The sequence below is a fragment of the Phaseolus vulgaris genome, chromosome 2 (assembly GCF_051622355.1).
Source record: "Phaseolus vulgaris cultivar YP4 chromosome 2, ASM5162235v1, whole genome shotgun sequence".
Lineage (NCBI taxonomy): Eukaryota > Viridiplantae > Streptophyta > Magnoliopsida > Fabales > Fabaceae > Phaseolus > Phaseolus vulgaris.
This window is the reverse complement of record NC_143499.1, coordinates 11,515,635-11,632,413: the sequence shown is the minus strand read 5'-3', so window position 1 is coordinate 11,632,413 and position 116,779 is coordinate 11,515,635. Positions and strand designations below refer to the sequence as shown.

The following is a 116,779-nucleotide window of genomic DNA, read 5'->3' as shown; positions in this document are numbered from 1 at the left end:
TATTTTTTCTTTTTAATAATAAAGTATTCAAGTATCATCTTAATTATACCACTTCTACTCTAAAATTATTTTCTAGATTCTTAGAATTTAAATTATACTTTAAAATTAATTTTGAAAAATTAAAAATAAATCAATAAAGTCATTACCAAATTTTAAATCCCAAATTTATGTATCACATAAAAATAAAATAAAGATTTAGTGCAACTATAACACTTAAAGAAAAAATATTAAAAATGATTTCGAGCTACAATTTTAACTAAACAAATAAATTTTAATTATTTCAAATAATCATAATTTTCAAAAAATTACGATATCTTGATATTAAAAACATTCTATAAACCCATATTTCCTACTAAAGTAATTCTGAAACAGTTATTTTTCCTTTAAGAAAGATAAATGACCCAGATAAAAATAATTCCCTTCCTTTTATAGTTCACATTAATTAATAGGATAGCATATTTGATTCACGTCTTGGGTTCTTAAACACTGGTTTTACACTCAAATCAATTAAAAGAAAATTATTCAATCATAAATACAATATTAAATTAAAATTTTTAATTTTCCATACATTGTGCTAAATTTTGGAATTGAGGATAAAAGTAATATTAAATTTTGAAAAACTTTAAAAAATTTTAATTTACGAGGATTATTGAAAAATGAATAAATATTATATTTATTATTCATTATGTATTATATTAAAATTTTAATTCTTACTGATAGTATTTTAGTTTTTCATTATTATATTTTATTAAATCTATAAAAGAATTAAAAATATTTTTTTAAATATCTATTTAAATATTTTAGCAATATAACCTGTAGACTACAGGCTGTAGTGGACCAAATGGGAAGAGGAATCGACATGGACTAGAGTAAAATCCTAGAAAGTTGTGTTAAAAGCCAAATCCTAGGACGTGTTTTACGTGAAGACAAAAGTGTGAAAGAATAGATTTAGCAATGAAGCTTCTTCTTTCTGTTTCCTATGCTTTACCACTCATTGCGTTGCTTTGCTTTTGTGTTTACTTCTACTCTCTCACTTTCACTTCTTCTCAACCCTCTCACCTTCCGGAATTCGTTTCCACCACCAATCACTCTTCTCTCTCTGCTTCTACACCTCCAGGTATATATCTGTATATATTCATTGCTGCATAATTTTGCCTCGTTAAAACTATATACTGTTTTATCATTTTAATAAAACATTTAATTAGTAGTTTTGATTTAAGTTAGCATCAAGTTTCTGAGGTTTCTGCAATCATAAGACAACTGTAATTACAGTCACATCGGTTATATTTATCTATAATTTCTTGTTTTGTCAAAAACTGAAGACTGTACGGTTGCATCAGTTGTATTTGCAGTGATTTATATCAAAGATTGTGATAAAATTACAATTTCAGCTTAACTTTTATGATTTATGATGATATGTAAGTAGTGATAGAGGTTGTGGAGAATTGTGGTGAAAAGAAGAGAGGAATAGGCAGAGAGAAGAGCTAGAAAGTGAAATGATAAAGGCTTTTATAAGCAAACTTCATTGTAAGAACAATGACTTGAGACACAAGGCGTGCTCAAGCCTAGTGTAGTAAAAAAGAGAGAAAGGTGGAACAGAAAAGGAGGTAAAAAGTGACATTGTGACACATTACAGAAAATGAAAGTATGTTAAATATTTTATATTATTTATATACTTGCTTGCTTGTGAATTTTGCCCCAAATCGTCTTCTGCTTACACAATTTAAGTAGTTACATTTTATTTTTCTATTGGCAGTATATGAGAAGCTATGTGATTACTCCGATGGCAAATGGGTTCCTACCAAAAGAGGCCCTTTGTATAATAGTAGCACCTGTGCTAAAATTTATAAAAACCAGAACTGTGTATCCAATGGAAGGCCTGATACGGGGTTCCTTTACTGGAGATGGAAGCCAAGTGAGTGCCATCTTCCGAGGTTTGATCCTAACACTTTTCTCCAACTCATAAGCAACAAGCATGTGGCTTTTGTTGGGGATTCTGTGTCCAGGAACCACCTAGAGTCCCTTCTTTGCATGTTATCTACTGTTTCAAAACCAAAACGTGTTCGCCACCAAGGTTCTCGTTGGTGGCTATTTCGTTCTCACAACGCAATCCTGTCCTACTATTGGTCCCCATTTCTTGTAGAAGGTGTTCAAAGAAAAACCCGGGGACCACCTTATAACACTGTGCATTTGGATCGTGTTAATATGAGGTGGGCAAGGGATATGGATCAAATGGACATGATTGTGTTGTCCTTTGGGCATTGGTTTTTGGTTCCTTCGGTTTTCTACGAGGGTGGTAAAGTTTTAGGGTGCATGAGCCATCCTGTTTCTAATTGCACCGTTGAGATTGGTTTTGATAATCCAATAAGAAGGGCTTTGAGGACTGCTCTTAATAGCATAATTGAAAGGAAGGTCGGTAAGGGAAATGGTGTCCATGTGATTGTAAGAACATATTCACCTTCTCATTTTGAAGGTTCTTGGGATAAGGGAGGTACTTGTTCAAAGACCAAGCCTTATGGAATTGGAGAGAGGCAACTTGAAGGGGAGGATGCTCAGATAAGAAGGATTGAGATGGAAGAAGTGGAAAACGCTAAGGCAAGAGGCAAACAATCAAGAGGGTTTATGTTGGAGGTACTTGATGTAACCAAATTAGCATTGTTGAGACCAGATGGCCACCCTGGTGCCTATATGAATCCTTTCCCATTTGCTAATGGGGTTCCAAAGGTTGTGCAGAATGATTGTGTACATTGGTGTTTGCCAGGGCCTGTGGACACATGGAGTGAGGTTTTAGTGCAGATGATGAAAACCATGGCAGAGTAGCGAAGGAGTGAAAGATATAAAAAGGTAGAGATTAAGAAATTTTTGTCTGTATAGATAGAAATGATGATATATTGAGAACGGAAAAAGAAACAATTTTATATTGAAATGGAACAATTTTAAAATTGTATATCAAATCACAGCATTTTAATTTGTAGTTGTGTGAAAAGTAACAATAAAATATCTGTCATACATTACCTTTCACAATAAAAAGGAATTGATAAGACCACTATACTGTTGCTAAAAAATCAGGGGTTACATATTATAAAAAGGAAAAGAAGTAAAATGCATTTAAGAGTCAAATCACCAGGTTGCATATTTGCAGGTGCCAATGGCATAACTTTATTTGATATTGTCATTCCTTAACTCCACACTCAAACGTGAGGGTGCATCGACCACCCCACGTTTGCTTCGAAAATGACTGAACCGAGATTGAGTCGGGGGCTTAGTTAGGTAATCTGCAATCTGGTCACCGAGGGAACATAGGCAACAATAACTTGATTTGTAAAACTTGATCTTTGATATAATGAACATCTAACTCAATGTGCGATCTAGCATGTATAACTGGATTTGAAACTAAAGCCTGTGCACCAGTTTTCACACCAAAGAATAGAAACCTTCGGAAAAGATAGCCTAATTCCATTAAAATAGACATTGTCCAAGCAACATCAGCAGCTAAATCAGCCAGATCCCTATATTCAGACTCTACTTGATCGAGACACCATCCTTTGCTTCCTGGAGGACTGTGAAATGACAGTTTCTCCAAGGAAGATACAATTTGCTGCTACTGATCTACCATAATCAACATAAGAAAAACCATTTAAATTAAGGTCTGAAAAAGGTTTAATGTGTAGACACAATAATTTTTAGTTCCTTGCAAGTACCTTAGAATCCTTTTTATTCCTTGCCAATCGTGAACGGTAGGAAAGCCCATATATTGACACAATTTTGGTCACATAGTAGGCAATGTCAGGTCCGGTGTTTACTATGTATTGTAGTCCTCCAACTTCTTGCCGGAAGAAGGATGGATTTTTCAAGGGTTCTCCTTCAGCTGTGACTTGTTTTCCTGTTACCATAGGTGTTGGGCATACAGAGGCATTTTCCATATTAAACTTTCTCACTAAATCTGATATGTACTTGCTCTGCCTTGAATACATTCCACTTTCATACCGAGAAAATGATGTAGGCTTCAAGATCTTTTAGGGAAAAAGGCACGTTCAGCTGTTTGATGAACTTGTTTGGAAATTCACAATTGCTGCCTACTAGTACATCATCAACATAGATAAGAATGAAGGTGACATGATGCTTCTCCCTAAGACAGAAAAGAGAGGAATCACTTCCAGTGTTCTGAAATCTCCAAGTTAACAGCGCATTCTTGAGTCTTTCAAATCATGCCCTTCGAGCCTGCTTCAACGCCTTTGTTAATTTGCAAAAAGTGGGGTTGTTGACTAGGATAAATGAAACCTTCTGGTTGGTAAATGAACGCAGTTTCTTTGAGATAAACATTTAAGAAAGCATTATTTATATCCATTTGTCTAACCTCCCAGTTGAAGTATACGGTCATTGATAGTGTGATCCTCACTGTCCTTGCCTTCACTACTGGGCTAAAAGTTTCTTCGTAGTCCAATCCTGCTGCTTTTTGAAATCCCCTTGCAACCAGTCTAGCCTTCCTACTTTCTATTGTTCCATCTGCCTTGAACTTAGTTTTGAACACCCATTTAGAATCTATGATGTTTTTCTTTCCTTCATATGGAACTAGTGTCCATGTGTTATTTGAGTGTAGAGCCTTGAATTAATTTCCATAGCTTGTTTTCATTCTGGTTTCCGCATTGCTTCAGCTGCTAGCTTAGGCTCTTCGTCATTGATCTCCTTCTCGACTGCTCCCTCTGTTTTGGCTTGAAGATTTCATCTTTGCTTCTAGTATACATTCTATGAGTATTTATTGGATGTGTTGGTTCTGTATCAGCTTCTGCGTCAGTATGATCAGTAGTTTGATTCTGCATTGACTGTCTCTCTTGAGTGATACTTGTTCTAAATCTGTCAATTGATCACGCACTGAGGTGTCAACTGGAGAAAAATTTACTGTGTTTAGGACTGCTATCCGGAGGAGTTACCTGTCGCTGCATCAATTTGAGGAACTTTCGCATTTTGAGAACTGTTGGATCATTTAGAGACAAAAGGATAAGAGAAGTCAGCAGGCTCTCTTACTACTTCAACAACTTTCTTAGTGTTCAGAAACCATCATGGAATGGAAAATCAGTTTCATTGAACACAACATTTCGCGATATGATAATCCTTCCACTTGAGTTCATGCATTCATAGCCCTTGTGATGACTGCTCTAAGCAAGAAACACACATTTGGCAGAGTGATATTGGAACTTATGTTAGTTGTAATACTTAAGACAAGAGGATAACATGCACACCCAAAAGGCCTTATAAATTATACTCTGGCTCCTTATGAAAAAATAAATTACAATAGGTTTGGTTTTCAACTACTGAAGTAAGTAGTCTATTTATCTAGAAACAGCAGTTGTAAATGTCTCCGACCAATAATGTAATGGCTTTTTAGCTTGTGCTAGCATTGTTAATCCCAATTCCACTTTGTATTTGTGTTTTCTCCCAGTCCTTATATTTTGTGCAGATGTGAATGGACAAGACATTTCCTGAATCTTTTGCTAAATTTTGAAAATATTTGTATTCTCCTCCACCTTCACATTGTAGAATTTTGATCATTTTTCTCAAGTTTAGAAGGAATAATATTTTCTTCTATTTAAATTATGAGGTCATTAGACCTATATATACATGAGTTTGCTAGTTATTTTAGGAAATATGGACAACTAATTCTAGAGAAACAAATCCCTATGATTGTGGGATTGTTTCTAAATACATAATCCTAATATTAATAGTAAGATACAGCTGTGATACAAAATAAAAATATAATAAGGATAAAATATAAAACTTCCTAAACAGTTTTGACACTCCCCCTCAAGCTGGTGAATAGATGTTCTCCATTCCCAGCTTGGATATAATTCTTTCAAAGTTACTGCAGTTCAGTCCTTTGGTTAGTATGTCTGCAAGTTGACTCTGAGTGGACACATATGGGGTGCAAATCAAGCCACTGTCTAACTTTTCCTTGATAAAATGTCTGTCCACCTCGATATGTTTAGTTCTATCATGCTGTACTGGGTTGTGGGCTATGCTAATTGCAGATTTATTGTCACAATATAACCTCATAGGTTCATCCCACCTTATCTTCAAGTCTTCCAATATAATCTTCAGCCATAGAAGTTCACATATTCCTTGTGCCATTGCTCGAAATTCTGCTTCAGCACTTGATCTAACTACTACACTTTGTTTTTTACTCTTCCAAGTCACTAGATTTCCACCAAGGAAGGTGCAGTATCCAGTAGTTGATCTCCTATCCACAACTGACTCTGCATAATCTGCATCCGTGTATGCTTCAAGACGAACACTTTTGTTTCGTTTGAACAAAATCCCTCTTCCTAGAGTCCCTTTTAAATACTGCACAATTCTAAGGGCAGCTTGCAAATGTGCCTCCTTTGGTTGGTGCATAAATTGGCTGACTAGACTCACAGCAAAAGCAATGTTTGGCCTAGTGTGAGATAAGTAAATAAGCCTGCCCACGAGTCTTTGGTACATTTCCTTGTCCACGGCATTATCCTCCTCCGCACTTCCCAACTTTATATTTGGATCAACTGGAGTACTTGTTGGTTTGCAGGTTGTCTTTCCTGTTTCTCTAAGCAAGTCAGTAATATATTTTTGTTGAGATATGAAGATTCCTTTCTTGGAATGGACCACTTCAATTCCCAAAAAATATTTAAGTCTCCCTAATGTCTTAATTTCAAATTCCGTGGCAAGACATTGACTTAACGTTTGCTGCTCCTCTTTGTCATCTCCAGTTATTATAATATCATCTACATACACCAATAATATTGTTACTCCTCCTGAAACTGAATGTTTGATAAATAAAGTGTGATCTCCTTGGCTCTGTTTGTAGCCCAAACTTGTCAAAACTTTGGTGAATCTTCCAAACCATGCTCTTGGGGATTGTTTCAGCCCATATAGAGCCTTTTTTAGCTTACAAACGGTTCCAGCAGCAACCTGTCCATCATAGCCAGGGGGCAACTCCATGTATATTTCTTCTTCAAGGTCTCCATGTAGGAATGCATTCTTCACATCGAACTGCTGCATATCCCAATCATGATTTGCTGCTAATGACAATATTACTCTGACCGTGTTCATCTTAGCAACCGGAGCAAATGTCTCCAAGTAATCCACTCCATAGGTTTGAGTGAATCCTTTGGCTACTAACCTTGCCTTGTAACGCTCAATAGTCCCATCAGCCCGATACTTTACAGCGTATACCCACTTACACCCTACTGGTTTTTTTCCAGTTGGTAAGGTGACAAGCTCCCAGGTCCTGTTCTTGTTTAGTGCCTCCATTTCCACATCCATGGCTTGTTTCCATTTCCTGTCAGATAATGCTTCAGATACAGAGGAAGGTGTGGGTGTAGAGTTTAAGTTTGTGAGAAAGGTTTTATGGGTAGGAGAGAATTTTTCAAAGGATAGGAAATTTGATAGACGGTAAAGTGGCTGTTGGGTGCAGGTTCTGGTTCCCTTTCTAAGGGCAATAGGAAGATCCAGGTTTTGATCCTCCTGTGCTTCTGAATTTTCCAAAATAAACTCATTAGAATTATTGGAATTTCTAGGATTAGAAACTGTTACCTCATGTAAAGATGGTAGGTTGGATTCTTGGACATGGATAGATTCTGGAACGACCTTTCCTCTTCTTGAATATACCAGATTTTTTCCGAATTTCCCACCACCATTAGGTGCAGATTCAACTGCTGATTCAGGTGCTTGTTCAGGAGCTGATTCAGGTCTTGCTGCTGGTTCAGGTGCTTGTTTTGTTCTTGTCTTAGTTTCAGGGACAGCAATGCTATTTGTCCCAATTTCAGGTCCAAATGCCATATTTGGAAGCATGAGAGGCTCATCTTCCTCTCTTACATTCTCCCCCTGAAGATGAGACTGGAAGTAGCTCTCTTGTTCGTTGAATGTGACATCCCTTGACACAAAGAATCTCTTTGACGGGGGTGAAAACACTTGTATCCTTTTTGTGTGGTTGAGTACCCTAAAAATACACATTTGACAGCCCTAGGGTCCAACTTTCCCCTTTCATTACTATGAACATGCACAAAGGATACACACCCAAATATTCTAGGTTGGAGTTTATTTGTAGGGTTTAGGTGTGGGTAGAAGGAGGATAGGACTTCCATGGGGCTTTTTGATGCTAAGATTTTAGAGGGTAACCTATTGATTAGGTAGGTGGCAATAAGAAGGGCTTCCCCCCAAAATTTCTTAGGGACATGATTTTGAAAAAGTAGAGCTCTAGTTTGGTCTAATAAGTGCCCATTTTTTCTTTCTGCAGTCCCATTCTGTTGGGGTGTGTTAACACATGAAGACTCATGAATTATCCCTTCCTTTTGGCAAAAAGAGTTTAGCACTAGGTTAAAGTAGTCCTTGGCATTATCAGACCTAATTCTCTTGATATTAACTCCAAATTGATTTTTAATCATAGACACAAACTGAACAAAAATGGAGCTAACCTCAGATTTATGTTTCAATAGGAAAACCCAAGTCACCCGTGTACAATCATCTATGAAGGTTAAAAACCACTTAGCACTTGAGATATTAGGAATATTAGCAGGACCCCAGACATCAGTATGGATAAGGAAAAAAGGGAAATGACTCATTTTATTACTAATGGGAAAAGGTACACGCTTATGTTTCGCAAGCTCACACACCTCACAATGGAGACTCTCCACATTTAAATTCTGAAACAAGGAAGGGAAGAGTACTTTTACAACTTGAAATGAAGGGTGTCCTAGCCGACAATGATATAGTTGAGCTTTCTCTTTATTGGTCATGGTGGATTCAGATATGAGAGAGTGACTATTGATACCAAGATTAGGATCCTCCATGTAGTATAGGCCATTCCATTCTCTAGCATGTCCAATCGTCCTCCCTGAGTTCTTGTCCTGAAATACACAATAGTTGTTATGAAAAACAACGTTACAAGAGAGATCTTTTGTGAGTTTCTGTACAGAAATCAGATTGGTGGACAATTTAGGGACATCAAGGACATGTTTTAATGTTATAGATGGGCTTATTTGGACTTCTCCTTGACCTGCAGCAGTTATACATGTTCCATCTACTGTGGAAATTTTCTTATTGCTAGGACATGGGATATATGTGGAGAAGTATTTAGGTAGAGGGGTCATATGGTCAGTAGCACCTGAATCTAGTATCCAGAAATGGGTAAAGGGTGTATCTGAAGCAGTAAGTCCAAAAGAAAATGGAAACTTACCAGAATATGTTAAGGAGCACATACCTGAGGGCTTCTCCAATTTACTAAGGAAGGACCTTACCCTTTCTATCTCTTCATGATTCAGCTGGACAGATTCTTCTCCTTGTCCATTAAGGATGTGTGCTTGTCTTTGTCCTTCCCTTTTTGGAGGGCCTCCTTTTTTGCCCCATTCTCTGCTTGGGGGTTCTCCATGTAATTTCCAGCACTTTTCCCTTGTGTGGCGCGGCTTGTTGCAGTAGGTACACCAGACTTCCTCCTTTTTCTCTATATTGGAAAACCCGCTTTTCTTCTGGTTAGTTATCATGGCTGTTCCTCCTTCAGCTTTCATTGCTAAGCTTTCAGTAGTTGGGGTCTCCAACATCAGTCCTCTCCTGCTTTCTTCACTTTGAATAATGGCTACCACTTCATTAAGCCCTGGGACTTTCTCTTTTCCCAAGATTTGGATTCGAACCTGATCATATTCAGGATTCAGGCCTACCAAGAAATCATAGACTCTATCTTGTTCAATATACTCCTTAAGGATTGCTGAGTCTTCTGAACATTTTGCTTTTATAACTCGATAGTGATCCAATTCCATCCATAGGGACTTGAGTTGATTGGCATATTCTGTAACAGATTTGTTTCCCTGCTTGGCAGCCACAGTTTTCACTTTTACATCATATATTTGAGCAGCATCCTTGGCCTTAGAATAGGTTTGTTCTACTGCCTCCCAAATTTCCTTTGCTGATTTAAGGAACATGCAGGTATCACTGATTTCTGGGACCATTGAATTCCACAGCCATGCCATGATCATGGAGTCTTCTTCATCCCATGATTTGAACTTGGCATCCTGTTCATCAGGGGCAATATCAGTCAGGTGACTGACCTTTCCTTTTCCTTTCAAGATGGTTCTAATGAGTTGAGACCATTTGAGATAATTTTTTTCATTTAATCTATAAGCAGAATGAACATTCTGCAATTCTCCAGCAGTTTGGGATCTGTCCCCAATAGGATTCACGATCTCAGTGATCTCAGCCATCACAGTGATGAACAGTAGCGGCGGTGAACAGTAACCGTGATGAACAATGGCGTGGTGAACAATAACTGCGGTGAACAGTAGCCGCGGTGAAGGCTACACAGCAATGAAGGCTGCGATTAGGCCAAGGTTGTGCAGCAATGAAGGCTGCAGCAAGGCTCAATGTTGTGCAGCAATGATGGCTGCAACTTAGGGTTTTCAGGCACGGTCAGAGACTCCTAAAGATCAGGAGCTCTGATACCATCTCAAGTTTAGAAGGAATAATATTTTCTTCTATTTAAATTATGAGGTCATTAGACCTATATATACATGAGTTTGCTAGTTATTTTAGGAAATATGGACAACTAATTCTAGAGAAACAAATCCCTATGATTGTGGGATTGTTTCTAAATACATAATCTGATGGAGGAGGGCCCAAGCTCCCCACACGATGAAAGCCAAGCCTCCAAGACTAGACGGTCTAGCCTATGATGAGGAGCGTCTAGACTCAAAAAGGAGCGTCTAGGCCATGATGAGGAGCGGCTACATAAGGAGCGTCTAGGCCATGATGAGGATTCCTTCTAGACCGTCTAGCTTCACATACACATGGGTCAAAGCTACGGTTTTGGGAAGAGAAGACCTTTGTAATTGTTACATAAAGGCCCATTAGGGGTGCTTAGTAATTAGAGTAGTGTAGAAAGCATATTTGTGTGAACATTCTAGAAAGACCATGGAGGGGGGTGAGCATAAAAACTAGACACACCCCTCCCCATGTGCTCATTTGTGCACCCATGTGCCATGTGCACCCATGTGCTTCACATTTACATTTCATTTGGCTAGCATTAGGGTTGCATTATGGTCCTCCTTAGCCTATAAAAGGAGGAGCCTACACCTTGTATTTTCAAGTTTATTGTGAGTAAAGTTATGCTGCCATTTTGTGCCAAGCTTTGCTTCTCCTAGAATTCTAGGCTCTAAACTTCACTTCCTTCACATCTCCTTGGGCTGGCCGAACCTCCCTATAACCATACCTATCATGCACCTTCAAGATCAACACCACTCTTAGGAGGATCTTGCTCACCTTCATTCATTGCTTCCGCCCCATTACTCTACATTGATTCAAGAAGAACTTCATGAAAATGCCATCATTTGGTATCAGAGCTTTGGTTCTTCAAGATGAGTAGCTCCTTGTCTTTTCAATTTTAGTTCTTCTTTATTTGATATTGTCATTTACTTTCCTTACTTGTCTTGCTGTTTTTTATATTTTAATTTGTTCTTGGTGTGCTTTGTGGAAGATCCAACCGAAGCACTCTTGTTCAATTGATCTTGAACAAGTTCTTGTGCAATTTGTGATAGGATTCCATACACCTTTGTGTTGCTATTTTTCTTTTAGGCTTTTGAGTCTTTATTGCTTTCCTTATTTGGTTCATATTATGCTTTGAGTCTTTCATTTTCTGAATCTATACATGTTTTGTCAAGTCATGTTCATCCATATTGTCAATAATTCATAGTAGTCCTTTTATTTGGCTTAATTGTTTCTTGATTTTGGGTCTCTTTATTTGCTTGAATCTGCTGTTCTTTGCTCCTTTGGTGCCTTTTTAATTTTTAGTTTAAGTTCATATTGTGTTTAGATCCTACACAATTCTATTTCACAAATTTCCATTGTGTCTAAACTTTGGTATCTTGCTGTTTTTGTTTCCAGTTTTCAGATTCCCCTGTTTTCACCTTCTCTGTTTTGGCTGTTTTAACCCAGAAAAATATTTCCACTCATAGGAAAATTTTGATTCTCTGGAAAATGCAAGTTTAAAGTGTTATAGAAAGGACAAAAAAAGAATTAGGTCAAAAGAAGCAACAGAAAAAAAATGATAAATCTTTTAAAATCAGAGTGCAAATCTAAAGCGCTCTAGCTGGCCTAACCGAACACCAAAATTGCAAAATTTATTAAAAAAAATGGTGCATGCGTTTTGAGTGATTCCAAAGCCAGATTTTAGATAAGATCCTGAATCTCTTGCATATCAAATTTCAGAGTCAAATTTTAAATATACAGCTCAGCATAAATCGGGGAACAAACACGTTTTCTGGCCCACAACATTTTCCAGTGGTGCTGTTTTTTTATTTGGTCATCTAATCTAGTGTTTTTCTTTAGGAATTCTTTTGTGTGCCAACCTTTAATTGAGTACCTTTATTTGTTTGCTTTAATTTCTTGAATCTCTTTCTAGTTGTCATAATCTAAATCCTTTTGGTGGTACTGTTTTTATTCAATTAAATTTGTTTCTTGCTTTTGTTCTTTGACCTCTAAATTTGGGTGCTGGAATTTAATTCTTCTTTGGTGCTTATGTGAATGGGAACTTGATTTGGTTACGGTTTAGCCCTTTGCTAGGTGCTGGAAATTGGAGGATTAAAGGCCATTATTCTAATGAGAAGACAAGGCCAAAGCCGAAAACAAGCATTCTTGAAATAAACACTACAAACACTTGGAAGATCAACAAGCAAAGACAACAAGGAAGTGCACTAACCAAAAGAGGATCAACAAAGGGAGTTCTCTTATTTCCTTTGCAACTTGGCTTATTGTTAATTACCTTGTTAATTACGTTTTAGACGGTGAGTGTGTCTTCAAGGGCTCAAAATGTCCAAGAAGCCTCACCTAGGGCCGAATAGTATAGCAATTCTTGATTAGTAATTGTTACTTGTTTGTAATTGTTTTTCTTGCTTTCATAGCTACGCTTTGCATGGTTAGTTTTGTTTAAATTTGTGTTAAACCGACTAGTTTTGTTGAATAGATAGCTTACATTGTTTTCTTGCATTTATTTCTCAACTTATTTGTGTTCTAAGTGTTTCACTAAGAGAAAGTCTTGTGTGAAGATATTGGAGGATAATTTTTGGCAAGGAAAAGGCTTGGTATTTAAGTAGTCCTTTGTGACTCACCTCCCTTACCTGGAAAACTACCTTCTTTAACTTTCCTAAACTTTCTTAAAGTAAAACACCTATATACACAAAGCTTTAGCCATGTCTTCTTCTCATTCTACAAAGTCTATTGGAAGTGAATTAAAATCTTTAAAAACTCTTTTGAAAGAAGTTTCACAAACTGTGCAATCAATTGCATATAGACAATTGGAGAGTGAGACTAAACTTAATGTTTTGACTAAAGCAAAGGATGAGAAGTCTCACATTCTAAAAAAATTACCTTCTCATGCATATATCTCTAAAGATCATGATTCTTTTGGGGAGGGAAGCATTAGAGTAAATGATTATTATCAAGCACCCCCTAGAAGACATAGAGGAGATAGAAAAGAACAAGAAAACCCAAGAGAGGTTAGGGTAGACCAACCCCATTTCCATGGAAAAGAAAATATAGAAGCTTGCCTAGATTGGGAAATGAGGGTAGAAAAATTGTTTGCTTCCCATAAAGAAAGAAAGGAAAGAAAAATACAAAAGAAGAGAGGGGAAGTCGAAAGGGAAGCTAAAGAAAAAGAAGAAAAAGAAAAGCATGAGAAGACCCTTGAAGAACAAAAGGCGTGGGAGAAGAGTGTTCCTTCCCACAAGGTCATTCAACAAGACCAAAGATTTAAAAATACCTTTGAAAATATGTGTCTTGTTGAACAACCTCAAAGCCTTACCTTTTGTAAAGGAACACTTGCAAGCCTAAGTGAAAAAGAAGAGTCTTTAAAAGAAGCTTGCATAGATAAAAATGAAATAGATTATTTCTCATATGTGCTAGGATATCACCAAGTGAATGTCAAGTTTTTTATAAGCATCTACAAAAACAAATTTTTATGTGAAGTAGGGCCTAAAGAAACTTGTCATGTCTTATTGAGAGAACCATTGCAAAGTGTACAAATCCTTATAAACAATGGTTGTCACAATGAGACTATCCTTACACATAAGAGAAAGAGTCTTCATGAAGGAGAACTCATGGGACAAATTAGAGTTGATAAAACTCTAGAGCTTTTAAAAGGAAAACTTTTGTCCCCCATGAGAAAAGAAGTTCAAAGACATTACCTTAGGTACAATTCTTGTTTTCAAACTACACCCAAGGCAATGTCTCATGAACTTTATACTCCTTCACCTTTTGCAAATGATCCTTGGGAAGATATAAATTTCATATTAAAACTCCCTAGGACAACAAAAGGTTGTGATTCAGTCTTCATGGAAGTGGATAAACTCTTCTTAAGAAAAGTGACAAGCCTCCATGATTTATTTTCAAAAATAAGGGATAGAGCTCCAAAATTTGAAAACATAGCTCTCCCTTCTATGCTTCACGAAATCATGAGGGACACCCACAATTCTTGGGATAAGAATCCTTTTCCTTTTATGCATGCATACAATGGAGTAGTCCACAAGATTACTCATATCTCTCCATTTGAAGTTGTATGTGAACATAGTCCTCTTGCCTTTTTAAAGTTGTCACCATTTCCTAAAGGGATTATGCCTAAGGAAAAAGTAACTACTTTTGGAAATTTTAGAAAACATAAGAGGATTAGAGGGCACCTACAACCATCAAAAGGGAAGCATTGTGAGAAGTTGACCAAAACAAGAGAAAAACAAAGATGGCAACTTCACACAATTAATTGTTCTCCAAATACTCACTCTAACTCCTTTGCTTTGTTTCAAGATTCTCATAGGTTGATATTTGATCCGGGAGGACACACCTTGACGAAGCAATATTAATAGTAAGATACAGCTGTGATACAAAATAAAAATATAATAAGGATAAAATATAAAACTTCCTAAACAGTTTTGACAATTTTATTAAATGGATTTTCAGCCATACTTTTCAATTGAATGAAAACTAGTAGAGTTTCAAATTTCTGTTTCAGAGGATAAATCGAAGTATGTCTACTAAAATCATCAAGTAAATGACATAGTATCTAAAACCAGAGGAGGAATTTCTTGGTTCTGAATCCCACACATCTGTATAGACTAAATCTAGAGGTTCCAAGGCACAAGTGGAAGAATTTTTAAAAGATATTACTATTCACTTGGCAAAACTACTTATTCTTGATGTTGTAATTTGATGTCATTCACCTTCATTCCTCAAAGATGAAATTCATAAGATAATTTTTCAAACACTGATTCCTAAGATATCTAACAAATCATCCAACAATAAGCATGAAACGAAAATATCAAGAACAAGTACAAAAGAGAATTATATATATATATATATATATATATATATATATATATCACCAAGAATACATTTGATCAGAGTAGATTACATTCAATCCCAATTTGAAAGCAATTATTCATTCATGATAGCTTCTCCAATCTTCATTCCTTATTTGAATTGCATAAGAAGGGCAAATTCTTCTCGTAAGAACAAAGTTTTCTTGTTTTTTCCCAGTAACCTTCGTAATCCCCCTAATTTTGTCCAACTTCTTATGTTTTAACTCTGTTCCAAAATTGATTTAATGAAATCCAACTCAAGCGAGCCAATCTAGCTTAGGCAAGATATATCAGTACTATTTTAGCTTGGGCGAGCCATTCTAGCCTGAGTGAGTTTAGTACTGCATCATTAACTTAATCTGGAAAATTTTCGCCTGAGCTGAATCTTCTAGCTTGAGCGAAATGTTTCCTTTAAATTTCCCTTCTTTACTTCTTCTTATGATCCAATCTATAAGTCTTTCCTTTCTTTTTTTCTAATGCTTCACATTCATATGAAATTTACACAAAAAATGGAATTAAATTTCTTCATTTGTTTCCTGGTTCAAAGTATTGGATTGAATAATTCTCCTATTAGGATAATTTTCTAATATTAAGCAACAATTAAGTTCTAAAGTGTTCAATTTTCTCAATTATAAATACTACACATTGTCACTTATCAAACTTGTTCATAAAACAAAATAATACGAATGAAGTAAAGAGAGAAAATAGGAAAACCATAAAAAGAAAAAGGATACATGAAAATAGCATAACTAAATAATAAGAAGTGAATAGTGTGAAGGATAATTTCTTCCTTCTCATATAAATGCAAAATATTAGCTTCTTTATAGTATAATTCCAACAATGAGAAAATGATGTGAAAGAGAATTCTTGGTAAGAAAAATGTTATTTATAATTTCTAATTATAACGGGTTGTGAGTTGAGTGTTGTGTAAATATCGAGTTTATTTGTGATTATCCCATTCTAAACTTGATTATAGGAAATTTGTGTTAATTCCCAAAAACTTATAGGTTTCTGATTAGTTTCAATCTTAGTGAAAGCCAAGGCTGAGATTTGAAGTGTGTTACCATTGCTAAGAGCTAAATTGGTCTTGCATCATGATCAGAGAATTCTTGGAGGTGGTTGGAGTCATGAGTGACATGATTGCTAGTGCCACTATCAAAATACCAGTCAGGATCTCTGACTGAATTTGGGCTAGCAACAAAAGTATTATAATTCTGTCCTCCATGCTTCTGCATTTCCTCTAGAAATTGTCTCATATATGCACCTGACATTTTGGCTTGTCTCGATAGGAACGACCTCTACCTCCTCCTCCTCCTCTCCACTCTCCATTATCAAAAGATTGATTCCCCTTTTTGTCAAATCTGGTAGCAATATTTGTAAAAATTGTTAGATTTGAGAAATTGCTCAGAAGGTCTATTCTGTTCTCAAAAGCAAGTACTTGTGTCTGCATGTGAAACCCATGCTAGATCAGGCTTATCAAAGAGTTGCACAACAATAGCATTATTTTCACTATCTAATCAAGAAAGTGTTTGAATTATGATATCATTGGTTGTGAAAGAATTCCGTTGTGAGTGCTGTGAAATTCTGATTTAAGAAGTGTAACTCTTGTCCTACTAAGTGTTGAGCATCTTCTCAACTGAGTTGTAATATCATGTGTCAGAGTTAAAGCCAAGAAATTGTTTATCTTTGCAAGAAAAAACTGGTGAGAATATTTTTCTGTTTTGTGGTTGAAACTTGTCAGATCTTGATAGCTCTAGTTACCAAGATAGGAAAAGGCAAAGATGGAGAAATTTATATATATATATATATATATATATATATATATATATATATATATATAAATTTATATATGTATTGCACTAATTTTTCCGCCATACAGTGATGATGCGTTGAGTTAGAGTCGAAAGAGTATTTTGTTTTGTCTTTGGTAAGAAAGTAGTTACCAGTGATTTTAATTGAGGACTGATTGTTTATAATAATAGATAGAAAAGATTTCCATACCGATATATATATAAAAAGGAATTCTTTATTATAATCCCTTTTGAGTGTATATAAATTTTTTTCCATTCTATCCTTATTTAATATATTTTATTTATTAGTACCATAAATTATTTTGTCATTTCAAATAAATTGTATTAAAAAATAAAATTATTTTTTAATTTTTTAAATTAATATTAATATACAATTTTTATACGCAAATGAACTTTTCACTCTTTCCTTGTTATCTTATTTTAAGACAACACCAGAAAGAAAGAACATATCTTCACATCAAATCTCACGTATCAAATAAAATAATTTTCATTTTCAATCACTCTCTTCACTCCATTTCAATCAATTCATTATTTTTCTTTCCTATGTTAGTTTTTGTTTTTCAATTTCAACTCATTCAAAATTATTTATTTATGTATTTTAAATTTCTATCATCCTAAAAATGAAGTAAAAGAAAAAAATGTGGGTTGCGCTTTGTTTCCGTTGGTACATTATATATGGAATACATATTTATGACAATAAGTTTGGAGAGCCAAAATAATATATTTAAATTAATTTTAGAAAATTAATTTAAACTTACCATAATTAAACTTGCAAAATTAAAGCGAAATAATTGAAAAACGGTTAGATTGAAATTTTATCATATAATTTTTTTAAAAATAATAGTAAAAAAATAATATGGATTTTAATTTTTATGCTAATATATTACTATGAATAAAATAATTAAAATAATAATTTTTAATATGTAATTAAATAAATAAATCATAATAATTTATTTAAAGTATTAATTATCACATCGTCAATAAATAAACTATTTAACATAGTAAATGTAATATATATATATATATGCAAATATTATTATTAATATAAATTTGAAATTTCCTATTTTAAATATATTTGGTGAATAATTTTATACCGAAAAAAATAGTATTAATTTATATGAAATTAGATAATAGGTTTTTAATTTAATAGAATCTAATAAATACAATATATTGTCGATATAGAATTTAATTACACCATTTAAGCTGATTGTATACTATATTTATATTAAAATTATATATTTAGCAATTCGTATTCTGAAATCCGGAATATATTTAATTCATACTATTATTGTTTGTTTCCATTATATAATATATATTTTTACCTCTCCTTCGTTATATTATTCTATTTATACTTCTCTCTCCTTTTTTTTTCTCTTTTTTAATTGTTAAAAAAATATAAAAATATTGTAGAAATAGAATTTCTCGTTAGTAAATTATTTTTTAATCATAAAAAAGGTTGACCTTTAGTTAACCATGGTTCAGATCAGAAAAATATAGACATTGGTTTTATTTTAGGGAAGTTCTTTAGTGTTTTTAAATATTGAAGGATTTCTTACACTATTACAGAGGAAATCTCTGTCCTTTAATATGTCCCAACTCATTCAATTATTTGCGCACAAAACAACTTAATAAAAAATCTTAAACTTTCATACTCTTTTTAAAACAACCTTTTCAATTATTGGAGAGGTCGCAAATGATGTTTATCATTGTTGGTTTTTCAATATTTAAAGTGCAAAGTCTTCAAAGTAGGTGAACAACTAAAGTATCCAACATCTTTCTACAATCATCCAACAAGTTAAACCTAACAAGGCTTATGTCCCTTACAACAACACTGCTTCGGCCTTTCAATTTTTGTAGCATAGAGAATAATCAATTAGTACAATGTCTAAGTTAAAACAAAACTAACAAATTTAAAATATTGTATAAAAAAACTTTAACAAATTAACAATTTTTTTCCAAAATAACTCCATTTTAAAAAAAATACCCAAATAAATTCATTCCACTTTCATTTTCAAAGTATACATGTTTATATGTGAAATAAACCTTGGTCCAAAAATCGATTTCCATGAAGTCGAATCACTGCCTATTTTTTCAAATTATTTTGAAAAATGAAAAAAAAAAAAGAGAGGAAGATTCTGTAGTATTGTTCTTTATTGAGTATTTAGCTTCCCGAATACTGAATTTTAAATCTGTGAATAGTGAATAGATCTAATTACATAAATAATATTGGGAGGATTTATTTGAGTAATTTTACTTTTAAAAAGGTTTAAGCTAAAAAAATCACAAATTAACTTGTATAAACTAGTTGATAAATTTGTTTTATTTTTACTTTTAAAAGATTTTGTGGAAAACTTTCCACATATTTCCATTACCATTCTAAAAGCCTGATTCTATTACAATTTCAAAACATTAGAAAGACAGAGAAATCATAGAGATATCTCTACGTGTTCTTATAACCAAATACCCCAAGAAACCTGCTTCTCTCAGTCTCTATCCTCCTTTTGACTTTCACTTCACATGATCAATGCAACAAACAAAAAAATACAGTGTTTTTCTTCATTCTTCTCATTTGGAAACACCAGAAGGAACGCAAAAAAAAAGGGAGAATCATAAGCAAGAAGGAAGGCTTTTAACATGGGAACTATTGACTTTTTCAACAGAGACAAATTCCTCTCCCTCATGAAGAGACTTCTTCCATGGACTCTTTGTGTCCTCCTTCCCATTTCATTCTTTTACCCTCTACCCTTTTCTCCATCTCTTAATCCTGATCTTCCCCTTTCCACCACCAACAACATCACGTACCATTCTTCTCTTTCTGCTTCTACTTCTGCTACTCCACCTTCTCATGCAGGTATGCACACTCTCTTCTTAATCAATAAGGTTCTCATTTTTTGTTTCTCTTGACTTGTAAAGTTCTCACTTTTTCTTCTTGTAAATATTTATTCAAATTTTCGTCTTTTGGTCTAACTATTTATATGTATCTATAGCAAGTGACAACTAAAATTGTTAACTGGGACCAAATTTTTCAGGACATGTTTGTTTCTGTTTTTAATTTCTGGTTTTACTTTTAATTCACAAAACTGTTATCCTGTTTTGAATTTGTTTTTCTGTTTTCATAGGTTTGCATAGAAACAATCAATGTACTTCTTTTAGTTTTCTGTACTGATCTTTGAAAATGGAAAATAAATAGACTATTTTATTAATTCAAATTGAAAAGAATGAAACCAAGAAATCAATATCTATAACAAGACTTAAGTATTTAGAAAAAGCAAGAATAACAAGTGGAAGTTAAAAAACTTTAGGGATAAAACTCAATGGATGATTTCATGCAAAAGAAAAAAACACCATATAACTTAACTGTAATTCAAATTATGCTTTTTGTGCCTTGAATTGTAATATGATTAGCAACTTGGGATGTGTTACAAGACTTAATTGTTCTTCCTTGCAGAAAAGGAGAAAAGTAATGAAACTAGATGTGACTATTTCAATGGTGAATGGGTGAGTGACAGCAGGGGTCCTTTGTACAATGATACAACATGTGGTACTATCAAAGAAGGAAGGAACTGCATGACACATGGAAGGACTGATTTGGGTTATCTACAGTGGAGATGGAAACCCACTGAGTGCAATCTTCCAAGGTTTGAGCCTAAAATTTTTCTCCAACTCATTAAGAACAAGCATGTAGCTTTTGTGGGGGACTCTATGGCCAGGAACCAATTAGAGTCCCTTCTTTGCATGTTAGCAACTGCTTCTACTCCTAAACTTGTCTACAACAACAAAACAGGGAAGGAAAACCAGTTCAGCCACTGGCACTTTCCCTCATTCAATGCAACCATTTCCTTGTATTGGTCCCCTTTTCTTGTGCATGGTATTGAAAAATCAAGCACTGACCCTAATAACAATTTGTACTTGGATCATGTGGATGAGAGGTGGGCAAGGGACATGGACCAAATGGACTTGATTGTGCTGTCCTTTGGGCATTGGTTTTTGATTCCATCAATTTACCATGAAGGAGATTCAGTTTTAGGTTGCCATTACTGTCCTGGTCTTAATCATACTGAGATTGGTTTTTATGATGTGTTGAGAAAAGCCCTAAGGACCACCTTTAATAGCATAGTTGAGAGGAGAGGAGGCAGAGGCAATGGAATTGATGTGATTCTGACAACATTTACACCACATCATTTTGAAGGAGAGTGGGACAAGGCTGGTGCTTGTCCAAAGACTAAGCCCTATAGAAATGAGGAGAAGCAACTTGAAGGAATGGATGCTGAGATGAGAAAGATTGAGATTGAAGAAGTGGAAGAAGCCAAGGCAAAAGCCAGAAGAAGATTAAGGTTGGAGGCATTGGATGTGACCAAATTAGCATTTCTGAGACCAGATGGCCATCCAGGTCCTTATATGAACCCTTCTCCATTTGTTAATGGGAATGCAAGGCATGTGCAGAATGATTGTGTTCATTGGTGCTTGCCTGGACCTATAGACACATGGAATGAGATTCTTTTGGAGATTATGAAGAACTGGGAAAACCAACCAAGGACTGAAGACTGAGATATTTCTCATATCTTGTTGGTTGATTGTATTGGATAAGAGCAAGGAATGGTTTTGTTTATTCTTTTCTTTCACAGTGGATAGGGAAATGTCACAAACATTATATAACAATCTTCTTTAAATTCTAAACAACTTAACACTCTGATTTCTAATGCAGAAAATTTGATGGATCCTCTCTGTCTCTCCCTATCAGTTTGAGTAACTACCAATAAATATTGCTTTCTCATGTTTTCAAGACTTCAGGTTATACAGTAACATGCATTGTATTAAAGAATTTAACTTAAATTATGGTCAAACTTCAAGAAGAGGTTAAACTGTATCAATACACATTCGAATTTGGGACAGCATGTTTTTCATCTAAATATTTGATTACCTAACCAATTTAATACTCTTCTTCTCACCACTTATTGGCATTTTAACATTATCGTTTAAATTTGAAGATCCAGCAGAGAATAAATCTTCAAAGTATATCAAATATTTGGCATTTGCATACAGATAAGGTGTATTTTCTTGGAAGAAAGTTAAATTGAAAGGTTCCTCATAATACACATTGAAATCAACTCAACATAATTTGAATTGCTGTGTCCAAAGCAAAGAAATATCCCTACTCAAAGTTCATAGAAATTCTACATTACTAGTGTCTCAATCATTACATGTTACAAGGTTCTAAAGCTAAGAATCCAAACTGGAAAAAAAAAAAAGCAATACTTTAATTTATTTTTATTCGTTACAAGAAAATACTTAGACTTTGTTAGAGTTTTTAAGATCCAATTTATATTACATATAGGTACTAATTAATATTTTGGGCTGAGTTTAAGTAACTTTACAGAAGTCGACATTAATTCGTTACTATGTTTAAATTGATTTTTAATTAGTAATTTAAAAGTCCGTTTTAAGTTATCATTGGGCCTAGTCATTTTTTCTTTGGCAATTACTTCCTGCACCCGATCATTTGCTTCCTGCACATGACGAAAATTTCAAAATCCAACTATGCCCTTGTCTTCTTTAGTTTGAAAAGCTGTGAAGGTTTCTTTGGAAAAGCTGTGACGGTGGTGCTTTGAGTTGGTTTTCTTCTTTGGTGGTGCTTTGAGTTGCGTAGGAGGTGGATTTATAGTGGTGGTGGACGGGGTCGTTTGCACTTTGACATTGTTGTGAGGTAAAAACCGATTTAAGCTTCTTTATCACATTTTGTTCGAGCTCAGGTAGTGACGGATACCGATATCTGGAAGTCTTCTTTTATCGTTACGGATGTAAGCGTCCGTAAGTCAGTAACATTTTCTGCACCATATCACTGCATTACGGATATAATTACCCGTAATTGTATTTTGAATTATGGATATCCATATCCAGAATAGTTGACTATTTTCCGCAAGCTAAGTAAAATTTTTTTTTCAGCATTGTGAATGGATACACAAGACTCATACATGGGAATTTCAGGAGAGATTGATTTGTGTGATGGATTAGATGATGTTGATATGGAACAGTCTATAACTTACAATGCGTTAGATAATGAAGATATGACACATAAGTGTAGTGAGGCATTTGCTAATCGGTACAATGCTAGTTTGGTTTCATTGTCCATGATACAATCATTGACTATTTTTTCGTTAAGAATCCAACCACCAAGTAACTTCACTCAACACCGAATCATTGCAATTGGGCACGTCCATGGAAATCATTTTGTCCAAGTATACCCAAAACGTCCATGTAAAAGTGCTAACTTAAAACTTGTATTATGTAACTTATATTTATTACTTTTATAGGTGAAGTTGAAAGTTGGTTGTCCTATTCCACCTACAGATATATTGTGGGCATCACATTGTTATCCTACAGCCCAATCTTGGTCAACATACTACACTAGCCGGATGCAAATTTACACACAAATAATGTCCATTAGACGATATTTCTAATCTTAAACATTTGTAATAGATACGTAATGTTTTTGTTTTGGGATATTTTAATAAATGTATTGACTACATTTGTGATGCATTTATGCATTAATATATGTGATGTATTGACTACACAATGGTGCCTACGAATGGATTTATCCGTAACCCAATATTTGTGCCTATAGATGGATTTATCCGTAACCCAATATTTGTGCCTATGGATGGATATATCCATAACCTAATATTTGTGCCTATGGATAAAAAAATCCATAACCCAATATTGATGCTTATGGATAAAAAAATCCGTAAGTCATACAACTATTTATGGATGGAAAAATCTGTAAGTCATTAACATGTCTATGGATGAGGGTTGGGTGCAGGTCTCTAATTAACATTCATCACTTGACCATGATAAGGGCACTTTGGTCTTTTCACGTCTATGATCAGGTGCAGGGAGAATGTGCCTTTTTCTTTTCTGTTATTCATGTCAACTGTTTTAGGTATTATGTTTTCTATATATGTACCTCTACTTTTACTATTTGAAACTTTTTGCTCATCTCTCTCTCTCTCTCTCTCTCTCTCTCTCTCTCTCTCTCTCTCTCTCTCTCTCTCTCTCTCTCTCTCTCTCTCTCTCTCTCTCTCTCTCTCTCTCTCTCTCTCTCTCTCTCTCTCTCTCTCTCTCTCTCTCTCTCTCTCTCTCTCTCTCTCTCTCTCTCTCTCTCTCTCTCTCTCTCTCTCTCTCTCTCTCTCTCTCTCTCTCTCTCTCTCTCTCTCTCTCTCTCAACCCTAAACTACCATTCAATCATCACAACCCTCAGTCTTAAGAACAAAGTTGAATTCATCATTGGTAATCATCCTTGCCCTTTGAAAGATATCCCTATTTTTGCAATAACATGGTGGCTTCCTTGTTAGTTCATTTTGTTTCTCTCCCAATTAGGCAAAGTATAATATGGATGAATGTTGCTATTGATATCTGGAATTATCGGAAAACCCAATATTCTCAGGGTGATTTATCTCGCATTTCTGATTTACAATTAGAAATTTCATTTTTAAATCAAAGCAATCACTCTGTTAGTGATTATTTTACAAAAATTACGCATAATTTGGGATGAATTGGAGAATTTTCGACCTAATCCTATTTGCACTTGTTCTATTAAGTGTTCTTGTTCTATTGAAACTTTCATAACCTAATAAAATGTGAGAATCGTGCTATGCAGTTCCTTAGGAGTTTAAATTATCAATATAGTAATATTCGATCACGTGTTTTGCTTATGGAACCCATACCTCTCATCCCAAAGATTTTCTCTCTAGTTGTTCAACTAGAGCGTTAGCTATCTAGTGTTTTGCCTCTTCCTAATATTCATAGTACCAATGGCAGTTGTATTGCTCCATCAAATACTTTGTTGTGTGGTTTTTGGGGTAAACATGGCCATAATCAGACCGTATGTTTTAGAAAAGTTCGTTTTCCTATTGCTGACACTCGAAACACTAGAATCCAATCTAGTAGGAAACTCTACACTTACTATAACAAAACTGGCCACACCATTGACACCTATTACAAGAAACATGGTTTTCCTCCTGGATACAAAACCCATAATCCCACTCAAACCACCCAGATTCATAACCTAATTACTGATGATCTTTCTATTGACAATGTTTCTAAAGAATAGGATGTTAAAGACATTCAACTCACTTCTCAACAATGCTAATTCTTAACTAACATTTTGTGCTAAAACACTTTGTTGCTCAAGCACAAATCAACCAAGTTGGCACATTCTCGGTCGATGCCATCAAGCAAAATCACCAGCCTCCAAAAGGTAATTCTTTTTCCTTTATACCTAATATTTACAATTCTTGGATATTGGATTCAGGTTTCACTGACCATGTTCGCACTGACCTCTTCGTTTTCACACATTACACAAAAATTGCCCTTGTTTTGATTAATCTTCCTACTGGCCAAATTGTTTTTGCAAACTATTATGGTTTAGTCAAATTTTCTGATAAATCTTATGTTCTTAATGTGTTATACATCCCTAAATTCAAATCAAACCTTATTTCCACTTCTAAATTATCTTTAAAACTTAAATGCACTTTAACTTTCACTTCTACTCAATGCATAATACAAGACAATCTATCACACGAGAAGATTGATATAGTTAAGGCTATTGTTGGACTGTACCTCTTTAATTATTTTTATGTTGTATCATACACTACACCACAAATTTCTATTCCTTATATTACTTGCAACATTAAGGATAAACATTTGTGCCATTATAGAATGGTTCACCCTTCTCATGAAAGATTAACTGTCTTGAGTGTTTTATAATTGTTGACAAACTACAGTTGTGTGATACATGTAATCGTGCCAAACAAAAGAAATTGTCTTTTTCTTTAAATATAACTGCTACTACTGCTATCTTTGACATTCTACATTTTGATATATGGGGACCTTGTTTTGTTACGTCTATGCAAGATTTTAAATATTTCTTGACTGTTGTTGCTCATTATGTGGAACCTCAATTTCATACAAAAATAAAAATTATGAGAACCGATAATGGACCAGAATTTAGTATGCATGTTTTTTTCGCTTCTAAAAGCATCACACACCAAACTTCTTGTGTTGAAACATCCAACAAAATGGATATCGTTGAACACAAACACCAACACATTTTAAATGTTACTCGTGCTTTGCTTTTTCAAGCTAACATATCCTCTTTATTTTGGAAATTTGTTATTAGTCATATTGTTTTTTTTAATTAATTCTACTCTTACTCCTCTTCTTTCTAATCTTTCATCCTATAAAAAAAACTTTATGACAAACCATGTGATCTCTCCTTTCTCAAAAAATTTGGCTGCCTTTGATTCATTTTAGTATTTCATTCAATTTTAAATTTTAATAAGAGTGATGTAGCATTATAATTTAACCGAAAGCTACTAATTTTTATTTTAATATTAATTTAAGTTACTATCGATTTAGTTAATACTAATGACGATAATATTTTAAAATAAGATTAATTTTGACTTAACTATACTAATTTTAATAAATATTAAAATTGAATTAAATTAAATTAGTATATACTTATAAGTTAATATATTTATTTATAATATTCTTGTAAATGACGTCTTGTTTTTTATTGGAGAGGAATAATGTCTCTGAACCATGAGGGCGTTAATGGATAATATTTACATATACTTTTTAGTAATATAATAAAATTTTAAAGTTATATAAAATATATAAAAATAATGATAATAATAATAATAGTTTATCACTGACTGTCGTATTTTTATTTTTGTAACTAGATATGTAGCCTATTGATTAAAAATACATTTGGTTGAATAAAAGTTGCAGAAAACGAAAAGTGAATTTACTGATTCATATTCATTTCCAATTTTCCTTTAACTTCGGGCCTCATCATTCCACACCCGCATTTGCACCCTACGCGATTTGTGAAATGGCAAAAATACTCGCGATTCAATTTATAAACATCTCTATCTTTCATTTTTCTTCACTTATGTTCTTCCTCGGTACATCCCACATGCTTCCTATGCTAACATAGCCTATTGATGACACTTAATTTTGTTTTATTGCATTTACTTTATATTTTCATTCTATACGCCAACTTATTATTATTTTAATATTTTTTAGTGAGTTAAACGTCTTTATGATCAACGCAATAGTTGACATATATTGTAGTGTCCAACGGGAAGGGGCTTCTTTTATATGGCTATCGCTTTTTGTTGACAGATAAAGTGGATTTTTCTTATAATGTTGTGACATACCTGAAATTAACCCAAACAAAAAAGAAAACTGAAAAGTTGATAATAGTTAAATTTATGGGAGATTTACAACTTCATGAAAATTTTCTCTCTTGTTTATTTGAGTAGACATAAGTGAACAATTGTAACCTAATTTTCATTAAAGAAATAAGCACAAGTTGAAGTTGAAGGAGAAATGTAATACCCTATTGCAGGAAACAACATTAACAATAGTGAACATTTAAAGATGATTTTAAAATCGTCGTTAATTTGAATGTAGTTATAAATCAAGAATTTATAACGATGGTTCTAGAACCATCATTAATTCATCAAATAAAAAAAAAGTTTGCGCAAAAATGGAGGGATGAACTCTAATTTGGAGCGGTTGGGCGCGGAGGTCATGGTTGGGACGATGTCATATAGAGCTGGACAAGGGAGCTGGCGCATTTTCGGTGTTGTGCGTCTAGGACTGAGGGTGAAGGTTGCGATGTCGCGCGAGCTGGCATTTTTCTAGTGCGGTGCGGCAAGGGCCGAGTCGCACAACTGGTGTGAGGTTGAAGAATCCGGTTGTTGAAGATGGTTGTTGCCCCTTCAAGACATGTGTTTGATGAAGCCATTTGTGTAAATTTCATTTGTATTTACATTTGCTTTAAGAATGTCTTAGGTATAGTTTAGAGGTTGTTTAGAGTAGGTTTTTTGCTAGGTAACTCACTTCTTAACCCCTGACCATGTGATAAGAGCAAACACAAGTTTTCTGAAACTGTTTTTCACATGTTTTGCAAAAATATCCTTACTGCATAAAAAATTAATATGTTCTTTTCTAAATGAATAGATTTTTTTCTTGAGTTGATGCTTTGATTAAGTGTTTTTGAAAATCATAGTTTGTGCATCAAGTATTTTAACTAAATCTTCAATCCATCAAAACGACTGTGTTTTAACTGTTAGGAAGTTTTTGTTATCGTTTTGAAAATAAATTTGTTCATCTGTAAATGAATAGATTCTTTTTTTGTCTGGTGCCATGTTTACCTTAAAAGGTTTTTTTTTCGTTTTATCCTTGCACCAGTATGTTTGACTAAGTCTCCTTCACATAACAGATTCTCCAACTGCTTTTGAAAATAAATCTGTTCATTTTATTTTCAATCTGTTCTTTTTATAACAGTTTTAACTGTTTTTTAAAAATTTGTTATAAGTTGTTTCTCTATAAAAGGAGAGCTTGTTTCTGCGTTTAAAGTAAAATCATACAATTGAGAAAACAAGTTTTACAACAGAGAATTAAGGATTTACAGAGAATTAGCAAGTGTTCTTGAAAGACTTTACAAATCAAAAGTGTGCTTGTTCTTGGTTGGCTCTAAGGCTTGGTTAAAGGTGTTGCTACTGTGTGAGCAATCTATTCTACTGGTCTAAGACAGATTTATGCATTCTCTATCAGGTGTATTCGTTTCATATTTCGAATTCTTGTATAGTGTGATTGTAAGTTCTTCTTGATAGGGTTTCTTGAAGAGTGTGTGTGCTGAAATAGTGTTTTTCAGCAAGCGTGTCAAGGTTCTTGTAGGGTTCAAGAACAGTGACTGTGTAAGTGTGTTTGGCACGTTTGTTTAGTGGATTTCACCTTGGATTAGGTGAGACTAGATGTAGCTCATTTGAGTGAACCAATATAACTGTTGTGTGTTCATTTCTCTTCATCCCTGCACTCGGTTCACTTATCTGTTAATCTGTCTAAAATTGAATATGTTCAATTAAAAATAAATTTGTTCTTTCTGGGCTTGTTCATTCTGTTCTTATTTTCTAGAAAATCAGTTTGCTTCTCTTAAGAAGATATATGAAATGTTAATTACAACTGGAACTGTTTGATTGTGATAGGTTACCCAATTGATTGTCAAGCTAATAATTGAACCTTTATCACTTGCTTAAAAAATTGAAGGTCACTGATTCTGTTTTACATAATATCCTCTTAAAATCAATGTGTATATAGCTTGCAAATCAATCTGCATAATTTCAAGAATTACTTGACTGGTATAAACGCTTTAATACATAAACAGTGTAAAAATAACTCTGTTCATTGCTAAATAAATCGATTTATTTTCTGTGTACTATGATAAAACTTGAATCTGCGCGAAAGTTTTAAAAGGTCAATTCACCCCCCCCCCCCCCTCCTTGAGCTTTGGCATTATTGAACCCAACACCGGTGTCGTGTGACTAGAGTGAGGGTGAAGGTTGCGGTGTCACACGGTTGGAGTGATGGAGGTTGCACGATAGTCAGTTGCACGGTAGTGGTTGTTGATTTATCCCGACAAGTATACCAAATCAGCTGTAATATAATACTATTTAAAGTACGAATGTCGAACCCATAAAGAACAATTCTAATTAAGAAGTTCTGTTATAAAACTCGTCAAGTATAAAAAATAAATGTAGAAACTTGTTCATAACCAAATTAACACTTTTACCAAAAATAACTCAAAATTTAAGATGTGATTCAACAAGTAACAAAACTAACTTATCAAATATAGATAAAAATACTTGGGATTGAATTGCGTCTATCTTAATCATCTGTATTTTGGAATAATACAATATATAATACTCAAAACTACTTATTCTTGATGCTTAATTTAAAGATATTCACCTTGATTACTCACAGATGAAATTCATATGATGATTTCTCAAACATTGATTTCTCAGACAAATCCTCCAGCTTTATGAACAAAATTATGATGCAATTAATAACTTGAAATCCATTCCTAGCATTACAAGTTATCAAGTATATATATATATATATATATATATATATATATATATATCACCAAGAATACATTTGATCAAAATAGATTACATTCAATCTCAAGTTTGAAAGCACTTAGCAACTCATGATAGCTCCTCCAATCTTCATTCTTGATCTGAATTACATAAGAAGAGCTGATTTGAGAACATTCTTCTCTTGAGAACAGAGTTTTCTTCTTCTTCTCTCACTAAATTCTCTCTAAAATCCTCACTTATTTTCCACCGCTCCTATTTTAACTCTATTCCAGAGTTTATTTAATGAAATTTAGTTCAAGCAAGCCAATCTAGCTTAGGCTAGATCATTCGATGTTGTTTTACCTTGGGCGAGCAATTCTAGCCTGAGCTATATTAGTACTGCACCATTAATTTAATTTAGATAATTTTAGCCTGAGCTAAATATTTTAGCTTGAACGAGATGCTTCCTTTATATTTTCCTTCTTTACTCCTTCTTGTGATCCAATTAAGTCTTTGCTTTCTTTCTTTTAATGCTTCGTATTCATCTGAAATTTACACAAAAATTGGGATTAAATTTCTTCATTTGTTTCCTGGTTCAAAATATATAATCAGATTCAATAATTCTCAAATTAGGGTAATTTTCTTACATTAAGCAACAATTAAGTTCCAAAGTGTTCAATTTTCTCAATTATAAAAATTACACATTGGCATTTATCAGTGGTTTTGTGGTGTGGTGAAGGTCGCGGTTGGAGTGTGGTGGTAGAGAGACGAGTGTGTGAGAGAAGTAATACTGAGAAGAATGAGCGCGAGACAAAATAAGAGAGGGAGACACGCACAACACAATATTTTTTCAAAAATTTTACACTTTTTAACAACAGTTCCTCCCAAAACCGTCTTTATATGTCTCCCATAACCATTTTTAACGATAATTCCTCTTAGAATCATCGTTAAAAACACATTATAATTACGAAATTGCAACCGTTTTTATATGGATTCGTTGTTTTGATATTTTGTCCTAGTGATACTTTTTTTTCTCACACATTCTCTTTTCTTAATTTCATCATATTACTCAAATTGTGCATTCAACAAGAGTGTGTTAAAAAGGTTGTAGTTTGTGTTGCTACTTACTGCTGCTACTGTGATCATAACATAACCTATTCGGTAGAAAAATATGAAGAGTGTGATAAATTAACAAGTGGGATTCTGCACTCTCGGCTTCATCATCTCCACCAAGATCTCATTCCAGGAGTCTATAGGTCCTGGCAAGCACCAATGAACACAATCATTCTGCACACGCTTTGAAATTCCATTAGCAAATGGGAAATGATTCATATAAGCTCCTGGATGGCCATCTGGTCTCAACCATGACAATTTTGTTACATCAAGTGCCTCCAAACTAAACCCTCCTAACTGTTTGGCTTTTGCCTTAGCATTTTCCACTTCTTCCATCTCAATCCTTCTCATCTCTTCATCCACTTCTCCAAGTTTCATCTCCCCCTTTCTATAAGGTCTACTCTTTGAACAAGTACCCTCCTTATCCCAATCACCTTCAAAATGGGAAGGTGAGAATGTTCTCACAATTACACCAATTCCATTTCCCTTACCAACTTTCTTCTCTATTATGCTATTAAGAGTAGTCCTCAGAGCCTTTCTCAGTGGACCATAAAAACCAATATCAGTGTACTCAAAACCGTGACAGTTTAAGCAACCTAAAACCTTACCACCCTCGTAGTAAACTGAAGGAACCAAAAACCAATTTCCAACTGATAGCACAATCAAGTCCATTTGATCCACATCCCTTGCCCACTTCTCATTGACACGATCCAAATGCAATATGTTATGAAGTGGCCCTGTGCTTGATCTTTGAACCCCTTGCACAAGAAATGGGGACCAGTAGAGGGACAAGCTTGCATTGTGAGAAGCAAAGTGCCATCTACGAGAGCCTTTGTGGTGGACACGTTTAGGTGCTGAAGCAGTGGCTAACAAGCAAAGAAGGGACTCTATTTGGTTCCTAGCCAGAGAATCTCCAACAAAAGCAACATGCTTGTTGTTAATGAGTTGAAGAAAAGTGTTTGGGTCAAACCTCGGAAGATGGCACTGACTTGGTTTCCATCTCCAGTAAAGGTAGCTGGTGTCATGCCTCCCATTGATGATACAATTCTGACTTTCTTTGATTGTGGAACAGGTTGTACCATTGTACAAAGGACCTCTCTTATCAAGGACCCATCTGCCATTAAAGTAGTCACATGGAGTATCACAAACATAGTCCTTGTCTGCCAATATTACAAAAACAAGAATGAACTCAATAAACTCCCTTAAAGACGTAAACCACTATATATATGTACCACACCACTTGTTGCTAATTTAGAAGACAAAATTCACTTGCAATAATATAGTTTAACAAAACAAAATCATGCATGCATACATACATATTTACCTGCAGAAGGAGAAAGCTTAGTTGGTGGAGATGGAGCAAGAGAAAGAGAGTAAAAGTAAAACGAGAGAAGAACTATGGGTAGCAGAGGTAGGAGGAGTAAAATATGGAGTGTACATGGAAGAAGTTTCTTGGTGATGGATTGATCTTTCATTGAGTTTGCACCTCTCATGTTGAAACCATTCCTTCTTGCTTATCCTTTTCTGCTTCATTTTATGCTCATAGTTTGGTGTGGATTATCTAAACTTCAGCCTCGTGAATGAATGCACATGAATAATTTGTGCACCCTCAAATTGAACATTGAAGTGTGGACCATAGGTTCTATTTTGTTTTAAAATTCTTGTATTGAAAAGAACGAGGATAACAATAAATCTGGGGGGTCCTGATAGAGAAAGACTAGAACTTCCTCTGATAATATATTTAGTTTAATATTATGAATTGCCACAGAAATATTGATACAGTAAATAAAAAGACATACATATATAACTTTTATGCTCATAATTTAATTTCTGTTGGGTCCACCAAGAAATAATTATTTGATATGATTTTTAATATGATAGTTCTTTTCACAACAAAAAAAATATTAAACTGATACCTAACTTGTACATTTTTTTCAGTGTCTTTTTGGGTATAGCTGCATTGTGATGGAAAATATATGGAAGCCCCAACACAGTTAGTTGGCATTAAGACGATCCACACATTAAATTATTAAAATTATCAAAGAACGTGGTTGATACGATGATGCGTTTCATGTTATTTTATAAAATAAAATATGGTAGGTGTAATTAATTAGAGATATATCTTACTCAGGTTGAAGCAATAAAGGTGAGGCTTGTTAGAAAAGTCTGTAATTAATTCGAGTGTGGGGAATGGAGTTTAATTGTATAGTGATAGTGGACCTCGTGGCCCAAATTTAGCATCAAATAAACGGCCCTACAGGGCCCAAGAAGATTGCACGCCCGAAGAACTTCATTAATTAGAGTGTAAGCCTCCCATGACTATAAATGTGTTCAATGACCAGAAAAAAATATATTTCATTTTCTTTTTTACTATAAAAATGTGGAAGAAAAATCTATAAAATTGGGTATAAAAGAAATTGTTGTTATAATTTTTTTTCAAATTTAATTTCTTTCTCTGTTTTGTTTGAATGTATGTTTCTTTTAGCTGAAAAAGAAACAACTAAACATAAATTGACCTGTAGAAAAGGACGAAAAGAGAAGAAAAGAAATATCTATCAGTAAATTTACGAACCATTTATAATGTTCCTATAAATATACTTTTTATTATTGAAAATGATTATATGTATTAATAATTTTAGATTTTTTTTCTCACTTTGGTACAAAATATTAAACTAAACTAAATTATTTTTATTTTTTAACGAGTTGAATTATTTGAAATATTATTAATAAATATTTTCTTTAAAAAAAATATTTTTTAATCTTACAAATCATAATTAAGTCGAATTTAAGTAGTTAAATTTATAAACAATTTAATTTTAAAAATATATATTAAAAGAGAAGTTCACTTTAATGTTTTTTAAATAATACTTTTTTAAGAGAATGCACTTCAAATAAAATTATTTTCAAAAGTTTAGATTACACCCAGATTAAAAAGTATTAATTAGCCTCTCTCCTTAAAAACATGAGTCCATGACCATGTATAATTTAACTTTTCAAAAAAAAAAAAAGTATGTGTCCTTTTTTAGTAGGACCCCTTGACCATGGTCCTTGGTAAAGTTCTTCCTGTCTAGACGATTCTGTCCTTATAACACATACATTTGTATTCTCTCACAACCACTTTGAAATAAAGTGAAAAAGCATAAGCAGGACTCATGGTGAAGAAGAAAAGTTGTTCTAAGGAGAAAATATGAAAAACCAATTCTTAAATAGAACAATAATATATTATAAGTTTATGTAACAGGTGTTGTTTATATAAGATTTAACCAGAGTAATTGTTTTCTTCTATTTACATAATGATGATGAGAGGGAATGAGGACAAGATTGGAATAGCAATATTCTAAGGCTATTATTAGATTCCAAGAAAACTATTGAATTAGAGACATAATGAGATCCAACTATGTTTTTCTTTATTATTATTATTATTATTTTATCTGATGACTAATAGTAAGCCAATGAACCTGCTTCTCTGTCTGCACCTCCCAACTTTCATTTGATAAGTACAAAAATGCTTTTTTTTCTTTCTTGAAACTTGATTCATCTCAGCTAAGAACACTAGAAATTGAAGAAGAAAGAGAAGCAAAAACAAGGGATAGGCTTTGAAGATGGGAATCACAAGCCCATTCAAAGACCAATCCCTGTCCATCACCAAGAGACTTCTTCCTTGGACCCTTTATGCTCTTCTTCCCATACTCTTACTTCGCTTATACTTCTACCCTCTACCCTTCCCTACATCTCCAGAAACTGAACTTCCCAACTCCACCCCAATCACCATCATCTCCCACTCTTCTCTTTCTGCTTCTGCACCTTCTTCTCCAGGTACATGTGTGTTTAATTTCATCTTTTTTTTTCAAACCTATATGGCTGCTAGTCTTGTCTTGATTTAAGATGGACAAAAAACTTGGCTGCAGTTCTTTAGAATATGTTAGCACTGTTATTCAATCAGAAGTGGAGTTTTGTATTTTGTATTGTAATTTGTGTAATAAAGATTTGCATTAAGTCTCAACATAGATTATTGAAATAAAATTTTAATTATAATTGGACAACAAGGTAAAGACGTCAATGGAATTGAATCTAAGTTTTATGGAATTGTAACTGGAAACTTGGGATGTAGAATTTGTTGGTTCACTAGACTTGGTTACATGTTCTTTATTTGCAGAAAAGGAGAAAACTTATGAGACCCCATGTGATTACTTTGATGGCAAATGGATCCGTGACAAGAGAGGCCCTTTGTACAATGGTACAACTTGTGGTACAATCAAAGAAGGCCAGAATTGCATAGCACATGGAAGACCTGACTCTGGCTATCTTTACTGGAGATGGAAACCAAGTCAATGCAGACTTCCAAGGTTTGAGCCTCAGACTTTTCTTCAACTCATTAGCAACAAGCATATAGCTTTTGTGGGGGACTCTATGGCCAGGAATCAATTAGAGTCCCTTCTTTGCATGTTGAGCTCTGCTTCAACCCCCAACCTTGTCTACCGGAATGGTGAAGACAACAAATTCAGGAAGTGGCATTTTCCTTCTCACAATGTGAGTGTCTCATTGTATTGGTCCCCATTTCTTGTGCAAGGTGTTGAAAAGTCAAACTCGGGGCCAAATCATAATAAGTTGTATTTGGATCATGTTGATGAGAGGTGGGCAAGGGATATGGATCAAATGGACCTGATTGTGTTGTCAATTGGGCACTGGTTTTTGCATCCTGCAGTGTACTATGATGGAAGTTCAGTTTTAGGGTGTCATTACTGTCCTGGCCTTAACCACACTGAAATTGGGTTTTATGATGTGTTAAGGAAGGCCCTAAGGACTACCCTCAATAGCATAATTGATAGGAGAGGGGGTAAAGGCTATGGAACTGATATAATTGTGACAACATTTTCACCTGCACATTTTGAAGGTGAGTGGGATAAGGCTGGTGCTTGTCCAAAGACCAAGCCTTATAGAAAAGAGGATAAACAACTTGAAGGGATGGATGCTGATATGAGAAAGATTGAGATTGAAGAAGTGGAAGAGGCCAAGACAAAAGCTAATAACTTTGGAGGGATTATTAGGTTGGAGGCATTGGATGTAACCAGATTAGCACTATTGAGGCCAGATGGGCATCCAGGTCCTTATATGTATCCCTTTCCATTTGCTAATGGGCATCAAGAGCGAGTGCAGAATGATTGTGTTCATTGGTGCTTGCCAGGGCCTATTGACACATGGAATGAGATTTTTCTGGAGTTCATGAAGAAGTGGGGGGAACACCCACGGACTGAAGAGTGAGGTATTTTTCATGTCTTGTCAAATTCATATTAGTTTAATTACTCATTTGATCATTATATTTACAAAAGCTTTCTCATCTAGTTCCTATACTTTATTCAATTTTTACACATTATTCTTTCTATCCCTACACAAACCATAACAGACTAAAAATCTATGTTTTAAAGTACAGGAACTAGAGGGAAAATTTTGATAACTATAAAGCCTATATGAGTAATTAAGTCACACTTATATGTCATACTTATGTTTTCCACCACTTGGGTGATGGATATTGCATTGAAAAGGATCCATTTTTATTTTGGTAAAATAGAGAGCAATTTTCTTTAGAGGGTGGGAACAACAGTTTCATTGGGAAATTATTGGTTGTTGTTTTTCTTGCTTGGGCTATATAATGGAAAAGGAAATATATAAAACAGTACATGTTGTCTTGATGAGGGAGGATGGAGTGGCAAATTATAGGTACTATGAACAATGATGTTTGTGGAATGTGCTAAAAATGTAGGTAAGAGTTTAAGCCATTTGGACATGCTATGATTTGGGGTGCAAAAGTGTTTAGACGTGAATTTGTGGAGGAATTCATAACACATGGGCAAGTCTTTTCTGTTTGGTCTGTTTGGTAGCCATCAATTTTGTGTGGTGGGGTATTTCAATTGGGAAACTTCCTTTTGCTTTGATTTCTCTCATGTTAATTTGATTTGATCCATTATGTTGTTTTCCGTGGTTCCTCAGAAAAATGTTTAGCAAGTCCATTTGGATTTGTTAGCAATTTAAACGCGTTGAAATCACGTTAAGGGCAATGTTTTTATCTGTTTTTGTTAATAGAAAATCTTATTGATGATTATGTGAATGCATGAATGCAAAGACGTTTACACCTAACCACATTTAATTGACTCTCATTGTGGTTGGAAAATATAATGAAGCAAAGGTAACGAAGTTAATACACCTTTTAAGACATTTATTGTATACTTGTTATTATTAGTTAAAATGTTGGTGGATTTTAATTGTTAAACATGTTCCCATTCAACATAATGGTTGGTATAAACTAAGCTTATTTGATTACCACAAGAGTGTTTAGTAAGGTATAAGTTACAAAAAGTTTTTAGTTTCTAACTTTTAGCTTATTTAAATACTACATGTTTCTAACTTTTAGCTTATTTAAATACTACATGTTTCTAACTTTTAGCTTACTTGTCTCGTTGAATCAAAACAATGAGTCACAAGAGTGGAATTTCTCTTATGTATTAGTTATTTCTAGGATCTCCTCTTACACACGTTTTTTTTTTAATTCTATCATACATGGTTAATTAAATGGTGTATTATTTATCAAAGTTCTGATAACTTTGCACTTAGTTAATACAAAATCATCGTCGACATGTTACTTCAGCTTCTCCATAATCATTTTTAGAAAACAAATAAAAAATATAAAAATTAGTTTTTTATAAATAAAATTAACTTCCGTATAAACTAATTTATGGACTCTCTTATACTTTTAAAAAAAAATTGGACATAAGTTAATTTTAATTTATAAATAATTTTTTTGTTTTTAGGAAATTTTAATGGAAAAACTTGTTCAAATATTCAGAAAAAAAAAAGTAAATATTATTAGGGATCCATGTCCAATAATGCATTATGTATTTCAAAACACACTGAATTTGGTATAATGCATGATTATTTGTATAGTTGTTAAGAAACCATGTCAAATATAGCAATGCAAAAGTTACAAAATATATGTATTAGAATTAAAATGAGTAGTTTGTAGTTACAAAACAGGCGAACTAAATGAGAAATTAAGGGTAAAATATTTTATGATTAAAAAGGGTTATCCATCTATAAAATAATCTAGTGATTAGTTTGCAGAGTTTGAAAAGAAAAATCCAATTTATGTGTTGTTTATCATCATATTTTTTAAATAAAAAAACAGCTGGCCCTATCTAATAATTATTTATAGTTTCTGGTTTTAACAAGTTTACACATTTGGGGGAATAAACATAAAATATGGTCTTAAATATATGCTTGTATTAATTTGCCAGATAATATAGTCTTTTAATGTCACACAACATGTTTTGTTATAGTTAATACTTGAAGCACTCCTTCTCTTCATTTGAATAGAATGAATATAATATAAATCTAACATTTTACAAACTAAAGTTGGTTGATAGTAAACTAATTCCAATTTCTTTTTTGAATATCTTAAACACAACACCAACACCAAGTCTTTCGTCATTCTAAAGATGGAAGACACAATAACATGCATAACCATTGAAGGTCTATAAGAACACAAAAGTCTTATTTGAAAGTTTTCCACCATCTAATCATCAAATTTGTACAATTGAAAGTTGCTTCCACCATGAGTAAAATATATTTTTTGATATACACTCATTTATCATATAAATCTTTTGTCACCCAAACATATGCGTTATATCTTGACCATCTCTTCTCACACTCACACGGAACCACAAACATATAATCAAGTTATCTAACATCCAGAATAAATTTTCTGTCATAAAAAATGAAATCAATGTCTTACAAGTTAAAAACACATGGCATCTCATTGATACTTTCAAACAAAAATCCTATAAGTAGTAAGTGGGTATACAAAACAAAATATAAAGTTGATGACCTCATTAACCTAGTTGCAAAAGGGTACAAACAACTCAAAGGAGTAAATTACGTGGATACAGTCTTCCCTTTTACCAAACTTACAACAATGTGTCTTATGATTTGTTCTATTTGTCATCCAAAATTGGCACCTTCAACAACTTGGAGTTAATAATGTTTACTTATATGAACACTTGAAAAAGGAAGTGCATATGACATTGGCTCCAAGTTTCACCACACTAAGCCAAACCAAATATGCAAATCAATTAAGTCTCAATATAACTAAAACAAGCCAACAAATAATGGTTTCCTGAACTTTCCAACAATTCTCTTCAATAATGGTTTAATCCAAGTTTGTCATTTCTCTATTTATCAAAAGGACAACATCAATTTTCATTGTTTTGCTTACACATGTTGATGACAATATTCTTGCAGAAAATTCTTTATGTAATATTCAAGACGTAAAAGAATACCTAGACAATGCTTTTAAGATAAAAGATCTACATCAACTCAAGTATTTTCTCAATTTAAAAGTTGTTTGCTTTAGAAAGACATTCATGTTTGCCAAAGAAAAAATATATATTCATGAAAACATTGGATGCTAGCAACCAAGCCTTATTCCATGATGATAACAAGAGACACACAAAACTCCTTTTTTAGTATAGTGTTTCGCCACATGATGTTAATTCTTATATTGTTTGATGGTTGTTCTATCTCCCTAACACACTATTAAACATTTGCTTCATTGTTAAGTTCCGGAGTTAGAGATTTTAATCACTTATCATTAGATATGCAAAAGTACATTAAATCAACATTAATACAAGAAGTTTTTTTCTCCCTCCAACCCAAAGTCAATATTTAAGTGACTTTGACTGAATAAGATGTTATAGCAGTACTAGACACTCAATCACTTGCTTATGACGATGTCTTTTTGAAAAAAGTTTATTTCACACTAGTTTTTTCTCCCATTTCTACTTTAAAACCTTTTTTAATAAAAAAATATTATGTTTTTTTAATAAAATAATAATATATTTGTTCTCGAACGGGGTTAGAACCAAGAGAACTACTGAAACTTCTCTACTTTCTCAGTCGGTCGGTCAACACTCATTTTATTCATTTCCAAGCGAGCTCCTTCCTCTCCTCTTTTCACTCCGCCTCTCGGTCTCCATAAAGTCTAAACTCAGATGGTACCAGCAAAATGCACTTTGACGTTCAAGTCAGAATTTAGTATTCGACACTCGTTACCCTGAGCACGGTATAACGACGTACCTGATTCTTGGATTTTGTGTCTATTTATATGATTGTCATGAGCCCTTTCTCATTGGACCAGGTTAGGGAGCTGTGTCATGTTTAGAAATGCATTACATAGCTTTTAATTGCTAATTAGTCTCACTAATATACTCAAGTGTAATGGTTTTTGTAGTGTCAGTCGGCTTGTCGAAACCCGATCTTGATCATACGGTCTCTATTGATAGAATATTTAATGTCACTTAAAAATGTAAACCTATCATTACTCTACCTTTTCTTATTTCTTAGAAGTAAAAAAAAAAAATTGTATCATCACAATCATAATCCAAAAAAGAGTATCATGTCTTCAGGAGTGTTACTTGTAAACTATAATAGTTAATAGCTTCTAATTCCAACTTTTATAAACAAATAAAAAAAAACATTAACATTGTTATATATTCGATAATAAACTCCAAACAAATTTATTTGATCTCTTTCTACAAAAATAGTTGACTGCCAGATGTTTTTGCCCAATGCCCCAATCGTGACCCCTTCACTACCGTTGTAAGCTATAGGAGATTTAGATATACATTGTACAGCTTAAGGGATGTTAACGCTCTCTTTTTCTTCTTTTTCAGTTTATGTTTTTTAAGAATATGGGTTCTGTTAATATGTATCATTGTCTCTTATATATGTTTTTCTAAATAGAAAATCATTTTTTCTTTTGTTTTCTCGGTTGCTCCTCTTCTCCCTTCCATTTTTTCATAATAAAAGTTGACAGTCCCATCCGCAACATGAACTAATTATAGAAAATTTTCATTTTACACTAAATTATATTTTAATGACAAAAATGATTTAACTGTCAAAATCTCACCAAATAAAAAATGTTATTGGAAAGGTAATTGTTTTCCAAAAGAATAATAAAGTATATTCATTTATGCTCCGTTAGGTACACGGATGGATTTGGAAAAACTATTCTTGTTTGAATCTAATGATTTCTGGTGAAATGGAAGCGCGGAAAGGTGAAGAAATTCTCCGTAGACATGAATTGTTGTAGAGAAATCCAACTAAGACCCCCTAAATTACATAATTACCCTCTCAAAAAACTATAAAATATAAATATTAAATATTTATAACAAAAATAAAATGTTATATATTTATAAAATTAATAATAATTTTAATAATTAAAATAATGATAATAAATGTAGATTAAAAAATATATGATAATAATTTAATTAAATCAAATATTTAATTATATAATTAATAATAATAAAATTAAAAATAATTATTTAATAAAAAATAAACTTATAACAGTAATAATAATATTATTAATATAAAAAAATAAATTAATTTTGTTCTATTATTATTATTCAATTGTTTTTACAAATCAGGATAAATTTGTAAATTTATTTTTTATATATTTTATAAAAAATAAATTTTTTTCTTAAAATCATTACATCACTTATAAACTTAAATAAATTTTCTTCACAAAATCTATCTTAATTTAAACAATCTCATTTTCTTCGTACTTTTCTTTTTCTTTTAAATCAGTGTAAATCCACCCCTCAAATCCAAAACACAACCTTAAAAAAGATGTGTAATAAAGTTTGGTTTTGTTAGTGACTTCACTTCTAGTATCTTTCAGTGACCCTTCTTTAGGCATCTTAAAAACTCTTCTATCTATCTAACACTGAGTAAATCACAGAAGCACCACCACCACCCAAACACGGCCTTTGTAACAAACTTCGAACTTGCAATTCCGCCATGGCAGCACCATCGTCACTGTTTACCCTTTCTTTCACCGTCGACCCTCAAATCCAAATCCAAAACCTCTCTTTCTCTCTCTCTTTGCCTTTTCACTTCTCTCTCTTCTCCTCCACCAAACCCCGTTCCTCAGCTTTCAAACTCTCCGCTTCCCACTCCCCCTCCCCCCCCCCCCCTCACCTCCGGCTTCCTCACCGACGACGACCTCCGCCGCCTCAACTCCCTCGACTCCTTCCTCTACCGCCGCGACCTCCCATCCGGCTCCCTCTCCGTCCGCCTCATGCGCCCCCACGAGACCCGTCCCACCGTCCTCCTCCTCGCCCACTCCTTCGCCGAGTCCTTGCTCATCCCCGTCGCCTACGTCAACCTCCTCGCCTTCCTCATCAACCAGTACCTCCTCCAACGCTTAACGCTCCTTCCCAACACCGCCACGCTCGTCGCCTTCTACACTCAAACACAACCGCCACCTACTGCTGCTAAAGAAGAAGAAGGAGAACAACTTCAAGAAGACGAAGGAGAACTACTTCATGAAGACGAAGGAGCGCGCTTGGTGGGAACTGTCGAGATCTGTTTCAACAGAAGAGGTGCCAATGCTTCTGTTCCCTCGCCCACCCCTCCGAGGGATTCACCCTACATTTGTAACATGGCCGTGCAAAAATCTCTCAGGAGGTATCTGCACTTTTCCTTACAATTACTTTAAACATGTTTATCTTTATATATATAGTTGGAAATGCGTTTTCTTCGCAAATTAATATATTGAGTAAATAGTAGGTTTTGCTCTATTGTACAATCGCAAACGTGGTTGAGTAGAAAACCACAGAAAAGTGATCCGTTATATTATAGGTAGTTTCTTAACTTCTGCAAAAATTACCTGAAAGTCATATAAGAATGATTTGTTCCTAGTTGACAGACTATAACTTAATCACAAACCCAAAACCCAATAGTATGGTAAATTCGTTGATTTCTGCCATCTATATTAAAGGTGATCAGTCCAAGTTATCTGAAGAGATTAATTATTGACACAGTCACTGAATACTTTGTATTTATGACATGATTATAAAAAGAAAACAATCACAAATTGTCACATATTTTGTGAATTTCTTAGGTCATATCATAACAATTTATATGAATGAGAGGATAAAACTTTCATCTAATCACGAACCCTATGTATGGTAAATTCATTGATTTTTACCATAACAATATTAGAAGTCATACCATCAATGATTTTTAAACCTCCTTTATATGTTTGTTAAAGATTTGAAGATTGGTTTGGCCAGCAAAAATGCACGTGTAGGAACTTCAGGCGTAATTTTTTGATGGACAAATATTACATCAAGTTCTTTGGATATTTTTTTTTGAGAATACTGAGTTTTTTTCGTAGTCGGATGAACTTGATATTTATTTTATAGATTATCTTGAGTATTTATACCTTTTCTGTACCTGCTATAACTGTAACTACTAGATTGGGTTAGATGGGTTGTTACTTGGGAGAATTTTAGTACACATTTTTTGAGTTGTGGTTTAGGTTTGATTAAAAAGTTATTGAAGAAATCTGTTTAAGTTTCATTGATTAATTCAACGTGTGCTTTTGCTAAATTTTGATAGAATGACTGTTGTTTGGATTGATGAGTTAGACTTTCAGTTGTTTTTGACAAATGTTATATTCTGGGCCCAACATTGATTATTGTCACTTTATATCGGTCGAACTGAAGCATGTCTTGAGTTGGAATGTTCAATAGGGTGGAAACATGAATTAGAGATCGTGTTTTGATTCATGGTGTGGAACAAATGTGTCATAAATAGTATAAAAGACTTAACTGGTTCTTGTCAAGAATGAAAAGTTTTTGATGTGGGCTTTTTTCTCAAACTATGTGAAAATTGTGAATGTCTACCTCTAATGCAATCTAATGATAAAGATGTCTTTTAATTATGAAAAACCTAATGAAATTTTGAACCTACGAGACAAGGTGGTTTTTATTGAGCAAGTTACTTGTGTGTTGTATCTCCTTTCATTCAAGTGAGGCAGGAGATAAATCTACTTTTCATATGTTACAGGCAATTTTACCTTGCTTCTTTTACATGGCATGATAAACATTTTCATCTGTAGTAATTTGAGTAGGGAAACCCGCAATTAGATTTAAATGATTAAGCATTTCAGCTACCTACTTTACCATCAAAGATTTGCAATATTATAATTAAATATTTAATATACATCTGTTGACTTCGGGGAGAGATTGACATCATCCTTGCAATAGCAACTGTATTTTTGTTTCCAAGTTCAATTTTAAAACTTTATGGTCTACTTTCCGTGAATGAATGCATGCCTGTTGCAAAGCCTTTAACCGTTGCTTTGAGCATCAAAGTTCTTTATCAAGTTAATCCAATCCGACATATATTGTTAATCCTAAATTCTCATCTCTTAGCTAATATTTTAAAACTTTTGGTGGGCTAAAGAAAAAATCTGTGGGCGTGTCTTTGACAGTGAAACTACATGATGTAACTAACTTTCTGAGTACATGTTTCTGATTCTATTCAGGAGGGGCATTGGCTGGCATCTTCTAAAGGCAAGTGAGGAATTAATTTCTCAGATGAGTTCCTCAAAAGAGGTTTACTTGCATTGCAGAATGATTGATGAAGCTCCATTTAAAATGTACACAAAAGCAGATTACAAAATTGTAAAGACAGATAGTATTTTAGTCCTGCTAATGTTGCAGAGACGCAAGCACTTGATGTGCAAGAAACTTCCTCTTTCAAGTACGACCTCAGAATCAGATCTGTCAGTATGATAAACAAAAGACTATTTGAATGTGTATAAGGGTTGCAAAAAATATTTGTCAAGGTAATGTTGTCATTCTCATTTTCCTTCAAAGCTTGTATCACTGTAAGTTATGTGCTTCCACATGATCTTATACTCAAATACATGTTATAAGGTAAAGTTTCTTATTTGTAATTGTGGAATATCTGTTTCAGCATTGATAGCAAGATGGACATGATGGTTTTAAGTTTGACTGGAGAATAGAGAGTGGTATCATGCATCCTTATTTATTTCTCTTATCTTTAGGACAGGGACTGAATGATACAGGTAATTACATCATACTGTTTTCTAAATTTTTTATTTCCTTGTCTGGGTTAGACACCCACGTAATAATGGATAAGATTGTGAAGCTGGTAATGGTAACATAAGATGTGATAAAATATACCAAGTCAAAAGATACATGGTTTTTTACTGAAGAACCTAACATTAGATGCATGAAAATTACAAATCTTATGAACTCTTTATTTCTTCAATATAATTAAAACAATGATTTATTTGTGTATCTATATTGTATGACTTATTGATCATTCTTGAAATTTGAATGTGGCATATACAACATGTTGAACCATGCCAATCATATGCCCAAATAAAATTTTCATGTTAGAAAGTTGGGTAACATTTTCTGGGAAGTGGTTTATTTTGTTGTGGTCTCTTGCGCACTCATGTCATGTTACCAAAAGGGGTGCGAGAGACATGAGGGCATGACTGGTGGTGGAGAAGAGAAAATGGAAATGCTCTTTCTGCCTTGCCCATGATGGATTGAGTTCCTCACCTCCTAAAATCAGCCAAGTTATTATGCTTTGTACTGATAACATTAATCTGTTTGGCGGATAAGTGAATAGAAGAACTGTTGTAGTTCACTTTTTATTATCATCAAGAAATCATCATAATTCCGGTGTCTAAACTGTGATTTCACTAGATCATTCTCAAAGTATGCATAACCATACCCAAGCCTTTTGAATTTGTATAGATAATCGTTAGGAGTTCTTTTACACATTCTGCCACTGATGGTCTCTCATTACTCTCTGGTCGAACACATCTTGATGCCAGATTGGCAAACATGACTATAGACTGAATGGTGTAGGAATTTCGAGCCATCTCTGGATCTATCACCTTACGAAGCTTCTTGCGGTCATTCAGGATGTTCCTCACCTGCATATGAATTATAATGAATTAAAGTCTTCCAGTTTTATGAATCTAGTGATTCTCAATGATAAGGCTCTATATAACAGAACAATAAAACAGGGATATTAACTTAGAAGATTCCAAGGTTTTCTCTGTAGAAAAGTAGAACAGCAAGGAAAGAAAATCCAGTAACAGGTTACACAAGGGTCCCAAATGCCAAGGGAACACGCAACCCTCTCCCAAGTTTACTCAACAATTTCATAAACCTCACATATCTCCTCTTCCTCACGTTTAATATCCCTGTTTGTGTTTGTTAACAACCTCAATAGTCTCTTCTTTTCTCTATTTCTCTGCTTGGTATGCTGTTCCTTCCCCTCCTTACACCCCCTCTCCTCTTCATGTGTTCCAGTTTGTTTCTGTGGTTCATTCCTTTCTGTTAAGCACACAACCCGTGTTGTTTCTTCTTCCTACTTTAAACTTAGGCTAAGGACGCATCACTCAACGAGAGTAAAATATCATATTCCGCTTCTAGTAGTGGTGAAATATGCTTGGTAGTTGTTGGATGAATCTACAATTCTTGAATATGTATGTAAACCACTTATGTTGGCATGTGTAAATGTGTGATGGGGGGTGGGGGTATTTCAAGTAAAATACCATCTTGTTGTGAGGGGGGCTAACATTGAGCATTGAATGTCCCATGGATGGTGAGCATTACAAGTTTTCTAAACTAAGTCGCATCACTCTTACAATAAACTATTTCTCACTCTACACACACAAATATTTCTAGTAAGAAAGTTTCATTTTTATAAGAGTGAGAGGTGCAAACATGAACCGTATAGATGATCAATCATAAAAGCTTTTATACCATGTATTTTAATATTGACCATTTATTTTAGGATCTAATGGTTTTAATATTTATTTTTGTCACTCACATTAAATAAGGGTTCTCTCTTGATTATTTTTAAATGCATCAATGACAACAACCTAGCCTTTTCCCAACTCTCAGTCACATGAATCAAAGAGTTCTATAATGTGTGTTGATCATGTCCATAGACAACTATTGACCATTGTATCTTTTTTATTGGTTTTGCTTATAGTTTCTCTAAAGTCTTCCTCTGCCTCCAATGATTGAACTATCCTCTATCTGATGTTGTCTCCTTACCAAGAATCTCTACCAATACCACCCTTTTTTTTCCCTCAAATGTACTATTATTATAAAAAATAATAGTGCCTGGAATATTTTTAATGAAATATAAAAAAAAATATAGAAGCCAGTTTGGGGGCTTATATGTTGGTTTTACATTCATAAGGATAGATGCCAAAAGTGTGTGCGCACATGTGTTGATACATTTCCTACCTGTAGTACAAGGTTTTGATCGTTGGGACCTTGATTTAGATCTACAGCTCGACGTCCAGTCAAAAGCTCCAAAAGAACAACACCAAAAGCATAAACATCACTTTGTAGCGTGAGTTTTCCAGTCTGTTGTCAAATGAAATATCTAATAATGTTAGTGTAAGAGCACGTATTTTGCATTGCACTGCCACTAGATATAAGATTGCAAGATAGCACTTTGGGATAGACACATTTGGTTTGAGAAATAAAATGCTTCTTCTTATGCTACATTCTTAGATGATGGAATGAATGATTTATGTAGGCAATATCAATTTTAGTAACAATATTTGGTTGTAAGTATCACAGCCTTTTCTGAATGAATCTTGCTAATTTACGGTAATAATTCCCCTAGCAACATAAAAAAGCTGCGTTTTATGACTGTTTTGTGAAAATGCAAAGGCTGTCATATAAGAATTTAGGAATCTAGGCATTTTAGGTAAAGACACAGAAAAAAATTTAATAACTTGTAAAGACAACGCCCATGAAAGTCCTCCAGGCTGGAAATGTTGATCAGGATTGAGGGCCGAAATTTCTTTGAACTATATACCTGGAATGTTAGTTACTAGAACATGTCCATGGGTGGTATGGATTGAGCTCATGAAACCACTTGGTGTAAAAGCATGGACTATTATAAGAAGGACTAAAATTCTTTCTATGGCCAGAAAAATGTTAAAATCAAATAACTTATTTAGTGTCATGTTGGGCTTCTGGTTATACACAAAATTCTCTGAATCATTAGTAGTAAATAACCTAATAAACCATATAAGAAACTGAAAGACTTCTTTGGGCCTTAGGCTTCTAATGCAAATCAAGTTTCAAGGGTTAGACTATTTTTCTTCTTATGTTGGTGTTGAATTTGCTGACTTAATTTGCATGGGTGATTTATTTTTTGGTGGCCTAAACTGCTATAGTATGTGCTGCTTTGGTGTTGTTCAACCATTAATAAATCCTGCTCTAGATTAAGATGTCCATAGTCACATATGGTTGAATAAGTATGCATGAGATGAAAGGGAGTTGAAGATTTGGGTATATTATGCAAATGACCTACTTTGTAGCAAACGCAGATTCTTGACGTTAACATGTGAAGCTGTTTTCATCTTGTGCACATTATTCTGGAATAATTGCAAAATAAGTTACATTTACCCTTGCTGCAAAGCAAAATTTCATTTTACCTTAATAGTATATACTATTTATCTTAAGGTGTTGAAAATTGAAAAAGTGAAGTATTGTTTTTTTAAAAAAATCTTTATGGCATAGATGCATACCGATGTATACTCAGGATCAAAATAGCCAAAGGTACCAAGTACTCTGGCAGTCACATGTGTCTCTTGTCCTTCTGGCATTAACTTGGCGAGACCAAAATCAGATATCTACAAAAGATGTTTATTTTATTTTTGTACATATGATTATGAGAATGAAATGTTGAAGTCACTATAGGGAGTCTATTTACCTTTGCTTCAAAGCTGTCATCTAAGAGAATATTGGTCGATTTAAAATCCCTATGAACAATAGGAATTCCAACATCAGAACTTGAATGAAGATAAGCAAGCCCTTTTGCAGCTCCCAGTGCAACTTGGAGTCTTCGAGGCCAATCCATGTTTCTTTCCCCAATTCCTAAAATTAAATGTTAATTAATAAAAGCTCGACGTTAGAAATTTTGCCAATAGTGTAGATTTGGTTACATGACAAACCATTCAAATGATCTTGCAGGTTTCCATTACGCATATATTCATATACTAGGAATCTATGCTTTCCATCAGCACAGTAGCCTATCAAAGAAACAAGATTTGGGTGGTCAAGTCCGCTTAAGATGTCAACTTCGACTCGGAACTCACGTTCCCCCTCTGCTGCTTTAATTGCTGGCAACTCCATTTTCTTGATTGCTACAACCTTCAGGAGACTTGTTATATTAGTATGTATTCATCTGTATCAAATTCACTAATTTTGAGCATTTTATAAGAAACATGGTTTCTGTATGGAAGCTATAACGGACGTTACAAACTCTTGTAAACTATGATAAATTCCTAAGGGCAAAAAACTTCTGTCTAGAGTGTTACCTCTCCTGACCGCAATGTGCCTCTGTAGACTTTGCCGAATCCTCCTTTTCCAAGCAGATTCTCATCACTGAATGAACATGTTGCCTCTTCCATCTCCTTGAGTGTGAAAACGGATGATCCATGTAGCCTTTTAGTTGGTCGTGGTGTCTGATCTTCAAGCTGCCAAAGCTGTGCAGGTTTGTAAACCCCTGAATATGTAGTTCGTAAATGTTACTGGTTGGTTATGCAATAAAAACAGTACTAAATTACATGCTTAAACCATGAGGGAGAAAAACAATAAAGAGCCATACAGGGATCTGTTTGCTCTTGAGATTTGCTTCTCCGGCGCTTGTTCCAGGCTGAGACCAAACCAAATGGCATGTTTGACTGCTCTATCTTATATGCGTCTCTGTTTGAGAAATCAAGTGTCAGGTTTTAACAACATACAATTGCATATATAAATGATCAATTGCTTTACATACTGAGATACAGGTGGGTTTGTCAAGAACCTTGAAGTAAACTACTCTTTTGATACGTTGAGAAGGTGAAGTAATCACTTCAATATAGTTGGCATGGCTTGAGAAAGCTATATTCCCATATAAAAAGCAGTTTGATAGAATGGAAAACCTCTATGTATTGGGGGGTACGTGAGGATCAAGTGAAGCTAGATTAGAATAGTTGACAGAACATCTTCCAACAACAACACACGGAGAGAGACAAAAATATGTACTTTAAGGCAAAGAGAGAGCTGATAGAAGTAGGTATGGCTTACCTATGGTTGAGATTGATAGTAGGAGTGGGCCGGGCTTGCTTTGATGGCGAAATGGAAACTGATGCCTCATTCACCATCTTCATCATTTTACCGTTTGCATTTTGAAAATCAGTGGCGGTTGCAATGCCCTTTTCAGTTGTTCTCTTCATTGAAAAAATTGTTATCTTGTTTCCAAATCTTTCTCTCATATGGTGCAACCGTCATTGTCATATCATCATCATTTGAATAAGCTTTTGTTTGTCACCAATAATAATCCATGACCATCCATGTGGGTACCACAGCCAATAAATACGTTTTGTCAGCTATCATCGCCTGAAAATTTGTGGAAAGGAGGATTTGATTATTTTAAGGTGAGGAAAAGAAAAAGTAAGGTCATAGCCATGTTTCATTAACAAATGAAATTATGTATTTATTTATTTGTTAGTTAAATAAATTTAGCTGTTCATTTTAGAAGAATTGCATTCTAGTACAGTTGGGTGGATGATTCAGGGAGTTCCATAGCAAGTACAAGATCAAAAGTTCTAATGTCAATGTGATCACTGTATAAAACAAAATAACAGAATATTTTTGGATTTTACTATGTGATAATGGCTGCTTCTTCCTGCACCTCCATACCTTCTTCTCTCACCTCCATAGATTTTTGTATTTCCAAAAATGGCTCTCTGTAATATTCTGGATTACATAATCCGGAAGTCATTTTTCAAATTTGTAATTAGCTTTTGGATTATATAATCCGGAAGTCTTTTTTTTAGATGCATGATTACTTTCTGGATTACATAATCCAAAAGTCTTTTTTAATTTCTGGATTATATAATCCGGAAGTCTTTTTTCAAATGTGTTTCTGGATTACATAATTCAGAAGTTATTCTATAGGGTGGCACAAGAAGGATAAAAATGTATTTTCATATTGTGTATGGTGATGCCAGAAGAAGATATGGAGGCGCAAGAATCTGTGATCATTGTATATAATCTGTGATATAAAACCCATAATGTTTTGGACTTCATAGGAGTAAGTTGGATTTTACTTTTTGAATTGAAGATTAATGAAATTGACAAGCTTGAATTTGAATATATTAAAAAAATTACAACTCAATATATTTATCTATTAGATGATATAAAATAAATGTTTCCACGTAAGAAAATGCATGCACGTGACATAACCACATTATTCTTTTCCCGCTGAAATGCAGATGAATCATTTGAGTATTTACTTTATTGATAAAAAAACAAACCAATATATTTAATTACAATATTATATAATAATTAAGGCTTGTATAATTAATCATCTACGGTACGTATACTGTTTGATTGGATTAATCAATAAATATATTCAATCTTAAATAATCTTGATTTTTTTATTTCCATGCAATTAATGTGTGTATATTTTCTGATTATATTAATCAACTATCAATTAATACATTAAATAAATAAAAAATCTTGATTTTACCATTTCATTTAAATTTTATGATTTTTTTATGATCTATCTATATATATATATAAAGAGCATTTTGCCACATGGTATTAGCGCATCACTTATTTCCCCACTGAAATGCCAATGAATTATTTAAAATAAATCAGTATATTTAAGTATATTATTTTATAATGATTAATCAATCTGAAATAGTTTTATTTTTTATTTCATATAATTAAGGTTTGTTTATTTTATAATTTATTATTCAATCAATATATTAAATTGATTTTATTATTTTGAATACAAGTTTTAGGATTTTTATCAGTAAATAATGTTATGTCTAAGAGACACTTTTAAATAACTCGTCATAATTGTTATACTGCCAAATAAAAACTAGTCTTTCACAATGTTATTGAGAATTATTTTATTACTAAATTAAAATATAATTAAAAGCATTATAAATAAATACAAATACGGTCATCATAACTGTTAAATCAGCAACATACCTGACTTGGCGTCAGAAATAATTAATTATCAAAACAAAATAGGTTTTGTTTTAAAATTATTATTAGTCAAAAATATTGTATTTTTTTTTATTCTAAAAATTTTTTTATTCTAAAAAATACAATAATTATTATAAAAAAAATTGGGATGCATATTCAAACAGTGCAATCTCTATCATTCTCGGCCTCATTATTACATACTCTCTTCTAATTTTAACTCAATTGCAAAGACCCATGCGCAAAACAATCAGAACATAATTGAGAATCAAATTCTGAACATTAATAACTATTGAATTTATAATATATAATGGGAGGTGTAGTGTAGTTCGTTTCACATATTTGAACGATTACTAATGGAGATTGTTTATGTTATGAAGATGGATCTACAGAAATATGGAAAAGTTTCGTATTTTTGGACAGGTTGTTAGAGTTGCATTGTGATTCTTCTTGTCTTGATACTACTTTTTGGGTCTCTTTCTTTCAGTCTCAAGTGGATGCCGAATGGAGGGTATCTGCAGAAGGCACTCCGACGCTCAAGTCAGTAAAAAAAGGATATTCAACACTCGAGGGTGTACAGTGATAATGACGTACCTTTCTTCTTGAAAAGTGTGCTATTTATATTATTTTAGTGAACTTATCTTATTGAGTCTGATTAGTGGAATTGATCACATTTAGGAGCATATTACCTAATTCTTAATGACAGTTTAACTTTACTGACCTTGGTTCGAGCGTTAATGGATTAAGTGTGTCGGTCGGCCTGCCCGTCCGTGCAAGTCTCGGTCAGCTTGGTCAGGGAGACCGAGTCATGATAGTGACCGATCGTCCATACCAGTACAGAGATAACATGTTGAAGTAACAAAATGTCGTTCGTGATATATATATATATATATATATATATATATATATATATATATATAATATTCATAAAATCATTAACATTCTCATAAAAATATGTATTAAAACTAACATTTAATTTATTAGTGTTTATTAACTTATTGATTTAATGTAGAGAGGATGATTCATTTTATCTACTCCATAAATTTTGATGTAATAACCGTCTTTAATCCTTTAACACTTTAATATCTTAATATTTAAATTATTAATAAAATACCACAATTACAAGCTAAATTATATTTCTATTAGAGTTCTTTGTCATTTCCTAATAAACTCACATAACACTTTCGTCATGTTAATCCTCAATTCTAGTCAATTTATTTAATATATTTTTTCCTTTTTCATTTATATGTTCAATTATCATAATACATTTACTTCTTATCCAACCATGTTCATTTTATTACATTATTTAATGAATCACGTAACATAAAATTTATAAAAGGACCTATTTAACTTCACCAAAATGTATATAATTACATAAAGAATATACTTTGAGCATAATATTCTTACTTAAACTACATTCTTCTCCAAAAAAATAAAATATTTTTTTCTCACTCAAATTATGACTTGTTGGAAGCTTCAGTAATATTGTTCTATAAAAACATTAAGCGTGACCATTTGAGTTACATATTTAATAATCACAACTTAGTTTGATTTCCATTTAAACTGAATTTTCTTTTTAATTATAAACATTTTTTTAGTACAATTGAAACATTTATGTCTCGATTCTATTAGATTCAAAGTACTCATTATTTCAGTGGTCAATCAATAATACACAAATAAATACCATAATAGACTAACACAATTTACATTCAAACAAATAAAATTACAACGTTCAAGGGTTATACCAACCCTATTTATACATAAGATTTATCCAATTATATAAAACATCTTTAATAAGAAATAAATACTTTCAATTCAACATCCAATATCCAATTTTCACATTAAATAATATAAGAGATTAAGAGATAAGAGTTTATGTATAATTTATTCAAACAAATAAAACTATAACGTTTTAGGGTTATACCAACTCTATTTATACATAAGATTTATCTAATTGTATAAAACATATTTAATAAGAAATCAAATACTTTCAATTCAATATCCAATATCCAATTTTCACATTGAATAACATAAGAGATAAGAGTTTATGTATACTTTGTTTTATGTAGACTTGAAGAATTATATATCAATATTGTGGTCGGTTGTTCATATTATTTTTGCAAGAAAGAATAAAATGTGAGAGGTGATAAATGAAGTTCTTAAAAGATTATGATTTTTAACTAAATTATATCCTAGTAAGATTAATGTGGTTGGTGATTCATTGAGTCATAAGATAATTCATGGATTTTTATAATGACTAAAAAATTAAGTAATTGAAACATACTGTAGGATTTGAATTTAGGTGTAACATTCTCTTCTTATCCCATTTTCTTATTGCATTATTTATATGTTAAGAAAAGTTAGTTGATCCTAATTTAAGATATATGATAAGTTTGTTAGGTATTGATCAGACTAATAATTTCTTTGTAGGGTTTGATGGAGTTCTAAGATTCAAAAGATGAGTTTATGTGTTGTAGACGACATTTTGAGAAAGTTAATTTTAGATTAGGATCATGAAAGCAAAAGTTGATTTTCATCTTACTATGACTAAAATATATCAGGATTTACATAAAAGGAACTAGACAAATACATACAAAAAAAAAGAAGAAAAACTAAATACATAGAAGAGACTTTTGTTTTCACCGTTCTACCCGAGGTGTCCAAAATTCTCAATGCTCTTCCTCTTGATCCTTTTAAAAAAAGTTCAAATGTCCAAAGTCTTTCTTGCTTTAAGAAAGTCAATTCTCGTGAATTTAGAATTGTATTTTTAGTCTTATCCTCACGTATAATAAATTTATTTTTTTTCCTTATACCTAAAAATACCAAAAATATCACCACAAGAAAATGATTGAATGGTAACTAATTTAGAAAAAAAAAATTAGTTTCTATAGTAACTAATTTAGATACCATTTTATAAACTAAAAATTATTGGTTACTAAAATGGTATCTATTATTAATAAAAATTATAAAATAATTAGATACTATATTTTTGGTAGCTAATAATAAAAATAAATTTTTTTTTTATAGAAACCATTTTTTTAGTCTCTTGTTAAAATTAGAAACTAGTTTTATAGTTTCTAATCACCATATAATTAGATACTTTCATTTTTAGTCACTATTATTTGAATTTAGATACTAATTTTGGGATAATTAAATTTTATAAAATTAATTATTAATCATTAATTTATAAAATATTTTAAATTGATATGAATAAATTTCCTAATTTATTAGTTTTAGTATAATATTAAAATAATTGATATCAATTTAAAAAAATATTTTAACCTTTTAATTTTATTTAAACATAGAATTAAATTAATAACAAATTCAAAATATTGTTTAAATTAAAAAAATTATGAACTAATTTAAAATAGATATGTATACTTTTTTTTTAAAACTAAATAGTGCAGTTTTCAATTTCTAACTTTAACTCTCTTAAATATTTTATCTTTTGTACTTATCTCTCACTCAGCACACACGCACATGCACTCTGCAACACTCTGCAACGACGACGAAAACAGCTACTCACCCTGCAACAACGACGATGGAAACAGCTACTCACCTGCAGCAACGACGACGACAATGGCAACGCACCTGCAGAAACGACGACGACAACGACAACGTACCCTGCAGCAACAGCGACGACAACACACTCTGCAACGGCAACGACCTCTGCAATGGCGACGACAACGCATTCTACAACAATGCGTTTCTCTGCTCCGAAGGAGGCCAACCTCTTCAACCTTATCATCGTAAGTTTCGATTCGTGATCCATTCTCGCCTTTGCTTATCTTTCCCATCTTAAAACCCTAGATTTTGTTATTTGTATTCCCGCATTTAATTGCTAGTTGAGTGTTGTTTGGCTTCTCTTTTAATCGATATGATATATTGAAATTTAATTAAAGAGCATCACACAAAGTATAATCCTCACATGTCATTATTCTTCTACCACTGGTCGTCACTTCAAAGTGAGTTCAAACATTGCTAAAATATGAGTTTCGGTGCTATAGTTGGTACTTAGAATTATGATAATATAGTCCAGAGTATTCAGTGACTGATTGTAGATGATAGACACACATGCAGAGAGGGTCAGTCACAGATTCTATTGTTCAACACTTTGCATTTGCATAGCCATAGATATTAGGTAGAGAAAGAAAAGAGAAAGGAAGAGGGAAGCACATACACAGTGGAAAGATAAACTCACACTATGGATTTCTTTTTAGTCTACATACTAATATTTTTTACTTATTGATGATTAAATCTTTGTTAAAGAACATGGTTGGTCATTTTTAATGATTGTTTCATCTGTACAAAAGTTTGATTCCAAAAGTGTCTTCAAGGAACTTGTGTTCAATTCAACTTAGCCACTGTCATATATAGTAAACTTTGTTTTAGCAAACAAAGAAATGTTTGAAACTATTGTAGTCAATCAGCTTAAGCGATTTGGACAAGTATAACTTCCAAATTCGAAGAACGTGAATTATACTACCGTACCGATAGAATTTTATAAGAATGGTCACTTATATTTTCATTTTAAAGGTTTAATTTGAGTCTGACTGTCTACTGGCTGCTTCAAGACATGTAATTATTTTTTCAGCTGTTAAGGCATCTCATGAAGACGGTTTCTCAGCTGGGCACTGGAAATAAGCCTGTTGGTACTATAGCTTATATGGCTCGAATGGAACAACTGATGTAATACCACTATGATGTTAAAAAGGTTATAGTGAAATTGGAGATTACGCCTAGTCTAACCAGATTAGTTTCATGATATCCAAATCAAATATGGCTTTATTTAATATTTCTAGTACTAACTATGAGTTGTAATATTATGCTTGTTTTATTCCCTGCAGCTGAGGATTGGTTGAAGCCTAATGTTGTGTTGGAAGCATTTGAAGCCAGGGCTGCTAGGATATGTGTTGCTTGTGCTCAAAATCTTAGCAAGTTCTCTAACCCAGAAGAGAGTAAATGATTCAATCATCTTTTAAGTCAGAAGTCTAATGTTTGTATTATTATATTCTTAATATTATCTAAAAACTAATTTATTTGATATAATATAAGAAATCATTTTTTGAGTAACAATGCATCCTTTGTATATGTTTAAAGGTATCATATATATTTGTTTATCATAGCTTAATTTATTTATAATGATTTATCTATAAAAGAGGAGCTAAAACATATTGGAATCTGAATTCATCTTCTTGGATAAGAGTAAATAAAGTGTTTGAGTTACTTTTAAGTAAAATCTATCACATTTGTTGTGACAGACAGCTTCGAAAATTTTTACTGACTAACTTTTCTAGTTTTTATTTTTTTTCTTAAACCTAATAAGCAGTTCCAAAGTTAGTTGTCTGTTTATAAATTTGCATGAGAAACATAAAATTAATATTTATATTTACTAAAATAGAAAGATAAAGTACAAATATAGATTAGTGAAAATTCCTCTTGAAGTAAAATGCATCTAACAAATGGCAAAAAGAATATGTGATGTTATTTATGGATTACTAATGTATATATTTCTTTATCTTATAATGTTTAAAAAAACTATGAAAATGAAATAATTTTAACTTGGGTTTATTTGATTATCTTTTGTTTCTATCACAATCTTAGTTCACATTCACAATTTATAAAAAAAAAAATTGTAAAATTTGAAAAAAATTAGTCACTTCTTACCATATCTCGATTATGAACATAATTGTTTTGAGTTGACAAACTCTATAAATTTATTTTAAAATTAGTAAACTTAAATTTACAAATAAATATAAAATAGGAAAGAGTAAGTAGATAAATAAAATAATATTTTATAATAAATTATATTATTTAGAAACCAATATAGTGACCATTTTTTGGTATTTATATATTTGGTCACTACATGAGTTTCTATATATTTTGGTCACTAAATTGGTTTCAATGAAATTGGTTTCAATGAAATTGGTTGTTAATTTGGTTTCTATTAATTGGTCACTAAATTAGTTTTTATATATTTGGTCACTAAATTGGTTTTTATTGAATGGTAACTAAATTGGTATCTAAAATTAGCGACCATGATTTTAGTGACTTAAGACTATTAGTTTCTAAATTAGTTTATAATAAAGTTAGTGACTAATTTTATCATTTTAGAAACCAAAAAATTAGTTTCTAAAAGCACTTTTTCTGGTAGTGTTATAAAAAACTTATAATTAAACTTAACAAAATAAAATAAAACAACTATATCTTGTTTAGGGTTTTAAATTCCTATCCTGAATGAGAAACCAAGCTAAAATTCAAAACAAATATTTACTTCATCAAATCAAATATTCAACTTACCTGTTATGCCCTATTTTCTAATAAAGGAACATTATGGCATGATGATGACTCCAAGTTCTCAACCATTTTCTCACTATTCTTCTCCTCTCTGTATTTTCCCCACAATACAGCATAAAATCCTACCACGATTATAACCGCACCAATCAAACTGCAAAAAATTCATTGAAAGAAATTATGTAATATGTTGACAGAAACAGTCAATTTAGCATAAGTTTGAGTTTTATATTTTTGGTGTTTTAGTTTTGAAAATATACCTTCCAAGGCCGAAATTCTCCCCCAGAAAGATTGTACTCATGAGCACTGTGAAGATGATTCCCACAGGCTTGAACATAGCACAAAATAATGGTCCTTCTTTGTGGACACACCATGTGCACAGGACGTAACGTACCATTGTTGCAACTATTGCCTATTTATTTATAATCAGATCATTAAACTACTCATTTTACCAAGGACCACTAGCAAGAGATAGGGATAACATTGAGAAATAAGATAATTTTGAACCCTTTATTGGTTAGAAAATTTTGAACATTGAGAAATAAGATAATTATGTATTTGTAAAAACTATTTGAAGGAAATAACAGAAGATAAAAAAGTTGGAGAAACTGATTGAACACAATTACAAAATTGATGAATTTATTTTAATAATATATATAATAAAATTATAATAACTAAAAATATAAAATAGAAATATGACAACTAATACAATAATAACAATAAATAATTTAAGGATAATAAAATCTAAATTAAAAACAAGACTAATAAAATCTAAATTAATAATAATATTACCTGATATAAAATAACACTCGGTCCTGAATCCAAATTGAACTTCCATGAATTTTTCACACAAATTAAGGCAAAAGGCAAATATTCCACACAGAATGGTGGCAAACAAGAACTGGAAGAATAATATCACTGTTACAGCAGGGTATTTCTTTCCTATCGAAGCCTGAAAAGTTTAGTAACAAACGCAAAAACCAATTTAATTTTACTATTTTTTAATAATTCGCATTCAATCTAAAATTTGCAACTATTCAGATTAAGTCTCTTACCCTTGTTCTTCTTCCAGTAATGACAAAATATAACATAGGTAGGATGTGATTAGAGGGGTAAAATAATTATTTATTGTCAATTTTGTTAAGTTTAATAACATGGGTATGACGCTATTATCTAATTTGTTTTATAAAATTTCATGAAAGAGATGACATGGAAACGGCGACATTTTGTAATAGTAATAAGCTTTTTTTTTTACTATACTTAATAACTATTGTTTAAACACTTTCTGACTATAATCACATAAAAAAATCATTGTTGTATGTGATTTTTTTATACATGATTTTGCATAATTACTTTACTATCTCTTAATCATGTTTATCTTCCTTTTATTCAGTTTTGTCTTTTTTGTGTTCTTATAGTTTGATAGACTTTTTTTTTTCACTATTAAAAAAACTGGTTTTACTAGCGATACTATTAAATTTATGTCAATGAAAGTTATTAACGAAGAAGCGACAGTTTAAAATCCATCGATAATTAATAATATTATTAATTATTTTTAAGAATATTATTTATTATTAATAATATTATTATTTACTATATATATTATTAAAGAAAATATTATCATTACATGGAAAACCTGTAATCACTAGTAGGGTAATTATTATTTATTACTACTATTATTAACATTAATATTATTATTATTATTAATATTATTGTAATATTATTAATTTTAATATTATGTAATTATTAATATTAATATTATTATAAATATTAATATCATTGTAATTATTATTAATATTATTATAATTATTATTAATAATAATAATATTATTATTATTATTATTATTATTATTATTATTATAAAATTTATCGACATAATATATCAACAAATACTAATTGACGTTCAATTACTGACAAACATTATTGACGGATAATATTGACGTCCAATTACTGACAGATATTGATTCAGCATTAATTATTTTTGAATTTTCAGTTTCATTGATAAAATTTGTTGGTAATTCCATCAATCAGTAAAATTTTTCGTTGATAAAATATTACCGACGAACATAAATTTGTCAGTAATTTTCTGTTGATAAATCAATACTTTCTTGTGTGTTCTTCTTCGGTTTATGATTTGATATTTTGTTGAAGATGTTTGAATAATGGTGTGGAAGCAAAGTAGAGGGCTTGTTTTGATGTTTGAAGTGAAGGTGCTAAGTGGTTTGTTAGACAAACTCAGTAGGAAGGAATATAGGATTAGCTAATTTGGAGACTATCCTAGAGAGAGCTCAAGAACAAGTGTTTATGATCGAAAATCGACAACATGTGATCAAAGGTGTGGGAAGCACACTTGCTAACCCTAATTGGCATGCCCACTCCTCGTGATTGGCCTAAGGTTTCTCTTGGACTAAAGGAAGCCCAATTGAAACCCTAACTAGGTCAAAAACCCTAATTTTTTTTAATCCTATTCTAAATACAAGTCCAAAAACCTATATTACTATGCTCAAATTTAAGGCCTTATTTATTTGAAAAATACAAGCCTAAACAAAACCTAAACCTCTCTATATATTTGTACAAACTAAAATTTGGCCCAAGATGATAAGAATCTGAACTTGTTGAGCTTAGTTGAGTTTCACTACTCTTATATTTTTCTACCCATAGATCTAGTGGTCGGTCTCCTGATTATGGGTCTTCCACCATAGTTAATGTGTGTTTTTATTGTTGCTCACTTACTTGTTATTTTAAGCACATTCCTTTCATTCCTGCATTTTGTTGTGTCCTTGTTAAACCTAAAAGTTCATCTCTCACCAGCGCGTCTTCTTCTCTCCCTCTCTCTCTATTCGCCCCTGAAATTTGTTTCACATAACTCTTCAATGCCTCCACAACATTTACACTCTTTGATGGTCACTCACACGCAAAGGTACACATTTCTCAACTTGTAACTGTATTATTTTTCTCATTACTCGTTAAAGACAACGACTAAGGTTATATTTAACCCTAGATTACATCAATGTTTTGCTTTATTTAAAAACAAACACAAGCCCTAACTTACAAAAAGCACAATACCCCCAACTCTGTTAAAACCTTGGTAACTAATGTTAGATACTAATTTAGAAACTAGTGTATAAATTTTTATTAATAATAGAAACTACTTTAGATACTAATAGTTTTTTAGTTTATAAAATAGTATCTAACTTAAACAATATAACAACAAATTATTTTTTGTCTCTAAAATATGTTTTTATTTAATGATTTTGCTATAGTGTGCATTGACTGCAACTCACACCACACCACATCCTCCAAATTTGTTTCTTTCCATTGGATTAAAATTTTAGTGATGGGTCTGTTACCTTTTTTTCTTCATTCGTCTTGCTAACATCATTAATGGTTGGGGAAAAACTGTCCTTCCTCATCTATGAATGGATGGGTGATCTGCGTGATGTAAGGCTTGTGACCACCATCAATAAAGAAGAAGACAATGGAAAAATCTTAGATGTCTATGCTTGCATCAAGTTATTCTCCTTATGCAATCTCCCAAGTCGAAAAGTATAAGACTCCCATGCTGGGTTCCTGCTTTATAATCTGCTTATTCAATCTCTTGTCCAGAGTAAAATAGAACTCCACCAGGGCTGTTGGCTTTCGCGAAGCAAGAAGGATTGATGGTGTTGTTGACCTCGAGTAGAATGATGTTATTGAGCTTGAGCTCATTAGCAATGAAAACATACTTAGGTTTAAAGGCTCGACAGTGGTTAGACTAAGGGTTGTAGAACTTGACCATTACAAAACAATTATTCTCAATGATGGTAGTTAAATTGCACTTGTTCAAAGTGACAATGTTCCTATTGTCGAGCGGAGACTCCTTGAATGCCTCCTTAGGTTAGGAGTCGAAGTTAGAGAAATTTTCAACATTGACTTTGTAGTTGAAGTCGATTTTATCACCAAAGTCATCAATGTTGGCTTCATCGTTGTCAAAGTGGCTAGGATATAAGAAGTGGTGGTAACATCATCATATTCTTGGAGAAAGCTAAGATCTTCATCATCATTGTTATTTTAGATGTTTTGTAGCCATTTAGAAAGAAAGAAAAGAGAAAAAGAGAAAAAAAAGTGCAAAGGACTGATGTAAAGGGTAACATTATCGATGAGATGAAGATCAATTGGAACACAAGTGGAATGCAACAAAAACATGAATTAGTCGGGGCTCAAAATTACTATGTTGTTTATGAAAATAACCATAATAAAAAGTATTGTTTACCATGTCTGTTATTTTAGAACCGACAAAGAAAGTGTTACTTAGTGACGATTATTTTAGAACTGATATAAAAAGTTCAAGTTCTTACTTTCTATGTCACTTGAATGATATGTTGGTTCTACAATAAGCATTTAAAGTCCAAAAAACAACAAATATATAAAAGCTTTCCTACAATATTGTCAACATTTTATTTTTTCATGTAATTTCGGTTTATTGCATTTTGTGTTTATAATTTAAGTGTATATTTTATTGTGAAACATTTGATGTCACTACTTTCATTTTGTGTCACTTAAAAAATCAATGAGAAATATTATCAAAATTTGGTGAAATATGAAAAATATTAATTTATTTAAATACTAATAAACGTAAACAAATATTTTTGAATGAGATAGACAATTTTTTTTTATTAAAAAAGTGAGATTTATCTTTATTATATATATATATATATCCAAGTTATTGGATTAAGAAAATCATTAAATAGAAAACAAATTTTGGGAAAAAAAATAATTAGTCACTGTATTGATTAAATTATATACTATTTTAAAGACTAAAAAAATTATTAGTATCTAAAGTAGTTTCTAAATTTATAAACTAGTTTCTAAATTGATATTTAATTAACTACTACAAATTTAAATTCTAAAATTAGTAGCTAAAATCTTTGTAACTAATTAAATATTAATTAGTTAATTAGATATCAATTTAGAAACTAGTATATGAATTCAGAAATTACTTTAGATACCAATAATTTTTTAGTTTTTAAATTAATATCTAACTTAGTTAATACAGTGACTAATTATTTTTGTTTTTAAAATTGATTTTTATTTAATGATCTTCTAGTAGTGTTAGCAGTGTTAGTATGTGAAATGAGTAATTTTTTTTATACAAGTACAGCAACAAAACTCCAAAATCATTGTTAAAATTTATTTTAACCCTTATTAAAATATCATTTTGTAGTAATAGATGTTGCTTTTAGAATAAATCTTTATTATTATATCAAAGATTCTTATGTTCATTTATTCACATCAATGATACATTATATTCAACAACAATTCTTCTAATAATTGGATAGAATTTGGAAGTAAGAGACTTAAAACTTAAATGAAATGGTATAGGAAATTCTGAACCATTAGAATAAGGAGAATTAAGATAAGACATGAGGTAAAGTGATTAACCCAACCTGATATATGTACCACATAGAAGTAAAGAAAGAATCGGCAATGCAGCATATCCCTCCCAAGATCCAGTTTGATTGTGTGGAAAGTTGAAGTTTCATAGAAGTGTTCCATGAATGGCTCCTAAGGATGGATGGACCCTTGTAAAGTATCACAACAAATGCTCCACCAATTGATACTGTTGTTCCTAACACTTTTGCTTGACTGCTACGATGCCTCCATAGCACTTTTTCCATCCTAAAAAATCAAATTCAATTGAGATGGTATACTATTATACAATACTTCAATGGTTTGGAAGAAACAAACATCCACAAAATCCTGATGTTTATCTGAGTTGTTAATGGTTTTGAATTCTCAATCAGCACAGAAAAAAATGGTGGAACCTGAAAATGAGAGCAAGTACAAAAGTGAAAGCTGGAACAAGGTTAAGTATTGCTGATGCAAGAGTAGGAGAGCTGAGTTCTATGCCAACATAAGCCATTATCTGTGCTGAACTCCTGCACAGCAAAATAACCAAATCAGAGAAACTGCACACTTCCCAAATCAGGAACCACATGAATGAATATAATAAGCAAAGTAAGAAAGGAATTGAAAACAGGTTATGCTAACAAACATTACATTAAGCATAACAACCTAATTTGATGGAAAATACAAAACATTAGAAAGTAATACTAACACAAAGAGTGCAAGCAACAGGAAGCTGCAAATTGCAGAGAATGTGAGAGGAGGACATTCTGACCTACTCAATTCAAAAGGGTAAAGATTAGTAAGGTGGGGTAAGAATCATACAAAAAAATATATGTTGAAATTTGAAAGAAAGAAGATATATAAGAAAAACAGAACCTGTGGTGAAAGAAGGCAAAGGGAAGAAGCAAGAAGGAGGAGAGAGCCATAGAGTAGACAACCATGACATATTTGTTGATACCATCATTGGTGGCAAATTTGATTACCACCATGCTACCACTTTGAGTTAGCATAGCCACCAACATCCCCACAAAGGGCAGTAGTTTGCCTGTACCATTGTTCACCCATCTCACCATTTCTTCAGACCTTCTCTATCACTCTCTTTACCTCATACTTTTATGTGAAAGAGTCAACCTTCTAATATCTGAAACAATGTTAAATACAGAGTCAGTGAAGATAATACTTTATGATTTAATTATTTAATGGTGGTGTAAGCTATAAGAATTTAATAATACATGTCATTGTTAATATTCAAAAGTAAATAGTTATTATTTTAAGTTCTAATCATTGACGACATTAGTAAGTGGTTGGAATTTAAATATATTTTTCTAATAAAAATCTTCAAGTTTTATAAATTAAAAAAGAAAAAGAATCTGATTATAAAATAGAGACTTTATTAAAATAATTAACTAAATATTTTAGTAAATTTACTGATCATAGTTATTCATAGATATTTTATATAATGTCATGCTAAAGAAAATAGTGTTTCATTAGTTAAGCTTTTAAATAATATTATTTCATAACTAATTTTATTTTTTATTAAAATTAATTCAGTGTCCTTACACTCTTAGTAGTTGTTAGATACTCCATATCAATATTTACATTATATAAACTAGCGGGAACACAATCGGTTCTGAGTCGCCGTGCATCCACATTTTCTAGTTTTTATTTTTATTATATATATATATATATTTAAATATAAATTTATGTGTATTTGTATGTATGAGAGATATGTTATTGAGTTTCAAGAGATTGAGGAAGGAGAGACATAAAATAAGAGAGAAAAAAATTAAAAAAACTGCTCTATATTCGAAACGGCTTCTGATAACTTAAATAGGAGAATGAATCTCTTCACTCTTCTGTCAGAAAATTTTAAAATTAAAAAAATGCTTATTTAATAAAGAAAAATATTATTTTAAAACAAAAAAAAAGTAACGAATCTCTTTACTCTCCTGCTAGGTGACAACAAAATAAAATTAAAGCATCAATCTCTTAACTTTCCTACTAGTTAAGTCAAAACAAATAAAATAAATTTTTAAAATTAAAAAACTATTTATTTAATAAAGAAGAATATTAGTTTAAAACAAAAAAAAAGTAACGAATCTCTTCACTCTCCTGCTAGTTAGGTGACAACAAAATAAAATTAACGTACCAATTTCTCCACTCTCCTGTGTCAGTTAAGTGAGAACAAATAAAATAAAATTAAAAAACTGCTTTATTAACTTCTAAAATTATAAAATGTTCAAATGATCAAAATAAATTAATAAAGCAAAATATTAAGCAAGAATAAAATAGAAAAACAATTTAGAACAGTTAAAGTGAAGATTCCCCTTTATATATAGGTATAAATGAGTAAGAATCTTTATCTTATAAATTAATTTTATAAAAATAAATTAGACTTAAACTGTTTTTAATATGGTATGAAAGTTTATTAAGATTTGTCCTTGTGTCACCTACTATCATCATCCATATATATTTAGTCTCACATACAAAATGTGCAATGCCTCGTAAATAAAATATATTGAAGATTTAATATCAAATAGATATAAAATCAATTTACACTATTTAACTACAAAATAATTTCATTTTATAAGTTGATTTTGTAAAAATAAGTCATACTCACTTCATAATGTAGTGCTAAATGTTTTTTTTATTTCACCTTAACATTTTAATCTTTTTATTCTCTGCACTAAATAATGTTAATATTTTTAATTTGTTTTTAAAGATTTTTAATAGAATATTAAATATCTATTATATTTTATTATTGTCTAGCTTAATTATATTTCATAAATAACGAGCACATATTATTAAATATAAAAAATAACATGCCAAATGACTTTAAAAAATTGTTTAACTTAACTTTTTGTTACGTCCCGAAAAAACTACATATGTATATGTAGTCAACTCTATAAAAATATGTGCAAAATATTGGTGTATAAAGGTTTTGAATTTCTACTTTAAAAACAAATATTAACATATATTAAAAAAAAAATTACATATAAAAGTTCATTTTCACCTCGTAATCGTGTCACCATCTCTTCCTATATAACATATAATTATAGTCATCATAATCACAACATATTAATTTAAATTAAAACATCCACAATTATATAATAAATAAAGACATAAAAAAATAAAATCAGTTTTTTTATTTTTTTTATCAGCAAATGAATAAATTAAACTAAACGAGACACTTTAGGGGTGTCTCAACCCTTATGCAAACAAATTCATATCAATAAGCAGTAGTTAAAACTTAACCATATATTCAGGGGTCAAACTGCATATTACCAACCAATGTATACATAAAAAAAACCTAGATTATATACTTTAGGAATTTTCCTACAGAGTGCCGAAAAAATAGATTCACATAGCCTATTCTAGTTAGATTTTACCGAGCCTGTCATTTACTTCTCTGAATCCATCTCCATTTGTTCTCCTCCTACACATGAGCCTATTGCTATTTATTTTTTTGAATCAATCTTCCGTTTGCTCTCCTCCTACACATGAATGATCGTGTAGGTTGTTAGGGTCTGACCACCAAGGATAGTATTTCAACCATTAAGTCGCTTGTTGGTTTGTAATAGTTGGTTTGTAATTGATGACTCCTCTTTGATGTTGAGGTGCACCCCATGATGAGTTCCTCCAAACCAGACGCAGAACTCCACTTACTCCTATGTCAATATGTTGCATCTTCCATCATAAACATTTACTCAGCTTTTCCACAAAACTGAAGCTGCATCTGAAAACTTCAGACTTGACATCCGCTGCATAACTTCAACTTGTCTTGCAAAACCAACGTCTAGCCTCCCATCCTCTATTGCTTACTCCCGCATAAGAATCATGCATCACACATATTCCAAACCTTCAAACATAACAATATAGTTTTCTAGAAAACCACACTCATCTCATTAGAATACTTTGTACAACCACCATTAAGCACAATTAATTAAAAGATGTAAGGCACTCCATAGGGTACAACAACCAATTAGAAAAGGATAAATGAACATTAGCTAATTTGTTTTTTTAACCATAACCACACTTTCAATTGAGCCAAATGTAACATTTCAACTTGATCTACCTTCCATCTTTGCAAACAATCATGTTCCTTATATTCCAAATACTCCAAACAATACCTATCCACAACCATTTCCATGTTAGTTTTTGGGCTTTGCTTAAATTATGAATGCAAAATTGCTGAAAGTGACACCAAATATTGTTATGTTGATAATCTCGAATGCCTACCCACCTAAAACAATCATTCCAAACAACATAAGAAACTTTACGTTCAAGAAATAAGTGTTATGTGGTTTCTTCACATTCTTGGCACAACGAACACATATCTAAGTTAAGGCCCACTCCTTTCCTAACTAAGTTCATCCTTGTTTTTACCATATCCAAAAGAACCTTCCAAGCGAGCACTTGAGCACTTGGAAGTGATCTTACCTTCCAAAATTCCTTTAAAATAGTGTTGTTTCTCCTTAACATATTTTTTTATAACAAGTCATAACGAACTAACTGTATAAATTCTAATATCATTAGTTGTTCATTTCCACGAGTCTGACCTTGGGCTATTTATTTGTACATGCCCTAAAGTCATTCTTATCAAACTCGTGAGTCAACTCATTGACTCGTCCGAGTACATTTCCACACCCCCTTACTGAGTTAACTCGATAGTAAACTCGATTTTTGAGTAAACTCGACAAAATCGAAGTAAACTCGGTGAACTCGGTTAAACTCGCGAGTCTACTCAGAGTTGGCAAGTTGAACTGAATTTTCGTTTTAACCCAAAATTTAGGGTGCACGTTTCGTTTTGGTTTAACGAGATAACTTAGTAATAAAATTTTGTCATCTCATTTAGGAATGTCATTTTCTCTTTGTCCTCGATGCACATTGAAATATGGTTATAACTAATGTAGGAGTCCAGAAAACTTAGCAGTTTGTGGCCAAAATAGTGTCGACAATTAGGTCCATACTCAGGAATGGGTAAGTATCATATGGGCATCTCTTGTTGAGATCGGTATAGTTGGTGCACATCCACCACTTCTCGTAGTTCATTTTCACAAAAACTATGTTCACCAACCAAGGGGTTTATTGAACCTTGCAAACAAAACCTACATGCAATAGTTTCGCCATCTCCTGCTTAGTCACGTCCTCTCTGAACCTTCGTTTCTTCTGCATTATTGTCTTTGATTTTTGCATACTAACCAATGAGCAATGACCCGAGGATCTATTCTCAACATGTCAGCGACCGTCTAGGTAAATAAGTACCAATTTTTGGCTAGGACTTTTGTTACAACCTCTTTGTCCTCTTGTGATAGGTTAGACCCTAGGCATGTCTTTTGCCTTCGATTCCTACCTACCAAGGGGTTGTTTCCTCCTTTGGTTTCATCCTCCCTGTTAGAATGGATGGCTTTAAACTAGAGGGGGGGTGAATTGTTTAAAGAGGGTTTTCGCAAACTTTTAAGTAAAGAATGAAATTATCTCAAGAAACAATTGATAAGGAATCCAATTTGCCAAATCACAAAGCTAAAAACACAGCACCAGAAAAACAATCAGTTGTTTCGCAGAAACAATCAGTTGTTTATACCAGTATACAAATATCAAAACTGAATTTAAAGAGTTAAGGGAGAGAGAATGCACACAGATGTTTATACTGGTTCACTTTAAACCCAGAGCTACATCCAGTCTTCTCAGAAACCACTGAGGAATTCCACTAAGCAATCAAACCTATATCACTTACAACACAACCAATAAAGTGACCTTGATCCCCTCAAGACACACACTTCTCTTGGCCAACACACCAACACTAAGAATGCTGATCTTGATCCCCTCAAGAACACACAACACTTCTCAGCAAACACACAGAAGAAACTTGTTCAACAGAATACAAGGATTACACTTGTTACATAAGCAAATATGAAATCAATACAAGCAGAAATCCTATCTCACACTCTTTGATCAATCTCAATCTTTAAGCAATCTTAACTCTTTGAAAAACTCAAAAACTTGTGTTAAAATCTTACTACTCAAATCTGTTTTTTTGAATATATTCAAAGATATTGTTTGTTATCAAATCTTAACAAACTTATTCATTACATTTAAAAGATTGGTCAAAGCATTAAAGACTGGAGCGTAATCAGTTAAAACATTTAAAGCTCAGTCAAAGCTTAAAAAGTTTTTCTGTTATGGTACCAAAACAAACAATCGGTTGTTTTAGTTTTAACAGCTCAACCATTTGAAAAACAGTTTTCAACCTTTTCTAAAAACACCTAAGTATAAAACAATCAGTTGTTTCGACAAAACAATCGGTTGTTTTTCACTTAGTTTGAAAAACACTTTTCTTTTAAAAAGATTGAAAATGCCTATGCTTTGGATTCAATCAAGAGTGGATTACATAAACAATCTACCCCAGATCCTATCTAAGACAGCTCAGCAACAACAAGCACAACCAAACCTTCAACATCCTTCAAAGGGTTTGAATTCTTCAAAGCTTGAACACCACTTGGTTCAACACTCCCGTCATCATAAAGCTAAGGATCAAGATCGGCTATGGAAACCATTTAATTGCTTCTGATTATCCTTTTATCATGGGGAGGCATTTTGGGCATAACTTTCAAGCTTTCCATGTTACACTTTCGAACTACCTTCTGATCGATGTGTATAATCACTTTGTCTCCTACTTTAGATGGTAATTTCATGGCAAGGTGAGGGGTCAATATTTCAATTCGAGCTTGTTAAGCGAATGGCCTAGGAGAACGTTGTATGAAATGTTAGTGTCGGTAATGACGTAGCTTGCAAGGTAAGGGGTCGATAGTACAATTCGAGCTTGTTAAGCGAATGACCTAGAAGAATGTTGTACAAGTATTAGTGTTGGTAACGACATGCCTTTATCATCATGTACTTTTATTTTGAACTTGGTACAGAAGTTGATGTAACCTTGGGTATCCACACATTCTCTAAAAAAGAAAACGATCTAATCATTGTATGGTGTGATGGCATCCTCTAAGATCTCCAACTTTTGAAAGGTTCCGCTATATAGGATGTCCACTAAGCTTCCCTAGTCTACTATTGTCTTCATTGCCACGAAACCGACCAATTTGATCCTAATGACCATGGGCTCATCGTGGTTAGGGTCTATGGCCTGAAAGTTGTCATCGGTGAACAATATAAGGCATGGATCTCCGGGTTCTTCTGATTACATCGTTGACTGATTGGATCGCCCACATGTGTCTATTTTGGGAAGAGTATGTTGTTTCTTCTCTTGAAAATCTGTCTGAGATAGTATTGATAACAAGCCTTAAGGTCACATCATTGTTGTGATCTCGATTTTCTTCTCTATGCTCAAGGTGCCTTCTCTAATCTCGAGTATCAAGTCGAGAATGAGATTTTTATTTCCTTATATTAACTAGCACGATTGATGTTAGGTGATGATGGCAACTTGTAGCGAACTGTGCTTCAAACTTAGAGACCAAAGTTTCGAAGCAATCGATCGAGTGTGGTGGATGTTGTGTGAACCAACTTAAGGCAACTCCTTTTAGGAAAGTTTGGAAGACTATGCACAAAAGCAAATCTTTAGCAATGTAAAGGCTAACTTGTGTAACATAGGTGTCGATGTGCTTAATGCGGTTGGTGGTTCCATCATACTCATCTAATGCAAGACTTTTCTAATTGCTTGGAAGAAATGCCTCCATTATGGCTTCTGTGAAGGAGTGTCGATGGAACGATGTGCCAAGGGTGCTTGTTGAAACAGGTGTTTTTGTGTACAAGTGGTGAGAGTTGTCAACCTCCTGTGTTCTCGGTTGTATACAAATTGGAGCTTGTTGGGCATTGAGGTTCCTCAGAGGGTACTAGAACTGTCTTACTGACTCAAGAGTTTTTCATCCTCAAAGCATGTATGTCTTCCAAATTCTCTCTTCAACGCTTCTAGCTTATTTTTGAGTTCTATCATCATTGCAATTGGATAGTCTTGATGGTTCTCGACTTCTTCCAGATTGTGTTTTTCAGTGTTTGTCATTACCCATACTTTTTCAGTTGGTTACTGTGTGGCTTCTTCGTAAGGTCTTCTCCGGACCCATGATCGTCTTAATGCTCTTTGTCTCAGGTCTCGATCTCGAATCTTTATTCTTCAATCTTTGATCCTTAGTCTCATCAAGGATACCTACGATTACATTCCAACGTTCAATTTAGTTTTTGATTAATGTATAGGATATATAGTTAAAGTCAAAGATTCATTACCTTTTACTTAAGGGTGTTTACCTATTTGTAGTGATTGCATTGATCTCCTACTTATAGGAATGACTAAAATAGGGCTAAAGTAGGCAGGTCCCTACTTGTATCAAATAGTTTTAAATTAATATAAAATTTTGTATGTATATATAATGTGATAGCAATTCAACTATGAGTTTTGAAAAGCTATGATAATCAAAATGTTATTGAATGTACTATTCCTCTCTCTATTGTATTAAAAAATATAAGTTATATTTTATTAAAAAAAGTATAGGGATATTTTGTGGAGGAAAAAACAAATTGTTGATGAGTGAAGTGAATGATGACTTGGAAGTTTTGGCATGGTGGAACCTAGTACAAGATGACATTTATTTTGGGTTGAACTAGATAGTTATGGAGAGTGTATGATTGAAAGTACAATAAAAGATGAAAATAATATATAACTAATTAGAATATCACTACAAGAAAATTATGAAATAGAAATCAATTTTTAGATACCAAAATAATTAGTTACAATAGTAACTAAAATAGAGACTATTTTAGAAACTAAACAAAAAATTGGTTTCTAAATTAGTTTCTATTATTGTTAAATAGTTTCTAAATTGATATCTAATTAGCAACTAAGGTTTTAACTATCAATTATTTAGTTTTTAAATTTGGTAACAAAAACCTTAGTTGCTAATTAGATACCAATTTAGAAACTATTTAACAATAATAGAAAATAATATAAACTAATTTAGGAACCAAATTTCTTTTTAGTTTCTAAAATGGTCTCTAATTTAGTTACTATTGCAACTAATTATTTTGGTTTCTACAAATTGGTATCTATTTCATGATTTTCTTGTAGTGTATATTTTCTTTTAGGAAATCATGATATTCATCATATTATTTTTATGTTTATTTATTTTAGCGTTACTTTTTTCAATCAAACATTTTTAACTTCTATTTTATTTTTTTTAGTTTCATTCATTATATTTTTATTCAGTTTATTTTTCTTCTGTAAATTAAATAATATTTATGTCTCTGCCAGTGAAGAATTTATTTTTATTAAATTTTAATTCTATGTTTGGGAATAAGTAGATATCAATTATAAATGTAACTAAACCATCTTTTATATCAAGTCATGTTTTAAAACATTATATTTTTATAAAAAATTGTGTTTTGAAATATCATTTACCTTTATTTTATAATTTATTTCATATTTATCTATTTATATATTTAAAAAAAAACTCCAAAAACTTAAAAATTCCCAAGAAAACCTTACGTCGATTATTCTTTCGTTTAATTTTTGAAACTTTTATAGTTTAATCTATTTAATTCATCAAATAAAAAAGATGGGATAATATTAGATGAATATGTAATTAATCAACAAATATGTTAACTAATATCCCCACAAACATGCTAAATAAATAATTAAAATAATTTAACGTATTTATATATTATTTCTAATAAAAAATATTCTCCTTTTGACTTCTTAATTAATCATAATATTTCTTCGAGGATATCCAGTACAGGACTAGGTATCATACGCCAACTTGTGTTCTAGCTTTTGTTTAACAAGAAAAAAAGGCTTCAAAATATTGAATTCAAGTCTCTATCACCAGAGGCTAGCTTAAGTCTTATATCCAACTTTACATTGGAAGAAGTATAGGAAGTAGTGTGGTTATGTGAGGGGTCAAATCTGACCCGAATGACTTCAATTTTAACTTTATAAAGAATAGTTGAAAGGTGATCAAGCATGATGTACTAGCCACAATACGTTTCTTTCAAGAAATGGGTCATATATCGAAGGGTTGTAATGCGTCGTTCATTGTACTTGTTCCTAAAGTGAGGGATCCTACAGAGTTGGACCAATACAGAAAAATCTCCCTGGTGGGTTCCCTATATAAGATTATTTTGAAAGTGTTATCGTGTCGCATTAAGAATGTGCTTCCTGTGGCTATTGATGATAGCCAATCGACTTTCCTGAAGGATAAAGGGATGCTTGATAGCATTCTTGTGGCTAATGAGGTTCTTAAGGAGCTTAGGAGGAATGGTAGGAGGGGCATGTGCCTAAAAGTGGACTACGAAAAGACGTATGACTCCATTAGTTGGGTGTTCCTATATGACATGATTCAAAGGTTTGGTTTTGACTAGAGATGGGTTATATGGATTAAAAGGTGCTTGGAATCTACTTCAGTCTCAGTTCTGGTTAATGGTAGTCCCACTATGGAGTTTAAACCTACAAGAGGGCTGAGACAGGATGATCCGCTAGTCCCATTCTTATTTCTTGTGGTTGCTGAAGGGTTGTTTGGGTTAGTAAGACACGCAATCAAAACAAATTTTCTTAAAGGAGTGAAAGTGGGTAGGAGAGAGGTTGAGGTTAGTGTTTTACAATTTACATATGACACTATTTTTTTTATGCGAAGAGTGTTGTAAAATAGAACCTAATATAGCAAAATAAAAACGAAAAAACAGAGTGTGTGAAACGAAAATCAGATTGTGCGTGGAAAACCCTAGTTTTTCGATTCCGTTGGAGGAGATCTCGGAAGTGCAGTAGAGACTAGAACTTACCGAGATTGTCGCGCTCGTTGCCCTCTCTACATCCTGGATTGTGGCCGAACGTCTAGGGAAGGTTCACGTCCTTCACTCTCGCCGCGTTCCTTCATCTCCGCGGTCTTCCCCAATCTTTCGACGGTTGCTCTGTTTCCGGCGGCCAGTCAATGGAACGTGCCACGATAGTAGTTGTGAAGAGGCAACGGATTCTTGGATCCTCTCCCTATATAAAGAGAGCTTCACCTACTTCAGAAACGCAACTCACACTCTCACTTCTTCATCTTCTTCAAACCCTTCGTTCACCATCTTCTTCCTTCTTCGTTTTCCCTTTTCAATTTCTCTCTCCTCATTATTTTATTATTATAATAATTCTGGGTTCTATTTGGCTATTACTCTTTTAAAGAGAAACTTGCTAGTTTTGATCCTCAGAAATTACCGGGAAGTTCCTGTTGTATCTTGGGGGACTTGCGCAATATACCGCGGATAAGTCCTTACGGACAGTGATTACTCACGCCTCGGGAAAACCAGTTTTTGTTCGTTTTAAAGCCAAATTTACTACAATCGTAAGGACTTATGGCTAAAAATATGGACAACAACAACACTGCTACGGGACCATCAAATGTTGTTTCCACAACGCAAACCATATTTGTGAAACCATTTCCAGATGTCTCCAAAGTTGAAGTCTTCACCGGTCAGAATTCCGACGTTGGCAGGAACGCGTGTCCACCTTATTGGACATGTACGGAGTTGCTCTTGCACTTACAACTGCCAAACCCGACTCAACCACGGCTGCGAAACAAGTTGACGACTGGATCCATGCAAATAAGGTATGTCGTCACACTTTACTTAGTGTGTTATCTAACGATTTGTTCGATATTTATGCTTCTTATAAGAATGCGAAATATATTTGGGATTCTCTTATCCTCAAATATACTGCCGAAGACATCATCAGACAAAGGTTCGTAATTGCAAACTACTACCGCTGGGAGATGATCGAAGGCAAAGACATCAAAATCCAAATAAATGAATATCACAAGATGATTGAAGATATCAAAACTGAAAGCATAACCTTGCCGGATGAATTCATGTTTGAACTCTTGATCGAAAAGCTCCCGCAATCTTGGACGGATTACAAACAACAACTGAAGCACAGACAGAAACAAATGTTTCTATCAGATCTGATCACCCACATCATCATCGAAGACACAAACAGGAAGGAGTGCACTGCTGTAAAGGCCAAAGCTTTGTCTGCCAAAGAAAACGTGATAGAAGACAAACCAGCTCCAAAAAGGTACGAGAAAAAATTTGATCACAAAAAGAAACCTAATAACAAATTCTCTCGTCGCAATGGAACTAACCCCACTTCAAGAAAAAGGGTAATTGCTTTGTCTGTGGAAAGTCAGGCCATCATGCACCTCAGTGCAGACATAGGGCCAAAAACGACTATCCTCCTAAGGCAAATCTAGCCGAAGGGGAAGATACTATTGTGACAGTCATTTCACAAGTAAACCTTGTGACAAATGTGAGCAAATGGGTGGTAGACTCTGGGGCTACCAGACACATCTGTGCAAACAGAAATGTGTTTACCTCCTGCACAAGTGTGGGGGATGGAGAAGAACATGTATATCTCGGTGACTCCAGGACAACTCCTGTCCTAGGAAAAGAAAAAGTTCTTCTGAAGCTCACATCTGGTAAAGCTATGGCTTTGAATGATGTGCTACATGTGCCATCAATTAGAGTTAATTTGGTCTCTGTGGCATTGCTAAGCAAAGTTGGGGTTAGAGTGTCATTTGAATCTGAAAAGATTGTTATGACAAAAAACAATGTTTTTGTGGGAAAGGGATATTGTGATCAAGGCCTTTTTGTATTAAACATTTCTGAAATTATGAATGAATCTAAATCTTCTGCTTATATTGTTGACTCGTATGATATATGGCATGATAGATTAGGACATGTGAATTCTTCGTATGTTATAAAATTGCAATGACTAGGATTAATCAACATGCATGACAAACAAAGTAGTAAATGTGATGTATGCGTAGAATCTAAAATAACGAAGAAAACATGTCACTTTGTAGAACGTCAAATTGAAATACTTGGTTTAATTCATACCGACCTTGCTAATTTAAAACAAACCATGTCTAGAGGTGGTAAAAATTATTTTGTAACTTTTATAGATGATTTTTCTAGATACACCAAAGTGTATTTAATTAAACATAAGGATGAAGCTTTTGACATGTTCTTAACTTATAAAGCGGAAGTAGAAAATCAACTGAATAAGAAAATTAAAAGAATTAGATCAGATAGAGGTGGTGAATATATTTTATTTAATGATTATTGTGTGAAAGAAGGTATTATTCATGAAGTAACTTCACCGTATTCACCTGAGTCTAATGGGTAGCTGAAAGGAAAAATAGGACTCTTAAAGAAACGATGAATGCAATGCTTATTAGTTCTAATGCTCCTGATAATTTATGGGGAAAATCTCTGGTTACTGCGTGTTTTTTGCAAAATAGGATATCACATAGGAAAACTGGTAAAACACCCTATGAGTTGTGGAAAGGTTATCAACCTAATTTGAAATACTTAAGAGTGTGAGGGTGTTTAGCTAAAGTGATGTTACCTGATCCTAAGAAAAGGAAAATAGGCTATAAAACATCTAATTGTATGTTCTTAGGATATGTAGAACATAGTGTTGCCTATAGGTTTTTAGTTCTTAATAGTGATATAATTGAACGTAACACTATAGTAGAGATGAAAAACGTTGAGTTCTTTGAACACATCTTTCCACTAAAGAGTAATGGTACGTCTGAACAACCTATAGATAGTGCTAGTGATACCTTGAGTGAGGATGTTAGGAGAAGTAAAAGACAGAGAAAGGAAACATCTTTTGGAGATGACTTTTATACTTATCTAGTTGAGAATGATCCAATAAGTTTTTTAGAAGCTATTACTGCTCCTGATGCTAAACATTGGGATAAAGCCATTAAAACTAAGCTTGATTCAATTAAGAAAAATAATACATGGACCTTAGTATATCTTCCTAAAGGAGCAAAATCCATTGGTTGTAAGTGGATCTTTAAGAAGAAGTACCATCCTGATGGATCCATAGAAAAATATAAGGCAAGATTAGTTGCTAAAGGTTTTACTCAAAAACATAACATAGATTACTTTGATACTTTTGCACCTGTTACTAGGATTTCCTCTATCCGTGTGTTACTAGCATTAGCATCAATCCATAAGTTAGTAATTCATCAAATGGATGTTAAAACAGCCTTTTTGAATGGTGAATTAGAAGAGGAAATTTATATGACTCAACCTGAAGGTTGTGTAGTCCCAGGTCAAAAGGGAAAAGTATGCAAACTTTTAAAATCTTTGTATGGTTTGAAACAAGCACCAAAACAATGACATGAAAAACTTGATAATGTTTTACTTTGTGAAGGTTTTTCTACCAATGATGCTGATAAATGTGTGTATTCTAGATCTGAAAATGGTGAATATGTCATTATATGTTTGTATGTAGATGGCATGTTAATTTTTGGTACATGCAATGATATAGTTTTTCAAACAAAATTGCTTCTTGGATCTAAGTTTGAGATGAAAGACATGGGTGAAGAAAGTGTGATTCTAGGAGTTAAAATCATAAGGAAGGGAGATAGTATATTACTATCCCAAGAAAAATACACTGAGAAACTTCTTAAGAAGTTTGGTTACTATGACTTTAAGTCAGTGAGTACCCCTTATGATGCTAATTCTAAATTAAAGAAGAACCGAGGAGAATGTATTTCTCAAACTCAGTATGCCCAGATGATTGGGAGCTTATTGCATTTAATGAGCTTTTCTAGACCAGATATTGCTTATGCAGTAGGTAGATTGAGTAGATACACTCAATGTTCTAGTCAGGATCATTGGGATGCTCTTGCGAGACTCATGAAATACTTGAGAGGTACAATGGATTATGTCATTGAATATAGTGGATTTCCTGCTGTGCTAGAAGGGTACAGTGATGCTAACTGGATCTCTGATTCAGATGAGACAAAATCCACTAGTGGTTATGTATTTACACTTGGGGGTGGTGCAGTTACATGGAGGTCAGCCAGACAAACTATTATTGCAAGATCAATAATGGAATTTGAGTTTGTTGCTCTAGAAATGGCTGGTAGTGAAGCTGAGTGGTTGAAAAACTTCTTAGCAAACATTCCTTTAGGAATGAAACCAACCCCATTTGTATCAATGCATTGTGATTGCCAATCGGCAATAGCTATAACTAAAAATAAAAGCTACAATGGAAAGAATAAACATATACAATTGAGACATAATTTGGTGAAACATCTGTTAAAAAGTGGAATGATTTCTATTGACTATGTCAAGTCAGAACGAAATCTGGCAGATCCTCTGACAAAACCCCTAGGGAGAAAAATGATTTTAGAAACATCGAGGGGAATGAGACTTAAGCCACTTGCAAACAAACAAATGATGGAAACCCAACCTTTGTGATTGGAGATCCCATGAATAAGGTTCATATGGGTAAGAACAAGTCACTTGTTAGTTTTGCTAGCACTAATATTTCAATTTTGTCCATTCCTATGGTGTGTGTGGAAGTGCTAGATACTGCATTATCGAGAGGATAAACCTTGTGGTTAAAATTCTGAGGTAAAAGAGTTTTAATGACTTACAAAGTTTTTAATGATTTTCATATCCCTTATGGGTGGTGTATGTTTTGCAGCATACGCTTGATGAAATCACCTATATGAGTGTCAAGTGAGGCCGCTTGCATGAGATCTTGGCAAGATCTCTATAGCACTCATGAATACCGGGCACGCGCATGGCCTAGTAGCGCAACACAACGATAACAGCAAGTAATGTGGGGGTGTATTGTGACTGATAAACCTCTAACACATACTAAGTGTCTTGGTTCATATAGCTTGTTATACCAACTACACTGTGTTAAGTTCATCAATCTAAGACTGGTTCATATAGCATGCTATACCAACTTTGATGGAGATCAAGCCCAAGAGAACATGGAGGCCACTCATCAAGCTCAAGAAGAGGTGGAGGCACAAATGGAGGATGCCCATGGAGGTCAAAGTCCACCTCAAAGGATTACAAGAAGCATGTTCAAAGCCTTGGGAGCAAGAGGACATTTATTTTCTCTTTTTGTAGTGTCTTTAGTTGAAGGTGCTTAGAGGGAAACCTTAGAAACCTCTTTTGTTATAGCATCTTTTAGGTTTTAAATAGGACCTTTAGGGGGGTGTATTAGTAGATAGGTGTAGGTGTAGTTTTTGGGAGGTGTCATAGTAGAAAAAGGTCACACCTCCCATGTGACTTGTTTTTGGTGGGAATTTCAAATGAGTTTATTTGAAATTTCCCACCTATTTTTCAGCACCTTAGGCTATAAATAGAGGTGCTTCCTTTGTAAAATTCAGATTTGAATTTTATCTAAAGAAACTATACTCAAAATTGGAGTGAGCATTTGGAGAGCTTTGAGCTTCTTCTCTAGTCTTATCTTGAAGGACCATGGTTTCCTCAAGTGGCGGCTTCCACACTCATCTAGGAGCATCCATTCTTCTAGTGGCGTGATCATCCAACCATTCCTCCATCTTCATGAGCATTCTTTTCTCCTTCCTTTCTTCTTCTTCAATTTGTTCTTATTGCCTTGAGTTTTGAGTTGTTTTTGTTTCGGTTCCTTTAATTTTCCAGCACCTATTTTCTGTTTTGGTTTTCTAAATTCTGTTCGGTACATTTGTTTGTGTTTTAATTCTGTTCGGTCTTCTCTTTTATAATTCCTTTGTTGATTCAATTTGACAATATTTGGTTCATCCAAATGAGTTTGGGAATTGGTACTTGTTTTGGTGAGTTCTTGACTTAGAACCATGATCCAACTTCTAAGAAAGTGCCTCTTTATTTTCCAGCTCAAGGTGATTCCTCAAAGTGTCAAGAATCTTGTTCTATGTGGCTATTGGAATCACATCATGTGGTATCATGAGTCTTAGGTTCATTCTTGTTTAATTGTTGAGTTGTGTGCACTTTATTTCAAGAGCTCTTTAATTTTTCTTGCAATTTAAGTTTCTGTTTTAGAATTTTAATTGAGTATTCTTGCTGTTTTTCTTTTGCTCCAAGTGTTTGTGGAAAGGTTTATGGCACTCATAATTCTTATGAGTATGGTTGCTCTTTTGGAATGGCATTATCCTTCCTAGAGTTTACCTTAAGCTTCCTTCCACTTGTTACAATTTGTGTTGTGTCTTTTAATTTTTGAATCTTGTTAAGTTTTGTCTTAGTCATGTTATTCCATATATGTCATTACTTCTAGTAGTACTTTTATTGTTTTGATTGTTTCTTGCTTTGGTGTCATATATTTTTTCTGAATTGATGTTGATCCTTTGAGCATTTTCTTTTTAGCATTGAGTTCATACTTGTATTCTAGACCTATACAAGTTCCAATACATCATTTTCTATTATGTCTTTGCTAGTTCATCATCCTGTTTTTTTATTCCTATTAGGATTCCTCTGTTTCTGAAAAAAGTGCTTACTGTTTTTCCTTATTGCAATTGATTTACGTACTGTAAAATTCTGAAATTCTGGATTTGAGATATTGAAAGTGTTAGAAAAGAATAGAAAAAAGAATCATTCAAAAATATGAAGTACACAAAAAATGATAAATAAAATAAAAAAAGTGTACATTCCTGCCGAAAAAAATACGGTAATCTGGCAGTGATTTTAAAAAATTTATTTCTCTCAATTGGCTTACTGTTTTTAATTGATTCCAGTGCCATTTTTGAGTTAACATCTTGAAGTTTCTGTGGTATAAATTTCATAATCCAGTTCGCTCTACAACGTTCCAGTTAAATCAGTGAATATCAAACACAGTTTGCATTAAAAAAAAATTTCCAGTAGCTAAATTTTTTTTGTTTTCTTCATCTACTCTAGTGCTTTTCCTTAGGTATTCTTTTGTGTGCCTACTTTTCTCATTGAGTTCTTTATTTTCTTGATTGTCTTTCATTCTTACTCTTTTCTTAGGTATTCTTACTTTGATGCATTACATCTTAGATGAACCCATAATCTATTCTTTCAATATCTCTATGTTTTACCTTTTGCAATATGTGGGGGATTGTTGTAAAACAGAACCTAATATAACAAAATAAAAACGAAAAAACAGAGTGTGTGAAACGAAAATCAGATTGTGCATGGAAAACCCTAGTTTTTCAATTCCGTTGGAGGAGATCTCGGAAGTGCAGTAGAGACTAAAACTTACCGAGATTGTCGCGCTCGTTGCCCTCTCTACATCCTGGATTGTGGCCGAACGTCTAGGGAAGGTTAACGTCCTTCACTCTCGCTGCGTTCCTTCATCTCCGTAGTCTTCCCCAATCTTTCGGCGATTGCTCCGTTTCCGGCGGCCAGTCAATGGAACGTGCCACGATAGTAGTTGTGAAGTGGCAACAGATTCTTGGATCCTCTCCCTATATAAAGAGAGTTTCACCCACTTCAGAAACGCAACTCACACTCTCACTTCTTCATCTTCTTCAAACCCTCCGTTCACCATCTTCTTCCTTCTCCATTTTTCCTTTTCAATTTCTCTCTCCTCATTATTTTATTATTATAATAATTTTGGGTTCTATTTGGGTATTACTCTTTTAAAGAGAAACTTGCTAGTTCTGATCCTCGGAAATTACCGAGAAGTTCCTGTTGTATCCTAGGGGACTTGCGCAATATACCGCGGATAAGTTCTTATGGACAGTGATTACTCACGCCTCGGAAAAACCAGTTTTTGTTCGTTTTAAAGCCAAATATACTACAAAGAGTCCTACTCAAATGTCATCACCATGAAAGCTATTCTCAGGTGCTATTAGCTCACTTCTGGATTGAAGATTAATTTGCACAAATCTAAGCTGGCAGGTATTAATGTTGAAAGCACTTCTCTTGGTGTTTATGTTAAATCCCTACATTGTAATGTGATAAGGGTACCCTTCTAGTATCTAGGACTTGAAGTGGGTGGTAATCCGAGGAAGAAACCTTTCTAGGAATCTATTCTGAATAAAATAAGTGCTAAACTAAGTGCATGGAAGGGGAGATTTTTATCTATGGCAGGAAGAATATGTTTGGTCAAGTTGGTCTTCACGTCATTACCTCTCTTCTATCTATCTTTCTTTAGAGCCTCAGAATCGGTGTGTGATCTAATCATTAGTATCCAGAGAAGATTTTATGGGGATGGGGTAAGATGAACATATCTATTTCTTAGGTGAGTTGGGACAGTCTTTGCAAACCCTTAGAGGAGGGAGGGTTGAGAATTAAAGATGTCAGGAAATTCAACGTTGCCCTTTTAGCTAAATGGAAGCGGAGGCTTTTGAGCGATGAAAAAGGGAAGTGGAAAAATGTTCTCTTATCAAAGTATGATACAAATCTAAGCCAAATTCGGACCAATGTCAAATGTCATTCTTGGTGGTGGAGAGATTTATGCCAAATTCGAACCAATGTCAAATGTCATTCTCGGAGGTGGAGAGATCTCTCCAAAAGCTGTGGTGAGGGGGATGATGTTGGATAGTTCCAAGGAGCGTTCATTAGGATGGAAGGTGGGAGAGGGAGACAAGATTAGATTCTGGGAAGATACATGGGCCGCTAGAAGTCCTCTTAGTTCCCTTTACCCCAGATTGTTCTCTCTGACATTGGATCAGTGGTTGACGGTGGTAGAGGTAGGTGTGTGGGAATGTGTAATGTGGTTCTGGAGGTTAAGGTTGAGGAGGGACAGGTTCCAATGGGAATCAACTCATGAAGAAGATCTGATAAGACTTATATCCAGGGTTAAATTGTGCAGGGAGGTTAGGATTCTCAGGTGTGGATAGGCGGGACTTTGAGTGAATTCTTGGTGAAATTTGCTTATGAATGTTTAGCAAATCAGGTGAGAGGGCCTATTAATAGTACCTTTAAACAACTGTGGCAGGTTAGAGCGTCCCCTAATGTGTTAACTACAACTTGGAGGGTTATTCTTAACACAATGCCAACTAGAGTCACTACAAAAAAAACGTGTATGTGGTGGCGGTTATAATATGGCGGTTATTAAAAACCGCCACAATTAGCTGTATAATACGACAGTTTTGTAGACGCCATAATGTTCCTTCGAAATATGGCATTTAGAACCGCCATAATTAGCTTCCGAAATAAAATATTCTCCCGCTTTTCATTCCCTCCGTATAATTCCCAAATTTATTCCCTAAAACCTTTGAACTCCCTCTTCTTTCCGAAACCCTCTCTCTTCTCTCTGCCACTCACTGTCTTCTCCCTACTGCTCTCTGCCTCCTTTCTTCTCTCTGCCTTCTCTCTTCTCTCTACCACATCCACCATCTTCTCTCTGCAGTTCACCGTCTTCTCTCCACCACTCACCATTTCTCTCTGCCACATCCACCGTCGACTTCGTTTGAGGTGGAGTTTTTCGAAACAAACCCGTTTTATTGTTCTTGTTTCACTCTCCACTCTCCATCATCTCTGCAAGTCACTTGTTTGCTTCCTACATTTCCCATACTTCCTCAAATATTTGATTTCCCCAAACCCTATTCTCATCTTCATCCCCTGATTCTCCCAAATTCGAAAATCCTTTAAAAACATATTCCCAAAATCCTTTATTTCTTTGTCTTTTCCAATCTCCAAATTTCTTATTTGTTTAACCTATTCATCACCTGCATCTTCACAGAGTAAACCCTAACGATGCTTCTCCAAATTCGCCTTTGGGTCTCTAAGGTCGCTGCCACTGAGCCTTCAACCTCTGATGGGCTCACAGTCCAAAAAGTTCTGGCCAGTAATTGGAACATTCTGGACGAAAACGATGATGATTGGAAGAGTCATTTCGCCGTTGTAGCCCAATCTATTAATTTGATTAAACACAGCTTACAGGTAAATACCCTGTTTTCTCTTGAATTAAACATGTTTTTGTTATCATTGCTTACTAACTTATTAAGTAGTTAGTTACTTAATTGGTCTTCCTTCGTCACCACCACATGTGGATCCAAGCCTCTTCTATTTTCTCTTTCGCAACTGCGTTGTTTTGATTTTCGCTTTTTATTTTTTTTTCTTCTTCGTCTAATTGAAGTTTTGTTTGTGGATCTTTTTTTCAGCGAGTGCTTTTCTAAATCGAAAGGATTTGATTGTTAGGGTATGGTATGGGGAGAGGAAAGATCGTGATAAGGAGGATCACGTTCTCGAAGCCGGAGTTATGATTTTCTCCAGCACCAGAAAACTCTACAATTTTGCTAGGTCCAAGTACAAGATTCGTCTATCGATCTATTTTTCTTTCTCTTTTTTTTTGGATTCTGAATGCTACGCCTACAATTTCGCTGTCAAGTTTATTGCATCGATGTTGAATGCTGTTTTTGCTGAAGATTATAATTAATATTATTATAGTAATAAAAGCGCTTACATAGCTGTGTGTAGTTAAGTGGAGTGGTGTTTTCTTCAAAGATGCAGTGGGTTTTGAAGATTAGAATAGTTGAGCTGGATGAAAAAATAGGGGTGCCGAGTAATCTTATCAAGTACTGCAGAAGGGGTCCACCAGAAACCTAATTTGTCCTACAAGAAGACTGTAAGTTGTTTAAACCACTTGGATCGTATTGGGAGTTGAATGAGCTCGTGTGTTTTGTAGATTTGAGGTTAGAGTCGTTTTGTGTTGTTGAACTTGAGGTAAATGGTGTGATTCTTTCCTTAGAAATTGTCATTCTTATTTTAATCTCTAATGTGTTATTTGGTAAGAGTGATTTATTATTTGTGTCAATTTCTGGGATTGATTTAAGAGAATTTGGGATGATTGTCTGTTAAAAAAAAAGTAGTTAGTTACTAATTAGTACTGATTGTTCTTTGCTTTAGTGGCTTTAGTGTAATTGTTTCGATTTCCAAATTTTTATCTTGTGTTTGTTAGAGCATGATCCTGTGTGTTGTGGTGGCAGTGTGAAAAATTGAAGGTGAGGTTGGATATGTATCATTCCAGCTTAAGGAAGACCTTTGGGATGATTCGGTGCGCACAAGTAAAATATATCTTTATTATATGTATGTAGATTGTAATTTTAGGTATGCATCATTTTTTTGTTTTTTTCCTCAACATGGAGTTTGATTTTCATAAACAAATATCTTGGAATAATACTCTGTTTTGTTTGAGTATTTTTTTTCTAAAAAATTAGGCAAATTTTTACTTGTTTTATATATATGTGTCTAATCTGTTTTATTTTAAAAATAAATAGTTTCATTTTCCTTTTGAACCACTATATACATACGAAGTTTCTTAGAGTCCAACAAACTGCATTATGTTTAATATGACTCGCTTATTATATGCCATAAATCTATATTTAAATAAGAAAAGATTACTCTAGAAAAGTTGTCTTTATCCTTTAGATTATTCCAACTTGTTAACTGGAAGGTAATTCTTTTATTTACCATTTCATAGTTCAATATCCAAATTATAATTCAAAGGAAATAGTTATCTAATTAATTTATTTACTAAGAAGTTCATTTACATTAAGATGTACTAAAGTGTGACACAATTTATATCATGAGAAAGGGGAGTGTACTTCTTAAAATTAGTAGAGGAAAATATAATTCAAGCATCCCTTAAGGAAGAATGGATGTGTATTCTCACTCTTTTTTTCTCTCTTTTTAAGTTAAGTCATTACTAAATAATGGATACTATGTTTTACAAAATGACATGAGTTAAGTCATAGTAATAAACTCTATGTTGACTTGATTGTTACATAAATGCACATCTCAATGTCTACTAATGTTTTTAATATAAGTATTATACAATAGTGAATATGACAGAGCCAGAGGAAGTCATGATCGATCAACCATCCAACAGCCCTTGCCTTTCACATGTTTTATCTTTTTAACTTCTTTTTTAATTCCTACTCTAAAACTATTAACATTGCTAATTTTATGTCATTGGTGAATATTACAATTTATTATTCATAAAGTATTTTAGGAGTTGAATCATGATTTGATACATTAATTGTTTCTTCCATGGCATACAATATTTACTTTCAGGAACAAAATTAAAAGTGTGGTGTTAAAAGTGTGATGTTCAAACTCTTTTTATTTAAATATCTATATTATTGATCTATTAATTTGGTTATTGTTTTATTATTTAGACAGTTGCAGTTCTCATGAATCTAAAGGTAAATCCTAAAATTATAATTGATTTAAAATTGTTGATTTTTATTAGCTGCCTTAATTTAATTTTATTGCCTTCATATAATTTTTTCTCTCATATTATACCTTGAATTTCATAATATAATATTGTTTTCATTTATTTTTCAAAAAATTATTAATTAACTCTAAGCATATTTTAATTTATTCCAGGCACTGGATGTTGGAAGTGGTGCTGCATCATCAAGTCAGAATACTATGGGATCAAGTGGAGGCAATAAGACAAATTAGGATTGAGAGTTTAGTTGTAATATGTTAAGAAAGTGAAAGAATTTATATTTTGACAATTTAATTTACTTTTAATTTACTTGTTGTTTGGATTAGTTTGACATTATTAACTTTGTTATCAATGAATAAATGAAGTCATCTTTTGATTACTATGGTTAGCAATTTTAATTATATTATGAAATTAGTTTATCTTACAATTTAATTATATTATGAAATTTAATTATGATATAAATTAAATAATATTATGAAATCAAATTATAAAATAGAATTAAATAAATTATTATAAATATTAAAAATAAAATTAAATATTTAATATTCAAATTATGACCGTTATAAAGTATATTATAAATGTCATACTATACTGTATTAAGTGGCGGTTAAAACTGCCACTATTTATGTTAGAATTGGTTTACCCAATTTTAAAATTACGACATTTATAACTGACGTCAATTACACGCTCAAAACCGCTACTTTATACAATGCATAATATGGCGTCTGCTACAACGGTTCTCAATTGACCGCCACATTAAACTTTGTGGCAGCAAGAATTCTGGCGGTACGCGGTACCGCCACAAACGTATAATGCGGCGGTTAAAAACGCCAGTTTTTACGAAAATAACCGCTGCATTATACACGTTTTTTTGTAGTGAGTTAGCCTAATGAGGAGAGGGTGATGGTCAACTCTCCTTGTGTGTTTTACCAAGCCTCGAATGAATCCTCACATTGTTTCCCAAACGTGTGTGGGATTGATGCTACATATGGATATGAATTTTGTTTGTGCAGCATAAGGAGGAGTTGAAGTGTCACTTCAAGCACTTATGCTTGGTACATGTCAATCAAAAACAAAATATGATTTGGAAAGGTACGTGGGCGACTGTAATAAGATGTATTTGAGAACAAAGGAATTTAATCATCTTTAAGTAAGGGTTGTCGAGGAGGAAGAAATTTTTCTAATGGCTGAACTCAAAGCATGGTTGTGGATGAAATATAGACCACGCTCATTTAACTATTCTCTACTGGACTGCATTTGAACCCAGTTCAGTGCATATTGAGCCAGTAGTAAAGTAGCTACCCTGTCCATATGGATCCTGTCGGTACAGTAAAATAGGACTCTGCTATTAATAGATGCGGTGGAGGAAGCATTTGCATCACTAAAGGGAGGTTTGGAGGAAAATGGTAGTTATAAGGGTTACGTATGAAGAGAAGCAGGGAACCGTGATCTGATGCGCCTGAAGGGTTTATTGGTAGTGGCAATGCACTTTCTTGAAGTATTTGTAGGGTTGTTTAAGAGAAGAGGTTGAGGAGGAAGGAAGCTGATGGGGGTGGAGCTGCTGTCAAGTTTGGGGGGAGGCTTCTAGAGCAAACGAGTGAATGAAATAAGATGGTTATATGCTGCTACAAACCCTCGGCAGGAAGCATTGTCATCCAGAGCGAAATGTGTTGGTCTTGTGCTGCTGTATACTCTGGTTGAATGTCTGTAAAACAGGTTAGCACAATAGCGTAGGAATGACGGAGGTTTTGTGTGTCTTTATGAGGCAGTAGAAGTTATGGCTACATGGAGGAGGTTAGTGTATTCAGGATCCTCACCCATTTGATGCGTCAGCTGCTAAGGATGCAGGAGGCAAAGGCTGTTGGTTTTGAGGACTACAATATAAATAAGAAATTTGGGTCTCAAAGAACTATCATAATTGTTGTGATAACGGTGACTAATTTTATTCTCTTATGATCGGGTGTCGTGAGATGATCAAGGAAGAATTATATGTATAGGATAACACTTGAGCTGAAAGTGCTTGACAACAATTCTGCTGATATCAGATACTAAAATAAGCATAGTCAAAGATTTGTTTCGGATGCAACACTGCTAAATGGTGTGAAGACTCTTGGATATGAAAGGATTGAAGAGTCTAATTATGGTGGTTTGATAGCTGCAGTTGGACGGATCAAAATTGCTAGTAAACCTCGTGAACTTCTACGGTGAAGGACTTGTAGGGTCTTCAAATCACAACTCCAGCCTTTAGGGAATTACATCAGAAGAGTGTATGGATGCTATCATGTAGGGAATGTGGCCAACTATGCAAGTGTTGTTCTGGTGTGATGGTGACTGACTTTGCAGGTCTTAGTTCCATGCAGTCTCATCTAAAGCAGGGATTTGCTTAACAAATTGTGCAGGTGCAAGGGTGGGGAAGAACTATGCCAAGTGGAATTCTGGAAATTCAATTAGAAACAGGTGTTGGGTTGGTTCAAGCAAATATTGCAATTTTTGGAACCTCTAATATGGCCAAGGTGTATGGAGTCAATTTTTGGAATCATCTCTTATATTTTGGTGAAAAAACACTTTTGAAGATTATCGAAAAAGATTACATCTGCTATTTAGAAATATTTTTCAATCTAGACGTATATTTCCTTATCTTGTAATCTTTATAGTATAGTGTGTTTGTAGATATTTAAGTATTTTTAATATCGTATTGTTATCCTTAAAGGGTGTTTTAGAGTTATATTTTTTTTATTAATTTTATAGATGCTTTTATAATTAAACAATTCAAAAATACTGAAATAATTCAGTTAAAGTTGATTGAATTAATTTGAATGTTGATCTTATTGAATAGAACAAAAAAAATTGGGGGTGTCTTTATTTTTATTTTGATCATAATATCTTAGTTTATTATGTTTCATTACAACTATAGACAGTGCTATTATTACCCTCTTCTTTGTTAAGGTTTTCAAAAAGAAATTGTTTAGAGGTTAGAGAATTCATATCTTTCACATGCCATCTTTTCCAGTTCAGTCTGGTCCCATATTTCACACAATAACCATAGTTGAGGATGGATAACATGTTTTTAATGTTAAATTAACAAACACATAGGTATATATATGTGCAATTCCTTAAATTTTATTGCAAAATAATTTACAAATAATTTTAAGAGTGCTTTGGGATTGAACAAGTGTCTAAAATTGGATAACATTATTATCCTAGTATAAGACCAATCACACTCTTCTGAATGCCAAAGATTGAAACTAAGTGTTACTATCTTGCAATAAAGGAACACCATGGCTCAGTGACTCCGAATCCAAGTGCTGAACCCCTTTTGCAATCTCATACTCCTCTTTGGATTTTCCCCACTGTACTGCATAAAATCCTATCACGATTACAAGCGCACCAATCAAACTGCAAAAAAATCAACACAAAATTTTATCACCTAAACAAATTCATGGGCCTTCTTCATAACTCATTCTCTAATCTCTAGTATTCAAATTTTACCTTCCAAGAGTGAAATCATCTCCAAGAAAGATTGCACCCATCCAAACCGTGAAAATGATTGCCACAGGTTGGAACATAGCACAGAACAGAGGGCCCGCTTTAATTATGCACCACATGCATAGGATATAACGCAACAATGTTGCAATTATTGCCTATCACAATCAGCATCCAATCAGCAACCACACCCACCAAAATGTGTGCACATAACGTGCTAAACGTGGCTTTTTCATGGCCTTAGAGGCAATTTTAACAACACTCATCGCATTCACCATATGGAAAGTAGGTACTGATTTCTGAATATTTTATCTAATAACAAACGTTATCTATAAGATACTAACTGATTTTTATATAAAAGATTCATAATTTTTATCATCAATTGATCATGTGCAGAAATTAAAATAAAAAATACAAATATAAATATGTTTTCAACTGTGGTTGGTGTTGATTTTTTCAGTTGTAGTATTTAATGACACACTGTACCTGATATAGAATACCAATCAACCCTATATCCATCTTGAGTTTCCATTCAGCTAGATCCCTCACAGAAAATAAGGCAAACACTCCACACTGCACTGTTGAAAATAAGAGTTGGAAGAATACAATCACTGTTACATCTATATCAGGGTATGTCTCTCCTACCGAAGCCTGAAAATTTAGCATCAAAAGGGACAAAATTATAAATCAACTGGTCTGATAGAATAACTTAGATAAAAATGAATCAAGTCAGTGTTTGATTAAAAGAGAAAAGCAACCTGATATATGTACCACATGGAAGTAAAGAGTGCATCGGCAACACAGGCTATTCCTCCCATGATCCAATTTAGCTGTGGCGAAAATTGAAGCATTTGGTTAGAAAAGTTTGGCGAATGTGTCTTAAAGATGCTTGGACCCTTGTACAGTATCACAACAAATGCTCCTGCAATTGATACTATTGTTCCTAACACTTTAGCTTGGCTGCTAGAACTCCTCCAATGTACTTCTTCCATCCTAAACCAACCATTCAATTTAGATAATTCTAGTTTAAAGTGCTGCAATTACCAGTTTGCATATAAAACTCAGTTCTGTTGAAATCTGCTTTTTAAGAACATAAAAAGAAAACTAATGATGACACCAAACTCCAGAATCTTGAAGAAACAAGCATCCTAAAGGTTCTAATTTAACAATTTGAGTAGTAGCAGGTAAGAATTAGTAGAGCAAGAAAATTACCTGAAAGCGAGAGCAAGTACAAAAGTGAAAGCTGGAAGGAGGTTAAGAATGGCTGATAAAAGTGAAGGCGAGCTCAGATCTATGCCAACATAAGCCACTACAGTTCCTAAACTCCTACAGGTAAAATACTAAATCACATAAACCTCATTTCTGAGATGAATGGCCACATATAAGAAAAAAGAAGTTGGAAATAGAATCTGACAAAAATAATTGTATGTAAATGACAACCAAAGCATATAAAAACAATGAGGGAAGACACAAATATTGTAATTAACTGGCAAGTGCAAATAGAAGGCTGGAACTAGTTAGAAAAGTAACACTAACCCAAAGGAGGCAAGCAAAAAGAATCTGCAAAGTACAATGAAATTGAGAGGAGGACCTTGTGACCTCCTGAATGAAAAGGGTGATAATAAGGAAGGTGTAGTGAGAATTATGGAACAATATTGGAAGAAAGAAGGTGTATAATGTGTTTACTTCCATGTAAGAAAAAGAGAACCTGTGGAGAAACAAGGCATAGGGAAGAAGCAAGATTGTGCAGAGTACAAAAGTGTAGACAACCATGACATATTTGTTGATATCATCAATAGCAACTTTGATTACCACCATGCTTCCACTTTGAGCTAACATAGCCACTATCATTCCTACAAATGGCAGTAATTTGCCTGCTCCATTCCCTGATCTCGTCATTTCTTTCTAACACTCTCTCAGCCACCCCCACCTTGCTATCTCAGATCGTATCTTCTTTCTTATTCTCACCACTTTTCCTTTATATAATAACACCATTTTTTACTGATTTCTCAACAACACTATCGTTGGCATTTACAAAAAGAGACATAGATTTGAAAGGAGATGAAAGTCCCTAGTATAAAGACATGGAGCGTCATCCATGACGTTTTCACGTGTCATTGCCTTTGATTAAAGTACCAAACAACAAGACTACTACATCTGATCTTCTTCTACCTACGATTCCATAAGAAAGAGGGATCTTCAATATATTTTCACTTGTTCCATAGTTAATTTTTTATTAATTAAATATTTAAAAATAAAGATGTTATTCAAAACATGATCTATTTAAATATAAATACACAAAAGCTATTGTATAAACTATGTAAAAAAATAAAAGTAAAAACTATCAAAGAAAGAGCGTGCAAAAAAATATAGTAAAAGAGAGATAAACTTTCTAAGTCAATAGTTGAATATATACAATTATTAAATAAAAATTAATTTTAATAATAAAAAATAAATAAATATTATATTAATTAATTAAATATTATTTTAAAGATTAAAAAGATTATTAGTATCTAACATAATTTATATTATTAATAAAATTTATAAATTAGTATCTAATTAACTATTAACTATTAGTTTTAACTATAAATGATTATTTAAGTCTCCAAAAGTAATATTAATCATCAAAGTAAACCAGTGAAACTAAGAGTGTTGACATTAAAGAGTTAGGTGAGTAATTATAAGTTTCAATTTTTCTTACATGCTACAAGTATATATTTATATAATATACATCTTTCTTAATATCTTTCGACCGTCTTATTAATAATTTTGACATTCGATGTTGACATTTTTTAATTTTTTTAAATGTCTAATATCTAATGATATTATCAATGAAAAACTTTATTCCGATTTAGTAAAAATAATACGAGATTTAACATTTGGATAATGTATATTATTAAATACATTATGTATTATCAAAATAAAACTCTAAATATGATTAAAAATACCAACTAATTCTATTCCATAAAGAATCTACTCCCTTTACTTCATTTCACAAAAAAATAAGTTTGTTGCTTGTATGATTAATTTTAAATATAAAATATATTTTCAAAAGTAAAGCTAACTACCTAACCTATCACCTTGGTCACCTCGTGTCACTGATGGCAGATGAAGAATCAAAGAAACTATTTGTATGAAAATTCAACTATTTAAAAATAATATCCATGTAAGACCCGTTAAAACTTTATGCTTAATTTATTAAAGATAATGTTTACCTTATAGAAAGATAATTAAATTTCTGGAAATATTTGTAATATAGAAATAGTAGTGTAAAATGTATTAAAAATGGGTAAGTGAGACTTTTGATTTCGACAAATTATAAGTGTCAAAGTATGACAATCGCAATAATTTTGTGATTATAAACCTGGTTGGACGTCTTTTCAAAATTATTTCTAAGATTTTTATTACAAAATAAATTTTAAGCCTAATTCAACCCCATAAAATCTGGCTATGATACCATATTAAGAAGTGGACTTTAAGCTTAACTTCAACCCCATAAAACTGGCTCAATGAGGTGAGGTTTGCACCCACTTATATACTATGAAATTGTCCTCATCTCTAGTCGATGTGAGATCTCCAACAATTTTGTTTATCAAGTTAAAGAAGGTGTTAAATAAAACCATTGATTCTAAACAATCAGCTTTCCTTGAGGGAAGGGGTTTAATGGATAGTATTCTTGTGGCTAACAAAGTTTTAGAGGAGGTGAAGAGGAAGAAGAAAAACTACTTTTTTTAAGGTGGACTGTGAGAAGGTTTACGACCATGTGAGTTGCGAGTTTATTTTTTTACATGTTAGGAAGGCTCGGATTTTGTGAAAAGTGGATTTCTTGGATCAAATATTGTTTGGAATCAACTTCGATGTCTGTTCTAGTAAATGGGAGCTTGACTAAGGAATTTATTCCGAAGAAGGGTTTGAGGCAAGGAGACCCTTTAGCTCTGTTTCTGTTTCTTATAGCGGCTGAAGACTTAGCAGGTATTTCTTGGAAAACTGTCGAGAAAAATTTGGTAGAAAGTTTGGAGATTGGAAGCAAGAAGGTCAAGGTTATATGCTTCAGTATGTAGATGATACTTTGTGTTTTTGCAAAGTCAACATTAAAAGAGTGTTCAACATAAAGGTCATACTGAATTATTTCAAGTTAGCTTCCGATCTTAAGGTGAACTTCCTGAAGAGTAGAATTGGAGAAGTGAGGGTTGATCAGACTGCGATCCTTCGTAGAATTGGAAAGGAAGTTTTCTTCTGGGAAGATAATAAGGTGGGTTTGGGTGATCTGAAGAGTAGATTCCCAAGGCTTTTCTCTCTATCAGTGGTTAAAGATGCTAAGCTTTTCCGATGTGGGGATTGAGTTAATAACATTTGGGTGTGAGATTTAATTTGGAGAATGGGTCTTTTCGAGTGGGAGAAGAACCGACTTAGTCAGCTTCTTAAGGAGGTGCATGGTTTGGTTTGAGTCTCGTCCTAGAAAATGAGGATAGATGGGTTTGGAATTATGGTGATTCTATTGATTATTTTGTTAGTTCTGCCTATAGTTTCTTAAGGGGAGAGGAAGAAGGGGAAGCTAAGCAGTTGCATAGTTCTTTCTGGATGATAAAGGTTTTGCCCTCAGCCCATGTCACTGCTTGGAAGGTGTTGGAAAATAAGTTAGCTACTAAGGCCAACTTGGAGAGACATGGGGTTGAATTAGAAAGTATTTTATGTTGTCTGTGTGGGGCGAATGAGGAAACAACAAGTCATTTGTTCTTTGGTTGTAGAATTGCTTGGCTAGTTTGGAACCTTTGCTTTGAGTGATTAGGGCTGAGCTTGGCTATTCATCACACTTCTCTCTCACATTTCCAGTAGTTTAATATACAGGGAGCACCTACGTTTGTTAATTTAATTTTGGGAAGTGTCTGGATTGCGGTGGTAAGTGAGTTTTAGAGACATAGGAATAAACACATCTTTAAAGGTGGAGTGATTGATCATTCTGAAATTTTCTCCATGGCTCAACTAAAGGCTTGGTCTTGGGTAATATCTAAAGTCCCTTATGCTTGTTTTCCATTTTCTGACTGACGTCTGGATCGTCTGGTTTGTATGTATTCAATTAAAAATAAGTGATTTATTTAGGTTGGTCAAACTCTATTTTTCTAGTAGGAAGTTAGTGGCAAGCTTCAGGGAGGAGGGGTTGTTCATTTCTGTACGATTTTATACATGAGTTTGATCACACCTAAAGTGGTTCTTATTTATTTAATTTTTATTACTGATAAAAAAAATTATATAAAAAAATTGAATGTAATTTTGAAAGATAACAAAATACGACATAGTTATACTCTTTGTGTAAATGCTTTTGTATTGGGTATATAATTTAATAATATGTGTGCCTACGTGTGTACAGATCGAGTGGTCGATCACATGTATATGTGTGGGTGTGGGTGCATATATATATATATATATATATATATATATATATATATATATATTTATATTTATTTATTTATTTGTGTGAGTGTATGTATGTGCATGTGTGTTCTTATTTTATATTACAAGTAGAATAATAATTATAAAAATAAGTAAATAAATAAGATGACATTAAAGACATCTTATTAAACAAAGATGGTTATAAAATAAACAATAAATAAATAAATAAGATTGTAAATATCTTTTTTCCCTAATTTTTGTGATTTTAGCGGCATGTTAGTGTTGAAGTTGAAGATGAAACTTGTATTTGGTGAATCCAATATTTATGATGCTTAAAGACATAATTTATAATAAGTTGTGTGTGTTAGTTGTATCTATTTACTTATTAAGATTAATTTGATTCTTAGTTTACAAAGTTTTGATGTTAGAATTTATTTTGGTTAAGATGTTATTTTAATTGATTAAAAGGATAATTAAATTTGTTAAAATGTTTCTATCTAAAGTCTAAAAGAACTTCAATGAATATTTTAATTGATTGAATTATTATGTTAATATGTTAAAATTATTTAAAATCTTAAGTGATTCTAACATAGTGTTTTTAATCTATTAAATAAAGTTTTAATATTTGAAATCATTTATGTTCTTAGAAGGCTTTATTATTCTATTTCTATCAGGTTGAAACAATGATCTAGTAGGTGAAATCAATACATTATTTTCAAGTATTTAATCTATTAAAATTAAACGATACATTGTATATAATTCTCATTTCTTTAATATTTTGAAACAATTTTTTTAAAATATTTTGAAATTGTGTTCTTGAAACTTTCTTTCCAAGTATGGGAGATCATCTTGTTTGTTCAAGGAGTTGTAAACTTGTTTTTTTGTCTTAGTTTAAGAGTAATCAAAAGAATCAAGTGAAATGTGTCCTTTGTATTGTGTTTAGGTAGATTACGAGTTGTATTTTTTAATAGGTGTTTAATTTTGAATATTTGTAATAGGGTTTTACCCGGTCTTGTTGAATATATTCTTATAGGGTGCAAGAAGTATTTTATTGATATATACTAGTAATCTGAATTTTGTTGTGTTTAGTGTGAGTTTAGCCGGTGTGATTGAGCAATTAGACGCAACTCTTTAACAAGAGTGAACAAGTATACAATTGTTATGTCTTTCTTGCTCTCTTGATCTTTTTAATTGTTGCAATTTCTTGTTGGTTTTCTATTGTTGTTATAAGTTCAAATTATCAACATGTTAAAAAGGCACGATAAAATCTTTTTAATTTGTTGATTCAACAAAATATTTTCAAGCAACTGAAAAAGTTTTAAAAGCTTTTCAAAAGTAGTTTTACTAGTTCAATTCACCCTCTTTTAAACTTTACCGTCTTTTCCTTACAATTGGTATCAGATTAGGTTCTTGAAAGATATTCAAATTTTGATTCTCTTTTCTTTGAAAATGGTTGAGAACAAACTGTCTTTTGTTGATGGTGCTTCCATAAATAGACCATCTATATTTGGAGGTATTAACTATGAGTTTTAAAAATTTAGGATAAAAATCTTGATTGAATCAATTACTTGATAGAGTAATATGGGATGTCATTCTAAATGAAAAAATTTACAATAAAAAAAATTAAATATAAAATGAAGAATCAAACATATAGCTTTGAGGCAACTAAGACTATAAAATTTTCTATATTGTCTTTCAACAATAAAAGGAAAGTCAATTAAATGATAATCATAATTTGTCTTCTTTTAAATAAAGAAAAGATAGAAATTATTGTAAGTATAACATAATATTTATGGTTGTTGAACTAATAATTGTGTTCATTTTAAGAATAATATACAAAAGGTTATTGAACAAGTATGACTTAAGATTCGAAGAAAATGAAAATATATTATAAAAGCTAGTGAATTCTTAGTTATATTTATTTATAGAAAAAAGACAAGTGATGAAGATGTATCATTATTTATAAAGTGTAGTGATTTTTTTTATCGGTTAACAAAGTTTTCAAATTGAGAATGGTTAGAATTATATGTAAAAAATTATCAAAAGTAATAAAATGATCCAATATTTATATTGTAGTATGTTTTAAAAAATATATAATTTTTTTATTTATAACTTATATATAAGAAAATATTTTAATCAAAGAATAAGTTTTATGATATATAATTAAAAGATATTGAATGATGTAAAATTATTTCTCCTTTATATATATAATGTATACAGAATAATTTCAAAATATTGATTATAACAAAATATAATTATTTTAAAAGAAGTATATAGATATTTTGTCCAGGAAAAAGTATAAAATTGTGGGTGAGTAGTCGTTGATGAGTTGCAGGTTGGAAACAAGAGGATGCCATTTATTTTGGATAGAAATAGGTATGGAGTGTGCATGATTGAAAGGACAATAAAGACGAAAATAATATAAATAATTTAGTAGAATATTTTTTTTTAATAAATAACACGAGATGCATTATATTATTTGTATATATTTTATTTATTTTAGCTTTGACTTTCTTTAATCAAACATTTTCAACTTTTATTTTTTTTTTAATTTTTATTCAGTTTATTTTTCTTCTGTAAATTAAATAATATTAATGTCTCCGTCCGAGACAAATGTGTTCTGAAACTTTTTTTCTTACTTTTTTTAATAAACTTTTAAATTTTTATAGAAATAAGAATGTCTAAATTATAAATGCAAGTAAAGTCGCTTTCTACAATACAATTTATTTTATATCGTCATATTTAAAACATTATACTTTATAAAAAAAAAGTTGTGTTTTGAAACATGATTCAGCTATATTTTATAACGTATTTCATATTTGTCCATATTTATAATTTTTTTAAATTACTCAAAAAATTTAAATTTTCCCAAGCTATCATCATTGGGTTGAAAAAAGAGCTTTCAGTGGATTATTCTTTCTTTTTATTTATGTAAAAATTAATTTAATCTACTTAATTGATGAAATAAAAAAGAATCAGATGAGATTAGATATGAATATGTAATCCACACGAATGTTAACGAATATCCTGATAAATAATGTTAACGAATGTGGTTGAAATATGAAAACTCTTATATTTTTAATGTGTTTACATTGTACAGAGCATAGTTGTCATAGGAGAGAACTTGTCTCCTTATTACTTTTGTTTAAGAAGGAAAAGAGGCATGAGAAAGCAATGACACAACACTATGAAAAGATACCTATGTCAATTTGGTTGAAGTCATAAGGTTTAATTCTTATTTACTTGGACAGGAAAAAAAATCATATGGTAAAAAAAAATTATACAACCAAAATGCCTACAAAAGTTCCAAGGGTCAAGTTCTATCCATGAATCATTTTTAAAGTAAAAAATCTTATTTAAAAATGAAAATAGAAAACAAAATTTATTTAAAAAATCTTTATACACAAAATTGACTCAATTCAAATCCAAATCCAAGACAATATAGATAGGGTCGCTTCAAGCAAATGTCAAGTTAAGTTAGATTGAGACCATGTCAAACTAGTCGAGATAGGCTTAGGTAAGGTCAAATCAAATCTAATCCAGATCAAACCAAGTGAGGTTAGATCTAGGTTAGGTTGAGACGGATCAGGTCAAAGTCAAATCGAGTTGGGTTTGACCCAAATCGTGTCGAGTTGAGTTAGGTCAAGTCTAATTTTGGGCAAGTTAGGTTGGTTAAGACAGGCCCAACTCATGTCAATCAAAGTTGGTTGGGCCCAAGTCAAGTGGAGTCGAGATAAGCCTAAGTCATGTCGAGCCTAGGTCAGGCCATAGATCAACTTAGTTCGAGTCGGGACCAAGTCAACCTGGTCGTGTCCAGGTTATGATGAATTGGGTTGGGTCCATGTCATATTGAGTTGGGCTGAGTCTAGGTTACACCAAGTTGGGTCAGGTTTAGGTCAGGCTCATGTTGTGCTAAGTTGAGTTAGGTCCAAGTAGAGTCGGGTTGAGACGAGTTTGGCCTAGGTTGGACTCATGTTAGGCAATGTCAGGTCGAACCCATGTCAAGTTGTGGTAGGTTGAGCCCATGTTGGGTTGAGTCGAGATCATATCAAGTTGGCTCAGGCATAAGCTAGACTGAGTCAAGTTTGACCTAAGTCAGGTTGAAACCAAAATTTAGAAAGGTTGGGTTGATTTGGGCTTAAGTCATACAAGATTGTCAGATCAAGCCTAAGTTAGGTTGGGCCAAGACAAACTCGATTGAGCTAGGCCCAAACAAGTTGATTTGAGCCTCAATCTTTTAATTAAGTTGTAAAAAATAAAATTATATTAAATAGCATTATAAAGGGACAAAGTTTTTTATTAACATCAACATCGCTAAGAGAGTTGTAACTTGACATATGAAAATTGACACATGATTAACACATAAACATAACAAACACATGTCATGATAAAGTGACAGCTTCACCAAACCACTAAACTAAATACACTTTTATGTCATATCATAATAGTATTGTTATTATTATTACTTTATTTTATTATAAACATTAAAGTAATAATGATTATAATAAAATAAAGTAATAATAATTATAATAATAGTAATGGTAATAAAAATAAAACTAGTCATGATATGATATAAAAGTATATCTAATTTAGTGGTTTATGATAGTCTCACTTTATTATGATCTTTGATTTCATTCTTACATGCTTAATTTTTATTTTTCATTTAAGAATTTAATTTAAATGACATGTGTTTGTTGTGTCCTCATATTAGTCATATGTCAAATTTCATTTACCAAGTCACCACTCTAATTAAAAAGTAAGGGACAAAATTGATTTTTGGCCATTACCTAAAAAATAATTAAGGACCAATTTATACTTAATGTAAAGCATTGAAGGATTAATTTACAATTTAGAATATTTTAAGCACTCTTCAATTCTCAAAAGTATTTAGTAGTTAAATGAATTTTCTAGAAAGTTCTTTTCTTTGGATAAGGATTCTTCTGAACGGGGAAAGACTTGCTCTTGTTCATTAAGTCTGTTGATAATCCTCTAGTATTAACCCTCGTCCTGGGAAGATTTCTAGCCCCATTCAGGTTCGTTGGAGCTTTCCTTTTGTTGGCTGGATTAAGATAAATATTGATGGTGCTTCTCATGGTTGTCATGATCTTGCTGCATATGTTGGCATTCTCAAAGGGAGCAGTATGGGGAATATATTGATATGTTTTCTTCTTTTATGGGTATACATACTCCTTTATATGTTGAGATCATAGGGGTTATTGTAGCTATTTAGTATGCTCACTCTACAAGTTATAGACATGTTTGGCTGGAGAATGATTCCCTTTTTTTTTCCTTTGGATTGTTCCTTAGATGCTTAGAGGGTATTGGAGAAAGTGTTTAGTGATTTGTAAAAGTATGGAGTTCAAAGTCTCTCATATTTTTTGGGAAGGAAACTATTGTGTTGATAAATTGTCTTCCCTTGGTCTGGAGAATAAGTTAGATTATAAGTGGCATAGTTCTTAACTTTCAAAAACTGGTTTAGATTTCTTTCACTACAGGTTTCAACTTCCAATGTTCCACTTAGTTTAGTTTCCTTTGTGGGAGTATTTAGTATTTTTCTCACAAGGGTTTGGTTTGGTCCACCCATGTTTTATATCTTTTTTTTCTTTTATGGTTTCTTTCATATGATGGAAAATGAATGTTGATTTTGGGATGTCATCCTAGTTGAGATATCAGATTTCATAATGATGTCTAACACGAGTTTTACATCAACAAAAAAATCGAGTCTTGTAATGGAACATATTTATTTTTGACTTTGACCTTAATCCTCTTTGTATGGGGACGTTAAGAGGTGAAACTTTTTTAAGTCACTCTTTTGGTGAATCAATGAAATAAGACTTATTTTAAAAATTGATTAAGATTGGTCCATAAACTATGAATCAAGTTGACAACTCTAATTGAGGATTGATCATCAAAGTTTCAAAATGACCAAATACACTAAGAAAAGTATTATAAAAATGGTATATAAAATGCGTATTCAAAATCCAACTAATTTAAAATAATAAAAAATAAATTAGGTTTTAAATAAGTATTTGTAACATTAATTCAATTTAATTTTTTCAATGGAGTTGTTTGGTGTGTTTCTTAAAGGTTGTTTTTGTGTTTTACTAATTAAATTGTACTTATAATGTTTTATATTTAAAACATGATTACAAAATTATATTTTAAAATATTGTGTAATTTATTTGTGAATATGAGATATAATTAAAATTATAACATCACAACAATTAAAAAAAGCATTTTGTTTGACAATTTTTAATTATAAAATGTTTAATAGTTATTTTTTAATAATTTTATAATAATAATATTTATAGAATTATATCCATACATGTCGTAACTTAGGTCACAATAGTGGGAAGGTGAACTAAAAAAATTATGGATAAAAATAGAGAAGAGGATCCTCACCATAGTTTATTCCAAAAAAAATATGGAAAAATCGAAAAGATGGTTTGCAAACTAGATTTGGAGTTTGCGAGTCGGTTACAGACACCCCTACATTGTTCATCCCAAGACGGTTCTTATATGAACTAAATGAGTGTGATTTTTCATAATGTTACTTTTTTTCCTGAAAATAAAAATAGAAAACATGTTTAAAAATAAATAAAATAATTTTAAATTTTTTATTTGGAACTGGCAAAAATGAACCTTATATATTTTTGTAACGCAAAATCAGGGTTTACGTAGTTTTAAAAGTTAAACTATTTGAAAAGATTGGAAGGTGAACTAAAAATATTATGGATAAAAATAGAGAAGAGAATCCTCACCATAGTTTATTCCAAAAAAATATGGAAAAATCGAAAAGATGGTTTGCAAACTAGATTTGGAGTTTGTGAGTCAGTTACAAGCACTCCTACATTGTTCATCCCAAGACGGTTCTTATATGAACTAAATGAGTGTGATTTTTCATAATGTTACTTTTTTCCTGAAAATAAAAATAGAAAACATGTTTAAAAATAAATAAAATAATTTTAAATTTTTTATTTGAAACTGGCAAAAATGAACCTTATATATTTTTGTAACGCAAAATCAGGATTTACGTAGTTTTAAAAGTTAAACTATTTGAAAAGGTTGCGAGAATTTAAGTTGACCCTTGAAAGAATGAAATGGGAATTTTGAAAAAATGAATTTTTATTATTCATTGTTTGTTGATATTTTTGAATTTTAAATTTTTTTATACTTTTCAGATTTTTTAGGAAATAAGAGTTGGTGGGTGTATAAAATGAGAAAGGAGTGGCAGATAGCAAAAGTGTTGGGCCATTTGAAGGGGACAGGCTTTCAAACACAGTGTAGATATGAAGAAGGCAATTGTTTCCTGTACCATATCACTGCACTCGATTCCATTGAAAAGACGAACCTGTCCTTAAAAAAATTTCTAAAATATGTGTTCTGGATTTTTTTTCTGGAATGAAATTTTATATTACGGATTTTTTTATCTGGAATGGGTTTTTCACTTTTGTTTCCAGATTTTCATTTCTGAAACATAATAATCTCTTTTCTGGATTTTTTTTTCTGAAATGTATTATTTTTAATTCTGAATTTTTTTATCCGAAATAGAATTTTAATTTTTGTTTTCAGATTTTTATTTCCGAAACTCAATAACCACTTCCAGATTTATTTTTTGAGAATATATTATTTTCAATTTCGAATTTTTATTTCCAGAATTAAGGGCATTTTTTAGAAATTAAAAAAATATGTTGGGTGCAGGATAAAAATGATTGGGTCTAGGAAGCATTTGCCTATGAAGAAATGGAGTTTAAAATAAACAAAAATGCTGGCCTAACGGAATGGGCCCAGCTTTAAAAAATGTGGTAAAAATATAATAAACGTGGTGCTGAAGTAAAAGTTCTATGAGTGGGGATATTAACATGAGTACTGAAAGCAAAAGAGATCCAAAAAGGAAAATTCTCACTGCACCTCCATATATTTTTTTCAATTCCAACAATACTCTTCTCAGTAATCTTATATTATTAATGAACTAAATTTTGAGTCAAATAATACACATTTTCGAATTATAATGATGTTATTTTATTCTCGAGATATCTCATAATGTTAATAATCTCTTCTGCGATAACTAACTTGAATAATGATTTTAACGTGTATTGAATTCTAACTTTTATATATTGAAAATTATATCATTGCAAGGTGAAAAAAAATACAGTTATATTGTAAAAAAAAACATGTTTAAATTTATATTAAACAACCAAAAAAAAACCAGCAAGGTGCAAAATTATAAAAATACAAAACCCAAGAAAAAAATTAGCGTGGTGCAAAAATGAGATACAAAACTAAAAATAAAAATATTTTCGCACTAGGGAATATCAAATAAAATGAATCTTCTTGTTAACCCTCTCACATACTCTGTTCTCGCCGGTTGATTTTGGTGACAAGCTCTAGCTTCGATCTGTCTCCTTCGGAATCTGTTCTGCCTCTTGTTGTATTGGAACGTGACTCCGTTGAAACAGAGGGAGCTATACCTGTTGATTGCACTTTGACGATCAAGTCAGTAAAGGGTTTACTAAAAATCAAGAAGTATTTAGTTCCAGTCTTAGAAACAACGTACCTTTACCTAGGTTCTCAAGCCCCTATTATAGCTTATCTCTTGTAACAGTTTTCTCTCACAAGAATCTAATCTCAACTGATAGCATAATCAACAGAAAAACATTTTGTTTATGGGCACCTTCTCTCAAGGTGTTACAACAGAAAATAGTCTTATCTCTAAGGAGTGTATAAAATAATAACAGAACAACCACCTGCTAGCAGGGCACCAACTCATGTGCCAAAATCAGAGGATATTTTGCTTATGGAGGCACCCTACTCATGGCACAACATTATCTACGTGGGCACCCTACTCATGGTGCAACATTATCTTTTATTATGCATGCAACTTAGCCCCTATAAGCCCTAGATCACAGATACTTAAGCTAAAGAAACATTTACTTAACCTAGGCACCGTATGTGTTATGCGTACCCCTAGGTTCAAAAATACCCTTTACAAGTGGCCATATAAAAGGTTAACTTATGCCACAATGGGTTTACTAACCAAACTGGGCCCAATCACATGACCCACTATACTGGCCCAACAACCGAGTTGACCTGCCTACTCCACGCACCGAAATCCGACCTCCGAGCACTGAGCCCTGATACACACTCAAATGCTGGAACTACTCTCTCAAATGTTGCAATTAAAGAAGAATAGAAATGTTGTGACCAAAAAGGAGATATGTGACTGAATATGAAATATAAGGTGTGGGGTGTAACTGATGTTATTAAAAATGCAAAATTATACTTCATTTAGATTATTTAAAATTTTTAAAAATATTAAAACTTATTTTTTTTACAATTAATATGATACAAAGAAAAGGTAAATAGGGTGGAAGGAGAATTTCCCATAGAAAAATTGAAAAACATAAAAACTTCCTCTTTAATTTAGGTCGACCCACTTCCCATGATTCACCCATTCAAGTATCAAAATTGGTAAAAAAGACATTGAAATTGGTACAAATTGTGCATGAATCTTTTGTAAAAGTCGTGGGTCCCTCATTGTGTTTCATGTGCAATGATGCACCTATTGACATGACTAATTCCAAAAAAAAATCATAGACATCTATAAATGACATTTATATTTGCTTCACAATTGTTTATATTCATTTTAGTGATATTTTGATATCCGGCTCTACTTTACACTAAAAAAAAATAAAAAATTTCTTAATAAAAGTATAAATAAAATGTAAATATTAAAGTAATTTTTAAAATTAAAAAAATTAAAATATTAATATTTGTTGAGTTGGAAGGTGAAACATTGGATGTAAAAAAACTATTTTCCTCCGATAAATCACACGGCCCCACAAGCATTCACATTGACTTGTGGGCTTTAATTTTTTTCAAGCCCAAGATTAAGACAAAAAAATATTTAATACCAAAACCTGGTATATGAAAAAAATCGCAACAGCTGCTGCAAATACTACACACCACAAAAACAGAAACAGAAACCTGAAAAAAATTGCATTCTCATATTATTCTCTTAGTATTCTCATAGTATAAAAGCGATTACATTCTTCTCCACGTCAAATATTCAACCTACCTGTTCCTATTTTGCAATAAAGGAACATTATGGCATGATGACTCCAAGTTCTCAACCCCTTTCGCAATCTCATTCTCCTCTCTTGATTTCCCCCACAATACACCATAAAACCCTACCACGATTATAACCGCACCAATCAAACTGCAAAAAGTTCATCACAAATTTTTATCACCAATCAAATGCTAAACTTTGACATCCATTTAAATGAGTATTTTTCTCTAATCTTTAGCATTCAAATTTTACCTTCCAAGACTGAAATCATCTGCAAGAAAGATTGCACCCATGAAAACGGTGAAAATGATTCCCACAGGTTTGAACATAGCACAAAACAGAGGACCTGCTTTAAGGACGCACCATGTGCATAGCAGGTAACGTATCACTGTTGCAACTATTGCCTATTAACAATCACCATTAAGGTTAGGAACCACAACCACCAAATACTAAACATACCTTTAAAATTTTTGTAATAAATATTTCTCATACCAATCATAATTTTTATTTCTTGATCATTCATAAAATTTAAAATAAAAAATACAAACTTAAATGTTTTTCAGTGTTTCATTTTAATCTGGTTGGTTTTCATTTGCCACCTGATATAGAATGCCAATCAACCCTATGTCGAAGTTGAGCTTCCATTCAGTTGGATCCCTAACAGCAATTAAGGCAAATACTCCACACAGCATGGTTGAAGATAAGAGTTGGAAGAATACAATCACTGTTACAGCAGGGTATTTCTTTGATACCGAAGACTGAAATTTAGCACCAAAAAGGAAAAATAATAAATCAAACTGGTCTCATAAATTACTCACAATCTAGAATGTGAGCATAGAAAAATGAGTCAAGCCATTTATGTTCATGGTTAAGAGTGTTTGATTAAAAGGGAAAAGCAACCTGATATATGTACCACATGGAAGTAAAGAGTGAATCTGCAACACAAAATATCCCTCCCAAGATCCAATTTAGCTGTGGCGAAACTTTAAGTATGTGGCTAGAAAAGTTGGACCAATATGCCTTAAAGATAAGTGGACCCTTGTAAAGTATCACAACAAGTGCTCCTGTAACTGATACTATTGTCCCTAACACTTTAGCTTGGCTGCTTGAGTTCCTCCAATGTACTTCTTCCATCCTGAACCATTCAATTTAGATAGTACAAGTTTACAGTACTGCAATCACAAGTTTAGCAGATATCTGTTTAACTTTCTTCAGAATTGCAATTACAGCTACCATTTGTAGTCTTTAATATCTTTTCAATCATGATTACAGCCACATTAGCTACCATTCCCGCAATAGTCTACAATTTCTCTAATTGAAATTCAGTCACAACAGCAATTTAAAACAACAACAAAGTCTTATCTACTACATTGATCATATCAGGTCACTGATTATAGCTCAAAATCAAAACTAAAATATTATCTGTCATGCTGCTTTTCCATGTATGAAGATATATTTGTTGAATATATCATATTGACTAAATACATAATAAAATTATACTATAAAGCCGGTTTTAAAGACTTGGGTTAGTGACCAAACTCTAAAATCTTGTAGAAACAAGCATCCTAATGTTTACAAGTTGAGTAGAACCAAGTCACAATTATAGCAGCAAAAAACTACCTGAAAATGAGAGCAAGTACAAAAGTGATAGCTGGAACGAGATTAAGAAGGGCTGATGCAAGTGTAGGCGAGCTCAGTTCTATTCCAACATAAGCCGTTATAGTTCCTGAACTCCTGCACAGTAAAATACTAAATATTTCTCATTTCTGAGATGAAGGAACACATGAATGAATGAATATAATAAAAGAAAAGTTGACATTAGAATCTGACAAATACAAAAAGCAAGGCATCCTAATTTAAAAGACGAGGAAAATACAAAAATATGATAATTAACTGGTGAGTGCATATAGAAGCAAGGTAGTAGTTAGAAAAAGAAACACTAACCCAAAGAATGCAAGCAAAAAGAAGCTGCAAAGTGCAGAGAAGGTGAGAGGAGGACGTTCTGACCTACTCAATGAAAAGGGTAAAGATAAGGAAGGTGGAGTGAGAATTATACAAAAGAAATTTGTGTTAAACTTTGAAACAAAGGTGTATAATATGTTTGCTTCCATGTAAGAAAAAGAGAACCTGTGGAGAAACAAGGCAAAGGGAAGAAGCAAGATTGTGGAGAGTGCAAAAGTGTAAACAACCATGACATATTTGTTGATATCATCAATCATGGCAACTTTGATTACCACCATGCTGCCACTTTGAGTTAGCATAGCCACCATCATTCCCACAAATGGCAGTAATTTGCCTGTTCCGTTCACCAATCTTGTCATTTCTTTCTCAGTCACTCCCACCTTCTCTGTCTCAGATCATATCTTCTTTCTTATTGTCACTTTATATAACATCAATATTTGTTTATCTTCTATGAAACCAGAGCATAAAATTAGAAATGATAAAGTTTTTCTCAAAATAAATAATATACTCACATCTTTAGTACTTAATCTCAAAATAAGTACTAACCAACGTCTTGGTGATACAATTGGGTTGTTCCTTTCTAAACAAAGTTTTGAATTTAATATAATCATATTTTGCTTTCTTTATGTTTCCTATCATCTATACAAAAATAATGTGATTCTTTATATCAATTTTGATACTTAAAGGGCAAATAACAACTTCTTAACTGTTGCAGCCGTTTTCGCATCCTTCCCCTTGCATCTTGGAAGCAAAGGTTTACTAATCAGGTTCTAGACATTAGTGCAAAGTCAGTTTACAGTCACCTTTAAACGTGCTCCATTTTCTTGAAAGAAGACACTCCAAGCATTGGGTGGTCCAGTTTTCAGTGGACCCACTGTCTAATTTTGTTGCCACAAAAATATGATTTGATGTGCATTAAACTAAAGGAAAAGGAGTGATGATAGGGTTTTCTTCAAGATATCGACAAGTCTTTCATAATTATGTCTTATACGTACAAATACTAACACACTTATTACTTACCATAAAATGAAATCATTGGACTACTATTTTATGGAGAGTGGAAAAATGCTTAACATTTTTATGGAAAAAAGTATGGGAAAGCAACAGGATTTAACGTGGTTTGGTTGCCAACTGCAATTTATATCCACACGGACAACTATTAACACAGAATTTAACGTGGTTCGGTTGTCAACTGCAACCTACATCCACATAGGCAACTATTAAGTTTTCATTCTGTCATATTGCATACCAATTACTACCAATTACAAGTATAATGATCTCTTTAAATAGAAATTATAAAGGAAACACAATGATTTCATACCCAATTGGTCTTGGTTTCATACCCAATCATATCCAACACCTTTTGCCTCATTTATTTATATATATTAACTTCCCATTTGATTTTATAATGCTTTCTGCTTATTACCATTTACTAATATAACACTATAGTTGGTTACAATCTTAATAATAACTTTACACATTAGGTTATGAAATCAAAGCTTAACAACTTTTAATTACTAATGATTGTTTTCAATTAAGTATCTGGTAAAACAAATTGTTCTACAGCATTCAAAATATTTTTTTTGTTTCTTCTGATAATGAAATAGCATGACGATTATTTCTATTTTTTCATTTCCAACTTCTTGATTAATATATTTCTTTTCTTTTTCAATCTTGTCCGACTTGATTATTGATGAGCTAGAGACATAACGATGAAAATAAAACCATGTCAAACAAAACCGACGATATAATATTTAGATAAAAAAAATATTTTAGACACTTAATAAAATAATTTTTTTAATAAAAACTTAATTAAAAGTATCCACTAATTTTATAAGATAATTAAATTTTAAACAAATTTAGATTTGAAATTGGTTTAGTATTCTGTTATTTGATAAATGCATGTCACCATTTTTAAACGATGATGTTTGGTTTAATGATAGATTCCTTGTACAAAAGATATGTAGGGTCATCCATGATGTTTTGTCCCTCTCATCGTGGCATTTCCTTTAATTAAAAAAATACTTTTTGTTGTTAGTGCTGTTTTCTAAAATATAATTCGTTTGAGAAAAAGGGTCATATATATATTTTTTTCAAACATTTTATCACTATAAAAAAAATATTTTTAACGGGTTATATTTGATATTACTGGCGGTTTTAATCCCGTTAAGTGCATTACCCACGGTTTGTTTTTCCTCTGAAAGATCCAGTCTCGCTAACTGATTACCGGCATTACCGACGGTTTGAAACTCCCGCTATTCCTAGCGGTTTGAGAACCCCTATTATTCCCAACGGTTTGAGAACTCCTGCTATTTCCGGCGGTTTGAGAACCTCCGCTATTCCCAGCGGTTTGAGAACCCTTGCTATTTTCGACAGTTTGAAAACCCCGCTATTTCTAGCAGTTTGAGAACCACCGCTATTTCCGATGGTTTGAAAACCTCCGTTACTTTTAGGAAATGAATATATAAAAAAGTAGGTGACAGATAGTAAAATGGTAAACCAAAATAGTCCAACAATTTTCTTCTAAGCCATGTTGTTAAATAAACTTGTTATGTACACTTAGATAATATCATTGTAATAAGGAAACTCTAATACTTATCCTATTATTTAGATAATATTTACTAAAATATAGAGATTATTTAATGGGCTAATTTAAATGTAAAATCTGATTTTGATTAACAGTTTCAAATTTCAAAAGATTAACAATTTCAAATTTTTGATTTTACCTAACAAGAGACACTACTATTTGATGTCCACAATTTATTTAATTATGTAAGAAGCTAGAAAGAGGTAAGTGTAATAGAAATCACAATGCTCGAGTTTTACTATGAAGTTTGTGTACTAATTTTGTTGTACTTCGAAAAGTGGAATGAATTTTCTATCGTTTAAAAAAAAAGGAAAAGACAAATCAGCACTAAAAATATAAAGTTACAGTTTTTCTCTTCCTTGTTAACCTTATTTGTGTACCATACAAACAAAATAGTGCCCACAAATAATTAAAACCTAAGAAATCTCAGAAAATTAATAATAAAACAGCTCCTACTAAATAACATTCTTCGACTATGATTCTTGATGTTGATCATTTGTTTCATCATTAAGAACACTTCCTTAATCGGATGCCTAACATATAAAAATAGTTATAATAAGTAACATTCTAATTATAATATAAAATATATATTAATTTAATAAAGATTACCGGTGATGCATGAAACATATAAAATCATGAGACAACTCTCTTGAATAGTTTTGTATAGAAAAAGTCATCATTGCCTTCATTTCATTGACTTGTGATGTCAATATAGAAATCTAGTTTGAAACACAAAATAAATAAAATTAATCACTTGCCATAAGAATAGTATTGTCAAATCAAATCGCTCAACACCATAGTAAAAATTAAAATATAATAATATACAATTGAGAAAAAGAAAAGTAAATAACTGATTAATAAAGAGAAATATATACAGATTAGCAACAAAAACAAAGGAAAACAACATGATGTTACTATGATTAGACTCAATAGCTACAAACTGGTTCTCGGATTGGAATATGCAAATTAGGAATGATATATTCAGAGAAGAAGTTAATAAACTAATTGTTTTAGAAAAAAAATAACTCCAACAAAATATTAAGTTTTATTATAAATAAATGATTCCTTGCTAAATTTCAGTCTTTTTTTTTTTCCACTACTAAAACACTATTTCATCATTAAGGCCAATATCCAAAATCACCACTTTCTAAAAATATAGAACTTACCAATAACACCACATATGTCACACCATAACATCACACTATAAGATATATGTTCTAAAAAAAATATTAATTAATAAGATACATGCTATAAAAGAAAAATGTTTTAGAAGCCATATATCAGCAGCTGAAAATCTGATTCACCAAAAACATATAGTTCATAGCAAACTAAAGTTCAGTGATGATGACACCATAGAAAAGAATAAGGCAAGAGTAGTCACTAGAAATACTCATCACAAACAACCTAAAATCACCAACCTAGAAATACTCACCAATATTACATTATTCAAATTATAAACTTACAATGTTCAATGTACAAAATTCAAAATATTAGCATACAATATTCATATCATAAAATACATTAATAATTAAAATATCTTAATAAATGAATCTTTTAGTACACAAAATTATTACCGTTTAAATATCTATTTCCTTTATCATAATTACGGTTTTTATTTTTCATTTTTAGTATGAGTGTATGACTTTAAAGTATTCTGATACAGAATCTTTTTTTTTATAAATTATTTTTTACCAAAAGTTCTAAATTATTTTCTAATTAATGTTACTCTTTGGTAAATATTTTCTAATTAATGTTACTCTTTGGTAATTATATCTTTTAATTTTTAGTTCATTCTTACTCAACAAGATAAGCACAAGTGTGGCTAAGCCACTCTCCAACTTTATTGCAACTAATAACTCTTTAAAGTAATTTAAAAAAAAGAAAGGAATGAACTTAGTGGCACCTTCAAATATTCCTTGTTCAGACCCAACTAGAACAAAGACGAGATCCATAAACCTTTTCCTACAAAATCATCTTATTTCTTCATATAAAGACTCCTAATACGACAATGCTATATATTTTTCTATGACCAGTAGAGATTCATCACAGAAATGCCTTTAAGTTCAGTTAAATGAAAACATATTTACTTAATTGAAAACATATTTACCAGTGAGCATCCAAAAAGTTTAAGCAACCTCACTGTGAAGCAACTATCTACAATCAAACCCAACTCATTGTCTGTCAACTTTCTGCACCAAGACAGATCTAGAGTATGCAAATTTTTTGAATGACTAGGAAGTGATAAGTGTTAGAATATATAGCTTTAAACTAGAGGGGGTGAATTGTTTAAAGAGAGTTTTCGCAAACTTTTAAGCCTTGAATGAAATTACTTCGAGAATACCTTGATTGAGAAATTAGTTTTTCAAAACACAAAGCTAAAAGCACAGCACCAGTAAAACAATCGGTTGTTTCGCAGAAACAATCGGTTGTTTATACCAGTAAACAAATATCAAAACTGAATTTAAAGAGTTAGGGATAGAGAGAATGCACACAAATGTTTATACTAGTTCACTCTAAATCCAGAGCTACATCCAGTCTTCTCAGAAACCACAGAGGAATTCCACTAAGCAATCAAACCTAGATCACTTATACCACAACCAAGAAAGTGACCTTGATCTCCTCAAGACACACATTTCTCTTGGTCAACACACCAACACTAAGAATGCTGATCTTGATCCCCTCAAGAACACACAACACTTCTCAGCAAACACACAGAAGAAACTTGTTCAACAGAATTCAAGGATTACACTTGTTACAGAAGCAAATCTGAAATCAATACAAGCAGAAATTCTATCTCACACTCTTTGATCAATCTCAATCTCTAAGCAATCTCAATTCTTTGAAAATCAGAAAACTTGTGCTAAAAAAAAATTATTACTCAAATCTGTTTTTTCTGAATATATTCAAAGATATTGTTTGTTATCAAATCTTAACAAACTTATTCATTGCATTTACAAGATTGGTGAAAGCATTAAAGACTGGAGCGCAAACAATTAAAACATTTAAAGCTTAGTCAAAGCTAAAACAGTTTTTCTGTTATGGTACCAAAACAAACAATCGGTTGTTTCCTCGAATCAATAGGTTGTTTTGGTTTTAACAGTTCAACCATTTGAAAAACATTTTTCAATCTTTTCTAAAAACATCTAAGTATAAAACAATCGGTTGTTTCGACAAAACAATCGGTTGTTTTCACTTAGTTTGAAAAAAACTTTTCTTTTAAAAGTTGAGAACGCCTATGCTTTGGATTCAATCTAGAGTGGATTACAAAACACAAACTACCCCAGATCCTAACTAAGATAACTCAGCAACAACAAGCACAGCCAAGCCTTCAACATCCTTCAAAGGGTTTGGATTCTTCAAAGCTTTGAACACCACTTGGTTCAACAATCTCCCCCTATTTGATGAAGACAAATCCTGGTGCTTGTGTTTGATCTGATTGAATCTGAAGCAGTACTTGCAAAACTAGCATATATACAGTCTAATGCTTCTTACAGAAGCAGGTTAGATTTTCACACAATTAAAGTATAAAACCTGAAAAACAATCGGTTGTTTACTCAAAACAATCGGTTGTTTCTATCAGCAGCAGCAGAAAACAGTTTTATATCAAAGATTTTAACAAGTTACACAGTGTCAGATAAAGATATACAAGAACCAATTAATTCTCCCCCTATTTGTCTTCACAAATAGACTTTAGCATGTTTCAAAACATATTTAGGAGAGATTATTAAGATCAAGGATACCTAACTCATTTCTTAAGAAGAAAAACCTCTCTTTTGGTAAAGGTTTCGTGAAGATGTCAGCTAACTGCAGTTTGGTCTGCACAAACTTCATTTCACAGTTCCCATTGTTTACATGATCCCCGATGAAATGATGCCTTATCTCAATATGTTTGGTCCTTGAGTACTGAATCTGATTTTTGGTAAGATTGATAACACTTGTGTTATCACACATCAAAGGAACCTTGCTGATTTGTAATCCAAAGTCTGCAAGTTGTTGTTTGAGCCACAGAATCTGTGCACAACAGCTTCCAGCAGCAATATACTCAGCCTCAGCAGTAGAGAGAGCAACACATGCTTGCTTCTTGCTATGCCATGAGATTAGGCTTGAGCCAAGAAGGTGGCAAGTACCACTTGTGCTCTTTCTATCTAGCTTGCAACCTGCAAAGTCAGAATCTGAATAACCAATTAAATGAATTAGAGAGTGAGAAGGATACCATAACCCAACAAATGATGTTCCTTTGAGATATTTCAGAATTCTTTTTGCAGCTTTGAAGTGTGACTCTTTAGGATTTGCTTGATATCTTGCACATAGACACACCGCAAACATGATGTCCGGTCTACTAGCTGTTAGATAAAGCAAAGAGCCAATCAATCCTCTGTATTTTGTTTGATCTACATTCTTTCCAGCAGCATCAACATCCATGTCACAACTTGATGGCATTCGAGTGTTTGCTTCTTTGCAACTCTCCATTTCAAATTTCTTGAGAATCTGCTTGCAATACTTTGATTGACATAGAAAGATTCCATCCTTTGTTTGCTTAACATGCAATCCAAGAAAGAAAGACAGTTCTCCCATCATAGCCATTTCAAACTCACCTTTCATTGCAACCACAAATTCTTCACACAAACCATCTTGTGTAGCACCAAAGATGATGTCATCAACATAGATTTGCACAAGAATTATTTATGCATTTGACTTTTTGATGAAGAGAGTCTTGTCTACCATTCCCCTTTCATAACCATGAGATAGCAGAAAGTTGCTAAGCCATCTTGGAGCTTGCTTCAGTCCATACAAAACTTTCTTCAACTTGAAGACATGGTTGGGATACTTATGATCTTCAAAGCCCGGTGGTTGATCTACATAAATTTCCTCATTGATGTAGCCATTTAAGAAGGCACTCTTGACATTCATTTGGAAGAGTTTGAAACCACTCATACAAGCAAATGCCAACAGCAGTCTTATAGCCTCCAATCTAGCAACAGGAGCAAAGGTTTCAGCATAATCTACGCCCTCCTCTTGATTGTAGCCCTTGGCAACTAGCCTTGCTTTGTTCCTTGTGATCACACCATCTTCATCTAACTTTTTCCTGAAAACCCACTTCGAACCAATAATATTCATTTCATCTGTTCTAGGGACAAGAAACCATACCTCATTCCTTGCAAACTGATTCAACTCTTCATGCATAGCTTCAACCCATTTCTCATCCTTGAGAGCTTCCTCAATTGACTTTGGTTCAATTTGAGAGACAAAAGTTGTGTGCCTGCAGAAATTAGAGATGGAGCTACGTGTGGAGACACCTTCCTTTATCTGCCCTATGATATTTTCCACTAACAGATCTCTGGGAATCCTCCACTCTCTGGGCAACTCACTTTGTTGCAGAATTTCAATCGGTTGTTTCTACAAATTAATCGGTTGTTTTTCTGCACAGATTTCCAACTTCTCCAAACTGATGCTCTGTTCATCCTCTTCAGCTCTGGTCTTCGGGATTTGGATGTTTTTGTGATCTACCTCATCAAAGACAACGTGAATTGATTCTTCTACAGTCATCAACCTCTTATTGTAGATTCTATATGCATGACTTGTGAGAGAATACCCTATGAAGATGCCAAGATCCGCTTTCTCGTCAAACTTTCCCAAGTTTTCTTTTCCATTGTTGAGAACGAAGCAACTGCAGCCAAACACTCTGAGATGGTTGATGTTAGGCTTCCTTCCATTGAAGAGTTCATATGGAGTTTTCTTCAAAATGGGCCTAATAAGCACTCTATTCATCACATAACAAGAAGTGCTCATTGCATCCGCCCAAAAGTACTTAGGAAGAGATGATTCACTAAGCATTGTCCTTGCTAGCTCTTCAAGAGACCTATTCTTCCTCTCTACCACACCATTCTGCTGTGGAGTTCTTGGAGCTGAGAAGTTGTGCAGAATCCCCATCTTCTCACAGAATTTGCTGAACTTCTCATTTTGGAATTCTCCTCCATGATCACTTCTAATAGAGCCTATGCTGCAGTTATTTGTATTTTGCAGCCTTCTTGCTAGCTTCTTGAATGCAGAAAAGGCATCACTCTTTGATTCCAAGAAAAGAGTCCAAGTGTACCTAGAAAAATCATCAACAATAACAAGAGCATAATAATTTCCACCAAGACTCATAGTTCTTGAGGGTCCAAAGAGATCCATCTGAAGAAGTTCAAGAGCTTTTAAAGAAGAAACAACGTTTTTGATTTTGAAAGAACTTTTCACTTGTTTCCCTTTTTGGCATGCTTCACAAATGTGATCCCTCTCAAACTTGAGCTTTGGTAGCCCAATCACAAGATCCCTTGAAATTAACTTGTTCAAGTGATTCATGTGAATATGAACAATTCTTCTATGCCAAAGCCAAGATTCATCTTGCTTGGATAGAAGACATCCAATTGAACATGGTGAAGAGATATCTAGAAGATACACATTATTGACTCTCTTACCTACCAACATTACCTCTTTGGTGTTGGGTAGACAGATTTCACATGTGTTTGACTTGAACATCACTTGATATCCCTTGTCACATAGTTGGCTAATGCTCAGCAGATTAT

The 116,779-nt window shown here is 32.6% G+C and overlaps 10 protein-coding genes and 1 long non-coding RNA gene across 22 annotated transcripts; 6 read left to right on the top strand and 5 right to left on the bottom strand.

Annotated features, from left to right (window-relative positions):
• Nucleotides 1-864: 864 nt before the first annotated feature.
• On the top strand, nt 865-16,901 carry LOC137810654 (xyloglucan O-acetyltransferase 1). 2 transcript variants are annotated; one of them, XM_068612039.2, is made up of 3 exons: nt 865-1,117; nt 1,757-2,844; nt 16,436-16,901. In XM_068612039.2, exons 1-2 carry the CDS (start codon nt 955-957, stop codon nt 2,818-2,820), a joined length of 1,227 nt encoding a protein of 408 aa, XP_068468140.1. In that variant the 5' UTR covers nt 865-954; the 3' UTR covers nt 2,821-2,844; nt 16,436-16,901. The 2 variants fall into 2 exon arrangements, with proteins under 2 accessions (XP_068468140.1, XP_068468139.1); XM_068612038.2 differs by lacking the exon at nt 16,436-16,901 and having other exon boundaries at nt 1,757-2,974.
• Nucleotides 16,902-19,554: 2,653 nt separating this feature from the next.
• Nucleotides 19,555-21,888, top strand: LOC137810653 (xyloglucan O-acetyltransferase 1). The gene is made up of 2 exons (XM_068612037.2): nt 19,555-20,021; nt 20,619-21,888. The coding sequence occupies exons 1-2, from the start codon at nt 19,805-19,807 to the stop codon at nt 21,716-21,718; spliced, it is 1,317 nt and encodes a 438-aa protein (XP_068468138.1). The 5' UTR covers nt 19,555-19,804; the 3' UTR covers nt 21,719-21,888.
• Nucleotides 21,889-31,218: 9,330 nt separating this feature from the next.
• LOC137810652 (xyloglucan O-acetyltransferase 1) lies at nt 31,219-32,703 on the bottom strand. The gene is given in 4 exon segments (XM_090299393.1): nt 31,219-31,308; nt 31,310-32,394; nt 32,442-32,452; nt 32,531-32,703. Coding segments are annotated over 4 exon segments (1,326 nt in total). The 5' UTR covers nt 32,700-32,703; the 3' UTR covers nt 31,219-31,247.
• A 1,856-nt stretch (nt 32,704-34,559) lies between these two features.
• On the top strand, nt 34,560-37,181 carry TBL27 (TRICHOME BIREFRINGENCE-LIKE 27). 2 transcript variants are annotated; one of them, XM_068612033.2, is made up of 3 exons: nt 34,622-35,022; nt 35,363-36,469; nt 36,968-37,181. In XM_068612033.2, exons 1-2 carry the CDS (start codon nt 34,809-34,811, stop codon nt 36,466-36,468), a joined length of 1,320 nt encoding a protein of 439 aa, XP_068468134.2. In that variant the 5' UTR covers nt 34,622-34,808; the 3' UTR covers nt 36,469; nt 36,968-37,181. The 2 variants fall into 2 exon arrangements, with proteins under 2 accessions (XP_090154403.1, XP_068468134.2); XM_090298277.1 differs by having other exon boundaries at nt 34,560-35,022; nt 35,363-37,181.
• Nucleotides 37,182-41,919: 4,738 nt separating this feature from the next.
• Nucleotides 41,920-45,058, top strand: LOC137810651 (Acyl-CoA N-acyltransferases (NAT) superfamily protein). The gene is given in 4 exon segments (XM_068612035.2): nt 41,920-42,218; nt 42,220-42,723; nt 44,591-44,836; nt 44,838-45,058. Coding segments are annotated over 4 exon segments (936 nt in total). The 5' UTR covers nt 41,920-42,054; the 3' UTR covers nt 44,860-45,058.
• Nucleotides 45,059-45,704: 646 nt separating this feature from the next.
• LOC137810650 (Protein kinase superfamily protein) lies at nt 45,705-50,403 on the bottom strand. Of its 4 annotated transcripts, XR_011080939.2 has the most exons (9): nt 50,196-50,371; nt 49,735-49,832; nt 49,445-49,632; nt 49,079-49,277; nt 48,838-49,001; nt 48,653-48,757; nt 48,436-48,499; nt 47,352-47,474; nt 45,802-46,021 (listed from the first exon to the last, which is right to left on the bottom strand). XR_011080939.2 is itself a non-coding variant. In XM_068612034.1 (8 exons), the coding sequence occupies exons 1-8, from the start codon at nt 50,381-50,383 to the stop codon at nt 45,785-45,787; spliced, it is 1,302 nt and encodes a 433-aa protein (XP_068468135.1). In that variant the 5' UTR covers nt 50,384-50,403; the 3' UTR covers nt 45,705-45,784. The 4 variants fall into 4 exon arrangements, 3 of the variants coding, with proteins under 3 accessions (XP_068468135.1, XP_090154401.1, XP_090154402.1); XM_068612034.1 differs by lacking the exon at nt 48,436-48,499 and having other exon boundaries at nt 45,705-46,021; nt 50,196-50,403; XM_090298275.1 differs by lacking the exon at nt 48,436-48,499 and having other exon boundaries at nt 45,705-46,021; nt 49,933-50,209.
• Nucleotides 50,404-55,558: 5,155 nt separating this feature from the next.
• LOC137809613 (uncharacterized) lies at nt 55,559-57,179 on the top strand. 2 transcript variants are annotated; one of them, XR_016519027.1, is made up of 3 exons: nt 55,559-55,855; nt 56,701-56,820; nt 56,954-57,179. It is a non-coding gene; the product is annotated as an uncharacterized LOC137809613 (long non-coding RNA). The 2 variants fall into 2 exon arrangements; XR_011080787.2 differs by lacking the exon at nt 56,701-56,820 and having other exon boundaries at nt 55,578-55,855.
• A 1,055-nt stretch (nt 57,180-58,234) lies between these two features.
• Nucleotides 58,235-64,934, bottom strand: LOC137810646 (WAT1-related protein At5g40210-like). Of its 3 annotated transcripts, XM_090298271.1 has the most exons (7): nt 64,665-64,934; nt 64,498-64,560; nt 64,205-64,318; nt 63,827-64,058; nt 59,193-59,352; nt 58,661-58,812; nt 58,235-58,554 (listed from the first exon to the last, which is right to left on the bottom strand). In XM_090298271.1, the coding sequence occupies exons 1-7, from the start codon at nt 64,859-64,861 to the stop codon at nt 58,480-58,482; spliced, it is 993 nt and encodes a 330-aa protein (XP_090154397.1). In that variant the 5' UTR covers nt 64,862-64,934; the 3' UTR covers nt 58,235-58,479. The 3 variants fall into 3 exon arrangements, with proteins under 3 accessions (XP_090154397.1, XP_090154398.1, XP_090154396.1); XM_090298272.1 differs by lacking the exon at nt 59,193-59,352; XM_090298270.1 differs by lacking the exons at nt 63,827-64,058; nt 64,205-64,318; nt 64,498-64,560; nt 64,665-64,934 and having other exon boundaries at nt 59,193-59,244.
• An 8,850-nt stretch (nt 64,935-73,784) lies between these two features.
• On the top strand, nt 73,785-79,300 carry LOC150028993 (uncharacterized). Its single transcript, XM_090297815.1, has 10 exons — nt 73,785-74,086; nt 74,171-74,372; nt 75,260-75,373; nt 75,440-75,922; nt 75,967-76,331; nt 76,964-77,109; nt 77,224-77,613; nt 77,989-78,061; nt 78,392-78,916; nt 79,273-79,300. The coding sequence occupies exons 1-10, from the start codon at nt 73,785-73,787 to the stop codon at nt 79,298-79,300; spliced, it is 2,628 nt and encodes an 875-aa protein (XP_090153941.1).
• A 10,517-nt stretch (nt 79,301-89,817) lies between these two features.
• LOC137810645 (WAT1-related protein At5g40240) lies at nt 89,818-92,380 on the bottom strand. 2 transcript variants are annotated; one of them, XM_068612030.1, is made up of 7 exons: nt 91,913-92,380; nt 91,741-91,806; nt 91,417-91,530; nt 90,963-91,197; nt 90,691-90,855; nt 90,211-90,362; nt 89,818-90,117 (listed from the first exon to the last, which is right to left on the bottom strand). In XM_068612030.1, exons 1-7 carry the CDS (start codon nt 92,101-92,103, stop codon nt 89,967-89,969), a joined length of 1,074 nt encoding a protein of 357 aa, XP_068468131.1. In that variant the 5' UTR covers nt 92,104-92,380; the 3' UTR covers nt 89,818-89,966. The 2 variants fall into 2 exon arrangements, with proteins under 2 accessions (XP_068468131.1, XP_068468132.1); XM_068612031.1 differs by having other exon boundaries at nt 91,417-91,522; nt 91,913-92,251.
• Nucleotides 92,381-105,586: 13,206 nt separating this feature from the next.
• On the bottom strand, nt 105,587-108,408 carry LOC137810643 (WAT1-related protein At3g28100). Of its 3 annotated transcripts, XM_068612028.2 has the most exons (8): nt 108,173-108,279; nt 107,792-108,074; nt 107,609-107,671; nt 107,285-107,398; nt 106,565-106,799; nt 106,264-106,422; nt 105,917-106,068; nt 105,587-105,814 (listed from the first exon to the last, which is right to left on the bottom strand). In XM_068612028.2, the coding sequence occupies exons 2-8, from the start codon at nt 107,983-107,985 to the stop codon at nt 105,670-105,672; spliced, it is 1,062 nt and encodes a 353-aa protein (XP_068468129.1). In that variant the 5' UTR covers nt 107,986-108,074; nt 108,173-108,279; the 3' UTR covers nt 105,587-105,669. The 3 variants fall into 3 exon arrangements, with proteins under 3 accessions (XP_068468129.1, XP_068468128.1, XP_090154395.1); XM_068612027.1 differs by having other exon boundaries at nt 107,792-108,408; XM_090298269.1 differs by lacking the exon at nt 108,173-108,279 and having other exon boundaries at nt 107,609-108,074.
• Between the last annotated feature and the right edge of the window lie 8,371 nt (nt 108,409-116,779).

Coding starts and splice junctions, on each gene's coding strand:
- LOC137810654 (XM_068612039.2), top strand. CDS start 955: ATGAAGCTTCTTCTTTCTGTTTCCTATGCTTTACCACTCATTGCGTTG. Junction 1,118..1,756: donor CTCTGCTTCTACACCTCCAG/GTATATATCTGT, acceptor TTCTATTGGCAG/TATATGAGAAGCTATGTGAT.
- LOC137810653 (XM_068612037.2), top strand. CDS start 19,805: ATGGGAACTATTGACTTTTTCAACAGAGACAAATTCCTCTCCCTCATG. Junction 20,022..20,618: donor TACTCCACCTTCTCATGCAG/GTATGCACACTC, acceptor TCTTCCTTGCAG/AAAAGGAGAAAAGTAATGAA.
- TBL27 (XM_090298277.1), top strand. CDS start 34,809: ATGGGAATCACAAGCCCATTCAAAGACCAATCCCTGTCCATCACCAAG. Junction 35,023..35,362: donor TTCTGCACCTTCTTCTCCAG/GTACATGTGTGT, acceptor CTTTATTTGCAG/AAAAGGAGAAAACTTATGAG.
- LOC137810650 (XM_068612034.1), bottom strand. CDS start 50,383: ATGAGAGAAAGATTTGGAAACAAGATAACAATTTTTTCAATGAAGAGA. Junction 49,278..49,444: donor GCACATTGCGGTCAGGAGAG/GTAACACTCTAG, acceptor AGTCTCCTGAAG/GTTGTAGCAATCAAGAAAAT. Junction 47,475..48,652: donor TTGATCCTGAGTATACATCG/GTATGCATCTAT, acceptor ATTTGACAACAG/ACTGGAAAACTCACGCTACA.
- LOC137810646 (XM_090298271.1), bottom strand. CDS start 64,861: ATGGTGAGATGGGTGAACAATGGTACAGGCAAACTACTGCCCTTTGTG. Junction 64,561..64,664: donor TTTGCCTTCTTTCACCACAG/GTTCTGTTTTTC, acceptor TGAATTGAGTAG/GTCAGAATGTCCTCCTCTCA. Junction 64,319..64,497: donor CTGTTGCTTGCACTCTTTGT/GTTAGTATTACT, acceptor TTTGCTGTGCAG/GAGTTCAGCACAGATAATGG.
- LOC150028993 (XM_090297815.1), top strand. CDS start 73,785: ATGGGTCATATATCGAAGGGTTGTAATGCGTCGTTCATTGTACTTGTT. Junction 77,614..77,988: donor AGGAGCAAAATCCATTGGTT/GTAAGTGGATCT, acceptor TACTTTGTGAAG/GTTTTTCTACCAATGATGCT. Junction 78,917..79,272: donor ATTTCTATTGACTATGTCAA/GTCAGAACGAAA, acceptor TATGTTTTGCAG/CATACGCTTGATGAAATCAC.
- LOC137810645 (XM_068612030.1), bottom strand. CDS start 92,103: ATGACGAGATCAGGGAATGGAGCAGGCAAATTACTGCCATTTGTAGGA. Junction 91,198..91,416: donor GTACTTGCTCTCGCTTTCAG/GTAATTTTCTTG, acceptor TGGTTGGTTTAG/GATGGAAGAAGTACATTGGA. Junction 90,363..90,690: donor TGATTGGTATTCTATATCAG/GTACAGTGTGTC, acceptor TGATTGTGATAG/GCAATAATTGCAACATTGTT.
- LOC137810643 (XM_090298269.1), bottom strand. CDS start 107,985: ATGACAAGATTGGTGAACGGAACAGGCAAATTACTGCCATTTGTGGGA. Junction 106,800..107,284: donor GTACTTGCTCTCATTTTCAG/GTAGTTTTTTGC, acceptor TGAATGGTTCAG/GATGGAAGAAGTACATTGGA. Junction 106,423..106,564: donor CCATGTGGTACATATATCAG/GTTGCTTTTCCC, acceptor GCTAAATTTCAG/TCTTCGGTATCAAAGAAATA.